The following is a 144,179-nucleotide window of genomic DNA, read 5'->3' on the forward strand; positions in this document are numbered from 1 at the left end:
ATACATATACTTATATCTACCCCATTCTAGATTCTTTTCCCATATAGGTCACTACAGAGTACTGAGTAGAGTTCCCTGTGCTATATAGTTGTTGTTGTTCAGCTGATAAGTCATGTCTGACTCTTTGCGACCCTATGGACTGCAGTACTCCAGGCTTTCCTGCTCTTCACTGTCTCCTGGAGTTTGCTCAGGCTCGTGTTCATGGAGTCAGTGATGCCATTCAACCGTCTCATCCTCTGTCACCCGCTTCTCCTTCTGCCCTCAATCTTTCCCAGCATAAGGGTCTTTTCCAATGAGTCGTCTCTTCACATCAGGTGGCCAGAGTAGTGGGATTTCAACTTCAGTATCAGTCCCTCCAATGAATATTCAGGGTTTATTTTCTTTAGGATTGACTGGTTTGATCTTCTTGCTGTCCAAGGGATTCTAAAGAGTCTTCTCCAGCACCACAATTTGGAAAGTATCAATTCTTCAGTTCTCAGCCTTCTTTATCTATTTATCAGCCTTATTAGTTATCTATTTTATATATAATGGTATGTATATGTCAGTCCCAATCTCCCAGTTTATCCCTACCCACCCTTCCCCTTCCACCCCCCTCCCCTGCCAGTAAACATAAGTTTGTTTTTTACATATGTGAGAAGTATCTCTTCTTTCAGTGGGTGGTGACTTCTTTCTAGGAGGTTCAGTGAGATGAGACCAGCAGTTGTGTCTTAAAGAAACATCCATCAGAACAACGTTTAAGAACTAACTTCTGAGAAATAAAATGGAAATGGATTTAGAGTTACATAGCCTGGAACACACATCTTGGATTCGCCACATAACAGCTATGTGAACTTGAATGAGTGACATAAACTCTTTGATTTTAAGTTTCTGTATTTTTAAAATAAAAGTAGTGACACCAATGACACAATGAGATAAAGAGTACAAAAACCAATATGCAAAGTGTATAGCATTTGGAAGACACTTTAAATTGTAGTGTCTTTCCATTGCTTCCAGAAGACAGTCCAGAATATTTTGACCAGCCTGCCTCTCCATCCCTCCACTTGACTGAGGAGCAGAGGACAATCTATTTCAGATGTTATCATTTTTTAAAAATGTATTTATTTTTAATTGGAGGATGATTGCTTTGCAATGTTGCGTTAGTTTCAGCTGTACAAAAACATGAACCAGCTATATGCATACATATATCCCCTCCCTCTTGAGCTTACCTCCCATCGCTCCCCCACCCCCATCCCACCCATCTGGGTCATCAGAGAGCACCGGGCTGAGTTCCCCCTGCTATCAGATGTTATCATTTAGAAATTCAGATATGTAAAGCTTGATTAAATGATTCCTTAGCCATAGTTCAATGTTAATGCCTTTTAACGATTGTTGCTTTTATCAGCTGGGGTTTGATTTAGTTTTAATTTCAAGTCCAAATGGCAGTTTTTAGGGTTGCTTTCAGCAAAATATACCACTTGATTATCTAAGAATTGGCGCAGCTCTTATCCAAGTGTGATAAGTAGTCAGCTTAAGTCTAGAACAGAGTTATCAAAAGTCACAGAAACTTTTAAATTTATATCAACAATTAATTTTCTCTAGCTACATCGAATCTATCGGTAGATATGCCAGATAAGGGAGAAGAACAGTGAAGCAGTAACACAGCATTCTCCAGCAGTGAGCGATGACAGGAAGCAAAGTGCAGCCTGAAGGTGAGAAGGGCAAAGAGGGAAGAGCATGTGACCAAAGTGGCTAATCCAGTCTTTTCTCAGAATTGTAGGAGAAAACCCTTGCGAGTATAAACTCACTTGGCTTCTTTGCAATGAGTCAATTTAATAGGCTATATACACCTTGAAATTACTTGGTCTGTGTTTAAAATGGGAAATTGAAGTTTGACAAAGTCATTTGGACTAGCCTGGATCTCATGCAAAGCAATTGGTTCATAGCTATTAGCACAGCAGATTTCTCGGTCCATTGAGAGTCTGATATAGTAGGGGAATCTCCTTGTAATTCTTTCCATTTTAAGCTCCAGATAAACTGCCCTTTCTGGGTCTTCGGGTTGTTTCTCAGATTACGTTTTAAATGTCTCTCAGGAAAGTTTTTCCTCAATTTGATGCTCACGGTTCCAAGCCTTTCATTTCTACCCCTCTCTCTTTGCTCCCTGCTTTTTTTTTTTTTTTTTTAATACACCATCTTTGAGAAACCACATCATATGGAGAGCTCCTAAATTTACTGTTCTCCACTCTTCACTTTCTTGGCTGTCTACTCAAATTTCTCCCTCATATTCTTGCAGTAATACTTCACATATTCACTCTTTTCCTCTAAAGGGTTGCCAAAACAGGCAGCTGCTCCCTTTTGAATATTGTGAAGATCCACTCTCTTATCTATCAAAAAAGGGGAGGAAGGACTTTATTTCCAAACCCTAAATTCCAGTTAACCATATAGGAAATGACTAGAGTCCCTAGACATCTGCTCTTTGGTCAACTGGTGTTTATTTTCTCTTGATTTTCCTGCTCCAGCTTCTCTTGGCTGGGTCCACCTAGGCTCAGGCAGCCACTGACATCTTTTCCATGGCCTCCACTCCACAATGCACTCCAGTGCCTTGTTGGGGCAGCCTCAGTGGACACAGCTAAAGGCAGCATACTATACACCCAAAGCCAAATCCTCCTCATTGTCTGGGGTGGCTGGAAGGAGTTTTTTGGAGGGTGTGGACCTATGGCGGAAACCTTCACTTCCTCCTTCCTCTTCCTGGCCAATAAAGCAGACATTTCCTGGCCTGTTTGAGGCAAAGGAAGAAGGTTTTTTTGTTGTTGTTGTTTCTCCCTTTCCTGGCTCCTTCCAAAAAGAGAGGCATGGTGTGTCTCCATGCAGTGTGATGGTGAGGCTTGGGTGCTCCGTGGTCTGCTGTTGGGTGGAGTTAACGTGTGAAGGGTGGCATGCACTGGTGGCCTCATTCACTTTGTGTCTAGTAATAGGATGGCTGTATTCAAAGAAGATGAGGCAGGCCAGGATCCTCTGCACAGCTGGGGGTGAGAGGGTGGTAAGTGTCTGCTCTATAGGCCTGAGCTCTTGGGTGTGTGAGTGGGGGAGGGAAGACTATTAGCACACCTATATTGGCCTCAAGTCCTAGCTATCTTATTCAATATAGTTTTACTAATCAGATTTTTTAAACTCCTATATCAACAAATTTCATGCAAAGATGGGCTCAAAAAGGGACAGAAATGGTATGGACCTAACAGAAGCAGAAGATATTAAGAGGTGGCAAGAATACACAGAAGAACTGTACAAAAAAGATCTTCACGACCCAGACAATCACGATGGTGTGATCACCTAGAGCCAGACATCCTGGAATGTGAAGTCAAGTGGGCCTTAGGAAGCATCACTATGAACAAAGCTAGTGGAGGTGATGGAATTCCAGCTGAGCTATTTCAAATCCTCAAAGATGACGCTGTGAAAATGCTGCACTCAATATGCCAGCAAATCTGGAAAACTCAGCAGTGGCCACAAGACTGGAAAAGGTCAGTTTTCATTCCAATCCCAAAGAAAGGCAATGCCAAAGATAACTCAAACTACTGCACAATTGCATTGATCTCCCACGCTAGTAAAGTAATGCTTAAAATTCTCCAAGCCAGGCTTCAAAAATACATAACCTATGAATTTCCAGATGTTCAAGCTAGTTTTAGAAATGGCAGAGGAACCAGAGAGCAAATTGCCATCATCCGCTGGATCATAGAAAAAGCAAGGGAGTTCCAGAAAAACATCTATTTCTGCTTTATTGACTATGCCAAAGCCTTTGACTGTGTGGATCACAATAAACTGGAAAATTCTGAAAGAGATGGGAATACCAGACCACCTGACCTGCCTCCTGAGAAATCTGTATGCAGGTCAGGAAACAACAGTTAGAACTGGATATGGAACAACAGACTGGTTCCAAATTGAGAAAGGAGTATGTCAAGGCTGTATATTGTCACCCTGCTTATTTAACTTATATGCAGAGTACATCATGTGAAATGCCGGGCTGGAAGAATCACAAGCTGTGATTAAGGTTGCTGGGAGAAATATCAATAACCTCAGATATACAGATGACACCACCCTTATAGTAGAAAGTGAAGAAGAACTAAAGAGCCTCTTGATGAAAGTGAAAGAGGAGACTGAAAAAGTTGGCTTGAAGCTCAACATTCAAAAAACAAAGATCATAGCATCCGATCTCATCACTTCATGGCAAATAGACAGGATACAGTGGAAACAGTGGCAGACTTTTTTGGGGGGCTCCAAAATCACTGCAGATGGTGACTGCAGCCATGAAATTAAAAGATACTTGCTCCTTGGAAGAAAAGCTATGGCCAATCTAAACAGCATATGAAAACTCAGAGATGTTACTTTACCAACAAATGTCCGTCTAGTCAAGGCTATGGTTTTTCCAGTAGTCATGTATGGACATGAGAGTTGGACCTTTATAAAGAAAGCTGAGTGCTGAAGAATTGATGCTTTTGAACTATGTTGTTGGAGAAGATTCTTGAGAGTCCCTTGGACTACAAGGAGATCCAACAAGTTCATCCTAAAGGAAATCAACCCTGAATATTCGTTGGAAGGACTGATGCTGAAGCTGAAACTCCAATACTTTGGCCACCTGATGTGAAGAACTGACTCATTGGAAAAGACCCTGATGCTTGGAAAGATTGAGGGCAGGAGGATAAGGGGACGACAGAGGATGAGATGGTTGGATGGCATCACTGACTCAATGGACATGAGTTTGAATAAACTCCAGGAGTTGGTGATGGACAGGGAGGCCTGGTGTGCTGCAGTCCATGGGGTCACAAAGAGCTGGACCTGACTGATGGACTGAACTGAACTGAACTGATATCAACAAATAGGTTTTGGACTCAGAGAAGCAAGGGGAGAATGATCATCATCTCAAAGTTTAATAAGGCAAGGTTGTCTATTTCTTGTTACCTTCTCTGTGCCTTAGGTGGCATCTCTGGCCGTAGCCATGTATCTTCTCTGGCTCCAGTTAACACCAGGAAGCCTGTCAAGGTTTCAGTTTCCACTGAGTGATCCTCACCTCCCTGGTTTTCCTTGCAGCCTAGTGGATAGAAGCAGTTTCTTGTTGTTATCAAGGTCTGGATTGTCTCAATGTCCTCTGGTTGACTTTCTCAGCCTTTTCTATCAACTGTATAACCAATTCTCTTTATGAAATCTCTTTTTATTAAATAATCAGTGTGTTTTCTGCTTCCTGATTAGATCTAGTGATACATCAGTGAAGCCTGGGAAACCTAATGCTTGAGTCAGCTATTGCCATAACAGTGCTGCATAACAGGCTCCAAAATGCAAGAGCTTAACATAATAGATTTTCTTATGACATTGAGAGTGTGCAGGCTGAATGTTGCTTGGCTGGTTAGCCTGAACTCCAGGCTTCTGGCTGAGTTCAGGTCTGTCCCATGTGTCTCTCTTTTTTGGACCTGTGGTTACCCAAAGCATAGGGTACAATCCATGTATCTCTTTCTGGGGCCAAGGTTGAAAGGGCAGCAGCTACACTGGGGCCCGTTACTCTCATGGTAAGCAGCAAAGCACAAAAGCTCAGTTTTACAAGTTCATTTCTAGCCTGGTCACATTCCCTGAAATCTCACAGACTGAAGCAAGTCGCATGTCAGAGCACAAAGCCAAGAGGTAGAAGAGTCTGCCCACCATAAAGCCAGGCAGAAGTGTGGCTGCATGATTCAGTTATAAAGGAGGAAACACTTGGGACCAGTAATTAAATCTACAACATTTAGCTTAAAGATTCACCATCTCAACAAAAATTGAGCTATATCATGGGTTATTGTGCCTGTACAAGGGATGGCGAACATAAAATCTGTTGTACTTATAGTTGATGTTTTATTTTTTCTATGTTTTTAAACACTGATGTTGATTTGAAATTCAGAGGCACAGTCCACTTTTCACTGAAGACCTCCTTTTTCCCACCAAACAATAGAAGTGTTAACTATTCTCAACTTTCAACTCACTCTTCTACCTACTTCTTTCTGATGCTGAGACTGGACTCTGCAGATCATCTTTTGCTTTGCCTCCTGATTTCTTGCTTGGCTTTGCCAGTAGGAAGTGCTAGAACGAACGGATCGACTGTGAAGCTAGAGCAGGAAGTATGCACTTTCTTTTTCCTGTGGGCTTCCTTTCAGCTCCATGTCTTTCGAGAGTTACCCAGGAAAGCGTTTTTTTACCCCAGCAACAGCAGTTCATTCCAGTAGCTGGCATAGAATCTAGTTTGTAGTGTTTCCAATGCTCACAGCACTAGCTGAGTAGCATTCCCACTTCAGAAGAGCCCCTATTCCAGGCATCTAAGTTTTAATTATTCCAATCTCTTTCATTTTTAAAATAAAAATGTATATTTATGTTCATTTATGTTTATTTTTAAACAAGAAGGAGGGATGTCTGCTTCTTGCAGTTGTTACTTTATCTCACCTTTGTGAGCTTCCTTTCAGGTAACAATTCTTTTATATCTAAAGTACAATTGTCAATATTAAATTTCTTCTTTTAAAATAACTGTTTAGAAAGAGAAAAACCGATATCGTATAATAACGCACATATATGTGAAATCTAGAAAAATGGTACTGATGAACCTGTTTGCAGGGCAGGAATAGAGAGGTAGACACAGAGAACAGGCTTGTGGACACAGTGAGGGGAAGGAGAGGGTGGAATGAATTGAGAGAGCAGCACTGGAACATATGCACTACCATATGTAAAATAGATCGCTGGTGAGAAGTTGCTGTATAATACAGGGAGCTCAACCCAGTGCTCTATAACAACCTGGAGGGTGGGATGGGGTAGGGCGTGGGAGGAAGGTTCAAGACGGAGGAGACATATGTATGTTTAAGGCTGATTCATGTTGTTGTATGGCACAAACCAACACAACATTGTAAAGCAATTATCCTCCACTTGAAAATTTAAAAATAATAAAATAACTGTTGAGATTGTTTTCTCCCAATGTACTGATGTGAGAGCTGGACAATAAAAAAGGCAGAGCGTTGAAGAATTGATGCCTTCAAACTGTGGTGCTGGAGAAGACTCTTGAGAGTCCCTCAGACAGCAGGGTCAAACCAGCCAATCCTAAAGGAGATCAACTCTGAATATTCATTGAAAGGACTGTTGCTGAAGCTGAAGCTCCAATCCTTTGGCCACCTGATGAGCTGACTTATTGGAAATGAGTTGACTCATTGGAAAAGACCCTGATGCTAGGAAAGATTGAAAGCAAGAGGAGAAGGGGATGACAGAGGTGGAGATGGTTGGATGGCATCACCAACTCAATGGACATGAGTTTGAGCAAACTCTGGGAGTTGGTGAAGGACAGGGAAGCCTAGCGTGCTGCAATCCATGGGGTTGCAAAGAGTTGGACTTGACTGTGAGACTGAACAATGACAAAATAGACCTACTGATACAAGCTGATGCTTTTTTTGTAGACTCTACGTTCACCTAATAAGATTCACCTTCATTTTAGGGAAGACACACATTGCCAGAAGGAAGAAGAAATGTAGGAGGAAGAACAGTCCATTGTTGGAGCCAGACTAGCAGAACTCACCTGGATTTTTATTGCAGTTTTCTAGGAATACAGGTTAGTTTCACTAGACATGCCGAAGGCCTTCCAGACGGCTAAGGAAACAGAAAGGTAGTGTGGACTAGAGAGAAAAGAGTTAACGGCCTTCCCATTAATATAATAAAATAGTTTTTAATTTCTTCTTTGAGTCCTCAAAATTATGAATAGATTTTTTGCCAAGTGGTTTCATTATGATTGTCAAGTTCTAAACATCTCTCTGTGCATACAATGGATATATTCTAAATGGGTTGAAGCATGGCCTGTCCTGTACTTTACAGATTTTTATGGAGGCTCTATCATGTAGGCTTGATCCATTACTAATTCAATTTTTAGCCCCTTTTCTCTCCCCAGAACATGGAAGATGGAGCCGAAAGTTCCAAGCTTCTAGTCATGATTGGTCTTTCTGGTGACCAATTGCCATCTTGGAACCTACTAAGAATTGTTCTATAGGACAAAAGATGCTCCTAGAACCCAGGAATTTTTTTAGGGATTTAGGAGTCCTGTGTAAGATGCTCCTATCACTCCCAAAACTTTAGGAATTACTAAGACTTAAGGATCTCTGTGTGAGGAACTAGGGTCGAAGACCAAACATTAGCAGGAACCTGGGGCAGAGACCAATATATTTTTGTTATTTCACACCCATTCTTACTCTAGACCTTCATACGTGTTGTTCCCTCTGCTTCAAGTGATATTTTTACTCGACATTTATCCCCTCCATCTAACTCATTCCTACTTGTCTTCTCTTATAGCCTTCCCTAGAGTAGGCTAGGTACCCTAAATTTGTCCTGTGATACAGGCATATTCTATTTTTTTAAACACTCATCACAAAATAGTGAAATGACTACTTTTCAAATCTATCTTCATCACTAAAGTATAAACTCTGGAGGAGGGACATGTGTGTTTAATTCTACTGTGTGTGCAGTACCTGGCAATAGCAGGTGTAGTAGACATTCCACAAATGTTTAATGGAGAGACTGGCAAAGTGCTGGGTTTATGGGGGTGGTGATGGTAGTTAATCACATATAGATTTTACACCTGTCTGTTATACTTTGCATTCTGGGAATCTGAACCAGTACTCCCAGGTATGTTGATAGCATTTGCTAAGGGACCATACTTTGTGAAGCAAGGCTAGACATTTGGACAATATACCAAAAAAAAAAAAAATGGAGCACCACAACTAAAGCCCTGAGTAGGGTAGAAGTGAAATGAGTATTACATGGACCCCTTCTTCCATCCAGACTTGCTTGCTTTTCTTCCCACCCTTTAGATCCTGGACTCATCATCTTCCCCCAACCAAACCTATTTCTTGGAAAGTATTCACACTCCTGGGCTAATGGTAGACAAGTTTAAATGACCATGTTACTTGTTCAATACTGCTTGCATTTTTTAAACAAGGAAGAAAGCCTCTGTTTATTTTGAATGAAAAGAACAGAACTCTAATGGTGTGATGCCAGGTTTAAGAAACTAGTAGGAAAACAGGAGACCACAGTTGAAGGTGACCATAGACTTGACTCACTTAGTAAGCACAGCACCAAGATCGGTGCCCAGGACAAGGTAGGTACACAGACATGTTTGTTGAATCAATGAAGTCAGAACAGTCTAGCACATCCCTCAGTGAAAAGAAAGAGTATAAATTGTATATGCACAGAAAATCTGTGCTATTGTGAACCTTCTGGAGTTCTTTGGGAGACTCATTTGAGAAACTTAAAAAACACATCCTACTGACAGAGTGCTCGCTCACCCTTCATGAAAAAAAAAAAACCCTCAAAATAAAATGTTGTTAAAATAGATGTCATTCTGGCTGAAAATGTGCACATTTGGTAAATGAGTCATTCTATTAGGGAGACAGAAATCAGTATAGAGAACTTGGGGCAAGCCACTAAGTATTGATCAGATGCTTAGAGTTAAAAGAAGAAAAGAGTGTGAATTTCTGTGCTCAATTCCTTATATTCTCCCACCATTACAAAAGATTCTAGCATTTCAAAATGTAGAGATTGGCAGTCTCCAATTTTGGGGAATTTCTCTTGAAGCTGCTGGTGCTTTCAGAAATAATTGGTTTGCAACACTTGGTAGAGGAAACCTGTATTGTGGAGGATAAGAGTTGTCACAGGCTTTGTAGAGGACAGAGAGGACCACATGCTGTGGTCTTGAGCATCATTACTTCAGTGAGAACACTGTTGTTCTTTATGGTTACCTTGATGAGCCACCGAGCAGCGCTGATGAATTGGTGAGGCTCACACTCTGACTCTAATACTCCATCAAGGTTAGAGATGCTCTATTTTGTTGCCTTTTTGGTGGTTTTATGCTTGCTCCACTCTTTTCCTGCCTTTTGTACATGCTTCCGTGTGACACTTAGCTGATAGCACTGTTGCTAAGTTTGGACATCCTTCCAAAGAGGCTGGGATTTGCTCTAACTTTTCCATCCAATAAATTCATCTGTTAAGTATTGGAAAAAGAATTCTGGAAACTCCATCACTAGTTGGCAACTATCACATTTTTTAAGAGAAGAAAAATCCTCCATCTAGTCGGAACCATATTTCTTATGCTGGAAATGGATTCGAGACAAAAATACATTGCACATTTGGGCATGGACCTTGATTTTTCAACATACATCTTTCATGTGGTAGGAACTGATGATGCACATTTTTCTCCCTTGAGATCTTCTTTTCCTTAAGGCACTAAATTGCCTGCTGAGATGTATAAGGTGTCTACTACCTGGAATGTATTTGCTAATTAACAAGGGCAAAGTTTATGTACATACACCAAGAAAAAAGGAGAAATTAAAATTCTATTTTATTTAAGTATTTTATGTTTACAAAAAGGAAAATATTACGGTAAAGTGACTTCCTTTATCTAATGACAACTTAGAAACGAAAGGCATTCATATATTATGTGGAAGGAGGAAAGCAAAAGCTGGCATTCTGATGTCTTTCTTACAGACATTCCACACTAACAGTTCTCAATCCCTGCCACCCATGAGCCCCTGAGAAAGCTCCCACAGTTAGCCTTTGCACTGTCCATGCCTCTATCCATTGCCTTGACATTTCTCTATCCAACCACAGCCCTGTTCATCTTGCAGGTTACCAGCACTACGGTTCTTTCAACCCGTAACAACAGTAAACCATTGTTTACTGTTCTAAGGGAACAGTTCTCCAGGAGCAGATCATCACCTGGGGACTTGTTAGAAATGCATATTGTTGGTTGCAACTCCAAACTTCATGAATAATAAATTCTGGGGTGGTGCCCAGCAATCTGTGTTTTAACAGTCACTCCAGGTGATCCTGATGCATGCCCTAACTGGAAAAATCTTGCCTCCTAATTTGGAAATGAGGATTGAAAGACTGTTCTTTGGTCCTAGTCCAAAGTAATAAACAAGTAACCACAGAACAAGTATTAAACCCATACTAATCAATTAGTGATAGTCCCATGCTTTTGAAGGTCAGCCAGTCAGCCGGCAATAGCATCACTCCAGGAACTGCTTCTGAAAGTCAGTTAATCCCTACACTCCACAGCTGAAAGTTAGCCAATCTCTAAACACTCCTGCTTCAGAAACTCTGCCAATCCTTGAACTCCATGGTTCCTAAAACCCTTTATAATATCAAGTCTTGCTTTGTACAGAGAGATTGAGACATAAGAATAGCTAAATAAGCAATACATTTAGCTTCTTTGCTTCACATATATGTGTTTGAGAATTTCATCCTTCAACAAAAGGATCACTGTAGATTTTGAGAAAGTCAAAATTTGTACTTAGGATTTGCCAGCATTGTTGAAATTTTAGTGGTGAAGAGTTTTGAGGAATATGACACAACTTGTCCAAGACAAGGACCAACTATGAATCAGATAGAAGGTGTAGCTGGTAATCAAAAATATATAAGAAAAAAAATTGGCCAGCTGGCTAACTTGGTAGAGCAAAATTATCTATCCACAAGAAAAAAATTAAGGAATGAGATATACTCATTCATTATTATATGTACATATATTGTTATAGAGTAAACAATGATTATTCACTTTGCAAATAGTTGTCACATAATAATATTAGGAGAATGGGGAGAGAAGAAATGAAGGCATGAAGGGTGGTAGTGGGCTAAATCATAATTTTCTACAATAGGAAGCCAAGAAAAAAAAGAGATACATGGCACAGTTGGAAGTACATAAAAATAAATGATGTCACAATTGACATCAATTAAATTTAAAGTGGTTCAAGAAATATTTGTTGAGTGTATGTACACTTTGTATTGTTAGATATTGCAGCTATAAGGATCAAATTCTCTCAGAGGGGCAGACTGTAAGTAATTTGAAAACATTCTAAAGAAATTAATTCTGACAGCGGTGACAGTAGTGAGAAAAAGTTGTGAAGAGGGGATCATGTGAGCTAAGGCTTTTAAAGATGAGTAGGTGCTTCCTTGGGCTTCCCTGGTGGCTCATATGGTAAAAAATCTTCCTGCAATGTGAGAGACCTGGGTTTGAACCTGGGTCAGGAAGATTCGATGAAGAAGGAAATGGCAACACACTCCAGTATTCTTGCCTGGAGAATTCCATGGACAGAGGAGCCTGGAGGGCGAAAGTCCACAGGGTGGCAAAAAGTCAGACACAACTAAAGCGACTTAGCACTCACACATCCTGTAAGTCACAGGATATTTAGTATCTCTGGTCCCCAACTATGAACCACTAGCAGTGCTACTTGGTCACTATGACAACAAAATAATATGCCTACACACCTCTAAGTGCCCCTTAGTGGGAATAGCACTGTTCCCGGAAGAAAACCACAAAAGGAAGCTATTAAGAAGACTACTATAATTAAAATAAGATTCATCATATTTCTTGATCTCTTAGCAACTGTCAGGGAGGGCTTTCACTTATCAAGAGTGAGACAGTGTGGTACAACAAAGAAAGAACAACCTTGATATTCTTTCCAAGAGTCTACAGGGTCAGGAAGGGGTTCTTTTGTTTTGAGAAAGCAAAATTGATCCCTTGTCTTGCCACCAAATGACTAATGCATTGTATACCATAGTGAAAAAACAAACAAAATAACAACAACAAACACTTTGCCTCCTGAGATACACCAAATCAAATGAAAGAAAACGAGGCAACATTCTGTTTAGCACTAGTCTTCAAAATAAATGAAGTCTCGAGTCCTTTCTATTAAGGTGTTCACTCTTTAGGAAAAAGTTATTCTTGATTTTTGCAATACTGAACTTGTCAGATATGTGATACCTTGAAGACATAATTGTGTGAGGAAACTTCTGTTTTTCTCACTCTGAAAAGACTAAATATAATCTTGTTAATATTTTTTCGGATTCTTTTCATTATAGGTTATTACAAGATATCAAATATAGTTCCCTGTGCAATATAGTAGGACTTGGTTGTTTATTTCATATACATTAATGTATATATGTTAATTCATACTTTTAATTTATATCTCCCCACATGCCCTTTGGTAACCATAAGCTTAATTTTTATGCCTGTGAGTCTATTTCTATTTAGTAAATAAGTTCATTTGTGTCATTTTTTAAAATTCTACATATAAGTGATATTATATATTTGTCTGTCTCTGTCTGAATTACTTCACTTAATATGATAATTGGCTCAGTGGTAAAGAATCTGTCTGCCAAGCAGGAGACATGGATTTGATCCCTGGGTTGGGAAGATCCCTTGGAGAAGGAAATGGCAATCCGCTCCAGTATTCTTGCCTGGGAAATCCCAGGGACAGAGGAGCATGGTGAGCTACTGCTGCTGCTGCTAAGTTGCTTCAGTTGTGTCCGACTCTGTGCGACCCCATGGACGGCAGCTCACCAGGCTCTGCCGTCCCTAGGATTCTCCAGGCAAGAATACTGGAGTGGGCTGCCATTTCCTTCTCCAGTGCATGAAAGGGAAAAGTGAGAAAGTGAAGTTGCTTAGTCGTGTCCGACTCAGCGACCCAATGGACTGTAGCCTACCAGGCTCCTCCGTCCATGGGATTTTCCAGGCAAGAGTACTGGAGTGGGGTGCCATTGCCTTCTCCGATGGTGAGCTACAGGGGTTGCCAAAGAGTTGGGCACAACTTAGCGACTAAACAACAACAATATGATAATCACTAGGTCCATCCACTTTGCTACAAATGGCATTTTTCATTCATTTTTATGGCTGAGTGGTAGTCCATTTTGAATTTTTAAAAACATACCTACTATGTCTTTTGTTCGGAGAACACTTTTTTTTAAAATCTTTTTAAAACTCTGCAAGTAAAAATACTTTAGAACATTTCAACCACAACTGAAAGCATGATGCAATTTTTATTACCATTGATTAATTTTTCTCTTTGTAGACTTCATATAAATGAAATGAAACACTGTGATTAGTGTGAGTCTGGCTTTTCTCATTCAACACATTTTTTAAAGACTCATTTCTGTCCTGTTGATGCACATGTGGGTTGTTTCCAACTTTTGACTATTACGAATAAGGCTACTAGGAACATTTTTGTGAAAGTGAAGTGTTAGTTGCTCACTCGTGTCCGAATCTTCGTGACCTCATGGATTGTAGCCTGACAGGCTCCTCTGTCCATGGGATTCTCCAGGTAAGAATATTGGAGTGGGTAGCCAGACATTCCCTTCTCTGGGGCATCTTCCCATCTCAGGGATCGAACACAGGTCTCCTGCATTGCAGGCGGGTTCTTTACCATCTGAGCCACCAGGAAGGCCCAGGAACATATTTATACACATTTTGTGTGTGTGTGAATATAAAATTTCATTTCTTACCTAAAGGTGGAATTGTTGAATCATGGAAGCAGATGTACATTTAAGTGTATAGAAAACTGAAAAACAATTTTTCATAGTTTTTATAAAATTTTATAGTGCACCAACAATTGAGTTCTAGGTGTCTTGCATTCTTGCTTTATTTTAGTCTTTTTAAATTTTAGCCATTCTAAGTGGTTGTGAAACAGTATCTTATTCTGATTTTAATTTGTATTTCCATGATAACAATTGTTGCTCAAAATCTTTATATGTCCCTTTCATAAATCTCTTTAGTCTACTCATATTATTGAACTATTTGTCTTTATAGTGTTGATTTATAAAGAGTTATTTATATTTCTGGATATAAGTTATTTTTTCAGGTATTTTAAGTATTCCTACCCCCCCTCCCAAACGGACTTGTCTTTCATTTTCTTGATGGTGTCTTTTGATGAGCAGGCACTTTTAATTTTGATGGAATCCAATTTTATCAATATTTGCCCCTTACATAAAATGCCTCTTATGTCCTAAGAAATCTTTGAGTAGCCCCAAATCATGAAGATATTCTCCCATGAGTTCTTCTGGAAGTTTTACAGTGTTTACTCTTACCCTTAGATCTGTAATCCATCTCAAATTATTTCTGTTAATATGAAATAAAGTAAGGGTTGAGTCTGCTATATACTGAGTTCTCCATGAAACATTTTCACACGCAGGTTTATTAGCGCATTATCTCAGGAAAAGTGCTTGTAAAAGGTGAAAGAAGCAGAATTGAGCAGAAGGAGAAACTGAACTGTGATACAAAAGGGGGCTCAGTCAATCCTAGAAGGAGCTTGGAATTTGGGGTGGTTCTTTAGCATTGTCCCCAGTGATTCAATAGGGATGGCCATTGTACCTCTGTATTACCCAATTACTGGATACCAGCTTTCACTAGGAAGAAGTTGTAACATTGGTTGGCCACAATTCCCAGCGAACAAGGGGTTCAGCTGCGAGCCGTCAGCAGCCAGCACTCCAGCGGTAGAGAAAATGAGTCTAAAGGAGGAATCTGTATGGTATACCACAGCAGCCATTATAAGGTTCTTTTTGCTTTATTTTATATACAGATATTCAATTTTCCTCCTGCTATTTGTTAAAGGAGGTCAAACTAGTTGATCCTCAAGGAAATCAACCCTGAATATTCATTGAAAGGACTGATGCTGAAGCTGAAGCTCCAATGCCTTGGCCACCTGATGGGAAGAGTCAACTCATTGGAAAAGACCCTGATGCTGGGAAAGATTGAGGGCAGGAGGAGAAGGGGACGACAGAGGATGAGATGGTTGGATGGCATCACCGACTTAATGGAATGAGTCTGAACAAACTCCAGAAGGAGCAAACTCCTTCCCTGAAGGACAGGGAAACCTGGTGTGCTGCAGTCCATGGGGTTGCAAAGAGTTAGATAAAACTTAGCAACTGAACAACAACAATTTGTTAAAAAGACGTTTCTTTCTCCCATTGAATTGACTCAGTGTCTTGGTCAGAAATTAATTGTGTAGGTCAATACCTCTGCTCTATATTCTGTTTCATTGATTTATTTGTCTATCCTTGTGATTTTGAACTATTTTGGTAACTATAGTTTGATAATAATTGCTGGTTTGGGGTAATGTAAGTCTTCCAAACTGTCAAATTTGTTCATCGTCAAAGTTGTTTTGTCTCTTCTTGATCACTAGTGTTTTCAGGGAAAAAAATAGGATCAACTTGAATTTCGACAAAAAAACTTTGCTGAATTTGTTTGAGATTGTATTGAATCTGTAGATAAGTTCAGAGAGAACAGATATCTTAACAATATTGAGTCCTTCATTGATAAACACCATATACATCTCCCCCTGTGTTTTCTGTAATTTTTCTCAGCAATCTTTGATAATTTACAGTATGTAGGTCTTGCATATCCTTCACTAGTTTGATTTTCAGATATTTTATTGTTTAGATGCTATTATAAATAGCACTTTAAAATTAAGTTACTTTTCCAATTCTTTATTGCTATTTTATATAGAAATAAAATGGATTTGCAAATTGGTCATGTACCATAACACCTTAGGTTTAATTGTTAGTTCTATTAGCTTTTCATAATTTTCAAAGTATTTTAAGTTACAGTTACACTTAGAAATATGTAATCTGTAAATAGTGAGAGTTTTACTTTTGTGTCTCCAATTTTTATGCTTATTTCTTTTTCTTATTGCACTAGACTAGACTTCAGTACATTGTTTAATAGAAGTGGTAAGAGTATATATTCTTGCCTTATTCTGGATCATAGAAAAAATGTGGTTTTTGTTTTATGCTATGTGATATTGCTTACAGATTTCCATATCTAACCTTTACTCCACTGGAAAATTTCTCCTCTATTCCTCACTGGTTGAGAATTTCTATTACAAATAGACACTAAATTTGACAAACGTTTTTTGCATTTATTAACATTATTTTTATCCTTTAGTCTATTAGTGTCAATCATTGATTTTTCAAATAATAAATTAACTTTATATTTCTGAAAATAAAACACACTTTAGCATGCTTTTTAATGCATTGCTGGATTGCATCTGCTGGTTTTTTTTTTTTCCAGTCTATTCAGATCTATGTTTATGTGGGATATTGATCTGTAACTTTAAAAAATATTTTTGTCAAGTATTGGTGTTGGGGTTATGCTAGCATCATAAAAATGGTAAATGTCCACTCCTATTTTCTGAGTTTCCTTCTTAACATTTTTTAAATATAATAAACTGATAGAACCTGGAATTTCTCTGTGGAAATGTTTTTGACTGCAAATTCAATTTATTTACTAGATAAAGTGTGCTTTAATATGCTATGTTTTTGTGATAGTTTTTGTAAGCTGTATTTTTTAAAGAATTTGCCCAGTTCATCTAATTTGTGTTGGAAGGTAATTATCCATGGATTTGTCAAATTTCTACACGCTTTGTGAGCAGAAGCATGGACCACTTTTGCTCCAGGCTATCTTTTCAAGATAGTTGTATGATAAATAGCCTTGAAAGACAGAGATAATTTCTCTGTCTGGAACAGAGGGCAGGTTTGTTTACCATCCAGTGTAATAAAGATAATGTCTTCATCTGGGCAAAAGGCAGGCAGGTTTGCTCTTTATCAATGATCGGGGTTTCCTAACCTTGGGATTATACAGCTAGGACACAAGCCAACCATGTGTACATCATCTGCCTGAACTGCTTGTGTCACCCAGTTGAATTTAAGGATCAAGGGAGAACCTGCTCAAACTTGAAGCTCACAAGGCTTGTTGTGTTATGAATAATAACAGACTTTGTATCTGACCCAAGAATTTTGTGTCTTCTGCCAGTCACATGAGACAGGCAGGCTAACTCATTAGCTTGCAAATATAGTGAAATCTTTACAGTTCTTGACAATTGGTATAAATTGCTTAAAATGTCCCTTACTATCTTTTGAATGTGGATTAGTGATAAAACTGCCTTTTATTCTTGTTACCATTGTTTCTCTCTCTCTCTCTCCTTCTGTGTATGTGTGTTCTGATCAATCTTGCTAGAAGTTTATCAATTATATTAATTTTTTAAATGACAACTTTGACTTCATTGATTTTCTCTATTATTTGGTCTTTTTTAATTACCAATTTTTAAGTTTAATTTTTAATTAATTTCTACTATCATATATATTATTTCCTTTACAGTATTTATTTGGCTTTAATGTTTTCTTCTTTTCCAGCTTCCAAAGAGGAAACTCAGATGATCAACATCATTTTTATTTTCTAATAAATTACATTCTAAGATTTGATTTAATGTAACACAAATTTTAATATGGATATTTTCATTACCATTCAGTTAAAACTATTTTCTAATTTCCTTAGTGATTTTTTTCTTTTTTACTGTTAAGAAAATTTTCATGATTTTATTGTTTCATGAGGCATTGAAACATCTGAACAAATCAATACCTGGGCGGTGAGGCAGCTGCTTTCTCCTTCACTTCTTTGGTTTACTAGAGCAACTTGTCAGTAGATTAAAAAATATAAAAGACAACCTTTTGCATTACTTAAGTCTTTCCAAGGCATGCATTGGTACAACACAAATTTGTCCTGTCAGATACAACTAGTCTAGCGTCCAAACATCATACACAATATCTCGGTAGCAGCAGCACACTGCACCCATGACCACCGCAGCCCTGCGCGTTTGTGAATGATATTCGGAGCATCTGGAGGCGTGTGAATAGTATTGGGAAGAGGAGGGAGGAGGAAACAGCATGAGTGCCCGGCTGGGAGGAGGTCAGCCAAAGTTGTGCAGGGCAAGCCTGAGCATGTCATTGGTGGAAACCCAAGCATCACTGATATTCTTTAATAGGAACATCTAGCAGAACCCCATGATGGGGGTCTTCATTGGCCTTGAGCTGGCCCACAACCATGCTGATGGTGCAGCTGTCGGGCGTGGGCTGGTGGTCCTCCGCTGTGACTCTGTGCTGGATTTTCCAGAATGGAAGGCCAGAAAATTTCTCCACAATGGCAGCTTTCCCTTGGAATTGTTGTCCCTCCCACATGAGGCATGACGCATCAATCCAAGGGGCTAGAATGTTGATGGCCCTATGATTTCTTCTTTGACCCATGGGTTATTTAGACATGTATAGCTAAATTCTGAAATATTTGAAGATTTCCTAGATGTCTTATTATGATCAATTTCTAATTTAATATTATTGTGGTCAGAGGACATACTCTGTATTTCCACCTTGGTGAATGCTCTGCGTGCATTTGAAGAGAATGTATCTTTTAGATATTGCGATTATTATGTATATGGTTCTAAAATACCAATTAGTTATAGGATTGATAAAAGTTTTCACATTTTTCTATCTCATTGCAGATTTTTGTCTATTATTTTGTCAGTTATTGACATAAAGGTGTTAAAACTTCCTATTTCTGGGTTTTTAAATATAGGTAAAAACCCGGAATCTTGATGATTTGACCCTTTTGTCATTAACATCCCGCTTCAGGAAAGGCATTGGCAACCCACTCCAGTACTCTTGCCTGGAAAATCCCATGGACGGAGGAGGCTGCAGTCCATGTGGTCGCAAAGAGTTGAACACGACTGAAACGACTTAGCAGCAGCAGCAGCAACGTCCCTCTTAAACTCTGGTATCTCTCACTTTCACTTTTCACTTTCATGCATTGGAGAAGGAAATGGCAACCCACTCCAGTGTTCTTGCCTGGAGAATCCCAGGGACAGCGGAGTCTGGAGGGCTGCCGTGTATGGGGTCGCACAGAGTCGGACACGACTGAAGCGACTTAGCAGCAGCAGCAGCAGCAGCAACGTCCCTCTTAAACTCTGGTATCTCCTTGATCTTGAAACCTATTTTGTCTGATATGATTATTAGCCATATAACCATTGTTATGCTTAATGTTTGCACTTTTATCTGATAACACATTTTTACTTTTCACCTATTTTTGTCTTTATATTTAAAGTAGGTTTCTTGCAAAAATCATGGAGTTATATCTTGTACTTTTAATCCAGTCTGGCAATCTTTGTCTTTTAATAGGATAGTTTAATTTAAAATTAATATAGTTATTGATACAGTTGGGTCCGAATCAACCATATTGCTATTTGTTTCTGGTTGTCCCATCTAGTCTTTGTTTTTCTGTCCATTCTTTGATGACTCCCGTTGGCTAAATTGATTATGATTTTTTTGTTTAAATTTATCCTCCTATTGACTTTTTACACGAGCATTTTTGACTGCTTGCTGTCTATATTACAGTACGAATCTTTCACTTAACAGAGCCTATCTTTAAACAATATTTAAATTATATCTTGCAAAGTGTAAAGAACCCTACATTGGTATAAAAAAACTTAACTACCTCCTCTAATTCTTTATGTTCTTATGTTTATAAATTTTACTTTTACAGATGCTTTAAGTCCCAGTATACATTGTTACTACTTTTGCTTTAGACAATCAATAGTAATGTATGTGTGTGCATTATATATAGATAGAATGATCACAACATATTTACCATTTCACCTACTCCTCCTTCTTCCTTGTGGTTCCTCAGAGGTGATTTCTCTCAATTCTCCTGCCCTGTCCCCAGCCTTCTAGGTACTAACCCCTAGAATTTAGTGAAGAACTGAGGGAAAGAGTTGCTAACTTAGTGCAGACTTGTTCTGTGAAAGAGATGGGAATACCAGACCATCTGACCTGTCTCTTGAGAAACCTGTATGTAGATCAGGAAGCAACAGTTAGAACTGGACATGGAACAACAGACTGGTTCCAAATAGGAAAAGGAGTACGTCAAGGCTGTATATTGTCACCCTGCTTATTTAACTTATATGCAGAGTACATCATGAGAAATTCTGGGCTGAAAGAAACACAAGCTGGAATCAAGATTGCTGGGAGAAATATCAATGACCTCAGATATGCGGATGACACCACCCTTATGGCAGAAAGTGAAGAAGAACTAAAGAGCCTCTTGATGAAGGTGAAGGAGGAGAGTGAAAAAGTTGGCTTAAAGCTCAACATTCAGAAAACTAAGATCATGGCATCTGGTCCCATCACTCCATGGGAAATAGATGGGGAAACAGTGGAAACAGTGTCAGACTTTACTTTTTTGGGCTCCAAAATCACTGCTGATGGTGACTGCAGCCATGAAATTAAAAGACGCTTACTCCTTGGAAGGAAGGTTATGGCCAACCTAGATAGCATGTTTAAAAGCAGAGACATTACTTTGCCAACAAAAGTCCGTCTAGTCAAGGCTATGGTTTTTCCAGTGGTCATGTATGGATGTGAGAGTTGGATGGTGAAGAAAGCTGAGCGCCGCAGAATTGATGCTTTTGAACTGTGGTGTTGGAGAAGACTCTTGAGAGTCCCTTGGACTGCAAGGAGATCCAATCAATCCATCCTAAAAGAGATCAATCCTGGGTGTTCATTGGAAGGTCTGATGTTGAAGCTGAAGCTCCAATACTTTGGCCACCTCATGCGAAGGGTTGACTCATTGGAAAAGACCCTAATGCTGGGTAGGATTGGGGGCGGGAGGAGAAGGGGACGACAGAGGATGAGATGGTTGGATGGCATCACCGACTCGATGAACATGGGTTTGGGTAGACTCCGGGAGTTGGTGATGGACAGAGAGGCCTGGCGTGCTGCAATTCATGGGGTCGCAGAGAGTCGGACACGACTGAGCGACTGAACTGAACTGTTCTGTGACTGGGATCCTTGGGTCTTAAATCTACTGTGCCAATCTATAGAAGGCCATTCAAAGCTTATTTAGATTTTGCCTTTGTTTCCTTAACCCTGACTATATCAGACTTTCCCACTTTTATCACTCTGCCAGGGATGAACAAAGTCATGGCTCTCTTTTCTCCTAGGAAGGGTTATCACTTTCTGGAACTTAGAGTTTATTTAGATTTCTATGTAAACACATGCTGCATAAAAATACAGTTTGATTCCCCTTATACAAGATACCTGGAATAGACAAATTCATAGAATCAGAAAGTACATTGTTCGATGCCAGGGGCCAGGGAATGAGGAGTTGGGGAGTTAGTGTTTAATGGGGATAGAATTTCGGTTTAGGAAGATGAAAAACTTGGGAGACAGGTGATGGTGAGAGTTGCACAGCAGTGGGTACTTAGTGCCACTGAACTGTCCAGTTAACTATGGTTAAAATAGTGTGTTATGTGACTTTTACCCAATAAAAAGATTAATTGAAAAAAGAAGGAAACAACTACAGCCATGATTTAGTAACTTCTCTGGACCTGTCTCCTGAGAAATCTGTATGCAGGTCAAGAAGCAACAGTTAGACGTGGAACAACAAACTGATTCCAAATAGGAAAAGGAGTACATCAAGGCTGTAGATTGCCATCCTGCTTATTTAACTTATATGCAGAGTACATCATGAGAAATGCCAGGCTAGACAAAGCACAAACTGGAATCAAGATTGCCAGGAGAAATATCAATAACCTCAGATATGCAGATGATACCGCCCTTATGGCAGAAAGCGAAAGAGAACTAAAAAGCCTCTTGATGAAAGTGAAAGAGGAGAGTGAAAAAGTTGGCTTTAAAACTCAATTCAGAAAAATAAGATCATCCAGTCACATCACTTCAAGGCAAATAGATGAGGAAACAATGGAAGCAGTGAGAGACTTTATTTTCTGGGGCTCCAAAATCACTGCAGATGGTGACTGCAGCCATGACATTAAAAGATGCTTGCTCCTTGGAAGAAAAGCTATCACCAACCTAGATAGCATATTAAAAAGCAGAGACATTACTTTGCCAACAAGGGTCCATCTAGTCAAAGCTATGCTTTTTTCAGTAGTCATGTATGGATATGAGAGTTGGACTATAAAGAAAGCTGAGCGCCGAAGAATTGATGCTTTTGAACTGTGGTGTTGGAGAAGACTCTTGAGAGTCCCTTGGACTGCAAGGAGATCCAACCAGTCTATCCTAAAGGAAATCAGTCCTGAATATTTATTGGAAGGACTGATGTTGAAGCTGAAACACCAATACTTTGGCCACCTGATGCAAAGAAACAACTCATTGGAAAAGACCCTCATGCTAGGCAAGATTGAAGGAGGGAGGAGAAGGGGACGACAGAGGAGGAGATGGCTGGATGACATCACTGACGTGATGGACCTGAGTTTGAGTAGGCTTCGGGAGCTAGTGATGGACAGGGAGGCCTGGCGTGCTGCATTCCATGGGGTCGCAAAGAGTCGGACATGACTGAGTGACCGAACTGAACTGGAGTGCTCTTGTTGCTTGTGACTTTATACAAACTTGTAAGAAATGGAAGTCACCCAACATCTTTTAAAATTTATTTGTGGAGCTCAGTCTCCGTGAAACTTAGTATGAGCCCTGTGGCTTTTCTGATCACTTTCAGTTAATAAAAAGGCCTTATAGTCAGCCATTCCAATGTTCATTCCAATATAATAAGAAATCCTTACAATTTCATTTCTCCCCTTTATCACTTCTGGTTTGCTGCAGGCTGGAGAGTATCACTGGCTTTCTCCAACGTTCCTCTTGTCTTTCTAACCTGCTCTCAGACTCTTGCAAGGTGGGAAGAGTGGGGAGAGAGGAGTTAGGTAGCAGAAATACCTCACTCAACCAACACCACTTTTGACTGTAGTAGACTTTATAACTTCATTCTGCCTTGAGATCTTTCATGAGTTTTTGGAGATATGTATCTGTCTCTCTCATGACCAGGGGATATCTCACCTGATTTACTCTCCATTAAGGAATATCTATTTTTATTCCAACTGGTCTTTCATACTTTCCTCAGCCCTTATGACTTCATTTCTGCTGTGATTTTTTTTTCTTTCGGGTATTCCTCTTGCCCAAAACCTAAGACATTTTACATTGCCCTTGCTTAGGATCTTCATCCAGTCCTGATGAACCACACATCCTTTTCCCAATCTAAGGAGTGTGAGCTCCCCAGCAGTCATTTTTTTGTTCATCTTCTAAGCAGCTAGATTTGTTTTTGCTCAGTGGCTCAGTCATGTCCAATGCTTTATGATCCCATGAACTGTAGCATGCCAGGTTTCCCTGTCCTTCACTATCTTCCAGAGCTTGCTCAAACTCATATCCATTGAGTCAGTGATGCCATCCAACCATCTTGTTCTATGTCACCCCCTTCTCCTCCTGCCTTCACTTTTTCCCAGCATCAGAGTCTTTTCAAGTGAGTTAGTTCTTTGCATTAGGTGGCCAAAGTATTGGAGCTTCAGCAGCAGCTAGATGCACATTTCTTATTCTTTAGGTTTTCTAGGTGGACATCATGGCCACATATGGAATTCTCTAGGTAGTCATCCTGAAGCCTCTTCCTTTGTCATGAAATGAAGCGTAAGGATTCCAGGGGACTCACATAGAATTCCTATCCCCTGAATACAGTCTCCAAATGCTTTCTGATCTCTAAATCCCAAGCCCTTTATGTCCTCTCTATGAATGAGAAGCTTAAGATCACAAAACTGGCTTTTCACCTCCTTTAGAAATGATATGCTCCTTCCACCTCACTTTGGAATGTAATATCTTGATGACTCAGTGGAAGCTTGCATTAAAGAATGTCTGGTTCCACTTGCAATTGTAAAAAATTGAAAATTACCCCAAATAGAGCAATAAGGGATTAGTTAAATAAATTGCTGTACAGTATGCAATGGAATATTCTATAACTCCTTCACAAAAAATGAATGAGGATGCTCTTTATTTGTTTATTTGAAATGATCCCTAAAATATAGTATTAAGGAGGAAAAGCAGCAGTGTATTGGATGTAGTTGCCATTTTTAAAATGGTGAAAATAGATATGTTTTTGCTTGTATTTAAAAAAGTATCTTTAAGAGGGCACATAGGAAACTGATTGCTTCTAGGAAGGAATATTTCGGAGCTAGGGATAGATTTTGATACTTTTTGAGTTTTAAACCAAGTGCACATATAGCTGTATTTTAAAAGAAGACATGATTAAGTTGAAAAAATTCAGTTCAGTTGCTCAGTCATGTCCAACTCTTTGAGACCCCAAGGACTGCAGCATGCCAGGCCTCTCTGTCCATCACCAACTCCCAGAGGTTGCTCAAACTCATGTCCAGAGAGCTGGTGATGCCAACCAACCATCTCATCCTCTGTCGTCCCCTTCTCCTCCTGCCTTCAATCTTTCCCAGCATCAGAGTCTTTTCCAATGAGTCAGTTCTTCACATCAGGTGGCCAAAGTATTGGAGTTTCAGCTTCAACATCAGTCCTTCCAATGAATATTCAGTACTGATTTTCTTTAGGATGGACTGGTTTGATATCCTTGCAGTCCAAGGGACTCTCAAGAGTCTTCTCCAACACCACAGTTCAAAAGCATCAATTCTTTGGCACTCAGCTTTCTTTATGGTCCAACTCTCACATCCACACATGACTACTGGAAAAACCATAGCTTTGACTAGACCAACCTTTGTTGGCAAAATAATGTCTCTGCTTTTTAGTATGCTATCTAGGTTGGTTATAGTTTTTCTTTCAAGGAGCAAGTATATTTTAATTTCATGGCTGTAGTCACCATCTGCAGTGATTTTGGAGCCCCCCAAAATAAAGTCTGTCACTGTTTCCATTGTTTTCCCATCTATTTGCCATGAAGTGATGGGACTGGATGCCATGATCTTAGTTTTCAGAATGTTGAGTTTTAAGCCAACTTTTTTAGTCTCCTCTTTCAATTTCATCAAGAGGCTCTCTAATTCTTCTTCACTTTCTGCCACAAGGGTGGTATCATCTGTGTATCTGAGGTTATTGATATTTTTCCTGGCAAATGCATGTGCAATAAGGAATTAAAAGTTATAGCTTATTCTTTCAAAGAGCTTGGTTGCGAAGAGAAGAAGCGAAAACGGCAGGGGTTAGAACTGGATACAGGATTGAGAAGTGATGCTTTTTTTTTTTGTAGCTGAGTCATGACTAGTCCATGATTTTTGTAAGACAATGGTGGGGTTGAGGACACAGTGCTCCAAAATATGGCACCTTGGCATATTCAATTTTTTAAACTAAGAGAGTTTGAGAGAGCAGAAGAAACAAGAATTTTACTTTGAATTTCTCCCTTTTTTCTCCCCTGAGATAGGTCTTAGAACCCTCAGGGGAGAGGTACCCTCCCTAGACCAAGAGGAAAGGAACATCTTTATCTGTGAAGACAAAGTGGACACTGCGAAGAATCCTAACAAATAGGACTTGCTATGTTTCCCCCAGTTTATTACGCATACCTCATACTCTCTGACCTGTCACCTGTCTGCATGACTGCCCACTCTTCATCAATCCTAGCACAAAAACATTCAGATCTAACTATTTCTTCAGGTCTTTATTTTCTTATGAAGCTTCCTGTGTCACATAAAACTTACATTAAATAAATGTGTATACTTTTCTCTTGTTATTCTATCTTGAACAGTACAATTTTCACACCCAGCTAAGACCCTTAAGAGGGTGGAGCAACGCTTTTCTCCCCTACAGCTACTGTATTGAGCTGTGACACTCTTAACTATCCAGGCATCTATTGACACCCACTGATTTACAGGAAGCTGAGGACCCTCCTGGGAAGATGAGCTGTAACCACAATGGGAATTCAGACACATATAGACATGCCTAGCAGATGGGCTTTGATTGGAGGTGGGCAAGCAGAGGCTTCCCTGGTGGCTCAGATGGTAAAGAATTTGCCTTCTATATAGGAGACCAGGGTTCCCTCCCTGGGTTGGGAAGATCCCCTGGAGGAGGGAATGGCAACCCACTCCAATATTCTTGCCTGGAGAATTCCATGGACAGAGGAGCCTGGTGGGCTACAGCCCATGGGGTCGCAAGCAGAGCCTGGAATATTAGACAGCACTGCCCCCAAGAGAGGACTCTAAAGAGTTTGTTCTGAGCATGTTATTCACATAGAAAAGAATGTGCATGGAGTCCTCTGGTGTTGCACAAGGCATCATGTGTGTAGAGGGCATGCTTGCTTTGGGGCTTCTTAACAGACACTAGGACAGAGGAGTGGAACCAATTACCTTCCCCTCTGTTTGCACATCACAGCTGTCCAGACATCAGGCCGTGTGATGGGGCTAGAGTCCATTTTGAGAACATTGGTGGGCAGAACCCTCAGGGGAACTCTGCACCCCAACAGGAAGCCCTAGCTAAGCTAAGGGGAGGCCAGCAATAAGTCATACTGAAGATTCAGCAGGAGTCTTGAGGGTCTACTGAGCCCAGGGCAGCCATGCTAGGACCTCGCCAGTGGTGACTGATAGAACCCCTTTTTTAAAAAATATAAATTTATTTATTTTAATTGGAGGGAACACACCTTTTTTAGAACACAAGTAAGACCCTCTTCCTCCCATTTGGGAATCTCAGATATACCTAGAGGCAGGAGTGGGTGGAGGTTGGGGTTAGGAAACTTGTTAAGGTGCAGGAAAATGTTTGTAACTAGTGGGTTATTTTTTACCTGGTACAATCTGGGTTTAATCTGGAATCCGATGAAGCCTAAGAGCATTTCGTTTGCTTTATTTTAAAATTTATTTACAATTTAGTGTGTATGTGTGTGTGTGTGTATTTGTGTGTAAGAGAGATGTATATGTTTACTACTGAGTAATTAAGAGGAAGAGCTTGAACTTAAGAAGATAAAAGTGAGGGAGGAAATAAACCAATTTTTTCAGGCTTTGGTCCCCGATTAATTGGGGGATAATGATAGAGAACTAGGATACGAGAAGGGCACTGTTTCTGTTTTTACTGAGTTAAGAGGGGAGGTGTTGAGACGGAAATGGATTTTCAACATGGACTGCACTTGCTCCTTGGAGACAGAGGCTATCTCATTTGTTGAGAGGTGAGAAAGGCAAGAGTAATCTGGGTGTCTTGAGGAGAGCCATGAGGTCTTAACCATTCTTTCAGGGGAATTGTGGTTGAATAGATAACTAAGGGCTTCTCTGATGGGTCAGCAGTAAAGAACTCACCTGCCAATGCAGGAGACTTAAGAGACACAGGTTTAATTCCTGGGTTGGGAAGATCCCCTGGAGGAGGAAATGGCAGCCCGTTCCAGAAGTCTTGTCTGGAGAATTCCATGGCAGAGGAGCCTGATGGTCTACAGTCAAAGAGTCAGACACAACCGTTGTGACCTAACACGCACTCAAACAACTACAGAAGATTGCTGAGTGGTGCCGGGGACCCCACTGGAGTTGAAGACCATGAATTTGAAGTGGCATAGTCTTCCCTTGACCCCCTCCTATCTCGGTTAGGTGCCCTCATGTGGCTTTCTCTGTAATTCCATCCTGAAGATCCTTATCACATGATGGTGTGATTGTTGAGCTTTCCTGCCCCATCAGACATTATTCTCTAAGAGGGAGTAGACCTGGCTTCATTTACTGTTACATTCTTCCGAGCCTACTATAGATTCTTCTGGTGTTTTTAGTGCATACTAGATGCTCAATAAATACTAATTGAATAAGCATCAGCAAGATGGTAGTTGTGAGGCTTCACCCATAGCTCTCAGAAGGCAGAGTAGAAAAGCAAAGGAAGTAGATGAAATAAATGATATAGCATGATCAAGAGGTTTGCAGGGTGGGTGTCACCTGGGGTAAAGATGTTAAGGATGCTGGCAGAAGCCTTGTTGACACAATGCTCTAGAAGGGCTGGGTTGGGTAGGATGTGAGAGGTGGTGCCTGTCAAGATGGGGGTGAGGTCTGGGGTGAGGCCAAGGGAGTGGAGGGCTTATGGGAAGCATTAGGGTTGAGGCAGGGCTGGGATGTGACCTTGGCAGGTCTAAAAGTGCTTCTGGCCTTTCAGTTCTTTCTACTTCTCAGAACATTCCTCACAATCCAGTGGGAACCTCCCATCCATCAAGGATAAGGAGGGGAGAAAAATCTAAACAACAGATAGATTCTACTTGGAAAGTAGATTTGTGAGTAGAAGAAGAGAACAGACATTAGAACTTGGTTTTTAAATGACAACATTGACATTAAATTCCTACAGATACTTTTTTAAGGTAGTTAAAATAAGATTTGCACTGTCATGTGGTTAAAGTTTGAAACTCTCATAGCTTTTGGTCACTGTCATCCTGGTTTGGAAAGCAGAGGCCACACCCAAGTGATCTTTGTAGACCCTGGGCCTGGCAAATAGGATATTGTCCAGAAGGCTGACATTGCCCTGAAAAGTCTCCAGGTCTTGCATTCATTTATTTTACTAGTAATTAGAACCTATTTCCAAGGATATCCTAATCAGTTAAATTTACATGCCTGTTTTAACAGTCTTTTTTGAGCTACTCAAGAGTTCCCTATTCCTTTCACCTCTGCCATTTAGAGACTGGACTTCCCTAGTAGCTCAGTCAGTAAAGAATCTGCCTGCAATACAGGAGACCCAGGTTCAATTCCTGGGTCAGGAAGATCTCCTGGAGAAGGAAAATGGCAACTCATTCCAGTATTCTTGCCTGGATAAACCAATGGACAGAGAAGCCTGGCAAGCTACTATCCATGGGGTTGTAAGAGTCAGACACGACTTAGTAACTAAACCACCACCATACAATTTAGAAAACCCAGAGAAGATCTGGGAACTTTATAAGGAAGGAAAACTCACAGGTTCAGGAAGACTGCATTAAGACTAAGGACTGAGGGACTTCCCTGGTGGTAGAGTGGTTAAGAATCTGCCTTGCAATGCAGGGAACATGGGTTGGATCTCTAGTCTGGGAACTAATTTCCCACAGGCTGTGTGGGAACTAAGCCCGTGCTGCAACTACTGAGCTTGTGTACCTCAACTAGAACTAAGACCCAACACAGCTAAATAAATAGATAAATAACCAAAACTAAGGACTTCTGGGATAATTAAATTTCACATCTCTCTAACAGAGACTGAATTCTCTGTGGAAGACAGTAAACAAGGGAAAACAGATACTATTCCTGCTCTCAAGAAGTTTCCAGTCAGAGGATGATGAAAATGAATCAAAGACCTATAAGAGAAAACAGGATTGTGAAGGAGTCAGAAGAACGATGGAAAGGCAGCGGAAATTTAGCAAAGAGAAAGAAACTACATAAAGAGAAGATACATAACGAGCTTTCACTAATTACACTATTACAAACAACTGTATATTAGTAATATATTTTATATTTCTGAATTGTACATTTGTAATAAAAAATGGTATTAAATTATAAAAAGAGAAGTCAGTTCATAGGACGCCATACCAATTACAAAGAATATAACTAACATGTTAGTGAATTTATGAAATTAATGTTGTGAAATTAATGCTTGGAAATCAAGAAGCAGTATAATAATTGAGAAAGGAGTTATTAAATAATAAAAGAATGTCACAGTTGGATATTAATGTGGAGAAAAATCATTTAAATTCATGCCTCTTCCCTATGTATGTGCTTAGTCACTCAGTCGTGTCCAACTCTGTGGCCCCATGGACCGTAGCCCACCAGGCTCCTCTGTCCATAGGATTCTCCAGGCAAGATTACTGGAGTGGGTTTCCATTTCCTCCTCCAGGAGATCTTCCCAACACAGGGATGGAACCTGTGTCTCTTCCACTAGCGCCACCTGGGAAGAAGCCTCATCCCTAAAATATCATTAATTTCCAAATGAATTAATAAGTTAAGTGGTGGCAAAATTAGAAGAAAATAAAAGTGTATTTCTCCCACCTACAAAGAAGAAATATGTGTCTATTACATTACACATTTTTACCTCATTTAATAGAATAAATCTAGGAAATACGACACATTTCTCTCAGAATGAAAAAATTTTAGGATTAATATATGATAGAAACTTACTGTTAAAAATAGAGAAATTATATATATATATATATATGTATATATATATATATATATTCCATGCATGCTAAGACACTTCAGTCCTGTACAACTCTGTGCGACCCTATGGACTGTAGCCTGCCAGGTTCCTCCGTTCACGGGATTCTCCAGGCAAGAATACTGGAGTGGGTCACCATTTCCTTCTCCAGGGCAACTTCCCAACACAGGGGTCAAACCCACGTCTCTCGTGTCTCCTGCATTGGCAGGTGGGTTCTTTACCACTAGAGACACCTGGAAAGCCCCATACAAAGTCAATATTTGAAACGCAGTGGCTTCAAATGATAACCATTTATTTAACACTTGAGTGCATGGGTTTGGACTGGCTCAGCGATCCTTCTGACTATCTCTGCCAAGTTACTCTGGGGTCTATGGTCCTGCCTCTAAGGGATGGCGAGCTATCAGCTGGAGCCCTGGGGTCCCATGCTCTCATTATCTGAAAGTCTAGTCAGTTCAGTTCAGTTCAGTTCAGTCGCTCAGTCGTGTACGACTCTCTGCGACCCCATGAATTGCAGCACACCAGGCCTCTCTGTCCATCACCAACTCCCGGAGTCTACCCAAACCCATGTTCATCGAGTCGGCGATGCCATCCAACCATCTCATCCTCTGTCGTCCCCTTCTCCTCCCGCCCCCAATCCTACCCAGCATTAGGGTCTTTTCCAATGAGTCAACACTTCGCATGAGGTGGCCAAAGTATTGGAGCTTCAGCTTCAACATCAGACCTTCCAATGAACACCCAGGATTGATCTCCTTTAGGATGGATTGATTGGATCTCCTTGCAGTCCAAGGGACTCTCAAGAGTCTTCTCCAACACCACAGTTCAAAAGCATCAATTCTGCGGTGCTCAGCTTTCTTCACCATCCAACTCTCACATCCATACATGACCACTGGAAAAACCATAGCCTTGACTAGACGGACTCTTGTTGGCAAAGTAATGTCTCTGCTTTTAAACATGCTATCTAGGTTGGCCATAACCTTCCTTCCAAGGAGTAAGCGTCTTTTAATTTCATGGCTGCAGTCACCATCAGCAGTGATTTTGGAGCCCAAAAAAGTAAAGTCTGACACTGTTTCCACTGTTTCCCCATCTATTTCCCATGGAGTGATGGGACCAGATGCCATGATCTTAGTTTTCTGAATGTTGAGCTTTAAGCCAACTTTTTCACTCTCCTCCTTCACCTTCATCAAGAGGCTCTTTAGTTCTTCTTCACTTTCGGCCATAAGGGTGGTGTCATCCGCATATCTGAGGTCATTGATATTTCTCCCAGCAATCTTGATTCCAGCTTGTGTTTCTTCCAGCCCAGAATTTCTCATGATGTACTCTGCATATAAGTTAAATAAGCAGGGTGACAATATACAGCCTTGACGTACTCCTTTTCCTATTTGGAACCAGTCTGTTGTTCCATGTCCAGTTCTAACTGTTGATTCCTGACCTGCATACAGGTTTCTCAAGAGACAGGTCAGATGGTCTGGTATTCCCATCTCTTTCAGAATTTTCCACAGTTTCTTGTGATCCACACAGTCAAAGGCTTTGGCATAGTCAATAAAGCAGAAATAGATGTTTTTCTGGAACTCTCTTGCTTTTTCGATGATCCAGCGGATATTGGCAATTTGATCTCTGGTTCCTCTGCCTTTTCTAAAACCAGCTTGAACATCTGGAAGTTCACAGTTCACGTATTGCTGAAGCCTGGCTTGGAGAATTTTGAGCATTACTTTACTAGCATGTGAGATGAGTGCAATTGTGCGGTAGTTTGAGCATTCTTTGATATTGCCTTTCTTTGGGATTGGAACGAAAACTGACCTTTTCCAGTCCTGTGGCCACTGCTGAGTTTTCCAAATTTGCTGGCATATCGAGTGCAGCACTTTCACAGCATCACCTTTGAGGATTTGAAATAGCTCAACTGGAATTCCATCACCTCCACTAGCTTTGTTCGTAGTGATGCTTTCTAAGGCCCACTTGACTTCACATTCCAGGATGTCTGGCTCTAGGTGAGTGATCACACCATCGTGATTATCTGGGTCGTGAAGATCTTTTTTGTACAGTACTTCTGTGTATTCTTGCCACCTCTTCTTAATATCTTCTGCTTCTGTTAGGTCCATACCATTTCTGTCCTTTATCGAGCGTATCTTTGCATGAAATGTTCCTTTGGTATCTCTAATTTTCTTGAAGAGGTCTCTAGTCTTTCCCAATCTGTTGTTTTCCTCTATTTGTTTGCACTGATCACTGAGGAAGGCTTTCTTATCTCTCCTTGCTATTCTTTGGAACTCTGCATTCAGATGAGAATATCTTTCCTTTTCTCCTTTGCTTTTTGCTTCTCTTCTCTTCCCAGCTATCTGTAAGGCCTCCTCAGACAGCCATTTTGCTTTTTTGCATTTCTTTTCCACGGGGATTTTCTTGATCCCTGTCTCCTGTACAATGTCACGAACCTCTGTCCATTGTTCATCAGGCACTCTGTCTATCAGGTCTAGTCCCTTAAATCTATTTGTCACTTCCACTGTATACTCATAAGGGATTTGATCTAGGTCATACCTGAATGGTCTAGTGGTTTTCCCTACTTTCTTCAATTTAAGTCTGAGTTTGGCAATAAGCAGTTCATGATCTGAGCCACAGTCTGCTCCCAGTCTTGTTTTTGCTGACTGTATAGAGCTTCTCCATCTTTGGCTGCAAAGAATATAATCAATCTGATTTCGGTGTTGACCATCTGGTGATGTCCACGTGTAGAGTCTTCTCTTGTGTTGTTGGAATAGGGTGTTTGCTATTACCAGTGCGTTCTCGTGGCAAAACTCTATTAGCCTTTGAAAGTCTAGTCAAGCTTTGTTCAAATATGGCAGAAAGTTTCCAAGTGCATCCAGAGGGCAAACTCCGAAGCACATGCACTTGGCATGTTTCTTGCTTACGTTACATTGGCTACCATGTGAACCAAAAGAGTCCCACGGTTAGTCTCAGAGTCAGTGACTGGGGGCACTACTGAAATATGGAAGTGGGGAAGGGGCAGATTTGTGACCATTTTTACCATGCATCAATGACTGGTAAAGGAGAATGCTTAGCTCCAGAGAATAGTAGGTCATCACATGGAAACTTTACCTTGTTACTGCTGATCAAAGAAGCATACATTCTTTAAAGAAGAATAAAAGATAAAGACTTTTAGTTTTTATTTTGTAGAGAAGGAAACTGAGGCCCAAAGCCTTGGTAAGATGGTGCCATGGGTGACTTCCCAGTGTGCAGACAAAGCAGGGTCTCTGATGTCAAGCCCAGCAGTAAAAGGGAAACTTGGACTTGCCCTTGTTCTGTCATGTCCACTGGTGTAATTCTGTATAGTATCTCTAAGCCTCAGTTTATTTCCATAAAACTGAAAAACAGCTACCTCACAGATTATGAAGATTAAATGAGATCATGTGAAAATCCTCTGCATTGGCTCAGCTCATACTTCTTCCTTCCCATGTCTCTGATGCAGTCTTGTAAAAAAAGCCCAAGCAAAAAAAGCAAAGCAAAACAAAAAGCCCAAACAAAAGCAATCAGCAAAGAAATAAATAAAACTCTAGGAACCAAGAAGCAATTGCTACACCTGTGTATAAGTGGGGACTTCATACGGTTATTGATTCCACAATTATTGAGTGCCCTTCTGAGCATGACACTGTGTGAAACACTGGAAATTAATGATAAACAGAAAAAGGCAGACCCTTGCCCTCATGGAGCTTATAGTCTGATGGGAGAGTTAGACAACAATCAAATCATCATGTCAATAAATTGCATCCTTAATTAATACAAATTAATTAATGTTACAAAGAATTCTTGGTTAGTGCTCATATGAGAGCATATAATAGGAAGATAGGATCCAGTTGAGAGTAGGAGAGGGCAGGGAAGACCTTGAGAAAGAAATGAGTTGAGGTATTAAGTGGACACTGATCACTGTCTAGACCAGGATAGGGTTATAAGAAAGTAAGTATCAAAAGACACTTTCCCTGCAGGAATTGACAAGGAGATTATCTTAACCCTTAAAGCAGTGGGAAGTCATGGAAAAGTATGGCCAAAGTTGGGATTTCAAAAGGTTTCTCTGGGATTAGGGTAGAGAACAGACTGGCATGGAGAGGGAAAGGCTGCAGGTAAATATAAATTAGAAGACTGTTGTAGCAATCTATAATCTACAAAGTACTTCAATTTTCCATAAAGTAACTGTAGACCTACCAATTCTATCTTGGCAAGTCCTAAGGAAATATACCCCAAATGAGACTACACTGATCAAAAGTGATCAGTGACTAACATTTTACTGATAATAATACATTTCAGAATGAATAAAGTTGATTAAATGAGTTTTAGAAAGCTGAGTCAGTATTAAAATCCATATATACTCTTTAAAAAATTTTTTATTGAACTATAGTTGATATATAGTGTGTTTAATTTCTATGTACAGCAAAGAGACTCAGTTACACATATATATTTTTTATTTGTATTTATATACATATATTCTTTTCATATTCTTTTCCATTATGGTTTATCACGGGATTTTGCATATAGTTCTTTGTGCTCTGTAGTAGGGCCTCATTGTTTATCCATCTTATGTATGGTATTTTGCATCTGCTAATCCCAAACTCCCAGTCCTTCCCACTCCCACCCCACCTTCTCTTTGGCAACCACAAGTCTGTTCTCTGTCTGTAAGTCTGTTTTTGTTTCTTATTTTAGATTTCACTTTTAAGTGATATCCTATTGTATTTGTGGAGGGCAACAGAGATGAGATGGTTGGATGGCATCACTGATTCAATGGACATGAACCTGGGCAAACTCTGGGAAATGGTGAGGGACAGGGAAGCCTGGCATGTTGCAGTCCATGGGGTCGTAAGGAGGGAGACACAACTTGGCAATTGAACAACAACAACATGATATTTCTCTTCCTTTTTCTGACTTAGTTTAAGCATGAAAATCTCTAGGTCCACCTCATATATAGTTCCAACAACCAAGAAGCCATACTTACTTTATTATGATTAATTTTAAAAATCCGCATATTCCAGCCAGGTTGCCCCTGACCTGATGTTATACTGTAGGGAGACTAACTGGGCTGTGCCATTTCAACATGAAGAGATCCTGCACAGCTACTACATACAGCAGGAAAGTGTAGGTGATGTGAAGATGTGAAGTACAAGACAGTTCAGTTCAGTTCAGTCGCTCAGTCATGTCTGACTCTTTGCGACCCCATGAATCGCAGCACGCCAGGCCGCCCTGTCCATCACCAACTCCCAGAGTCTACCCAAACCCATGTCCATTGAGTCGGTGATGCCATCCAACCATCTCATCCTCTGTCATCCCCTTCTCTTCCTGCCCACAATCCTCCCCAGCATCAGGGTCTTTTCCAATGAGTCAACTCTTCGCATGAGGTGGCCAAAGTATTGGAGTTTCAGCTTCAACATCAGACCTTCCAATGAACACTCAGGGCTGATCTCCTTTAGGATGGACTGGTTGGATTTTCTTGCAGTCCAGGGGACTCTCAAGAGTCTTCTCCAACACCACAGTTCAAAAGCATCAATTCTTCAGCACTCAGCTTTCTTCACCGTCCAACTCTCACATCCATACATGACCACTGGAAAAACCATAGCCTTGACTAGACGGACTTTTGTTGGCAGAGTAATGTCTCTGCTTTTCAATAGGCTATCTAGGTTGGTCATAACCTTCCTTCCAAGGAGTAAGCGTCTTTTAATTTCATGGCTGCAGTCACCATCAGCAGTGATTTTGGAGCCCCCCAAAATAAAGTCTGACACTCTTTCCACTGTTTCCCCATCTACTTCCCATGAAGTGATAGGACCAGATGCCATGATCTTAGTTTTCTGAACGTTGAGCTTTAACCCAACTTTTTCACTCTCTTCTTTCACTTTCATCAAGAAGCTCCTTAGTTCTTCTTCACTTTCTGCCATAAGGGTGGTATCATCTGAGGTTATTGATATTTCTCCCAGCAATCTTGATTCCAGCTTGTGTTTCTTCCAGCCCAACATTTCTAATGATGTACTCTGCATATAAGTTAAATAAGCAGGGTGACCATATACAGCCTTGACGTACTCCTTTTCCTATTTGGAACCAGTCTGTTGTTCCATGTCCAGTTCTAACTGTTGATTCCTGACCTGCATACAGGTTTCTCAAGAGATGGGTCAGATGGTCTGATATTCCCATCTCTTTCAGAATTTTCCACAGTTTATTGTGATCCACACAGTCAAAGGCTTTGACATAGTCAATAAAGCAGAAATAGATGTTTTTCTGGAACTCTCTTGCTTTTTCGATGATCCAGCAGATGTTGGCAATTTGATCTCTGGTTCCTCTGCCTTTTCTAAAACCAGCTTGAACATCTGGAAGTTCACGATTCACGTATTGCTGAAGCCTGGCTTGGAGAATTTTGAGCATTACTTTACTAGTGTGTGAGATGAGTACAAGACAATCTGAATCCAAATTATTGGCAGCACACGTATTACTACACAAAACTCATGAACAAAGTTCAGAAGAGAAATGGAATTTGTTCTTCTGCCCTGGGTACTTGAAAGATTTAAGAGTAAGTCTTGAGTTTAGGAGTAGGATTGGGAAAAAAACATGCTCTCCAAACAAGGCTGAGAGACTGCACTTCGTGTACCATATCTTTGTACTTGATCTGCTAGTCATACATTCCCAGAAGTAAGGCTGTAATACATAAATCCTCAATCCAAATGCTCAACTTTAGCATCATCATGGTAATAACTGTATGTTCCAAGTTTCTGGTACTTTATAGCATCTTTGTCCTACAATTGCAAAACGCCTGTGGAAAGTGATTGCACCTCAAATATTTCAGCTTAATAAAAAATGGAAGTCAGAGGTAGATCTGGAAAAAAATCAGTTATTTGGAAAGCAATTTGTAAAATATTAGTGAAATTTGGTGACCGAAAGTGAAATTTCAAGTTGCTGCTAAATCTCCTAGAATAAATTTAGACCACATTGACTAATAATCAAATTTTCCTTTTCAGGGTAAAGCTATAGCTTCAGGGAAAAAAAATAATAAAGTTTTGAAGCTTTCTGGAAGTGACAATAAAAGAACACAGTTAATCTGCAACCTTAAACTATGGGAGAGAGTGTGGATCTTGGCAAAGATGGGTTTGGTTCAAATCCCTGCCCTTAGCTGGGCAAATCCCTTTGCACTTCTGACCTTTCATTTCTTTGTGGGAAAACAGGGATAAAAGTGGTTGCCTTTTAGGGTTGTTAGGACGTTGAAATGAGGTATTACACAAACCAGTGAAAGTCACTCAATCATGTCCAACTCTTTACATCCCCATGGACTATACAGTCCAAGGAATTCTCTAGGCCAGAATTCTCCAGGCCAGAATCCTGGAGTGGGTAGCCTTTCCCTTCTCCAGGGGATCTTCCCAACCCAGGGATCGAACCCAGTCTCCCACACTGCAGGCAGATTCTTTACCAGTTGAGCCACAAGGGAAATCCAAGAATACTGGAGTGGGTAGCCTATCTGTTCTCCAGTGGATCTTCCCAACCCAGGCATTGAATAGGGGTCTTCTGCATTGCAGGCAGATTCTTTACCAACTGAGCTATAAATTTAGACATTCCAGTTCCTTCCCAAATGTTCTCATTTGCAGACTTGAATGAGCCTCTTGGTGCATATTCTCTTTCTTTCCCAGGATGGCCAGCTTGATGATAACTCCTTTCCAACATCAGAAGTTTCATCTCTTTACTAATGAAATTTGAACAGGCCTCACAAAAGTCTGGGCTACTCCAGTTAAACCTTAGATTTGAGCTTCACCTTGACTGTAGTTACCTGTAGCTAAATTAATCTCAATTAAATTCCTAATGAAGTGAGGCTTTTTAGTTGGTTTCCATCTAACCTTTCTATCTGTCCCAACATTCAACAGACCATAAAAACACTCAGTGTTATAAGGAAAAATTGTGAAAAGCTATTAAATGAACCACAAAAGTCATGAGACATCCACAGTGGAAAAATGAGACACTGTCTAGAGCACTGTTGTGGTTGTCTCCGACTTTCATTGTTTTTAATCTGCTTTATAACTCTGTACATCATAGAAAATGAATAATAATCCAAATGATTCTTGTCCATAAAAAAGAAATGAACAGCATTTGGTGGAGGGGAAGTGACTAATTTTGCATCTGTCTGTAAATTCATTTCAAAGTTCCTTATTACCCACATATCTGTGGTTCTTTGAATTCTTCTTTCGACTGGTTGTAACATCTTACTGACTCCCTCATAAATAAGATAAATTTTATTAAATAAAATCTTTGACACATGTTCATACTATATGAAAGTCTTGATTTTTACATTTGAAAATCAATTATCCCTTTTCAGTATCTTATCAATCCTTTTTCAGGTGTCCCTAGCACTGGGCTGGAGGAATAGGAGGTATGCCAATTTAATACATATAAAACAATTGCAAACTACACATGAAAGAATGGGGCAAGTCAATAGATTTTATAATAGAGATTGCCATTTAGAGGAGAAAGAGATCAGGTTTGGAGTAACTAGAATGGTTTCAGATAGAATGTATGTTTTTGAGCTAGGATCTCAGAAAGCCCAGAAGAAATGAAAATAGAACTTGCTTTGAGAAGGGAAGACAAAACTGAGGTAGTATATGATAGAAATCGAGCTTCGCTGGTGGCTCAGGGGTAAAGAATCCACCTGCCAATGCAGGAGACTTGGGTTCAATCTCCGGGTCAGGAAGATGCCCTAGAGGAGGGCATGACAACTCACTGTACTATTCTTGCCTGGGAAATCCCATGGACAGAGGAGCCTGGCAGGGCTACAGTCCATGGGGTCACAGAAGAGTTGGACACAACTTTGTGATTAACAACAACAAGTGATGGAAATCAGCTTGGCCTGTTCAGAGAGATTTTGTCCCTTGACAAGGTCTGGATAGGAAAATTAATAATCAAGGCTAAATTTTATTTGGCATTCACAACATAGAAGGTAATGTGTGCCAGAGGTTCTCAGACCTGAGCACCCCTTAGAATCACTGGTGGATATGTAAAGATGCTGATGCCTGAGCCCCATTATCAGAAATTCTAATGTAATTGGTCTGGAGAAGGAGGTGCCAGGGAAAACTCCCCAGATGATTCTAAAATGAAACCAAGCTGCTGAATCCCTGTGCTACACAATTTACTTGTGCTCTCTGGTTTAATTTAGCCCTCATAGTGATCCCATTAGAGAGGTTTTTTCATCTTTGCTTTATAGATGAGGAAATAAAAGGCTCAGAGAAATGAAGTGATGTGCTCAGAGGGGTTTCTGTGACTTGATGTTAAGAGAATGAGGGAGAGCTTGATGAAGGGCGGGAGTATGTGGATAACTTTTAAGTGTTGCTACCACACTGTGTCATTAGGAAAATAGAGTTCATTCATTCACCATATATTTACCAGATATCTACTATGTGCCAGACTATGTTTCAGGGACTTGAAATTAAGGCCATTGTCAAAGTCCCTGATGAATGGAGGGGTTATCTTACTCTGGCTATCCGACTGTCCCAAAGAAGAGTGCTCTAGGCAAAGAAGAGCCAGAGCAGGAGGAGCATGGCATTCTTCTAGGGTGTTTAAGAAGCTGCTCATAGAAGCCAGTAGGACCCACAATAAACAAATACAGAGATAACAAAATGCACCTCATCTAGGGATCTTGTTAAAATGGAGAATCTGGGTTGAAGGTCTAAGGCTCTGCTTTTCTAATGGTGCTCGGGCCAGACAGTGCTGATTCTGCTGGTCTCCAGCCCACAGTTTGACTTTTGATTTTATGTTTCAGATAAAATGGTCAGTGAAGACCTCTGTGACTTAGTCTCCTTTTCTGTGTGCTTAGTCTCTCAGTCATGTCCGACTCTTTGCGATCTTAAGGACTGTAGGCTACCAGGCTCCTCTGTCCATGGTGATTCTCTAGGCAAGATTACTGGAGTGGGTTACCATGCCCTTCTCCAGGGCATCTTCCCCATCCAGGGATTGAACTCAGGTCTCCCGCATTACAGGCAGATTCTTTACGATCTGAGCCACCAAGGAAGCATGAATACTGGAATGGGTAGCCTATCCCTTCTCCAGGAGATCTTCCTGACCCAGGAATCCAACTGGAGTCCTACATTGCAGGCAGATTGTTTACCAGCTGTGCTACCTTCCTTTTCGGTAATTGAGGTCAGTAATCGATCTCACTACATAAAGTTTGTGCATTAAAGCACAATGTCTGGAACATAGCAATTACTCTATAAACTGTTTTTGTAACTCTTCAATTTTTTAAAAAAGATTTTAAAATATTTCTCATCAGAGTAACATGGTGTCTGTCTAGGGAATTAAGGAAGTGCTAATAGGAGCAAGAGGGACATAGGAAAGTTAGCATAAGGCACTCCACCCTTACTGAAAATATTATTTCTGTGTATGGAAAGAACCAATAGGAGTCTTGTGGAGTTTGGTGGTTTTAGTTTACAAGTGTGAAATTGAACTTGCTGAATGTATTTGGGTTTATTAAACCCCATCATAATTTTACTAACAACTACTTTTCTGTGTATAAAATTAATCTCAGTTTATGAAATAAGGTATGAGTCTCACTTCTATCTTTTTATAGAAACTGTTTTAGAGAAATAAGAAAATACACAAGAATAAGAATATGGGAATGACATTAAGTTGGGAATATTTTTATATAAGGAGTAATTATGCTGAAACAATTTTCTTATTTTATAAACAGGAAGCAAGGATCATACAGATTATATACAGTTGATTTTAGCAGCTAAGATATAGCTCATTTTCAACAGATCATGCATTTCAAAAATCTGGTTTTCTAATATATATAAAGCTGAGAAACCCCTCTAACCCCTGTCCCATGAAAATCCTTTAGTGAACTTTACATTTAGAAATTTCATGGTAAAAGAGAAAATAGTTGCACATTCTTCTTTGGAAGGAATTTAGTTTTTCTCTTCTCAATAGTGTGGTTATCATATTGGAATAATCCTGTATAGAACTATAATCTAGTTACAGATCCTTGTTATTAGTGTCAGTAATAATTATACTATACATTTTTGATGGTTTTTACAATCTTCAGACTGCTTTTACATACATTATTTCTTTTAATATGTTCCACAACTCTGAGTGACAGGCCAGACAAGGATAGTTGTTTATGAAGGAAGGCAGGTGAAGTTTGCCCCAAATTACACGGCTGATAAATACTGGAATCAAAATTAGAATCCAAGGCTTCTGATTCCTAACTCAGTGCTCTGCACTTGGCCCACCTAGTATTGCACTGAGATTCTGACAATGAACATAATAATCCCTAATGATCTATAATGATCATGCTAAATATAGTAATCGGAAACTAAAAGATGCAGGGAAATGACCTTGGGGCAAAATCCAGAGAAGGAGAGGAAGATTGTTCTAATCGGCTGCCTTCCCTTTGTGTGTGTGTATATACACACATATTCAGCTTTATTGAGATATAATTGACACATGTAAGTTTAAGGCAAACAATGTTAGCTATCATCTCCATCACGTCACATAATTAACATTTCTTTTTGGTGGTATAACATTTAAGATCTACTCTCTTAGCAACTATCAAGCATATAACACAATATTATTAACTATAATCACCATGCTGTACGTTAGATCCCCAGAAGTTATTCATCTTCTAACTGAAATTTTGAATGCTTTGACCAAAATCTCCCCTTTTTCCCCAACCTTTATTCCCTGGTGACCACCATTCTACTCTCTGTTTCTATGAGTTTGGCTATTTTAGATTCCAAACATAGTGACAGCATATTTGTCTGTCTTTCTCTTATTTCTCTTAGAGTAGTGCCCTCAAGTTCCATCCAAGTTGTAGCAAGTGGCAGGATTTCTTTCTTTTCTCATGGCTAAATGATACTACATTATATAGTTCTCTATCTGCATAAAATCTACTTTATCGATTCATCTGTTGACAGACACTTAGGTTGTCTCCACATCTTTTGCCTCCCATTTGAATGCCTTCTATTTAAATATCACCGTTGACAAAGCCCCTATGGTGATAAATCAGGAGTGTTATTTTTTTTCTTTTTCATTTGATTTGTTTAAACTCATAAGAAGCAAAAACAGTTTTTGAAAACCAATTGGTGGCTGATGTGGAATGAGGTACTATCCAACTGTGAAAGAGATGGAAAAGTATCCAAAAGGCTAATTTCTAAGCTAATTGTCCTTACCATACCTTGGTTCTATGCCCATCTCACCTCCAGGCAGGTTGCTGGGGTTTCTGGAGGAAATCCAAGCTCCTCACTGGCAGTTCTTCAGTCTCCTTACCCTCCCATCTACACTCTTGGCACTTGAGAGCCTGTATTTCCTTCCTGTTCCTCTTTCTTCCCCTAATGACCTAAAGAGAAGATACTTTAGCACAAAAAAGAAAGAACAGTTTATTATCTCCACGAAAAGATAGAGGACCTGCCATACAGTATTGGGAACAAAGTAGACAGGGCAAGCAAGCAATGAGATAAAAATGTATTTTTTTTTTTTAAACTAGTATGTGGTGCTATTTAGCTAGTGTATAATTTTCTGTAGTTTGCTAGCTGTGTTTTGGAAGCCTGATAAGATCTGGCCGTGTAGGATTGCTCCTGTTCTTCCAAATCTAAGTCTTGTTTCTTCATTTAATTATTCACAAAGTCCAAAAAAACTAAGACCAATTGTATTTACTTACTTTCATTTGTACTGGAATCTGATTGGTGTGTTGGCTGGATCATCTGAGAAGTAGATGCTAAGATGGAGTTGGAAGTGGAAAAGACTTATAGGGGGTAGTCCTTGTGAAAGATAAAAGGTATAGGAAGCAGGAGAAAGCAGGAGAGCCTTCAGAACTTGATGCAGTTCTGACACTCATTAAAAAGAGAGGGAAGAAAGGAGGATTGAACAGACCATGGTGCAGTCCAAGAATATTGCTCATAGAATAACCCTGCATATATACAAGAGAGAGCTCTTACGCCATTTCTGTGTTCTGTCATTGGTTGGGGGATGTTCAGGTAGTGCATAGTTTTAGCTTGAATACTGAGTAAGATTCTGAAGGCACTCACAGCCAGAGACTGGCAGAAGTTTCTTTCTTGAAAGTGAATATCAACGGGGGTGCTCCCACAGCTGCTATAGCTGGTAAAAGGGAAGCAGATAGAAACAGAAAGCTAAGTGCCTAGCTGTATACATGAGATGGTAGACATAGCCAAGTTTTATGTCATTTGGCAAGAACATGGATACAGATTCATGCATCCATCCATGCATCCATGGATCCACCCACTTATCTATCCACCCATCCACTCATTTATCACCTTACATGACAGCAGCAATCTCTGAAGCTTTTGTCAAAACAAGAATCTTATCCATGGTGCTACCTCAGAAACCAAATCTAGATTTTGCTTCTTTGCTACCACAGCCACAATCTGTGAGTGACATCTAGCCTGTATCTCTACCCAATTTGCTTCTATTCCTAATTCAACTTATACTTCTCAGACGAAGTCCTTTAATAAACCCTAATTTCTACCAGTCTGACACACCTCTTTCTTGAGTCTTAATGGTACTTTGCTCCACTGGATAGACCATAATTTATGTTATAGCCCTTTGATCAGTGTTGCAGGCATAAAAGGTGCATGGCAAGTGATGAGGTTCACTATGATGTCCTTGGATTCAGGGTCAATAAGAACAGCTAAGGGACAGCAGAGGTGGTGAGATGGCTTGGCTGTGTGCCTTCCAGTTCTGAAGTCACTGAAACTGTTTACAATCAAGATAACCCTGGCTTTTGGTTATTATTTCATAGCATTCTCTTTCCAACTAATACGGCCACCAGCCATGAGAAATCATGGACTTGATTTTGACAGCGTATTATTTTGGAGGATAAAGATGGTGGGATTGTCTAAGGCTTGGCAGGTAATAAAAAGAGGTTAATTTTTTAAAGAGATGTTCCTGCCAATTAGAAATGTATCTTTCACTATATCAGCAGTCTCTAAGGTCCTTTGCATTTCTTTCACCCTATTACTTATTCTATCAAAGGACATGGATTTCACCATAATAAGAACTAATTCCTCCCTTTTTCTTTCTAGAACAATGTTTACATTTTGGCAGGCCCTCTCTCACATGGTTTAAAGAACCACATGTGTTTGCAGGCATTCTATCAAGTAGTTTAGAGAACATAAAACTTGCAGTAATAATTTTGGGGAGTAAATTTTATTGTTATGGCTTTAAAACACAATCAAATAAAAACAAGAATTCCATTAGTAGTTGAATATTGTAATAATAGAGTTGAGAATAAATTTTACTGTTATAAGAACTATAAAACAGCAATAATAAAAAACACTATTATTGTGAATAAATTGTGTTGAGATGACTAACTAGAAAGCTATAAAACACAATGATAAGGAATAATCTAATCACCAGAAAAGATATGATAATAATTCACGCTTGTTAGTGAGGAGTCCATGGTTCCAGTTCATTGGCCCTGGGTGCTCTAGGTTACTGCCTGCATTCCATAAGGTTGCAGAAGGATAATCTTTGACCATTGGGTTGGCAGGAGACTACATATTACAGTGAAATTGGACATGGGGATTGAGGAAAATCCAATTATCAGTGATTGTTAGGAAAACTCTGTGTAGTACTGCCAAATGTCCTCACAATGTATTCTTAAAAATTATTTTCAGGTTTCCAGTAACAATTTGTATGTATTATTTGACCATGCATTTCATGTACTTCTGATTTTTATTTATGTTCTTTTTCTTCAGAATGACTGCATGGGATTGTGTATCTATTGAGGGGAAAAGCCTATTTAATCTTGCTTTTTATTTAAACTACCCATGCATCCTTGAGTCCATCTGGGTGCCCTTCTAATTAACAGAAGCATGGAAAGAAAACACCCTTATCTTCTATGTTCCTCTCTCCCTCTGTGGAGCTCTCAGCCCCATGAAAACATTAGCTTCAGAGTTAGGACCACCCACGTGGCTGACCTGTCTCTGCGTTTAAGTGAGGGGAAGAATATCACAAGGGTTGCATTTCACTTCTTGTTCTGAACACCATCAAAATTCAAATTCAAGATCTCCAAACTGGCGATTTCCGCAGGGGGATGAAGGAATATTATTAACAATGAAGTTTCTATTAGGCCATAGAGGCATGCTGCAGAATTTTCTGTACTCCCTGCCTCCTCTCTCTTCTTGGTCCTTTTTGAACCAACTCTAGTTGACTTTTGTCTTATCACATGCCATGTACTGACTGAAATTGCTCTTTTCAAGGTCTCTAGGAATCTCTATCCTGCTAGATCTCAGCCCTCATCAGACTTGACCTCTTTACAGGATTTGGCCCAGTGGGTAACTCTCACTTTCTTAAAATGCTCTTCTCACTTGACTTCTGGGACACAACAGTCTCTCAGTTTTCTGTTTACCTCACTGGCTGTTTTTTCTTAATTTCCATTGCTGGATTTCTCCTCTTATATACCGCAATCTCTAAATGTTATACTGACCTACATCTCAGTCCTTGGTCTTCCTTTCTCCGTCTATACTTGGACCCTAGAAGGGCTCCTCTGTGTGGCTTCAAACACCAGCTCTTTCATCCCAGAGAGTCACAAATGCATGCACTTCACTCCAGGTTTCCTTCGAGATCCAGCCTGCTATAGCTACTGCCCATTTCTAAGTCCTTGGGGTGTCTAAGAAACATCTCAAAATTATCAACCCTAAATCGAATCTTGACTTTCTATCCCCTCAGAGTCACTCTTCCTTTGATTTCCCTCATATCATAAAAAGTCACTACTATTCAGTCCATTTTGTGGCCCCTCAATCTAGGAGTTGTTCTTGAGTCCCCTGATTTTCTCATACTTTGTATTTATTCCATAAGCATATGTGTTAGTCTGCTGCTAAAATAAATTCCCAGTGCGACCATGGCTTACCATGTAGTCCATGACATGTAGCCCTGGGCTCCATCATCTCTCCCCTGGAATGTGGTGGTAACCTTCCCCACTGCTCTTTCTGTCTTCATTTTTTATTATGTGCTCAGTCGCTTCAGTCGTGTCCGACTCTGTGCAACCCCATAGACGGCAGCCCACCAGGCTCCGCCGTCCCTGGGATTCTCCAGGCAAGAATATTGGAGTGGGTTGCCATTTCCTTCTCCAGTGCATGAAAGGGAAAAGTGAAAGTGAAGTCTCTCAGTCGTGTCCGACTCTTAGCGACCCCATGGACTGCAGCCTACCAGGCTCCTCCGTCCATGGGATTTTCCAGGCAAGTGTACTGGAGTGGGATTTTTTATTATAAATTTATTTATTTATCATTGAAGGATAATTGCTTTACAATATTGTGTTGGTTTCTGCTATACATCAACATGAGTCAGCCAGAGGCATACATATGTCTCCTCTCTCTTGAACCTCCCTCCCATATCCCACCCCTTCCCACCCCTCTAGATTGTTACAGAGCTCCTGTTCTAGTTCCCTGAGTCAAGCAATAAATTCCCATTGGTTATCTATTTTACATATGGTAGGGTATATGCTACTATGTTAGTCTCTCCATTCGTCCCCAGGTCTCCCTCCTCCCTCCTCCCTCCAACCTATGTCCATAAGTCTGTTCTCTATGTCTGTATCTCCATTGCTACCCTACAAATAGGTTAATCAGTACCATCTTTCTAGATTCTATATATATATATGCATATATATGATATTTGTTTTCCCTTTCTGACTTACTTCACTCTGTAAATAGGTTCTAGGTTCATCAACCTCATTAGAACTGACTCAAATGCATTCCTTTTCATGGCTGAGTAATATTCCACTGTATATATGTACCACAGATTCTTTATCCATTCACTGTTGATGGATATCTAGGTTGCTTCCATGTCCTAGCTATTGTAAATAGTGCTGTAATGAACACTGGGGTACATGTGCCTTTTTCAATTTTGGTTTCTTCTGTGTACATGCCTAGTAGTAGGATCTCTGCATCATATGGTTGTTTTAGTCAATTTTTTGAGGAATCTCCACACTGACTTCCATGGTGGCCATATCATTTTACATTTCCACCAACAGTGCAAGAGGGTTCCTTCTCTGCACAGCCTCTCCAGGATTTAGAATTTTTTGATGATGGCCATTTTGACTGGTGTGAGGTGATATCTCATTGTATTTTTGATTTACATTTCTCTAATAATGAGTGATGTTGAGCATCTTTTCATGTGTTTATTAGCCATCTCTATGTCTTCTTTGAGAAATGTCTATTTAGGTCTTCTGCCTACATTTTGATTTGGTTGCTTTTTTTTTAATATTGAGCTACTTGTATAAAATAGATAACTAATGTGAACATATTGTATAGCACAAGGAACTCTACTCAGTACATTGTAGTGACCTGTTGAGGCTGTTCAGTCACTCAGTCGTGTCTGACTCTTTGAGACTCCATGAATGGCAGCATGCCAGTCTTCCCTGTCCTTCACCATCTCCCAGAGCTTGTCCAAATTCATGTCCATTGAGTTGGTGATGCCATCCATCCATCTCATTATCTGTCATCCCCTTCTCCCACCTTCAATCTTTCCCAGTATCAGGGTCTTTCCCAATGAGTCAGTTCTTTGCATCAGGTGGCTAAAGTATTGGAGTTTCAGCTTCAGCGTCAGTCCTTCCAATGAATATTCAGGACTGATTTCCATTACAATTGATTGATTTGATCTTGCAGTCCAAGGGACTCCCAAGAGTCTTCTCCAACACCACAGTTCAAAAGCATCAATTCTTCAGTGCTCAGCTTTCTTTATGGTCCAACTCTCACATCCATACATGACTACTGGAAAAGCAATAGCTTTGACTAGGTGGAACTTGGTTGGCAAAGTAATGTCTCTGTTTTTTAATATGCTGTCTAGGTTGGTCATAACTTTCCTTCCAAGGAGCAAGCGTCTTTTAATTTCATGGCTGCAGTCACCATCTGCAGTGATTTTGGAGACCAAAAAAAAAATAATGTCTGTCACTGTTTCCACTGTTTCCCCATCTATTTGCCATGAAGTGATGGGACTGGATGCCATGATCTTCATTTTTAAAATGTTGTGTTTTAAGTCAGCTTTTTAACTCTTCTTTTTCAGTTTCATCAAGAGGCTCTTTAGTTCCTCTTTGCTTTCTGCCATAAGGGTGGTGTTATCTGCATATCTGAGGTTATTGATATCTCTCCCAGCAATCTTGATTCCAACTGTGCTTCATCCAGTCCAACATTTCTGATGATGTACTCTGCATATAAGTTAAATAAGCAGGGTGACAATATACAACCTTGAGGTACTCCTTTCCCAATTTGGAACAAGTCTGTTGCTCCATGTCCAGTTCTAACTGTTGCTTCTTGACCTGCATACAGATTTCTCAAGAGGCAGGTCAGGTGGTCTGGTATTCCTACCTCTTTCAGAATTTTCCACAGTTTGTTGTGATCCACACTGTCAAAGGCTTTGGCATAGTCAATAAAGCAGAAGTAGATGTTTTCCTGGAATTCTCTTACTTTTTCTATGATCCAACGAATGTTGGCGATTTGATCTCTGGTTCCTCTGCCTCTTCTAAATCCAGCTTGAACTTTTGGAAGTTCTCAGTTCACATACTTTTGAAGCCTAGCTTGGAGAATTTTGAGCATTACTTTGCTAGCGTGTGAGAACAGTGCAATTGTGTAGTGGTTTGAACATTCTTTGGCATTGCATTTCTTTGGGATTAGAATGAAAACTGACCTTTTCTAGTCCCGTGGCCACTGCTGAGTTTTCCAAATTTGTTGGCATATTGAGTGCAGCATTTTCACAGTGCCATCTTTTAGGATTTGAAATAGCTCAGCTGGAGTTCCATCACCTCCACTAGCTTTGTTCATAGTGATGTTTCCTAAGGCCCACCTGACTTCTCATTCCAGGATGTCTGGCTCTAGGTGAGTGATCACACCATCTTGGTTATCTGGATCATGAAGATCTTTTTTGTATAGTTCTTCTGTGTATTCTTGCCATCTTTTCTTAATATCTTCTACTTCTGTTATTTCCATGCCATTTCTGTCCTTTATTGAGCCCATCTTTGCATGAACTGTTCCCTTGGTGTTTCTAATTTTCTTGAAGAGATCACTAGTGTTTACCATTCTGTTGTTTTACTCTATTTGTTTGCACTGTTTACTTAAAAAGGATTTCTTATCTCTCCTTGCTATTCTCTGGAACTCTGCATTCAGATGGTATAGCTTCCCTTTTCTCCTTTGCCATTTGCTTTTCTTCTTTTCTCAGCTATTTGTAAGGCCTCCTCACACAACCATTTTCCTTTTGCATTTCTTTTTCTTGGGAATGGTTTTGATCACTACCTCCTGTACAGTGTTATGAACCTCCATCCATAGTGGTGACCTGAATGGGAAGGAAATCCAAAAGGGATGGTATATATGTGTAAATATGATTGATTGATTTTGCTATACAGTAGAAACTAACACAGCATACGTGTGTGGTCCCTTCAGTGATGTCTGACTCTGCGACCTTATGAACTCTAGTTGGCCATTTCCCTCTGTCCATGGGGTTCTCCAGGCAAGAATACTGGAGTGGGTTGCCATGCCCACCTCCAGGGGACCTTCCTGACCCAGGGATGGAACCCATGTCTGTTATGTCTCCCACATTGGCAGGCAGGTTTTTACCACTAGTGGCACCTGGGTAGCCCAGCACAACATTGTAAAGCAACTTTACATCAATAAGATTAATTAAAAATAAAAACAAAATATCAAAACACAACTTGTTCAATGATTTCTTAGAATAAAATCCAAAGTCCATACTGTGGTCCATGGTTTCTACAAGATCTGGCTCTTGCCTAGGTCTCAGACCTCATTTTCCATCACTCTCTCTTGCTCCCACTTCACTTAAACACTGATTTTCTTCCAGTTCCTCTATCACACTAAGCTCATTTCTTCCCTACACGTTTGCCCCCCTTTACTTAAAATACCTTTTCTACAGAACTTTGAAGAACCACATCATTCAGAACTGTCTTACATCAGGAATGGCTCTCTATCTCAATATATTCTTGGCCCATATCTTTCCTTACTTTGATTTCCTTTACCCAAAATTGTATTATTTGTTTGTGAACTTGCTTATTCTCTTCTCAATTCTACTGTGAATTCCATTTAAAGAACCTCATTCATCTTGTATGTATTGATCTTTGTAATAGTGCTTGGTACCTGGTGAGTACTCATTACATTTTGAATGGATGAATGATCATACATGGCAAAGGATTTAGATGGATCCCCAAATGCTAGAACCCTAACCCCCACCATGAGGGGAGATGCTTACTGGTTCAGTTGTGTCTGACTCTTTGTGACCCTTTGGACTATAGTCAGCTACTTTCCTCTGTCCATGTGATTTTTCAGGCAAGGTTTTTCAGGAAGTGGGTTGCCACTTCCTCCTGTAGGGGATCTTCCTATTTCAGGGATTGAACCCGTGTCTCCTGTGTCTCCTGAATTGCAGGCGGATTCTTTACTGCTGAGCTTCCCTGGTGACTCAGATGGTAAAGAATCTGCCTGCAATGCAGGAGACCCGGATTCAATTCCTAAGTCAGGAAGATCTCCTGGAGAATTCCATTGGCAGAGGAGTCTGTTGGGACTGCATAGCATCAGACACAACTGAACAATGAACACACACACAACCCAAATGCTAAGAACTCTGTTTAAACCCTTTACGTCTCTGCACTAAAATTTGCCTAGCTCAGTTAGACTTTTATCAGTAATCTTAACTTGAACCTTTGTTTTACTGGTCACTGTTTGAGATTCGAGGCATATCCTGGGTTTGTCTAAAAACATGGAGGTGGGAGGCAGTGTCTGACAAGAGACTTTTATGTAAGAAGAATGTATGGGGAAATCCACTTGGGAAAGGATTTAAAACATTTTCATTGCTCAGATATGGAGAGACCTGGGTTTGTTTAAGAAGCTGATGATGTGGTCCATCAGAACAAAAGAAGACATTTGACCCCAGATAAAGCCTTAGATTGCAGAGCGAAGTGAAGATCCTGAATAATAATCATGCCCACCATGACCAGAGCAGAAGACACACCCCCTATTACACTCAGTGACCTGTGTGGAAGAAAGAGCAGGAGTAGGCTGCTCTTAAGTATAGGTGATGGGGATTCCTAGAACTGAAGACTTTACACAGGGAAGAAACTTCTTTCTGGATCTGGGGGAGCCAAGAGCTTTGATAAAGTTGGTTTTAAAGGAGAAAAAAGTCAAATAATTTTCCACTATTAAAAAAACGTTGTTTGAAGACATGATGGAGTTAATGAAGCAACTGCTCACATATTAACTTCTGCTGAGACATCCAGTAACTGACTTATCTTATCTTGATTGTGGGAGCCTATGTCCTTATGCATTCTCAGAGACACAGGATCCACTGACCTGCAGGAGAAGCACAGGATTTTCTAGCTCTCTTTGCAGAAGAATGAAACCTCTGCTTGGAACCTTTTACCTGTTGGGTATGCTGGTTCCTGGTTGGTTGGGATATGATAGGTGAGTATGAAGTGGAAGGAGGGCTGACTGATATGATTTGGATTGTCTAAACGGAAAGCTTCTTTTCAAGATCAGTGCAGTTGGATTCTCCACTCTTCCTGTCCATTTACACACACCACCATGAGATGAGAAAATAATGACTGAAATTTTATCATTGAACATTACTCTGTGTGTGTGTGTGTGTGTGTGTGTGTGTGTGTGTGTTAGCCACTCAGTCATGTCTGGCTCTTTGCAACCGCATGGACTGTAGCTTGCCAAGCTCCTCTGTCCATGGAATTCTCCAGGCGAGAATACTTTTCCAGGGGCTCTTCCCAACCCAGGAATCAAACTGAGCATTACTCTGCTTCTGCTGCTGATAAGTTACTTCAGTCATGTCCAACCCTTTGCAACCCCATGCATCATATCCCACCAGGCTCCTCTGTCCATGGGATTCTCCAGGCAAGAATACTGGAGCGAGCTAGAGCATTACTCTAATAAACTTTAAATAAATATATAGATCTTCAACAAAGGTTTCCTAGCACACTATATGATAAATACCAATAGATATGTCATATTTTGTAATTAATAAAAGAAAACTGTAATGAAAATTCTATATCCCTCATTTACATAATTTCTCCATTGATAAATCACATTATTCTAATTATTCAGAAAATGTTTCAAGTGTTTAAAACTACCAAACAATTTCACTAAAACATAATTACTGTTAATGTTTTTGAATAGATAGTGAGATAGCTGATTAAGCATATAGTACTACTGCAAACATTTTTCAGTTGTCTTATACAAAATTTCTTACGGCATTCATAACTTATTGAAAGCATAATGCAATCACTAATAATATTCCATCATTGCTACCCTATAAGGCAGAATGATTTCTACTGTCATTTTATACATAATGCTGCGATGCACATCCAGCCATATGATAATTTTTGTTGTTATTGTTGCAAATCTTTGATTATTTCCCTAATATAAGTTATAAGAAGTGGAATCACTGGGTTAAAAGCTGCAAAAAGCTCAAGAATCTTGCTACATATTGCCAAAGTGCCCTCCAGAAAAATTGCATCAGTTTACACTTCCAACTACAGTGTATGAAAGCACTTTTTAAGCATTTTCCAATTTGACAAGTGAAAAATACCCACAGTTACTCATTTTTCATTTTGTTGATTTCTTATAAGGTTAAGTATTTTGTCTTATTTATTACTCATTTTATCAGTTTATAAATTGCTCATTCACGTCATTTGCCCATTTTGTGTTCTTTCTGCACTCATAATGAATAACTTTTTTGAATATATAACATATATTAAACATTGTGTGTATGTGTAGTTTTAACATAAAGTATATTTTCCTTTATTAATATTATACATAGTTTTTATTCTGCACATTTAATATATCTCATCATGCATGTGTGGTTATAAACAGTGTTTCCTTTTTAGTTTCATGTTTAATCAAATCCTGCAGCAAACATGCTCTCACTGAACAGAGAAATCCAATCCAATTTTTGTCCCAGATTACTGTGTGACCTCAGCCTGTCCCTCAGCTTCATAGACAGTCTGATTTCAAATATATAAAGGAAGTCCAGGATCTATGTGATACCTAAAGCTGTTTGGACATCACCATCTCATGTTTTCATTACTTTACTGGGTTTCATATAGATACTGCATTTATCTTGTCTTCTGAGATTCTTCATTCATAATCAGAGACAAAGACTTACATATGTCACAGGACTTTGATTGGAAAAAAAAATTTGCTTAAAATATCACAAACCTTCAAACTTACATATTCTTTCAGCCAGTATTCCTTCTTCTGTAAATTTATACTGAGAAAAAAAACTATGGAAAGAATCATATGCACTGAGATATAGCTTTATTTATAAAATAAACATGATATTAAATATTATAACATTTGGAAACAACCCATGTGCCCCATATTAAATATGTAAATATTGATACATGACATATGACAGTGTGATATTATTTATCCCACTGTGGGATATTATTTATCCATTAGATAAATAATAGTGGGATATTATTTGTCCATTAGAATAATAACTATGAAAAAATCAATAGTATGGGAAAAGACATGTTTTATGCTAAAAAAAAGATGTAGAATACAAAATGTAATAAAAATACTTAAAAAAATAGAAGAAACCAGATATGTACCAAAATGGACACTGCTATCTTTGGCTGGTAATTCTTTTCCTTTTCCCTCAATTATTCTTCATTTTGCAAATATCTACAAAGGAGATACATAAAATTTTTATTTTAAAAATGATTGACAAGCCCAAATCAAATTATGAAAGTGATCTGGCTCAGACATGGGGAATCAGACAAGATGGCTTCCAGTGCACAGCTCCTCATCCCAGCACTTGAGCAAAACATTTCAAATCTGCTAGTCCTGGTCCTTGTTGATGGTCTTCATTTTCGTTATTATTTACTGACATAAAATAATGTCCACTTTCATATGGCTCTTACCAACTCAAAACATAGGTTTGCTGCCATTTTTGATCCTCCTTATGTACTTTGTGTGATGTAATAGTAGTCCAGAAAATCTACAATTAACAAGGATGGCAACAAGCTTTGTAATCTTTCCCTTGATCATTTAGGGAGGTGGTCTAATATATATATTACATACTCCCAATATGTAGAATCATTTGGATCTAGCACTATGAATCAAGGATGGATGCTTCCGCATGCTCAGTCATGTCTCACTCTTTGTGACCCCTTGGACTGTAGCCCACCAGGCTCCTCTGTCCGTGGAATTTTCCGGGTAAGAATACTGGAGTGGGTTGCCATGCCCTCCTCCAAGGTGTCTTCCCAACCTGGGGATTGAACCCCCATCTCTTACATGTCCTGCATTGGCAGGTGGGTTCTTTACCACTAACACCACCTGGGAAGCGCCAGTAATTACTGTCAAATACTATGCAGTCAATAAAAATAATTACAATGAGTTTCTATTACTTTGAGAAAATGTCTCTGGTAGAATATATAATAAAAAGAAGCAAATAAAAATTATATATAGATATAATTTGCACTGTGTTTATGAAAAAATATGCACTGATAAAAGCCTGAAGGGAAATATGTCAAAATATCAGCAGTGGTTAACTCAGGAAGATGGGAGGATTATTCCTTCCTTCTCTTTTCTATTTTTCTTCTCTCTGTACTTCCTAAATTTTCCACTTATAAGCAAATGTTAATTTTGTAAGAAAGAAAAAAAATGAAAATACATTACTGTCATGAAATATTCATGTAACTGTTTCCTAGGTATTTAAATACAAAATTTGCCTCGATATACATTAGGATTTTTTGCCTCTTTCAACATTCCAAAAAAAATTTCATCAGACAATCTTTGATCTGCAGTATTTATTAATAATGTACCCCAAGAGATCATTTTCTCTGTTAAACATTTTATGAATTCCTATTCAAAAAGAATACACAAAGTACAATAATGTTTTCATTTGATCATGAGATGAGACTGGCGATAATTCGGGGGATTAGCCAGCTTTTTCCTTCCCTCTCTACATGTATTATGCATCACCCAAGAAATTGCCTAGAAACAGGAAGCTGCCTTTTCTAAGTATATGGTTTATATGTTGCTTGAACTAAGTAACATTTGGGGTTTTGAGATATAAGTATTGTGTTTAATTTCATGTAAAATGATCAGCACTTCTAATATTAAGGGTTTTCATTCAAATCTCATATGGTTCACTTGTTTTTGCATATTGTATGCACCCAGTCATTCAATGCTGGGCTTAGGAGGCATCATACTCACACATTTTCCAGACACTTAACTGGGGCAAAGTTGAAGGTTGGTGCTTGATAGTGTCCAGTGACCTTTCATTTATTCCCTTCCATATTGTGAAATCGCCTGGGAATACCAGCTCAGATGAAACAGGAATTCAGCAGCTGCCAGGACCGCCTTTTAGTTTAGTGTACTCACTTTCCTGTGTCACCAAGTAGATGACTGTGATCGAAACAGACTTTTGCTGAACTATGTGATGGAAAGAACTGTGTTGCCTTGAACAACCACCATCCCTGGTCCCAACCCCACAGGAAAGCATCTGCAGTGATCTCCTTTCCCAGGTGGACAGCCAGTGTGAGGAGTGAGAAGGAAGGGCTGAAAAGACTCTTCTCATTAGCTTCATTTCCTCTCCTCTCCCCATTCTGCAAAAGCACTGAAACTAGGTCCCGATGCATTTATAGTGCTAATACTTATTTAGCTTTCTTTGTAGTCCAAATTAGAGATTGATAATTTAAAAAATAGGCTAAGAAACATTTTTATGCATATTTTCTAGAGTATAATAAATCTATAATTTGGCTTCCCAGGTGGCGCTAGTGGTAAAGAACCCCCCGCCAATGCAGGTAGATGTGAGATTCGTGGGTTGGATCCCAAAGTCAGAATGATCCCCTGGAGGAGGGCATGGCAACCCACTCTAGTATTCTTGCCTGGAGAATCCCATGGACAGAGGAGCCTGGCAGGCTACAGCCCATGGGGTCGCAAAGAGTCGGACACGACTCAAGCGATTTAGCACGTGGGCAAATGTCTAATTTAGCCTCTGTAACAAAATCTTCAGAGGAGAAAAAAAAAAAATCCAACAACCTAGGATACTAGTATTTACCTTAAGGATTGTTGTTAGAATTACATATAGAGTTAGAACAGTGCTGACATGCATAATTGCTTGTAAAATATTGGTTTTTATTATTACCAGCTACCCTTCAGTTTGGAATTCTCCCTCTCCTGTCCTCAATACACTTAGTGCACTATTTAATTGGTGGTTAGGCTCTAGCTTATTATACCTCACTTTATATTTTTTAACAGCTAAGTTATTTTGCTTTTCATATATTTATATCTCACTTCCTTAAGTAGATTTTAAGCTCTGTAAGGAAGAAATCTATATTCTATTACTATTACTGTGTTATCACTTTTGCATAGTGTCCCAAGGGTGCCTACCTGTTGGGTTGTTGAATGAATTAGATAAGATAATAATGCAAATGTTTAGACTGGTGCCTAGAATATAGTGCCCAATAAGAGTTAACAAACGTTAATATAACATATATATACTAGATGATTATTTGATAATAGCAGATGAAATGAGCTTCTGGAAATTTATGGGTAAGTTGAAATTTTTTTAATTTTAAACACACCAAGAGATGTATGTATTTTCTTTATAAAAATGATAATATGTTTTGTAAATAATCAGCCTCAACATATTACACTTATAGTATTTTTAAACTGAAATTGTTCATTCTGAAGCACTCTGGTTTTCTTAAAAAATCAAATAAATGATAAGCATTAGAAATGCATCCTTGACTGGAAAAGTGTATTGCTCCACAACAATTACAATTTTAATAGCATTTGTCTCTTGTAATCTCCTTTTAAAATTCATCTCATTGTTTTAACTAATTATCTAGACAATCATATCTTGTGAGCTATTCGTGGACAAGCTAAATGAAGTACTACTCATTTAACAATAAAACATTTACAGTTTTGAAGATAAAAAGCTTCTGCTAAGTTCAGATTATTATTATTAATATTAGTAACAATTAAAATCATGGCATTGTGTAGAGAAATTGATTTCTACTACAGTGGGTGATTATTATGGTACATGGTGTTAATTGAACAGATTAAAAAATTACATGTAGTCAGTTCTACATTGGAGTTATATAGATGTAAATGGAACTTGAGTTTTAATTGATTCTATCAAAATATTTTGTAGTTTGATATTGTTTGAAGATAATATCAGTTAGATGGCTAAATTATTCTTCATATAATTGTTATTTTCAATATTATTGTAGCAAAATAGGGATTTTACTTAGCATTGTTTTGAATTGCTATTGTGTTTTAACACACATTAAGCATTAATTAAGTTCCAGAAATTAGCTTATTTTAAAACATGGACTAACTAATTTAATCCTCATAAGAATCCCTTGGAAAGGTATTATTCCCATTTTACAGATTATAAAATGAGACTAAATATAATGCCAGAATGTTCAGAGAAAAAAAATGTGAGAAAATAGATAAAATCATTGAAACATTAGCTAAGTAGATCACTAACACATTTCTTTCTCTCTATCCAAAAGTTCACAACCTAGCTTCACCAAAAATTCACATCCTAGTGCTATTAACATAGAAAGAAATCACTCCAAATATAGTTATTGGGTAAATGAATGATCAATGACTATGCTCTCATAATGAAAATATAACCCTACTTTTAACTTAGGTAAAGACTTTTAGTTAGGGAACCAAAACATTCTTCAAACATTTGTGTGGTTAACATGGATGATGACTTTTCACAGAGTTGTAATGAGGATAAATCATATAGTGCACATTATTGTTCTGGCACAATATCTGGCACAAAGGAGAGGCCTTGAATACTTTTATCAAACTGTTTGTTAAAATATAAGCCATACATGGCAATCTACTACCTAGGCCTATGTCTAGTATGGGCTTCCCAGGTGGCTCAGTGGTAAAGAATCCATCTGCCCATGCAGGAGACCTGTGTTCTATCCCTGAGTTGGGAAGATCCACTGGAGAAGGAAATGGCAACCCAATCCACTCCATTATTCTTGCCTGGGAAATCCCAAGGACAGAGGAATCTGGTGGGCTACAGTCCACGGGGTCACAAAAGAGTCAGGCATGACTTAGCAACTAAGCAACAAACAATATATATTATAGAAATTGAATCAATAATTAATAACCCTACAAAACAGAAAGTACCAAGCCCAGATGGGTTCACTGGTGAATTCTATGAAATATTTAAGGAAAAAATTATATCTCTACAATCTCATCCAAAAAATAGAAGCATAGGGAATGCTTTTTAATTCATTCTTTGAGGCCAACCAAATATCAAAACCAGTTAAAGACATCATGAGGGAAAAAATATTACAGATCAATATCTCTCATGAACATAGATGTAAAAATCCACTACAAAACACTAGCAAATTAAATCCAAAAACGTATAAAATGAATTATACACCATGTCCACTGACTGAATTTATCCCAGATATGCAAGGCTAGTTTAACATTAGATAACCAATTAATGTAATCCATTACATCAATAGGCTAAAAATTTAAAAATCACGTGATCATGTCAGTAGATGCAGAAAAAAATAATTTGAAAAAATCCAATAAATGGTGCTGGAACAATTGGGCATCCACACACACAAAAAAAGTGAATCTAGACACAGACCTACATTCTTTACAAAAATTAACTCAAAATGGATTATAGACCTAAAAAATGTAAAATGTAAAACCATAAAACTCCTAGAAGATAATGTAGGAGAAAGCCTAGATAAATTTGGGAATAGTGATGATTTTTTAAATACATCACCAAAGACATGAACCATGAAGTAAATAATTGATAACCTGTACTTTATTAAAATTAAAAACTTCTTCAAAAGATAATGTCAAGAGAAGGAGAAGACAAGCCACAAAGTGAGAGAAAATATTTACAGAAGACATATCTGATAAAGCACAGTTATCTAAAACACTAAAGAACTCTTTGTTAACAATAACAAAGAGACAACCCGATTTTAAAAATGGACCAAGGACCCGAATGGACACATCTCACCAAAGAAGATGCACAGGTGGCAAATAAACATAGGAAACATTGCTGGAGAGAATGCGAAATGGCACAGTCACTTCAGTCACTCTGGAAGACCATTTGGTAGTTTCTTACAAAATTGAACATACTCTTGCCATATGATCTAGCAAACATGCTCCATGGTATGATGCAAATGAATTGAAAACTTACGTCCACAAAACACTGCACACAGCTGTCTATGGCAGCTTTACTCATAACTTGCAAAACTTGGAAGCCACCAAGTGGCTATAACTGTGGTAATATAGACAGTAGAACATCAGACAGCTCTAAAAACCTGCCTGTCAAGGCAGGAGACATAAGAGACCTGGGTTCAATCCTGGGATGGGACGATCCCTTGGAGGAGGGCACAGCAATCCACTCCAGTATTCTTGCCTGGAGAATCCCCATGGACAGAGGAGCCTGGAGGGCTACAGTCCATAGGGTTGCTCAGAGTTGGACACAACTGAAGCAACTTAGCACACACAAAAAGAAATGAACTATCAAGCCCTAAAAAGACATTAAAGAAAGTTAAATACATATTACTAAGTGAAGGAAACCAATCTGAAAAGGCCACATGCTGTATGATTCCAACTACATGACATTCTATAAAAGGCAAAACTAAAACTGAAAAGATCAGTGGTTGCCAGGGGTTAGGTGGGAGGGAAAGATGCATAGGCAGATCAGAGAAGATTTCTAGGGCAGTGAAGCTCTTCTGTATGATACTATTAATATAATGGTGGGTACATGTCATTATACATTTGTCCAAATCCATAGAATGTGCAACAGCAAGAGTGAACCCTCATGTAACCTATGGACTTTGGGAAATAATGATGTGTCTATGTAGGTTTATTATAACAAATAGACTGCTCTGGTGTGGGATGCTGGTAATGGGGGAGGTTGTGTGTGTTGGAGGGGGCAGGGAACAGTAAGTATATAGGAACTCTCAGTACTTTTCATCCAATTTTGCTGTGAACCTAAAACTCCTCTAAAAAACAAAACTTGTTTTTAAAAAATATAAACCATTGCATTAAGATTCTTACAACTGTATACAGTATTGTAGTTAATGCTTTAGGCTTTTTACTCAGGCTGTCAGAGTTTAAGTCCTAATAATACTTTCCCTGTGACTCAATTTCTTCATCTCTGAAATGGGGGTAATAAAAATACTTTGGGGCTTCCCTGGTGGCTCAGTGGTAAAAAATCTACCTGCAAATGCAAGAGATTTAGTTTGATCCCCGGTCTGGGAAGATTCGGTGTGCTGTGGAGCAACTAAGCCCGTGTGCCACAACTATTGGGCCTATGCTTTAGAACCTGGGAGCTGTAACAAGAGAAGCCACTGCAATGAGAAACGCCAGCACTGCAACTAGAATATAGCCCCTGCTCACAGCAACTAGAGAAAGCCCACTTGTAGCAACACAAAGACCCAGTGCAGCCAAAAATAAATAAATAAAATTATTTCTTTAAAAAGAAAATACCTTATCTTAGGACTTAACCAGCGGTCCAGGGGCTAAGACTTCACCTTCCAGTTCAGGAAACATGGGTTTGATCCCTGGTCCGGGAACAGGGTCCATATGCCTCAGAGTGTGGCAAAAAAAAAGACTACCTCATCTTAGAGTTTTCCAGAAAAGTGAGAGATTTAAATTGGCTAATCTAATGAATGTCTCACAGTAAGTTTTAGTTCAATAAATCTTAGTTATTCTTTCTTTTACAAATTTAAAAAGTGTTCTTATCTACAACATCTTGCTGAATTATCCCAGCCTCTCTGCAGAGTGGGAATGGCTGTCCCCAACCTGCAGATGAAGAAACTGCAGCTCAGAGGGGCTCAGTGGTACCCATGGTCTCACAGTTAGTAAGCTGCAGAGGCGAGACTTGAGAACTGACTTCTGTCCTTAAGGTGCTGTGCATGTTGGTTTCCACTGCTGCTGCTGCTGTCCGACTCTGTGCGACCCCATAGACGGCAGCCCACCAGGCTCCCCCGTCCCTGGGATTCTCCAGGCAAGAACACTGGAGTGGGTTGCCATTTCCTTCTCCAATGCATGAAAGTGAAAAGTGAAAGTGAAGTCACTCAGTCGTGTCCGACTCTTAGTGACCCCATGGACTGCAGCCCACCAGGCTCCTCCATCCATGGGATTTTCCAGGCAAGAATACTGGAGTAGGTTGTCATTGCCTTCTCCTGGTTTCTACTACTTTTATCATCAACCTTCCAACCCTCATGGTATCTTGGTTTCATTGCTGCTTTTTGTCTTTGCAGATCCCTCACACAACAGAGACAAGACGTTGTGGATAAAGTAGTGAGTCCATGGAGGATCCTGGAGACATATTCTTATAACAGATACCACCCCATGGGGGAGGTGAGCATGGACACATGGAGGGGGGTGTTGGTGGTGCTTTACGGTGGGCAAGGGATGGTTCACTGTCAATATCTATAGACCAGAGGGCCTCAAAATGAGAGGTTGAGATTTGCCTGTGCACTGAGGTCAAGGGATTCACAAACATCATCCTGTGACCATCAGCATTAAAGATACAAATCTAGTGATATGAAATAAAAAGGCAAATCAACAACCAAAAGAAAAAAAAAAGGAAAAGAATGCCCCAACCAGTTTTTCTAGTGTAAACATGGATCAAAATTAAATGTTACTCTTGTTCATCAACTTTTTTAGCTGCTTTAAGTAGGGCAGGATCAGTGTTTACACGGATATAAAACACGGGTGGAGAAGCCTTCTGATTGAATCCTGTTTAGCTGAAAGGGTGGTATTTCTGGTAGGATACAAGAAACACAGGCAACAGCTCTCAAAAGAAATATTTGTATTGCTATGAAGATATGTTTAGTGGTTTCTGAAATTGGATACAGTAAAAAGTATATATGCGGTGTGTGTATGTATGTGATATTATGTAACACTTCTTTTGAAGTATAAATTTCTAAAATTATAATTACTGGGTTAAACAATCATTTACATTTTTGATTTAAATGCCCAAGTTGCCCTCCAGCCAGGCTTTGCCACTTATTTCCTCAGTCTTGGGGAATATATTAATATTTTCCAGATTTTTTTTTCAAAGAGTACAAGAAAGAATTTACACTTTCTTCTGTAACATTCACCCCAAAATACTAAAGTCTCTTAGATTTTTATTTTTAACAAGATCCAGTAAGACCCATGGGAAGTGTACGTGCTGGTATCAGAGATGAGATATATTTGGCTTGGCTACTTGCTCTGCGACCTTGTCCAAGGTATTTAATCTTTGTTCCTCCCTTTCCTTATACATGAAAAAGGAATAGTGGTACTTCTCCTGCAGCTTGGTTGTGAGAGTAAATGAAATAGGCTATACTTTTACTGATGAAGCAATAAATAAAATGATAGCTGCGACTGTGATGTGCTATTTATATCTCTCCCAGGACTCAGGGCACCTGCATCTGATCCAGTCTCATCACAGAAAAGCATATAGTACCCATGTGATGAGTTGTTAATCTCTTCCCTCACTTAAGTATTATTACTGTTATAATAATGCATTTTATCCATAGATATTCCATGCTAAGATGAAAGTCAATTGAGACACAGAAATTCTCAAATAGAATTTGTTATGCCAAATTAATTATTATCATTTACCATAATTCTTATCATTTAGATAACTCTACTATACAGAAGGAGAAGGCAATGGCACCCCACTCCAGTACTCTTGCCTGGAAAATCCAGTGAACGGAGGAGCCTGGCGGGCTGCAGTCCATCCATGGGGTCACTGAGTCAGACACGACTGAGCGACTCCACTTTCACTTTTCACTTTCATGCCCTGGAGAAGGAAATGGCAACCCACTCCAGTACTCTTGCCTGGAGAATCCCAGGGACGGGGGAGCCTGGTGGGCTGCCGTCTATGGGATCGCACAGAATCGGACACGACTGACGCGACTTAGCAGCAGCAGCAGCAGCAGCTCTATACAGAAATTGAATGTAGAGGGTATCATATGCTGAGGACTGTCCTAATATGTCTTATCTTGATTAATTTCTTATTTCTTTCTCCCTTAAAGGACCCTTAAAGGACCTTATTTCATTCTCTCCTTAAAGTTATTAACTTGGTTTTGATTTAGAAATTTCACTGTTCTGTGAAGGGGCATACCCAGACTCTTCTCTAATTTTGGATCCATGGACATTAACGAAGGATATTTTGGGGATTCAAAGAAGATCCCACAAAATAAGCTTATCCTGAAATTTCTGGCATGATTGAGTTCCAGAGCAAAGTCCAGAAGTCTGGTGGCTATTTGAAGACTGTGTGATTGGACAATGTTTCAGAAATGCTCTCCTGCGTTGTTGAACTTGATCATTCTCAATCATTTATTTGTGAAGTTCAACAGGGTGTCCTAGCCTGGGTGGTGGAGTAGATCTTTAAAGAATATGGGAGAAGGGACAGTTACAATTCATTGGTTTAGTCTTCCATTTGTGTGCTAATGAAGAGCCAAGAGTTGAGAGTTCAGTATCTTGATGAAAGAAGCAATTATCTTAATTAGAGGCAAGCAAAGGATCTTCTAATTGATAACCTCACTCCCCTCTGGCTGTTTCAGATCTACCAGTGGATGAGTGAGATAAGGGAGAAGTACACGGAAGTCGTGACACAGCATTACCTAGGAATGACCTCTGAGAGCCGGCCCTTGTATTATTTGAAGGTGAGTAAGAAGGCTGAGAGTTGCAGCTTTACCCAAGGATATTTGCTTACTATTCAGGGGCTCCCGGCAGAAGTACAGACAAGGTTAAAGAGACAGGACAGAGAGATGCTGACTTTTCCACCCTAAACTGGGCTTTTAAAATTAACAACTTGTAAATGCTTACATGTTAATCATCTGGGTGGAAAAATGTTCGGAAGTAAAGAGAACTTGGAATGGTTGGGTGACACCATGGGCCTGCCTGCTCAGTCGCTCAGTCATGTCCAACTCTTTGCAGCTCCATGGACTGTAGCCCATTGGGTTCCCCCGTCCATGGGATTTCCCAGGCAAGAATACTGGAGTGGGTTGCCATTTCCTTCTCTAGGGGATGCTCCTGACCTAGAAATCAAACCTGCATTTCTTCAGACTCCTTCATTGGCACTAGGATTCTTTACCACTGCATTACCTAAGACCCAGAAGTAAGAACTTACTCCTTAGTTTTCTTCCTGCTGGGCCTCCCTTGTCCCTGCTAAAACTGAGAAACTTAGACTTGCGGATGGTAGCTGAAAAGGACTTAAGACGTTCTGACTGGGAGGTTTCCAGACTGTGTTCTATGAAGGCCTGGATGCCCCCAGTACTCCCACAGTTGAGGTGGGAGGGTCAGAAAGGATGCTCTGCATAAGGATAAAATCCCCAGTTCACTTTTCATGCTTTTGAGTTTTTACAAAATTGTTTTTTTTTAACACGTTCAGTTCAGTTCAGTTCAGTCGCTCAGTCGTGTCCGACTCTTTGCGGCCCCATGGACTGCAGCACGCCAGACCTCCTCGTCCATCACCAACTCCCAGAATTTACTCGTACTCATGTCCATTGAGTCAGTGATGCCATCAAACCATCTCATCCTCTGTCGTCCCCTTCTCCTCCTGCCTTCAATCTTTCCCAGCATCAGAGTCTTCAAATGAGTCAGTTCTTCGCATCAGGTGGCCAAAGTATGGAGTTTCAGCTTCAACATCAGTCCTTCCAATGAACACCCAGGACTGATCTCCTTTAGGATGGACTGGTTGGATCTCCTTGTAGTCCAAGGGACTCTCAAGAGTCTTCTCAAACACCACAGTTCAAAAGCATCAATTCTTTAGCGCTTAGCTTTCTTTAACACATTATTTTCCAGAAAAATATTTGAGCATTATAGACAACCTTTATTTTTGGTTCTCTCATTTTCTGAGGGAACAAAGACCCAGAGAAGTAAAGTGACTTGTGCAAAGTCACAAAGTCAGATCACAGCATAGCCAGAGGAATAAGCCAGTCCCAAAGTTCTCTGCCCCTTTTGCATATGACATAATGAAAAGTGTTTGAGGCTGATTAACCACTTTTCCATAGACTCTCAGGTTCGGACCAGTGATTTTTCAATCTTGATTGCTTAATACTGATGACTGGGTCCCATTCACAGAGATTCTGAGCTAATTGCTCCATGATGGGTCCCAGGCACCCCTTGAAAGCTCCCTAGATGATCCTAAGTTACAGGCAGAGTTGACAACTGGAGAAGGAAATGGCAACCCACTCCAATATTCTTGCCTGGAGAATTCCAGGGACAGAGGAGCCTGGTAGGCTGCCGTCTATGGTGTCACACAGAGTCAGACATGACTGAAGAGACTTAGCAGCAGCAGCAGCAGCACCTAATCTGTGAGTTTTCAAAGGGTGGCCCTGGACCAGCAGCATCAACATCACCTGGGAACTTGTTAGAAATGCACATGCTTGGGCCTAACTGCAGACCTATTGAATCAGAAACTCTGGGGTTGGGCCCAGCAATGTGTGTTTTAACAAGCCCTCATCCAGGTCATTTTGATGCACGCTCAAGTTTCAGAGGGCTTCTCTGGTGGCTCAGATGGTAAAGAATCCACCTGCAATGTGGGAGACCTGGGTTCGATCCCTGAGTTGGGAAGGTCCCCTGGAGAAGGCATAGCAATCCATTCCAGTATTCTTGCCTGGAGAATCCCCATGGACAGAGGAGCCTGGTAGGCTACAGTCCATGAGGTCACAAAGAGCTGGACATGACTGAGCAACTAAGCACACACACGCACAAGTTTCAGGACCACAATCCATTTCTAACAAGTTCCCAGCTGGTGCTGATATCACTGGCCCAGGACGGCTCTTCAAGAACCACCACCAAAGCAGTTTGGCATTAAAAACTAGCATTATTTGTTTTGCTGTCCCCTTACTACTTATTATAGACATGTTATTTTGCAAAGCACGTCCTCAAATGTTAGTTACCCTCAGTTACAAAAAGTCAATTGACTTCAAAACAGAATTTATCCAGGAGTTGACTGCTATGTTAAATGTGGGCCACCTACCTACGTTACTTTCCAAAGGCTGTCAAGCTGAGCTGAGTCAGCCAAGAAGACATCTAAACATCCTTTGCACAGGACATCTTTTAAAAAAGAGAATTGGCATGTAATAAAGAGGCAATCCCTTATGATTATACAGTAGAAGTGACAAATAGATTTAAGGGACTAGATCTGATAGACAGAGTGCCTGATGAACTATGGACAGAGGTTCGTGACATTGTACAGGAGACAGGGATCGAGACCATCCCCATGGAAAAGAAATGCAAAAAATGCAAAAAAGCAAAACGGCTGTCTGAGGAGGCCTTACAGAGAGCTGAGAAGAGAAGAGAAGTGAAAAGCAAAGGAGAAAGGGAAAAATATTCCCATCTGAATGCAGAGTCCCAAAGAATAGCAAGGAGAGATAAGAAAGCTTTCCTCAGCGATCAGTGCAAAGAAATAGAGGAAAACAACAGATTGGGAAAGACTAGAGATCTCTTCAAGAAAATTAGAGATACCAAAGGAACATTTCATGCAAAGATAGGCTCGATAAAGGACAGAAATGGTATGGACCTAACAGAAGCAAAAGATATTAAGAAGAGGTGGCAAGAATACACAGAAGAACTGTACAAAAAAGATCTTCATGACCCAGATTATTATGATGGTGTGATCACTCACCTAGAGCCAGACATCCTGGAATGTGAAGTCAAGTGGACTTTAGAAAGCATCACTACGAACAAAGCTAGTGGAGGTGATGGAATTTCAGCTGAGCTATTTCAAATCCTGAAAGATGATGCTGTGGAAGTGCTGCACTCGATATGCCAGCAAATTTGGAAAACTCAGCAGTGGCCACAGGACTGGAAAAGGTCAGTTTTCGTTCCAATCCCAAAGAAAGGCAATGCCAAAGAATGCTCAAACTACCGCGCAATTGCACTCATCTCACACACTAGTAAAGTAATGCTCAAAATTCTCCAAGCCAGGCTTCAGCAATATGTGAACCGTGAACTTCCAGATGTTCAAGCTGGTTTTAGAAAAGGCAGAGGAACCAGAGATCAAATTGCCAATATCTGCTGGATCATCGAAAAAGCAAGAGAGTTCCAGAAAAACATCAATTTCTGCTTTATTGACTATGCCAAAGCCTTTGACTGTGTGGATCACAATAAACTATGGAAAATTCTGAAAGAGATGGGAATACCAGACCATCTGATCTGTCTCTTGAGAAACTGTATGCAGGTCAGGAAGCAACAGTTAGAACTGGACGTGGAACAACAGACTGGTTCCAAATAGGAAAAGGAGTACGTCAAGGCTGTATATTGTCACCCTGCTTATTTAACTTATATGCAGAGTACATCATGAGAAACGCTGGGCTGGAAGAAACACAAGCTGGAATCAAGATTGCTGGGAGAAATACCAATAACCTCAGATATGCAGATGACACCACCCTTATGGCAGAAAATGAAGAAGAACTAAAGAGCCTCTTGATGAAAGTGAAAGAGGAGAGTGAAAAAGTTGGCTTAAAGCTCAACGTTCAGAAAACTAAGATCATGGCCTCTGGTCCCATCACTTCATGGGAAATAGATGGGAAAACAGTGGAAACAGTGTCAGACTTTATTTTTGGGGGCCCCAAAATCACTGCTGATGGTGACTGCAGCCATGAAATTAAAAGACGCTTACTCCTTGGAAGGAAGGTTATGGCCAACCTAGATAGCATGTTTAAAAGCAGAGACATTACTTTGCCAAAAAAGGTCCGTCTAGTTAAGGCTATAGTTTTTCCAGTGGTCATGTATGGATGTGAGAGTTGGACAGTGAAGAAAGCTGAGCACCGAAGAATTGATGCTTTTGAACTGTGGTGTTGGAGAAGACTCTTGAGAGTCCCTTGGACTGCAAGGTGATCCAACCAGTCCATCCTAAAGGAGATCAGTCCTGGGTATTCATTGGAAGGACTGATGTTGAAGCTGAAACTCCAATACTTTGACCACCTCATGCTAAGAGTTGACTCACTGGAAAAGACCCTAATGCTGGGAAGGATTGGGGGCAGGAGGAGAAGGGGACGACAGAGGATGAAATGGTTGGATGGCATCACTGACTCAATGGACATGGGTTTGGGTAAACTCCAAACCCATGTCCATAGGCCTGGCGTGCTGCGATTCATGGGGTTGCAAAGAGTCGGACATGACTGAGTGACTGAACTGAACTGAACTGAACTGAAAGAGGCAATAAAGATAAACTTATGGTCATATATATACTCATAAAAGAGGGAATTATAAGACAGAATTTAAAGTAAAAGGTAGATTAGGAGCTTTGAAAATTGGTGAGGCTAAAAGGAAAAATTCCTTGGATATGATGAATTCAAGTTGCATATTTCAAAATTTGTAACTTTCTCATAGATACAGAGGGAGAACCTTCATCAGTCCAACTCCCAAGAGCTTTCAATGAAAAAGAGTCCAGGACATTTACAAAACAGAACCAGATGTGACTGTTACAAACATGGGCATGTTCACAGCTTCTCCACCAAAGAGAATCTGTAATTGCCAGGTTAATCCATAATTGCCCCGAAAGAGGAGGGGATCTCTATTGCTTGAGTGAGGCTGACCTGATAGACAAGAACAACAAGTGGGAAGAGGAGAAAGAAAACTGGGTCAGCTGGGACTGGAGGAGTCTCTAAGGAAAGAAGAAATTAATGAATTTAATAAGTATTGCAGGATGTTGTGTATTTGGATCCTTTCGAAGTTTTCAAGAAGTTTAAATGTAGTGCATGTGTGCATGTTAAGTCACTTCAGTTGTGTCTGACTCTTTGCAACCCTATGGACTATAGCCTGCCAGGCTCCTCTGTCCATGCGATTTTCTAGGCAGAAACACTGGAGCGGGTTGCCATTTCCTTCTCCAGGGTATCATTCCAACTCAGAGATAGATCCAGTGTTTCTTATGTCTCCTGCATTGGCTGGGGGTACTTTACTACTGAGCCATTGGGGAAGCCCTTAAATGTAGACTGGGATTCAATTTTACTTCTTTTGATTCTTAAATGTTACTACTTGTGTACTTTTTCACTCTGAGTGAACTCTATGTGGAAAGGTTTTATAAGGTTTATAGAGATTTAGCGTCACAGTTTGCGGCTTGGAAGTTTTTGCCTTTATTTAAAGTTAGAGAATAATTTAAGGTATAGGGAAGACCAGGCTTTGTGTGGGGGACACGGGGGAGTCAGTAAGTTGTCCTAAGAACAATAACCAAGGTAACCAAAAGAGAGCAAGTGTAACCATAGGAGGGTCATATTGGTGGCTGTCTTTGCCAGCAGCCTTGCCTCATCCTTGAAACCACAGAATGGAGGGAGACAGGTGCCCCTAGAGGAATAAAAAAAATCTAATAACTTTTCACAGTGGCTTGCAATCCTAAGCAATTGTTTGATAATGGAACACAAATGTCCCCTCCAGATCAGCCAGCCATCCAATAACCCCAAGAAGATTATCTGGATGGACTGTGGAATTCATGCTAGGGAATGGATTGCCCCTGCTTTCTGCCAGTGGTTTGTGAAAGAAGTAAGTGTCTTTAACTTTCTCACAATGGCTAGTTGTGCTTAGCCGCTCAGTCACGTCTGACTCTTTGCAACCCATGGACTGTAGCCTGCCAGGCTCCTCTGTCCATGGGGATTCTCCAGGCAAGAATACTGGAGTGAGTTGCCGTGCCCTCCTCTAGGGGGTCTTCCCAACCCAGGGACTGAGCCCGGGTCTCCCACACTGCAGGCAGGTTCTTTACTGTCTGAGCCACCAGGTGGTTAACTACCCTACAAAACACCTGTCACGTCTCGGCTATTTGGAGAGCATGTTTCTTTTCACATGTTGGCAGGGCAGCTCTCCACTGAGCTGCTCCTTCACCTCAAAGTAAATGGAATTCATAAGTAAAACTGAAAATTCACTGAAAACTGAGTTAGATGTTCTGTTGTCTTTCTAGTGTACCCAAAATCATTTTTATTGGAAGGTAAAAAAATCTAAATGGAGAAGAAAATACATCTTGGGAGTCAGAGATGAGTTTGAATCCCAGAGCCATCTCTTTCTAATAGTCTGGTGCACGATTTCTAACACCAGGACCTCTAGATTTTCACCTGCAAAAGGCGTATGAAATGACTACTTCAGTACCTGTTGTGTGGATTAAGAGGTTAACAAATAGAAACTATCAATACCTTGTACCGTGAATTCTTACATATTACCTATACCCCTCCTTAGGGATTAAGACTTTAAAATTAATATAAGATACTTTTTTGTCAAGTCTTTTCAGAAGCCCAAACAGGATGACATCCACAAGGAGTAGTTCTCAAAGTGTGGTTCCTAGAACCATAGCATTAACGTAACTGGGAACTTGTTAAAAATGCAAATTCTGGGTTTCCACCTCACTACCTCATACCTAGTGAACTGGAGCTGAGGATGGAGATGGGGGTGTGTAGCCAGGTGGGCAGGACATTAACAAGCCAGCCTCCAGGTGATTCTGATGCATCCAGAGGTTTCAGAAAGACCACAAAAATGAACAGGACAGTTGAGGCAGGATCGATGGGCAAAGGCCAGTGCACACTCACCTCCTACAATTAAGCTGAAATTGTTAGAAAATTGAGAGAAAAGACCTCTTCCCAGGATCATTCCAAACATGTTTCTATTAAATGTCCAGATTCTACAGAACTATAAAGACAACTCAAGGATAAGAAGGCTCCGTAAAAACCTGGACTTCTATGTGCTTCCGGTTCTTAACATAGACGGTTACATCTACACTTGGACAACTGTGAGTACATTGAGTTTGGTCCTAGGATGGTTCACGAACTAGATCTTGATTCAGGTGCATTTTCTGACTTCAGTCACTGCAACTATAAAAATGTTTTGTGGTCATTTAAAGGAAGAAACCTCATTTGAGATTAAAATCCATATTTTTAAGTCAACATTCTAAGTCAAGTTTAGGATTGAGGAGGCTGAAGGCCTTTTATGAACATTTTTGTTTGTTTGTTTCTGACATACTCCCAGTTTTTCAGCCAGACTTAATGTTTCTTCAACTCCATCTCCTTAAAATTTGTGGATTGCCTGTCACCTGATAAGGATTATGTTGGTATGAAATTCCTACACTACCATGTATCCTTATATCAGTTCTTGAAACATGAGTGGCACAAATAATCTATAAATTCTAACCCAATCTTTATTTTTCCATGGTGGTCATGCGTATGGAGTCGGGGGCAGGGGAACATCTCATAAAATTATCTTTTTTTTTTTTTGGCTGCGTTGGGTCTTTGTTGCTTTGTGCAGGCTTTCTCTAGTTGCAGTAAGCTGGGGTTACTCTTCGCTGCTGTGTGTGGTCTTCTCATTGCGGTGGCTTCTTCTGTTGCCGAGCGCAGACTTGAGGGTGCACAGGCTCAGTAGCTGTGGAGCACAGGCTTAGTTGCTCTGTGGCATGTGGGGGTCTTCCTGACCAGGGATTGAACCCAGCATCAACAAGCAGATTCATATCCGCTACACCACCAGGGAAATCCAAGATTTTTATTTAATAGACAACTTCCTCTTTTAAAGTGTTTCTAAAGCATACTGTTCCATAAGTCAGAGCCCCTGTTTCTAGGGAGTATTCATTCCTCCCCCTTCTTCTGGCTCCCCTAGACTTTCAAGGGACCCCTTTCTCTGTAACAGCCTCTCTGGCCCAGTATGAATCAAGCCCTTCCCTCCCGGCTTCTCTGGTGAAACGTGTCTTTATCCCTATCTCTACTCATCAGTTGTTTGCTTCCAGAAATGTGCACAAACCATCTCTGATGCACCTGGATGAGCCTTTTTCCTATCTGGCAAGCCATTTCTCTTTCATTCTTTCTCATTTGGACCTAAAAAAATGACTCTCTGAAGCTTTTCCTGATTAAGCAGATTACATCCACCAGGCACTATTAATCTGCCCATGAGAGAGAGGCCAAATTACCCCTCCAAAGTGATGGTTTACACACATGTGCACTTAGGGTTGTACAGATGTTCCTGTTATTGGGGGTTACTAACCCATCTGGGGGACTAAAAATTAAATGCACTAGCTTCATAATGTTGAGGCAGGTTCTTCCAGACAATCCTAGGAACTATTTTTCATGTTTGAGGACCACCCATCATCACTAACACTGTGATTTATGAGACCTTAGAATGACAACATCCTTGTTTGTTTCCCTGTTACAGGATCGGCTTTGGAGGAAGTCCCGTTCATCCCATAATAATGGCACGTGTTTTGGAACAGATCTCAATCGAAACTTTGATGCATCCTGGTGTAGTAAGTACATGCTTACTAAGTACATCACTAGTAAGTAGATGAACAACAGAAACCAAAAAAATGGAGCAGAGAAGCCAGGAAAGAGGTGCATTACTAGAGTTAGTACTATTTATATATGTAACTTTTGAAATAAGCCTTGAATTTTGTATAGCTTTCTGGACTTCCTGATCAGTGTTACTCTGTCTAAAGAGATGATATTATCTATGCAATCAGAACAGCAACACTTATATGCAGGACTCTTTTCAAGTGAGATTGCCTAAAAAAGGGCAAAGATGATTTGATCAGTGTGAATATGTTTGAAATCCATCATTTTGTTGTAAAATATATTGTTCAATCACTAAGTCACGTCTGACGCTTTGTGACCCCGTGGACTGCAGCATGCGAGGCTTCCATGACCTTCCCTATCTCCCAGAGTTTGCCCAAACACATGTCCATTGAGTCAATGATGCCATCCAACCATCTCATCCTCTGTCGTCCCCTTCCCCTCCTGCCCTCAGTCTTTCCTAGCATCAGAGTCTTTTTCCAAAGAGTCAGCTCTTCACATCAGGTGGCCGAAGTATTGAGATTCAGCTTCAGCGTCAGTCCTTCCAGTGAATATTCAGGATTTGTTTCCTTTAGGATTGACTGGTTTGATCTCTTTGCTGTTCAAAGAACTCTCAAGAGTCTTCTCCAGCACCACAATTTGAACGCATCACTTCTTTGGTGCTTAGCCTTCTTTATGGTCCAACTCTCACCTCTGTACATGACTATTGGAAAAACCACAGCTCTGACTATATGAACCTTTGTTGACAAAGCGATGTCTCTGCTTTTTAATACACTGTCTAGGTTTGTCATACCTTTTCTTTCCAGGAGCAAGTGTCTTTTAATTTCATGGCTGCAGTCAGTATCCACAGTGATTTTGGAGCCCAAGAAAATAGTCTGTCCCTGTTCCCATTGTTTCCCCATCTACTTTCCATGAAGTGATGGGACTGGATGCCATGATCTTAGTTTTTTGAATGTTGAGTTTTAAGCCAGCTTTTTTACTCTCCTTTTTCACCTTCATCAAGAGTCTCTTTATGAATTGTTGTAAAGAAAAGTCAGAGAATTATCCTTGCAGATTGTTTTACAACGTGAGGGCAGAACAAGACAAACATTTTCCTCTCATTAAGGCGTTTTCATGTTTCTGAATCTCAACACACTCAATAGATTGGAAGCAAATAGAAATAAGGATGGTTAAGAGCAGTCTGGTTAAAAACCAGATGACAAAGGTTCAGATTTGGTGGCTGTGTGATCTTGGAAAAATTGCTCTCTCGGCTTTAGTTTTCTCTTTTTTTTTTTTAAATGTGGCTCAACATAATACCATCTTATCAGAAGGTTGTCGTGGGGATTCAATGAGATGTATCAACTTGAAAAATATTCACAACCTAAAAGTTGAGAATTATGTTTTATTCGGTGAGAATTTTTAGGACTTCAAGCATGGGAGACAGTGTATGAAGTGACCTTGAGAGAACTGCTCTGAGCAGGTGAGGGGAAAAGCCAGATTTATGTAGAATTTCGCAACAAAGAGCAGGTGGTCTGAAGGTCAAAATATTATTGTTAATGAAAGAAAACCAGATATACCAAGATAAGGAATTTAACCCTTTCTATGTGTGAGAAGATGCAAGAGTCTGGACTCACTGAAATCATTCCTTTGACATGCACCTCAGCTATCTGGGGTCAGTATTGTCTGTTTTTCACCTCCCGAACTTCCTTGGGGCTCACTGCAGAGAGTGGCTGCATTTTGATGGCTGCTAGATGGCAAGTATTCTCCTTCCCGAGTTCCCTCAGGGCTCAGCTCACACTGGAGGGCTACAACTGGTGATGACTCTGATATCCTTGTTTACTGATATGGCAGGAAATACCCCATTTCTCAGATGTCTTACACAGGGGCTGAGCACAGTGCCTGGCATGGAAAAGGTGCTCTGTTGATGGTCCTTATTATTACTGGTGACAACTGACTGAAAAATAACTGTTTTTCTATCCTTGCAAAATAGCTCTAGAGAGACTCATGCCAGTAAAGCAGCAAGAGAGAGACTTAGGACGATAAGACTATGACAGAGGCTGACGCTGGAACCCAAGAACTGGTTCCCAAGCATTTGTTTCAGGGTTCACCAAAAATTTAAGTGAAAGATTGCTGAAAATGCTGTTCCTTTATGCATCTTCCTTCCCTGGCCACATAAGCAGGGAATTTGTTTCTAAATCTGAACATCAGCCCTCCTGCCTTTCTATGCTCCTCCTTAAATGACTTATTTAACCAGGACAAACTTAGACAAGCAAAGGCAAGCCTTGATTCCACCCACAGATGCCCTGAGTAAGAGTGATTCCTCGCAACCCACCCTCTCCATCTCACCCCCCACCCAGGTCAGTGCTAAACCGAGATCATGATGCCTTCCTTGGGGTTTCCTGTATGTTTCAGGTATCGGTGCATCTCACAACTGTGAAAGTTTAACATTTTGTGGAACGGGACCCATGTCTGAACCAGAGACGAAAGCTGTTTCCAGCTTTATCGAGAGCAAGAAGGAGAACATTGCCTGCTTCCTGACCATGCACTCTTACGGGCAGCTCATTCTTGTGCCTTATGGCTACACCAAAAATAAATCAAATAACCATGAAGAATTGGTAAGCCCATACACGGTGCCGGAGCCCTGAGAAGCCTCCGTAGGACTCTGCCTTCCTTTCCTCCCTCATTTCCTTTAATAGGATTTTGGCTCCAGCCCTGCTTTTGTTCCCTCTGCTTTTCCTTATTTTCTTTCTCCTGCTTTTCTCACCTTGCCAGATGCCTGCTGGGAAGGCTTCAGGTTAAATGCTGCTTTACCTACATTAATTAACTACCTGTTTCGAAAAGTGTCAAGTTGGGAGACATCTTAGGTATTCGTGTATAATATAAATGAGATGATTATGTTAATAATCTGTAGGAATGTGCTTTCATTTCTGTAAATTCTCTTGAAGCTCAGTTCAGCAATTATAGCTTCTGAACCGTGCTTTAAAGAACTTGCCAGCTGTTAGTGGAATATGGCATATCTAAAATAACATGGCTAAATAATATCTGCTCTCTTCTCTGCTCAACACAATGCTTTATTTCCTCCTGAACTCTGCCTCTAGTTTTTGCCTAGGAATATTTGTAAGGGGAAGTGCCAGTGGAATTCAAGCCCGGGCAGGGAAATTCTGCTTTGTCTTATCTGGGGTCCTTTTCTGAAGCTCTGTTTACCCAAGCCCTGGTGGGCAGAATTGCTGGAAAGTACTGGGCTCTTGCCCTTTTGTGAACTTGAGAACAATAGGCATAAGTCAAAGAAAGAGTCAATTTAGAATTGTTGTAGTATTTGTTATCTTTACCTAAAATTTATTTTTTCAACTTTTAATTGTGGTAGAATAGATATAACATAAAATTTACTATCTTAACCATTTTTAGGTGGACAGGTCAGTAGTTAAGCATATTCACATTATTGTGCAACCAATCTTCAAAACTTTCACCTTGCATCATCAATGTCTCTACCTGTCAAACAACAACTCCAGATCCACCTCGTCTCTGGCAACCACCATTCTACTCTCTGCCCCCTGAGTTTGACTACTCTAGGTAACTCATATAAGTGGAATCTTACAGCATCTGTCTTTTTGGTGACTGGATTATTTCACTTAGCATAATATCTTCAAACTCCATACATGTTGTACCATGTGTCAGAAGTTCCTTTTTTCAAGGCTGAATAATATTCCATTATATGTATGTACCACATTTTCTTTACCCATTCATCAATCAGTGGACAATGGAATTGTTTCCATCTTTTACCTATTGCAAATAATGCAGCTATGAACTCAAGTATACAAATATCTCCTTGAGACCCTGCTTTCAATTCAGAATCTGCCTGCAATGCAGGAGACACAGGAGATGCAGTTTTGATCCCTGGATCAGAATGATCCCCTGGAGGAGAAAAATGACAACCTACTCTAGTATTCTTGCCTGGAAAACTCCATAGACAGAGGAGCCTGGCAGGCTACAATCCATGCAGTCGCAAAGAGTCAGACACAACTGAGCACATGGCACATCCAAAAGTAGAATTGCTGAATCATGTTGTAATTCTATCTTACTTTTTGAGGAGCCATCATTTCCAGAGCAAGTACACCGTTTTCCATTCCCTCCAATGGTGAAAAAGAGTTCCAATTTCTCCACATTCTCACCAACACTTGTTATTTTCTGTATACCCTTTAAAAATATTTTTGAAACAAGTTTCTCATTATCAACAAATGCTGGGCTGGATGGGGGTCTGGCTTACTCTGTTCCTAAGATCACAGAAAGCTGGTGGCCCATTGATTCTGTCATTCCTCCTGTCTGTCTCCCCCTGGAACGTCACTTATAAAACACATGTCTGGGCACTGAAAGAAAAACCACTATAGATCTTTGCTGAGGGGAATACCTCCTCCAGTCACCAAAAATATCCAACAGTACCCCAGTGTCTTTGCACAATTGTTTTTGGGCATTTGCACTACCTGATTATTTTGTACGAGTTAGAAATAACATTTACCTAGAACTTTAAAAATTACAAGGAGATTTTATGACCCTTATCTGATCCTCATGACAATATAGTAAGCTCACTTTGGAGAGGCAGAAATTAAGCTCTTGAGTTAATAGTATTTCTAAAATCCCTGTAGACGGTAAATGGTGGAGTCTGGGTTGGAGCTCATGTCTTCAGATTCCAAGGGTCACATTTATCAGGCCACCAGACACTGCCTCTCCTCTCCACTTAAGAAGGGTTTGCATCTTCTGGAAGCTGTCATTGACTTTGATGCCTGGGCCACCATGTCCTATATTTTCCTCATTTCTATGCCCCAGAAATTCTATTTCTTCAGTAATGTACAGAAACAGGGATGTCAGTCAAGAAGCCCAGGACCCTCCTTATCTCCCAGTTCCTGTGATATCTGCCATTGTTGTTGTTGTTCAGTCACTCAGTTGTTTCTGACTCCTTGCGATCCCATGGACGACGCCAGGCTTCCCTGTCCTTCACTATCTCCCAGAGTTTGCTCAGACTCATGTCCATTGAGTCAATGATACTATCCAACCATCTCGCCATAGGTGTTTGATTACCTCTTAAAGGATTCTATGACAAATACAAATGAACCACCATAGACAGGCCATTATAGATCTTTAATGGGTCAGGTCTTCTACCAGCAAAAAAAAAAAAAAAAAGAGGCTCATATATCCCAGTATTTTTCTAGGTAATTTCATTCCCTTTCTTGGCCCAGGAAAACAGATACTACATTACCATGTTGCAAGGTTTGCATTCAAAGGTCACAGGGTCTTGGGCTACTGATGGCTATCTCCTTAGAACCCTCTGACCCAGAGTGGACATTGACTTTACCACTAATGGAAGGTGGAACTCTAAGATGAGAATTACTGGCAATCCTTAATACTCTATGTAGAGATTGGAAAATTGAGTTGACAAAGATTTCTTCAATTCTGTGTCTCTTACAGTATCAGGTGTTGAAAAGTTAGCATAACATTCATCACTAAGACTTCTCCATAAAAAGACTGAAAATGTTGCCACCATGTGTCAAATTCACTGAAGCTGGTTAGCAGTGTTTTTGGGTTCTCAGTGGTAAGCTTTGACAGAACACACAAAGACAGAATCACACCAACTGTTTCAGGATTTTTCCGTTTCTGGTATATTTACAACCACCAGAGACTAGTAATTAATCTCTATGTATTTACAAAACCAAAAATTTGTAGAAATCATGATAAATATTATACTGTGTGATAGACAACTTGGCAATCACTAAGTAGGGGAAATAGAACTATACATAGCCTCATTCAAAACTTCTCTAGAAATCAGAATAGCTATAAGAAGTCTAATGTTTCAAACGCTGACATTCTTTCCATTTGAACTATTTCCATATCAACCCCTGTATCCCATTCCAAGCTCCATCCTCCCACACAGATGCCAGTGCCTTAATCAATCTTGTTGAGTGCTTGCCTGTGAATATATGCCTATAGGAAACTCTCTGGGCCCAGGAAAGAAGTTATTAAGCATGCATGAGGTCTTTAACAATGTAAATTACACACTACTAGCAAAGATATTTTTTTATTATTTTGACAAGAAAGAACCTTTAGGCTGAGAAGAAGGACACAGAGGAACTGGCTCTCTATGGCCTTGCAGTATAGTGTCGAAAGGAGGCAGAAGAATAATCAGGAAGTTGACCCCTAGAGATAGGGAAATCTAGGGAAATCATTTCATCTTTTCAGAAAGGACAAAACTCATAAGCTAAGTATCACAGCTGTGTGCTTCTCATAGATATTATATTTCCTATTCCTACTTATCCATTGTAATTCCTGGTGTAATCATTTTAAAAATCACAAGTTCTTTTGTCAATAAAGAAAAGGAAACTGGAAAGACTCTTTCCCAACCAATAGACAGGATTTAAGGAGAGGGAACTATATAAAATTAAGTTTGACCATGAGAAGAAAGAATCTTGGTCTGGAGTGAGTTGCAAGGAAGAAAAAATGAGTGTAAGAACCCATCTGAATAGAAAATGTAGCCTGGAGCTGCTTCATGCAAATCAAATAACAGTTAAGACCCCACATGGACAAGTTAGCAGAGTTTCATTCAAAGAAACACAGAAACACATGGGAATTAAGAATAATTGAAAGCAATTCATATCTCTACCAGAGACTCCCAAAGAACTACAAAAAGGAGTGAGCTGCTAAATTTTAGCAACTCTTTCTCCAGGGTGCGTGTTTTAATTTCACTCACACACAGCAGCTACCCTGAATCCTTCCTTTCTCTCTACTCTTCTTTCTGATTTCCTTAATGGAAATTTTCTCTCCAGAAATCCCCTCCCTGACTCTCTTCTCCTTCTTATAATTTCCTCTTCTTTCTGCAGACAGCTCTTGTACCCCTTTCCAGAGGCTTCTCTGGTGGCTCAGTGGTAAAGAAGCAGCCTGCCCGATGAAGGAGACAAGGGTCCAATCCCTGGGTCAGGAAGATCCCCTGGAGAAGGAAATGGCAATCCACTCCAGTATTCTTGCCTGGGAAATCCCGTGGACAGAGGAGCCTGGCAGGTCACAAAGAGTCACACATGATTTAGCGATTGAACAACAAAAACAACAACTTCTTTCCAGTGTAAGTGATTAAAACCAGATTTATTCCTTGCACTTATTTAACCCTTCCTACCCATCATTTCAGTTCTGGAGACAGGAACAGGAACTAGGAACCAGGAACTAGGGCAGATGTAGAATCTTTCAGGAAGAGAAAGAGAATGTAAAACTCAGTAGTGAGTAGAGAGGAGGCAAAAAGCTTGCAAATATGTTCAATTTAAAGTTCTAAGTCCTACCACTGTTGCATGGAACCTGACCACCACTTATTACCCCTCCTGCTTTTCCTTTTGAATATCACTGTGCCTAAATCCACTCCACCCAAACACCACACTGTCACACATTAGGATTCGGTGGGACAGTACAGGAGCAGGGGAAAAAAAAAAAAGACAGAATCTAAAACAAAATCTGTCACTGGTCAAGGGAAGAAGTACGAGAACTGATGCTCCTGAAAGTGTAGTCCAGCTGCCCTAAGGGGTGAAGGAATGGTGGATCCAGGCAGGTGGTAGCCAAGGGGATTTTCATGGTTTCTTGTGTAGAACCCAAGGGGAAGTAGTGGGGTAAGTCATCAGGTGGCTAGAATATAGCACTAGGGAATCTAGGGGGGGAATACTTAGACTGTCAGTAGGGTATGAAAGGAGATTTATTGCATGGTCAATAAACATAGCCAATACACTTAGACTTCAGTTAGTGTTTCTGATCTCAGGAAAGGGTCTTCAGAGAGCAAGGCTGAGACCTTAGACGTCATCTAGTTCTGAAGGGTTTCCAATGCAGTCAGGTGACATGGTGATAGGTACAGAGAAGGGTGTCATTTCCTGTTCTGAAAATCTATGAGATTGTGAAAGATAAATATCAAATACCTTTAAAGAAAAATAAGAGGGAAGCAATAAGAGGAGTATGAACAAAGGGCTATGGGAGAAAAAAAAAGTGGGGAGAGATAATCTAGTCATGGTGCTCAAGAAAGACCTACAGAGAACGTGGCATTTGAGAAGGTTTTGAGGTGGTGTAGAATTTCAACAGAGATAAGAAATGAGACATCCCAGGTAGAGGGCACATCTTGAGAAAAGGCAGAGAGGCCGAGGAACAGGGGGCACATCTGGGGAAATGTGGGAGAACTGGAGTTTGACTATAATCTAGGGTAGGATCAAGAGAATATGATGCTGGAAAGGTAGGTAAGGTCCTTATTGTAGAGAATCTGAAATACTAGACTGAGCAGTGTACCCTAATGCAGTGGGCAACCAAGAGTCAGTGAGGGTTTTCATCAGGATCATAATCACAGTCCTGCTCTACAAAGGTTCACCCTGAAGTCAGGGAGATCAGCTGGGATTAAGGATTGGTGAGAGGAAGAAAAACTTATTAGAAGATGACAACAGTCCATTTCAGAGTTAATAAAACTGAAATAGAGTGATGATGTTAGACATGCAACTTGGTCATTATTTGAGAGAAGAGTCAAAGATGATTGTTGGAATTTACATATTGGGGCACATGATAAGACAGAATGATGAACATCAAAACAGCCTTATTAGCGGGGGAGATGATGAAACTGGATTTGAGTATGTTGAGTCTGAAGTATCAGCAGATGACCCAGGTATAGGTGTTCAGTGGGAAGTTAGAAAGATGGTCTGGAACTCAGAGGATGGATTTGGACAAAATAGCAAACCCTCTGGATTGTTAGATTTATTTTTAACACCAGATATCTGTCTCTGCATTTCCCACCTACAGATCCAAGTTGGACAGAAGGCAGCAAATGCATTGAAAGCAAAGCATGGAACCAATTATAGAGTTGGATCGAGTGCAGATATTTTATGTAAGTATCTTTTTTTTTTTTTTTTTTTTGCTTCTTCAATGGTATCTAGGCACAAAAGAAGTCCGTGGACTTTGGAGTGGGGTGGGGTGGACAGAGTAAAAGCGTTCCATGGATCAACAGGAAGTTGTACAAATCAAAATGATCAAGGATAAACGGCAGTCTGTACAAATCCAGAATTGTGTTCTCTAGGGATAAGGTGCAAGCTAACTACAAGTAAAAATTAATACACTGGCTCAGACCAGTACTCCCTCTGGCTTCAGTTATAAAGAGCTAGCCATGAGAAGGTACAGGAGTTAACAGGAAAGACCGTTTCCAGTGACCCTCGATCAGTTGATTTACTTCCCAAAGGACCATCAGGCTAAGAAAGCAAAAGAGGTGGGGCCTGGAATTTTTTTAAAAAAAGAATTTAGTTGAAAGAACAGTGCATTGTTTCCCAATCCCCAGCTACCACCCCCTCCAACCACTGAAGAACAAGCAAGATGGTATTTTCTTAATATTTTTCCTATAGATCATTTTGTTTCTGTCCTTGATATGTCAGTTGACTCTTACCATCCAGTATCAGATTGTCTTGTGTTTGATTCAGCTGAGAAATTTTAACCAAACCTCTGCTATGTACCAAGCATAATGCCAGGTATTGTGGGGATGGTGAGTGGCGACAGAAGCCGAAAATATCAAAGAGAGGAAGAAGAAGGCAGCTCTCCATAGATCCTAATATGAAAGAGTTGATTTTGCTAGGCTGAACCTTTAGTCCCTTAAATGGCTATAGGAATCTATCTTTTCCCAGCGTAACTTCTAACTCTGCCTCCATGTTTTATTTGTAGATGCTACATCAGGATCCTCAAGAGACTGGGCTCGGGACATTGGGATCCCCTTTTCATACACATTTGAACTGAGGGACAGTGGTACCTATGGATTTGTCCTGCCAGAAACTCAGATTCAGGCCACCTGTGAGGAAACCACGGAGGCTGTGCTTTCAGTCCTGGATGATGTATATGAGAAATACTGGTACACAAACAGTGCCAGAAAGGCAAAATCTACTGCTCTGGTGCTGAGCCTGCTGATGTCCTTCATGTCTCTTCTCTAAGTGCATCCTACCCAGGCCTGCTCAGCCCCAGTGACATGGATATGGCTGCCCAAAAGGTGCTTTTGCAACTACGGAGAAATCAAATAATTTAACTAGAAATACTTTCAATAATACTTTCAATAATAATTGAAATCAATAATAATAATACTTTCAATACTTGCAGCCCTGAAATTAAAAGACGCTTACTCCTTGGAAGGAAAGTTATGACCAACCTAAATAGCATATTAAAAAGCAGAGACATTACTTTCTCAACAAAGGTCCATCTAGTCAAGGCTATGGTTTTTCCAGTGGTCATGTACGGATGTGAGAGTTGGACGGTGAAGAAAGCTGAGCGCCGCAGAATTGATGCTTGTGAACTGTGGTGTTGGAGAAGACTCTTGAGAGTCCCTTGAACTGCAAGGAGATCCAGTCAATCCATCCTAAACGAGATCAATCCTGGGTGTTCATTGGAAGGACTGATGTTGAAGCTGAAACCAATACTTTGGCCACCTCATGCGAAGAGCTGACTCATTGGAAAAGACTCTGATGCTGGGTAGGATTGGGGGCAGGAGGAGAAGGGGCTGACAGAGGATGAGATGGTTGGATGGCATCACCAACTCGATGGGCTTGGGTTTGGGTAGACTCCGGGAGTTGGTGATGGACAGAGAGGCCTGGAGTGCTGAAATTTACAGGGTCGCAAAGAGTCGGACATGACTGAGCGACTGAACTGAACTGAACTGACTTTCAATAAAGATGAATCATCTCTGTGTTTTCATGTTTGTTCTGCTGTAATTAATTTTTATTACTTTAAAAGAATATAATGTTAGTTATTGGTACAGTAATGCTACAAGTGAAAGTCACTCAGTCGTGTCCCACCCTTTGCAACCCCATGGACTGTATGGTCCATGGAATTCTCCAGGCCAGAATACTGGAGTGGGCAGCCTTTCCCTTCTCCAGGGGATCTTCCCAACCCAGGGATCGAACCCAGGTCTCCTGCATTGCAGGCAGATTTTTTACCAGGTACCACTCTACAGTTCAGTGGCTCACACATCTATAGGTCATCTAGGAAGTTCTGATCTTGCCTGTGCTCACAGAAACTGATCTGTGGTCTGTTTCAAGGCAGCTGTCTCAGGGTCTAGAAAGTTTTTTCCTATCTAAATTCTTTGAAAATTTTGCTTGTGCCTTTGACCCAAGTTTACTCTTAATTTTGTGTAACTGTGTCAGTAGCAGCAGTCAGAAGATAAAGTTATATAATTTCTCTATAGCTGTTGCTCATTTTACTTATTTATTTAATGTTTTACTTATTCAAAAAAAATTGTTTTGAGTATCTACGAGGTACATTTTGCTAGGCTCTGGGTTTACAATGGTGAATAAAGTAGACATGGTCCCTGTTCTCGTAGAATTTCTGTTCCAATGGGTGAGATTGACTGGAATGGATAGTGTTGCTTACCAGGCAAAGCTTCTTTCTGGGGAGCTATTATAATCAAGAACACAAATATATAAACTAACCATAGCAGCTTGTAATAGGGGCGGTTGCTGCTGCTGCTGCTAAGTCGCATCAGTCATGTCCAACTCTGTGCGACCCCATAGACGGCAGCCCACCGGGCTCCTCCATCCCTGGGATTCTAGGAAAGAAATAAAGAGTAAGTAGAGAGGTAAGTAAGGGCCAGATTGTATGTTTCCAGGTACACAGCCGTTTAATTGTGCCATCTTGTCCATGACACTTTACGTGCTCTTCAGGTAGCATCTATGACTGTCATTTCCTATGTATCTCTATGTGACACCTTGAAATGATGCTAAGCACTTGTCAGGCTTTGAACAAATGTTGTTGCTGTGACCGACTGACAAGGCATCCTTGGGTGTTCAGTCACCCATTTCTGAATTTCCTTGTTGATCACAGTCACAATACACTTCTTGGTTGTAACTCTTTTATTGCCTTTCTTTGTCCTTCGTATTTTTTTGTGTTTTGCCAGTGTGTGGCTGATAAGGGTCAGAAAGGAAAATGTCAGGGGCAGCGGGACTTAATGAATCAGAGAACAGCTATTTACATAAAAATGCCAGCTCCACAATTGTGGCATTGTCGGGGAGCAAATGGTTGGGTTTCATCAATGGTCAGCCTGCGAAGGAAGAAAACTAGTATGGTCACCAATGCCATATCCTAGGAAAGAGCTGAGGCGCTGAGGCTAGAGACTCAGTTTATTAGCTTTCATTCAGCCCGTGTTTTAGTTTCTAAGGCTGTCTGTTAACAATTTGGACCTCTGAGTACTATAGGAGCTACAAAGCTCAATTCATGTCTGAAGATTGAGTCCATGGCCAAATAAAGCTGGTAGGGAATGGATGGAAATACAAGCTATCAGCTTGCCTGAAACCTCCCATGGGGATCTTTCCAAAAGTTTCAGATACAATTGTAGCTTTCGCAGGGGCTTCACATCTCTCTGAGGGTATGGGAGACCGAGGGCCATGATATGCTTTTTACTTCTGAAAGTGCTTTACTCTGTATGAAAGGATACTAAAAGCAAGACTAGAACAGTGATGAATGACCACACTGATCTTTCTCAAGGATGTTTTCAACTTTCTGGTCTTAAATGGTAGTAGTTTAGGAAAACTTCACAACTGATGCAACTAATGCAATTTTGAAAGTATCTTGTACTAAGGCTTTGTTGGGTCTGAAATTTTATTTTACCCTACTTTAAAGCTAGGGCTTCCCAAGTGCCTCAGTGGGTAAAGAATCCACCTGCAATGCAGGAGATGCAGGAAAGGCACGGGCTCAATCCCTGGGTCAGGAAGATCTCCTGGAGGAAGGCAAGGCAACTCACTCCAGTATTCTTTCCTGGAGAATCCCACAGACAGAAAAGCCTGGTCGACTACAGTCCTTAGGGTTGTTAGGGGAAGCACGCTGACTGAAACCGCTCACCCTGTCCAGGCACCATAGTAACCATTTGCATGAGTTGTTTTACGACAGGAGGTCCTGCTAAGGAACACAGAACTAATAAGCCACCACCAACAGGAAGAGTTCCAGAAAGGTCCAAAGGAGGCACCACATGTCCAACCACCTCCCAGAATCCTCTCTGGCATCCATCTTGGTTGAACAAGGTGTGCACCACCAGGAAGGACTCTGAGTCAGAATGATTGGCTAAAGACAACCCGGAAACTAATCCTATCACCATAAAATCCGAGACTGCAAGCCATGTGGCAGAGCTGTTCTCCTGGGTTCCCTTACCCTACTGCTCTCCACCCTGGTGCCCTTTCCCAATAAAATCTCTTGCTTTGTCAGCACATTTGTCTCCTCGGACAACTCATTTCCGAGTGTTAGACAAGAGCCCAGTTTTGGGCCCTGGAAGGGGTCCCCCTTGCTGCAACAGGGTCACAAGGAGTCGGACATGACTGATGTGACTGAGCACACAAGACACATTTTAAAGCTAGGAAGTTAGCTTGTTGCTGTTTCATGATTGTTAGAAAACACGAACCCCTTGAGTCAGAGACAGGAAGTTATCACATGCAGCATAGGAAACAGCATGAACATCAGCATATTTACATTTGTTTCCTTTGTTTCCAGGGCTTCCTGGGTGGCACAGTGGTAAAGAATCTGCCTGCCAGTGCAGAATATGCAGGAGACATGGGTTTGATCCCTGGCTTGGAAAGATCCCCTGGGAGAAGGAAATGATAATCCACTCCAGTATTATTGCCTAGAAAATTCCATAGACTGGAGAACCTGGCAGATTACAGTCCATGGGATCACAAAGAGTCAGACAGGACTGAGTGTGCACACACACCTTACTCCTAAGTTTAAATATTTTGCTTTTTTGTTTACTATTTCTTTCTTTCCATTACACTTGGTTGATGGTTTTTTTCCCATAACAATTCCTATAAAGGATTGAGATCTTCTTGACCCATAGGTGAATTTAGAGTTTAAAATGATACAAAATGATAAACTCAGATGGTATGCAAGCTTCTAGCTCTTTTTTCTACCTCAGTGTCAAAGTGAGTTATATTTTTGCTTACATTATGTATGGCCAAGCTCTGTTTCCCTTCCTTTTCTTATTCAGTTTAGCAAGCTCCTGATACGTTACTAAAAATATAGTCTTCATATTGCCTGGTAGTATTCTTATCTTCTGCACATAATTTGAATCTGGTATAAAATTATTATGTCACTAAGAGAGGCCCACTGTCCAAGAATATAAAATTACAATATTAAATACGAAGGAGTTTTTAAAAATTAAATTAATAATTATTAATTTGATACTATAGGTAGTGATTAGAATCCTTTGTGTGTATTCCTTTGCATAATACTCACAAGAATCCTGAGTTGGGCACTTTTGTTAATTTGATGAAGAGGCTGAGAAAAAGAGAATGTAAGTAGCATATCTATGGTCACATTGTTCTTTTTTTTTTCTCTATCAAATGTCTGCTGCTTTTAGTTTTTAAAAACTAAACTTTGTTTATTTTTTTTTACACTTATTTATTTATTTGGCTGCTCCAGGTCTTAGTTGCAGCATGCAGAATCTTTGATCTTCATTATAGCGTGCAGGGGTCTTTTTGTTGGGCGTGCGAACTCTTTGGTGCAACATGTGGGACCTAGTTCCCTGACCAGGAATTGAACCCCAGGCCCCTGCGTTGGAAGTGCAAAGTCTTAGCCACTGGACCACCAAGGAAGTCCCCAAATGTCTTTATTTTTACAAGGCCACACAGGTACAAGAAAACACATCTGCATCCTTCATGTGGTCACACTGTTCTTAATCATTCTTGATTGATCAAATAATTTCTTGGGATAGGAACTTCCTGGTTCTACCATGTTAAAAGTACTGTCTAGTGGCCCCAGCCAGTGCTTCCTCCAGATCCTGTCAGGTCCCTTCTCCTGCATCTCTCTCTGTCCTTGATGTGCCTCTGTGACTCTTAATCCAATGTCTGTCCTTGGGCTACTGCACATGATTTGCCTGCAGCTACAGAGAGCTTAAATGCATTTGTGAGTTCTACCCACCACCAGAAACTCCCAGCTTCTACCTGAATAGAAGCACGTGGGTCCAATAATATGAAACCCAGTCCCTTGCAGTGGGTTGGGAAAAACTTCAAAGCATCACCCGTGTCCCAGAATTCCTGTGGGATGTGGTTGACGTGACTCTCCAAAGCCTTTCTCTGAGATTACAGCCATACTTGGCTTCCACCTTTCCTTGTCCTGTGTCACTTTCTCTTGGTGGTACCTCCTAAATAAGCCATTTGTACATGAATCCTCACTTCTGGATCTACCTCTAGGGAACCCAACATAAGACAATCTCCTTGGGAATTATTACCAAAACATAATAATTTATTAATTTCCTAAAATGGCCTTTAATAAAAGCATATATATATCTATAATATATATATGTATTATGCATATTATATGTGTGCATATGTGCTAAGTCACTTCAGTTGTGTCCGACTCTGTGTGACCCTATGGATTGCAGCCACACTTCTCCGTCCATGGGATTCTTCAGGCAAGAATACTGGAGTGGATTACCATGCCCTCTTCCAGGGGATCTTCTCGACCCAGGGATTGAACCTGGGTCTCTTGCATCAGATGGGTTCTTTACCTCTAGCACCACCTGGGAAATGAAGTCGCTCAGTCGTGTCCGACTCTTAGTGACCCCATGGACTGCAGACTACCAGGCTCCTCCGTCCATGGGATTTTCCAGGCAAGAGTACTGGAGTGGGGTCCCATCGCCTTCTCCGACTGTTCGTTGAACACCCTGAATTATTCTAAGCCCTAGGGAGATTGTAAAGATCCTTTCAAGTGCTAGTATGAAGTCAGTGGGAAACAGAACAAAAGCAACTTTAAAGCAACAAGAAATTCTGTATCATATATACATCGTAGGAAGCCCCATGTATATTACATATGTATTATATATATAATATATTAAATATATATAACTGAATCACTGTGTTATATACCTGAAATGAAAACAAATGTTAATCAACTATACTTTAATTTTAAAAACCTAGAGATAAATTTTTTAAAGTATTACTATATTTAATATTCAGAATATGCCTGGGGATTACAACATCATATGGACAGAAATATTTCCTATTTTGAAGATGTAACCCTTCTGGAACATGAGGAATCTTGTTCCAGAAAAGAATTTCACTTCAGGAAAACATATGCATTTCTAGTCTGGTCTCTATTGAAGGCATAGTAAAAAAAAGATTAGCCTTTATGGACTTGTAAATTTTGAAATATCCAGTATTATGATAAGACTTTATGAGAAAATAATAGCCACTTATAACAGTTTTCCACTCTGCCATAATCAAGACTGCATAGTCTTTTCTTAGCTCCCCTGAAAAAAGAATTTTATTTCTTTCCAAGGAGTCATTCATTTAAAATAATACTAATAAAAAATAAAGCTCCAAAGAGCTTAAATGGTGAACATATTAACTCCTTTCCTACCTGCATGTTCCTTTCCTCTGGAGCTCTTATTATGTTTTTTTCTGAGAATTTGTTCTTTAAAAAAAGAAAATTTGTGCAAGTCAGCTCTAAAAATGGTGCCAATTAAAAAAAAAAAAGCCTCCCTCCCTCCTTACAGAAATGGTACAGAAGCAACCACAGAAACACAGAGGAGGCAAAGAGGAATATTCACGGGGTTGAATCCCCAACCCCCCCTACCCCACCCCACCTCCCACCACCAGCAAAATCTGGTTGATTAGGTGGAAGATCCCGAGAAAGTGAGGTGGAAAGTCAAGTTGGAATCAGTTTGTTGAAGGCCCTGAGCCCTGGATAGGAGTTTAGCCATTATCCCTATAGACTGCAGGGAGTCCCCATATTTTTGCACGAAGAGGATAATTAAACACATGTTGTGTAAATGTTGCAGGAAGGGGAACCCCTTTCAGTGCCTGAGAGTGGGCTCTTGTCTAACACTCGGAAATGAATTGTCCAATGAGACACACGAGCTGACAAAGCAAGAGATTTTATTGGGAAGGTGCCCAGGTGGAGAGCAGTAAGATAAGGGAACACGGGAGAATTGCTCTGCCAAGGGGCTCAAGCCTCAGGTTTTATGGTGATGGGATTCGTTTCTGGATTGTCTTTGGCCAATCACTCTAACTCAGGGTCCTTACTGGTGGGGCATACACACTGCTCAGCCAAAACGGTTGCAGAGAGAAGGATTCTGGGAAATGGTAGGATACATGGCATCTCCTTTTGACCTTTCCCAGATTCTTATGCTTGGGGGTGGCTTGTTAGTTTCATGTTCCTTACTAGGACCTCCTTTGTAAAATAACTCATGCAAATGGTTACCATGGTGCCTGGCCAGGGTGGGCGGTTTCAGTCAGTGTGTTTTTCCTAACATGAAGATCAGTCTCAAAGGATGGATTAGAATGAGACAGTTGGAGGAGAGACATATTAGGCAAACAGTTAAGAAAATAGTGTATGGTGCACATACATAATTGAATAAGACTTCAGTTGAGTTGGTGGCCATAAAAATGGAAACAAATAGATAGACATCAGAGATATTGTTCAGAAAGATTCAGTGTGGGGTCTTTTTGATTATGGGGATGTGGAACAAAGAGGGTTGGAATTGTTGGGCATGGCCAAACAGAAAAACAGTGGTATTAGAAGATCATGAGACTTTGTCTTAATTCATCTTTACCCCATTACTACCAAGAAAGGTATAACAGACCAATGCTGAATACAGACTTACAGATCCATGGAGCCCAAAGGGAAGCAGTATGGAAAAATGACGAGCCATTTCGTTTCAGACAGGAAGTAGGAAATGCAAAATTGTCTCACTGAAGTATTAGTTAAAACTTAAGATTTGCTTTGCAACTTTAAACCAAATCTCCAGGAACAAGCAACTTTCATTTCAATCCACCAGCTTCTTCCTGCACATACACTAATTTGCCCTATGACATTTAATTTAGAATTAGGTTTGCAAGTCTATCACTTTAAAGGCTGACTATTTTCTGTAATGCAGTTGCCTAGAAGATTTGTTTTGCAGCAGAATTATTAGTTGAAATCAAAAATTTCATAAAGTGTGATAGTAAAATCAGATAAAAACAGATTTGCTCTGCCTGATCTTGGGAGGAGGATGGTTAGTGAGTAGGTCTGGAGATGTTTCTCTGCTCTCCCTGCCCCCAGTTTCCCTGAGTCTTGAAGAACTTGCTGTTTTCTCTCTAGGCACTTACTACTCGAAGTGTGGTCCATGGGCCAGCAGCATCAGTCTCACCTGGCAGCTTGTTAAAAATTCCAATTCTTAGGCATCAGAACTTGAGTTTTCCTTAAGTAAAGTGATGTTCTTAAAAACATAGGAAGCACTGCTTTAGAGTATGGGGCTTCCCAGCTGGTGCTAGTTGTAAAGAAGCCGCCTGCCAATGCTGAAGACATAAGAGATGTGGGTTCAATCCCAGCGTTGGTCAGACCCCCTGGAGGAGGGTATGGCAAGCCACTCCAACATTCTCACCTGGAGAATCCCATGGACAGAGGAGCCTGGCGGGCTATAGTCCATTGGGTCACAAAGAGTTGGACATGACTGAAGCTACAGATTTCCTGGAAAACACCTTCAAACACAGATTCTCAGGCACAGCAACATGTCTGCGGTAGAGCATCAAATTTTGCTTGTTTAACAATCTCCCAGATGAGGCTGCTACTATTGGTCCTTGGACTATGACACACTGAATAGCAAGAGACTAGAGCAGTGGAATCATCGGGAAGGGTTGTTAATCATGGCTTGCTGAGCTCAGTTCAGTTTCTGATTCAGCAAGTGGGGCCTGAGAACTTGCATTTCTAACAAGTTCCCAGGTGATGCTGCTGTTGCTGCTCCAGGGAACACACTTTGCAGGACCCTAATCAAGAGCACTTGGCTCATCATTGGGATATAGATACCACTGGGTAATCGAGGGTACCTTGATTTATTTTCTTAAGTAAAAGGGGATAAAGCGTGAAAAGAAGAAGTTTCTTCCCTCAAGGATCTTAGAGTCTAGTTCAAAATACAGAAAAGCAAGCACACACCTCACGTGGGCCAGGTGCACAGAGCTAAGAGTAGAAGAGCCACGACCTCAGGCTCCATGACAGTATCTAAGGTGGCCCAGGGAGGTTTCCCCTACTTGCCTTAAAGCTGGAGCAATACTTGGAAAGGGTCTGATTGCTTAAATGGTATGTGTTCTATGCAAGGTGGGATGGGGAGGGGGGAGTATGGTTGGGAGTCAGGGGCTAGGAGGAGAGTGGTGGGGGCGGGGACAAGCCTGCACAAACCCTCTCTCAGAGTCGGGGAGAAGGGTGAAGAAACACCTGGTTGTCTCTGGATGTTTGCCTCTTAAAATAAAAAGCCAAGCATCTGATGTTGGCTGCTCTCCCTGGTCACAGGAGGAAATCCTCAGGATCCGGCCCTTGCAGGAATGGAGTTCTTAAACCCTAGGACTGAGGGGCATGCCTTCTTCCAAGGAACCACAGGTGTCTTAGGAAGATTTTTTTCAGATACAAGAGACTGGAACCCCAAATGGTCTGGCTTTAAACCAATAAAAGGGGATTTACTGGTTTGGATCATAGATATGTATAGAGGGAGTTCAGGAAGAAAAGGATCTGACAATTCCAAGTGTGATCAGAATTAGTAATTTTTCATTTTTTACTTTCGCATCAGCATTTTTTCTGTTGGTTTGACTGAAGCAGGTTCTTTCCACATAGGTGTCAGTGACCACCTATGGCTCCCGGCCTACATTTTACCCTCTCTGCAACACTGGAGGGAAAGTGCTTCTATTTGCCAACAGTTTCAATCAAATTCCCAGATACGGACTGAATGGGCCTCCTTGAAGATGACCAGGAATTTGGATACCTGGCCTTGACATAGATTGCGCTCCCTTGTCAGATTATTTGCAGTTGCCACCAGCAGACTGAATAATGAGAATGAGATGATTTGACGGCATCATCGACTCAATGGCTATGAGTTTGAGCAAACTCTGGAGATTCTGAAGGACAGGGAAGCAAGCTTGGCGTGCTGCCATCCATGGGGTCGAAGAGTCAGACACAACTGAGAGACTCAACCACAACAACAACAACAACCAGAAATCTAGCTCTGAGTTGAGGTACAAATTTAGAGAAACTAGATTGTCTTTCCCTGATAGGCAAGGTTCCATTTGTGCTCAGTCATCTACCCTTTATTCATCACCTTTATTTCATCCCAATCCTACTGGTTCTCAAATGTCATTCTAAGGCATTGTCCCTCCGATTTGTCTTCATCTGATTTCCTGATGTTGGTATTGCTCTCTTGCTGCTCCTTGTGAGCTTGGATCCTCATATTTCTGAGCCAGCACCCTTTCCAAAAGAGTACGGTGTCCCTGACCTGTCCAAATGAGTGCTGCTACCACAATGGGATACATCTCCCAAATTACTGAAAAGTGACTCTGAGTCTCAAAACATTTGACACATGTCAGTATAGATGCTCAGGAGTCTGTTTACTCTGAAATGATGATATAAAATGTAAGCAAGTATTCAGTAACTGGTAAATATTGGTAATTGTGATTTAACACCATAGTTACAACCTCCCTCTCTGTTCTATTTCTTATTCTTCCATTTTTTTTCTCCTTATTAATATATTTCCACTCCTATTCTCATTTGTTTGTCTACATTAATTCTACTAGTCTGTGAGGGACAAGCTGTGTTTTTAAGAAAGCAATAGTGGCCTTTCTGATATAACACAGTAGTTATGAACTTAGATTTTAAAGCCAGTCTGCCTTGGTTCAAATTTCAACCCTGTCCCTTAGCGAGTTTTGTTTCCAGTTCTTCACCTTTTTCTTTCTTTAGCTGGAATATAATTGCTTTACAACGTTGCATTAGTGTCTACTGTACAATAAAGTGAATCAGCTATATGTATACATGAGCCTCATACATGAGGCCCTCATGAGCCTCCTTCCACGCCTCCCATCCCGCCCCTCTCAGTCAGTCAGTCAGTGCAGTCACTCAGTTGTGTCCGACTCTTTGCAACCCCATGGACTGCAGCACGCTAGGCCTCCCTGTCCATCACCAGCTCCTGGAGTTTACCCAAACTCATGTCCGTTGGGTCGGTGATGCTGTCCAACCATCTCATCCTCTGTCGTTCCCTTCGCCTCCTGTCTAGGTCATCATAAAGCACCAGGCTGAACTCCCTGTGGTATAGAGCTTCCCACTAGCTCTCTATTTTGCATATGGGAGTGTCTATATGTCAGCGCTACTCTCCCAGTTCATCCCACCCTCCCCTCCCCATCTCTGTGCCCAGATGTCCATTCTCTATGTCTGTGTCTCTATTCCTGTCCTGCAACTAGTTTCATTAGTACAATTTTCCTAGATTCTACATATGCATATTAATATATGATATTTGTTTTTCTCTTTCTGACTTACTTCACTCTATATGACATACTATAGGTTTATCCACATCACTATAAATGACCCACTTTTATTCCTTTTTGTGGCAGAGTAATATTCCATTGTAATTATGTACCACATCTTCTTTATCCATTGATCTATTGATGGACATTTAGATTGCTTCCATGTCCTGGCCATTGTAAATAGTGCTGCAATGAACATTGGGGTATCTGTTACTTTTTGAATTATGGTTTTCTCAGGGTATCTTCACCCTTTTCTACATCCACTTTGCCATAGTTCCATCTTGGGCAGAGTGTCCTTTTCATTTCTGGACTTTAGGCTCACCCATGTGATGTGTGTTGGCTAATTTTGTGTAGGTAAAGGTGTCCCTGTATTGGTTCTGAGCCTAAGACTTCAGTGGCCTCCTATGTTTCCACTTTGCTGTGTTCATCTCTACCATCCCTATGAGAAGACTATGCCTCAGCCAGCGCATTGGTCTAAAAGGGATGAAAAACACAAGTAATAGAATTGCCCCAGCTGAATCCAGCTTAGTGTAAATCCAACCTCCAGTAAACCCAGATATACAGTCTAACGAGGTGCTTACTGCTGTCTGACGTGGAGAATTTGTAGCTGTTTGTTATACAGCATTATTGCATAACAGTTAACTGAATCTTCTCTCAATGTCTGAATTTTTGAAATAATTTGAAAAGAAGGGCTCATAATTGTGTCTTTTAAAGGGTTGTTGGGGAGAGTAAATGAGAAAAAGCACATGAAGTGCTAAATAAGTGGCCTGATACACAAGAATCAATTGGTATTTATCTGTTATTATCATTACTAAGTGCCAGGAGTTTATGTTCATTATCCTTATCTATGTGTGCTTCACTTTTCCATCTGCTAAGTGGAGAGAAATGAGGTTTAAATAGTGAAATGCAGAAATGAAAGTGAGTTCCCAGTGACCTGCTGAAGTGGCCCAGGCAGGAGAGAAGCTGGAGGGTGAAACTTCTTTGGAAACTCAAACCAGAAACTACCCATGTAACCACACAGCGTCTGCCAACAAACCAGGAAGGGAAAGAGAAGGCTTCCTTGCAGAAACTGATGATAAAGATAAAAACAAGAAGTCAAGGACACAAGCCTTGGGTTAGAAGCCTGGATCCCGGGAATAAATCCTGTGTGTCCATATTTTACTGCAATTTCAATGGAGTTCTGACAATTCACCTCACCTTTGTGCCATGAAATTTGCCCTTTGTTTCATATACAACAGTCCCCTGGAAGGGTTGCAGGACTACAGACATGACCGTGTCAGAAGAGGTGGTGTCGCATCCTCCGGCCAAGTGGAAAGCTGCTTTCCCAAATCACTTTCATTAGGGTTTCTCTCCAGGCGCAGAGACACAGGATGTGTCTAAATAGGTGCCATGGCAGAACCCTTGATTCAGCTTTGTTTTCTTGGAGCCAGGCTAAAAACAAGGCATTATCAGAGCTCTTCAGATGTGTACCTTCACAAGCCCAGGATTTTCAAAAGATGAGCATTTAAACCTACTTTCAATATGAGTCCAGGAAGTGAAAGAGAAGGGAATACCTGGCCATTCCTTGTAGGTGCCAATCCAGGGGTCCACTCATTTGCAAATATATCTAGGGCCTCCATCTCTCCCCCAAATAACCAGGAAACCCACAATTTAAACCTGGGCTTGCAAAGTCAAGCTACAAAGGGCATTTTAAATTGAGTGTCTCTAAGATCACTCTGGCTTTGTCCAGGTGGTGATGAAATTTTTTAAATCGAATGCAAAATGTGTCTGCATTTTTCCGGGGAAAGCACACAGACATTTTCACATTTTTCAAAGGGTCTTCCAAAAGATAAGACCTACGGATTCAGAGGGATGCTAGGTGAATTTAAACAATTCAGTTAATTAACTGAAATCAATTAATTCAGTTAATGAGAATATTTTCTTATTTGTCTTCATGCTGACAACCTTTTTTATTTCAAAGCAAAGCCGTTGGTAGACAAATCCATTACCCCACTCTTGTTCTTTACGATGAGGCTGATATCTTCCCAAGTGTATTTTGTTCTTCTAGGCCAAGCCTGACCACGAGCCAGCTCTAATCAATAAAGCTATGTTTCAGAAGATCCTCTGAACCTCTAAGACACAATCATGTGTGCTGGCTTTCATATGCCTTGAGTTTCAATGGAACTCAGAGAGGTTTTTCTATGTCCTCAGTGCTTTCTGAAAAATATCTCACTAGTTAGCCCATCACGCCTGTAATAAAGCTATGTTTCAGAAGATCCTCTGAACCTCTAAGACACAATCGTGTGTGCTGGCTTTCATATGCCTTGAGTTTCAATGGAAACTCAGAGAGGTTTTTCTATGTCCTCAGTGCTTTCTGAAAAATATCTCACTAGTTAGCCCATCACGCCTGTAAGGTGGAAATAAGAAATGGCCACAGAACTCTCCTTAGCTCTGCCTGAGCAGGTGACTTCGGTCCCAAGTCCTCAGCACCGTCCTTAACGGTGTAAATAAGGTTACAGCTTCTTCTGAAGATCCCGGAGGCAGGACTGTACTGGTGCCAGGCACTCATTTACAGGAAGCAGTGTCTGCTACCAGCCTTGGGAGCAGAAGGCGCGAGTAATGATCACTGTCTCAGCACCAGTGGCCTCCCCAACCTAGTTACTTGTTTTAATTAAGAGGACAATGCCACACCTTTTTGTGTCCTTCGGGAATTGGAGCCTTACAAGTGGAGGGGGCAGGAGAAGATGGTTCTGTGTACCCAGATCTTGGGTTCTAAAGATAGAAGGCCATGACTAAGGCTTTGTTTCCAACTCCTGGTGGCATTGGGGGAGCCGGGACAGCAGGCCCCAAGGATAGAGGGTTTTCCAGGAGATGGCAGTGCTCTCCAAGGTTGGATCCGAGCTGTGCCGGCCTTCCCCATCCGCTGAAGAATATTGTAATTGAGACATAACATGATAATGCATTCTGGACCACACAGCTGTTCGAGTGTCACCTCAAAATGGTTCTTACCAGCCTCAAAGTCACTGTAAACAAGGAAGAGAGATGGAAGGGAGATGGAGGGTGGGGATACATGGGAGGGGGCCCGTGGAGACGCCAGACAGCGCACTCGGCTTTGCTGTCTGTGGAGTTTCAATACCTCCAGGCCAGGAGCTACCCTGATACATATTTACAACTGTTCCTTGGTTCCCCTCTGACGACCAATAAATGGAAATTGAAGGACATGTATTGTCTGCATTTTAATTTCCAGGTTTACAAGAAATGTTTCATTATTCTAATTCAGGGGCAAAATAAAACATCTTCCCTTTGGAAATGAAAGATCTCCTTGTTTAGGGTGAAGAGCATAGCAAAGCACTCTCTCTCCTAAGAGGCAGGGCTATTCCCAAGGCTGGCCCCACATTCCAGACAGCTAGGGGAATGGTGGTGTGGGGGTGACGGAGGGAGGAGATGAGCCAAAGGAGAATACTGGCCAGTGACAGAATTGCCTGTGTGACGCACACGTAAGAAATGAATTCACATAACTGCATTACTGATGAAGCAGATCCTGTACTTCCTAGGACCTGACAATGACGTCTCAGGACAGACCTAGGGACAGAGGAATGAGAGGCAGGGTAAGCAAATACCTTTCCCCTGCAAGAGACTGTTGGCTGAAGTGCTGATTTATATAGGCATGTTTATAGGAATGAATGAGCCTGATAAGATCAGGGTCAGAAGGACAGTAATGACTGTTTAGTAATGTCATGTAATTTACTAGATGTGTTCATGGTTCAGGCGTTGAACCTCTACTTCCGGGGCACTTATTTGTAGTTTTTGTTTATCGCTCCTTGGATTTTGCCAGAGACCTGCATCTGGAGGAGAGAGCAGTGAGGTCAGCTGGGTGGATTGTTTGGGAAATCTGTGCAAAGGAAATTGATCCTTAAAGAAAAAGAGGCCAGTCTTTAATCGGCTTTGAACTCCTCCAGAGTCTGTGTGGCTTCCTTTTAATTTTTTGTCCAAAACTAGTTGCTTTCTGTTTTCCTTAACCCTCTTCCACTGGACTCTGTCCTATATTCTCTGCAAATCCTCTCTTCCATGAAACTCTCTCTTATTCCACCCTCTTACCTAAGTTCAAGAGTCATCCTCACTTAGAACTAGAAAGAGTAGACAGGAAACACACAGTAGTATTTCTACTCTTTGCTGTTAGTACTTGAAATGTGCCTGCATTTGCCACAGCCAAGTGATGCTTTAAAACTTAGAAGACTAAGCAAGCAAACAGAAATTCACGTATAAAATTTTGTTTTGAGGATTGGGGTGATATTTTTCCAAGAGGTCAGTCTTTCCTGATGGAAACAAGGTTGCTTTCTGGGTAAGGAGGAAGAAGAAACCATTTTGCAGAGAGTGAGAAATATTTCTCAGAGAATACCCGGGCTGTTCGCTGTGGGTGGTGGCTGTTCAAGGAGCATTGTTGTTGTTGTTCAGTCACTAAGTCACGTCCAACTCTTTGTCAACCCATGGACTGTAGCTTGTCAGGCTCCTCGGTCCATGGGATTTTCCAGGCAAGAATACTGGAGTGGGTTGCCATTCCCTTCTCCAGGGGATCTTCCCGATCCAGAGATATAACCCATATCTCCTGCATTGCAGGCAGATTCTTTACCACTGTGCCACCTGAGAAGCCCTCAAGGAGTATTACCAATAATCAAGTGAGTGAGGTAGGGAGATGGAGGTTGGGAAGACAGACATGCAGGGTGGAGACTCAGCAGAGGGATGGAATGAAGTGGAGTATCCTCTAGGCAGCGTGAGACAGTTTTCAGACTACGGCCAAAGAATGTTTTACAGGAGGAAGGCGGTGGAGACTGTGGAGGCAATGAAAATGATCAGCAAAACCTATAAACATTTATAGTGGGAGGGAGCAAAGTCCTCTAAACAAAATAAATGAACATTGGGCCGATCACAGAGGAATTGCATGTTAACACCCTGCAACCTATGTAACAATAGATGTTCTAGACAGAACACACAAATAGAGTCCTAAGATGTTGACCAGGCCTGATGAGACACCAGTTACCAACCCAGGTAAGAAGCATGTATGGTCCATGCTAAGCACACTCTTGTTACATTTTGCTGGCTAATTCTGTTTACCTCTCATAATGTTTATAGACTCTCAGACTTAAATTATTTTCCAAAAAAGACTTCATGTTTGAGTCTCCATCAAAGGAATCAAGCATTTGTCTGATGCTCAAATATCTGAAACCATGTAGTTCCTATTGACCATCTGGCAGGAATGTTATATCATTAGCCATATTTAAACTCGTAAATATCAGCCAGGAAGACTGAGGAAGTGGTGCCAGGATTATACAAATCATTCACCAAAAATGGTGTCTCTATTTTACAGAAATGGCCTGTACAAACCTCATTCAAATTCAGCAAGCACACAGAACAATGTTCTTTCTCCTCCATTACAGAGAGAAATTTAGAGTGAAATTCACAAGCAAAACTGAGATTACACAGTTCCAGATGTGCAAGTCTGCAGCGTTTGAACATTTGGATGTTAGAAAGGGTTAAATTTCAGAGGCCAGCACCGGAAGATTGGTGGGAAAGCTATTGAGAAATCTTTTACATGAGCCTATTACTGACCTAGGTTTATTTGTGGTTCCTGTTGGTTGTAACATTTGCATTGAGTCAGCTGCCAGATCTGCAATAAGCATTTTTTTTCTGTTGTTGTTTTTCAAGCTTAAATGCATGGGACTAAGAACAACATCTAAAATTATCCTGTCCAAACTCTTAAATTTTAGCAGTGGAACTGGGTAAAAAAATAAACAAAAAACAATCTTAATGAAACTTTATCCACCTAGGGTTATTTGGTTGTAGGCAACAGAAACTAGTGAGCTAAATAAAGCAAAAGGGGATGTACTGGAAAGGTATCGGTGATTGAAGGGAGGATGGAAGCATGAGGCTGAGAATAAACAAAACAGCAGGAACAGAAGCGGCACTGGATAAACTCAGACCGTTATTTTTGCCTTTGTAGTTACTGGTCTAAGGGTCAAAATCCAGGAGAGAGAGTCTGATTAAGCTTGGGTCACATGCTTGGTGGGCTTCCCAGTTGGCTCAGTGGTAAAGAATCTGCCTGCCAATGCAGGAGTCTCAGGAGATGCAGGTTCAGTCCTGAGTTGGAAAGATCCACTGGAGGAGGAAATGGCAAGCCACTCCAGTATTCTTACCTTGAGAATCCCATGGACAGAAGAGTCTGGTGGACTACAGCCCATTGGGTCGCAAAGAATTGGACACGACAGAGACTGCATATGCGTGCATGCAAGTGCTTGGCTGTACCAAGTGGTGAGGGCTTCTGGTAGAAGAAGCCAGTAGCCTCTCTGGATGATGGGCAGGACATTTTGAGGTTGCACACAGCATGGAGGACATAATTTTCCAAATAGAAATTGGGGTGCTGAGGAGGAATGGGTGCTAAAAAGCAAAATCCCATCAAATACACACATACTTAATAGAACAGATGAAAATAGTTTAAAAAAAAAAAGAAAAATAGAAGTACCAAGAACCCCATCCCTAACCTCTTATGGAGGCTTCAGAAGCAGTCATTCCATCTATGGCATAGGATGAAAACCACCAACCTGGTTCACATTCTGGCAATCTCAGATGATTAGATTTAAGTTATTATTCCCCAAATTTTGAGGGAATGAAGCCTACACTATCTTTTCACAATTTCCCTGAGGAATTTTTCATTATCACAACTACTTCCTGTCAACTTAATATGAAACTTCAATATTTACTGTTATCACAATCCTATTGGTGCCATCCTGAATCTGTCTTTCTACCTCTGGTCATGTGATATGATTATGCTTCCTTATTTTCTTTGAAGTTGGGTGTGACCATGTATTGGCCAAAGAAATGTGAGTGGAAAGTACCCGTATCACTTCTAGGCAGAAGTTCCAATAGCCAGTGCACAATTTGCCATGTTTTCTGCCTGCTGCCGTGTGATCATGGCAGCATGGGGAAGATCAAGCCTCCACGGGCCTCATCCTTAATTGGTCCAGGGATTCTGTGATACAAGTGGGCCAATTTAAGTTTCTTCTCCTGGAGCAAAACAATGGGTTGGTGGAGTCCTGTCCAATCCTAGATGCAAGAGAAAACTATTTAGAGCTCTGGCCTAACTGTGATGATTTCCCCCAACATGGCCTGGGAAGTAGAGGAGGGAACAATGAAGTAGATGCAGAGAGGAGAGAGAGGAGGAGAGGAGCATTTGAGGCCAGTGATGTGAATGGACTTCTACCAAGGCTTGCCTGCAGCCCTGAGCTCATCTGTGCCACCTCCATTCCTATAAGGCACCCTTCCTTTTACATTTGACTCACTTGGGTGGGGGTACGGTGGGAGGGGCTGGTTACTTGGAAATAGCAAAGTCTTACATTATTTCAGGCGCTTTCCAATTTTTGTAACCTATTAGATCATCAAACTCATCTGAAACCACGGCTTCTGACTTCCATTTGTGTGTTCGTCTGTGTTTTGCGTTTTCCTCCTCTACACCAAGTCAGGTTCTATAGAACCAGAGCCTGAGACAGAGATCTGGGTAGTGTGATCTGAGAGGCTGGTCTTCAGGAAGAAGCTGTCAGGGAGTGAGGGGAACAGAGTGGGGTGGGTGTCAGCTAAAACCTAGACTTGGCCTGAGGCACAAGGGGCCCAGAAGACAAAGCACTCACCAGATTTGTCCCCGCCTGAGGAATGGGGGCCTGGCATGCTGCAATTCATGGGGTCACAAAGATTCATGGGGTTGCAAAGAGTTGGACACGACTGAGCAACTGAACTGAACTGACTGAGGAACAGGGGCAAGAATTTTGTATCCCATTAATCACCAATTGGCTGGGTGTCTGGGAGGGAGCCGAGGTCAGTTTCTTGAACAAAGCAGCTCCCATCGGCCAACAGCAGTTCCCCAAAGAGCAGGATGAGAACTAGCTCTTAGCAGCCACCACTCAAAGCAGTTGGAGAAGGGCCCCAGAAGGGCCCCTGAACAGGGATATGAATGGGGCACCAACTGTGTCTATGACAGCTGTCTAATTATTCTAATTATTAAGTCCATCTTTCTTATTTCAGAATGTTCTTTCAAGGATAGTTCCTATCAGATCCCACAGAATACAAGAAAAATTCTTTCATTTTTCTGTAAAATACACCAAAATTGGCATCAAGAGTAGTAAGTATCACGTGAAAGGGGATCATTTAGCACAGAGGGTAGTCAGTGGTACTGGTCATGACTCTGAACATTGTAGGTGGTACCTGGAATTTTGCTCCTATACCCCTTTCCTCCTCTTTCATGATGATAGCATTCTAGATTTCCATTGGGGAAAAGTCCCACTTCCAGTAGAAGTTCTGATTGCTGTTGTTGTTCAGTTACTTAGTCATGTCTGACTCTTTGTGACCCCATGGACTGCAGCACGCCAGGCTTCCCTCTCCTTCACCATCTCCTGGACTTTGCTCAAACCCATGTCCATCGAGCTTGGTGATACCATCCAACCACCTCATCCTCTGTTGTCCCCGTCTCCTCCTGCCTTCAATCTTTCCCAGCATCGGGGTCATTTCCAACAAGTTGGCTCCTTGCATCAGTTCAGTTCAGTTGCTCAGTCATGTCCAACACTTTGCGACTCCATGAACCGCAGCATGCCAGGCCTCCCTGTCCATCACCAACTCCCGGAGTCCACCCAAACCCATGTCCACTGAGTCGGTGATGCCATCCAACCATCTCATCCCCTGTCATCCCCTTCTCCTCCTGCCCACAATCTTTCCTGGCATCAGTTCAGTTCATTTCAGTCACTCAGTCATGTCCAACTCTTTGCGACCCCATGAATCACAGCACACCAGGCCTCACTGTCCATCACCAGCTCCCAGAGTTTACCTAAACCCATGTCCATTCAGTCGGTTGGTCATAACCTTCCTTCCAAGGAGCAAGTGTCTTTTAATTTCATGGCTGCAATCACCATCAGCAGTGATTTTGGAGCCCCCAAAAATAAAGTCTGACACTGTTTCCACTGTTTCCCCATCTATTTCCCATGAAGAGATGGGACCAGATGCCATGATCTTAGTTTTCTGAACGTTGAGCTTTAAGCCAACTTTTTCACTGCCCTCTTTCACTTTCATCAAGAGGCTCTTTAGTTCTTCTTCACTTTCTGCCATAAGGGTGGTGTCATCTGCATATCTGAGGTTATTGATATTTCTCCTGGCAATCTTGATTCCAGCTTGTGCTTCCTCCAGCCCATCAGAGTCTTTTCAAATGAGTCAGCTCTTCACATTAGGTGGGCAAAGTATTGGAGTTTTAGCTTTAAATCAGTCCTTCCAATGAACACCCAGGACTGATCTCCTTTAGGATGGACTGGTTTGATCTCCTTGCAGTCCAAGGGACTCTCAAGAGTCTTCTCCAACACCAAGTTCAAAAGCATCAATTCTTTGGCACTCAGGTTTCTTTATGGTCCAACTCTCATATCCATACATGACTACTGGAAAAACCATAGCCTTGACTAGATGGACCTTTGTTGACAAAGTAATGTCTCTGCTTTTTAATATACTGTCTAGGTTGGTCATAACTTTCCTTCCAAGGAGTAAGCGTCTTTTAATTTCATGACTGCAATCACCATCTGCAGTGATTTTGGAGCCCAAAAAAATAAAGTCTGACACTGTTTCCACGGTTTCCCCATCTAGTTGCCATGAAGTGATGGGACCAGATGCCATGATCTTAGTTTTCTGAATGTTGAGCTTTAAGCCAACTTTTTCACTCTCCTCTTTCACTTTCATCACGAGGCTCTTTAGTTCTTCTTCACTTTCTGCCATAAGGGTGGTGTCATCTGCATATCTGAGGTTATTGATATTTCTCCCAGCAACCTTGATTCCAGCTTGTGCCTCCTCCAGCCCAGCGTTTCTCATGATGTACTCTGTATATCAGTTAAATAAGCAAGGTGACAATATACAGCCTTGATGTACTCCTTTCCCAATTTGGAACCAGTCTGTTGTTCCATGTCCAGTTCTTGACCTGCATACAAGTTTTTCAGGAGGCAGGTCAGGTGGTCTGGTATTCCCATCTCTTTCAGAATTTTCCACAGTGTGTTGTGATCTACACAGTCAAAGGCTTTTCATAGTCAATGAAACAGAAGTAGATGATTTTCTGCAAGTTTCTAGTTTTTTTATGATCCAGCAGATGTTGGCAATTTGATCTCTGGTTCCTCTGCCTTTTCTGAAACCAGCTTATATATCTGGAAGTTCTTGGTTCACATTCTGCTGAAGCCCAGCTTGAAGGATTGTGAGCATTACTTTGCTAGCATGTGAAATGAATACAATTGTGTTGTAGTTTGAACATTCTTTGGCATTGCCCTTCTTTGGGATTGGAATGAAAATTGATCTTTTCCAGTTCTGTGGCCACTGCTGAATTTTCCAAATTTGCTGGCATATTGAGTGCAACACTTAAACAGCATCATCTTTTAGGATTTGAAATAGCTCAGCTGGAACTCCATCACCTCCACTAGCCATGTTCATAGTAATGCTTCCTAAGGCCCACTTGACTTCTCACTCCAGGATGTCTGGCTCTAGGTGAGTGATCACACCATCATGGTTACCTGGGTTCTTTAGATCTTGTTTTGTATAGTTTTCAGTGTATTCTTGCTACCTCTTCTTAATATCTTCTTCTTCTGTTAGGTCCATACCATGTCTGGTATGAGCTCTGATAAGCTTAAGGAGATCTGTAAAATCCATCCACCCCCATCTCAGGCACAAGGATTGCCTTATAGATGAGTGCATGACCCAACTGGACCAATAAGCGCAAAGAGTCTTTTCTTTGAGATTTTGGGGGGAAATGCTTCCCTACTATTATTAAAGGCTAGGAAAGGCACTTTCTCTTCTGACTGGCATGGGAAAAGTATGTTTCAAACTGTGAAACCATTGCTGGAACATGAGCCTGGGGCCAACCTGAAGAAAAGTTCTGACTCTAAAGATGGACAAAAGGTTTTTAAATCAATGGAGCCTTGGAGTGTACGGTCAATCTCTGAGTCAAACTTCACCAGAAGATATATGCCCCTGAATCATCAGTCTCTGAGCCAACAAATGCCATTATTTGCCTATGCCAGTTTTAAATGGGTTTTTTTTTTTTTTGAAACATAAATATCCTGAGTGATAGCTTGTAGGGAGTGGCTGGGGGAATGGACTCTCATCAAGGAATGCTACCACTCACAATTTCTTGGCAAACTTTCATGTGTAAACCTTCCCCTCCAGTCCCATCATTTTCAGATTTAAACGCAGGAATAAATGATTCAGCATCCCTGATAACCCCTCAACTGGCATCCTGACCCAGAAGCCAAGTGCCTAGCCATCTACTACAGGCATCCAATTTAGGATTTATTTCTAGTATGCTAAACCATCGACATAATATTAGCTTCATTTGGAAGACCTCCAGTTGCTAGCAGAGTTTTGCAGAAACATCTTCTTAAATGAGAAGGAAATGACCTCCCCTTTGGGGGTCTCTTCTAAAGTTTATTAATAAAATATGTGATTGAAACTGTGCATTAACGTCCTGCTGAAACTACTTTGGAAATAGTAAAAGTGCTCGAGATAGCTTAGAGCTTGTACGTATCGTTTTACACTGTGGTACACACTGTCCTGGAACTGGTTTCGGGTGTGGGACCATTGCAAGAGTCTACTCAGGGCCACTCAGGGGACACTAGGAGTCTGTTTGGTTCATTTCACCTCTCTCTCTTCCTCTACAGAATCATTCTAGAGCTCTCTAACAAAAGGGCTATTGTTTTTCACCTCATTCCTAGAGGTTATAGTACCCCAGGATAGTTTTAAAAAATAATAATTCCAGTTATTATCATGGTTAGATATTTCTTTGTTTCTTTTCTCCATCTATGATGCCTAATGCTATCTTTGACCAGATGGAGAATGCAATTAAAATAAATATAATGTAATATAAAAATAAAACAGAACATATTGCTTTTGCAGGGCAATCTGGGACCAAGATTTTCTGCAGTGGAAATTACTGGCTAAATAAACCTATCTCCTCATTGACACACAGCTAAGAAGAGAGATCAGTTACAACAAAAAAAGAGAAAGAAATGTGATTATTTTATAAATCGAGGTAAGAGAAGTTTTGCCCAAATGGAAAATTGTTGAAGTAGAAAGTTTATTTTTTTTCTTTTTACATGAACACCATCAGCAAATTCAATAGTATCACAGGCCAGGTGCTACAGAGGATGAAAAGATGAGTAAGTACAATCATCTCCCTAAAGATGCTTCCAGTTTATTTGGAGAGAATGCATGTACATGGAAGGGAAAATAGAACTGCACAGCGAGAGAACTTGAACAAAGTGATTGCTGTAGCTTTCTTCTGGCAGAAGCCCTGCTTTCTTGGAGGGAGCATGAGAAACTCATCCTTCCCTACAGGACACCTTTGGTACAGAGTAGCTGGATAATAATCTTGACCACTTAATCATCATACACAGTACTATGATACACACTACCTCAGTTAGATTTTTGGAACAAGTGACAGACTCAGATATGAGAAAATTAAAACTTGTTGAAAGAATCCCTGTGTATCTCATAGAACTCAACAACCATTAGGCTCCAGGAAAAAAGGAAATAGGGACTGGACAATCCATCAGAACCAAGGGGGCTATTGCCAGGTTTTCTGTGACTGTGAGGTTATTTGCTTCTGTATGTATGCTCAGTCACTCAGTAGCGTCTGACTCCTTGTGGACTGTGGCCCACTAAGCTCCTCTGTCCACGGAATTTTCCAGGCAAGAATGTTGGAGTGGTTTGCCATTTCCTCCTCCAGGAGGTCTTCCTGACTCAGGGATCTAACTTGCATCTCCTACATTGACAAGTGGATTCTTTACCCTGCGGCACCTGGGAAGCTCTATTTCTCTCCAGGTGCCTATTTTATTGTTTTTCTCTTTATATCAGTTCCTTTTGCACATGGTGGAATATCACAGACCCAGCCCTAGAACCACATCACCTCCCACCCATCAAGGTTTCCAATTAATTGAATACCAAAATCCTAAAAGAGAATCTCATTAGTCCAGTTTGGGTCCACTCTATCTCTAATCCAATCCACTTACGACCAGTAAAAGAAGTGTCAGTCAGCATACATAGAGCTACAAAAGCCTATCCAACTGGGTAGGTGGATAGTTCTTAGAAAAACGGTGAAATAGAGACTAGGCAGATGCACCAAAATCTACTACAAAATCTGGCTACAATTTGTTATATTGATTTTGGCAGTTTGCTAAATATTTTTATGTATGACCATTTCTGTGGGTACAAGCCCATAAAAATAGGCAGATTTTTTAAGGGAAAAATAATATTCACTTTATTAAAAATATAATCCAGCAAAGGAAGCAGAAACAACCATGGTCACTTGTCCACCCTGGTCACACAGGGGAAGTGGCAGGGCTGGTATCAGAACCCTTACCTCCTCTGCCACTTCTACAATAATCCTTATTTTTGTCAGAAGTGGGAGATTGGCGTGTCAGTCACTGGAAAGACAGGTCCATCATGGAGGTTGGCTTCTTATTGCCCTTGCTCAAGTAAGCGCTCTGGGGCCCTTTTCCCAACTGTCTTGTTTCCACACTCACAGCCCCTTTTCATGGCCCATCCCCATCCCCACATTTAGGATAACCTTATCCTCAACTAGAGATTACGATTTATCATTGGCATTTAGAACTCAACCTCTCGGAATTCTGTTTCCCATTTCCAAAACCTGAGAGCATGACTGACATAGTATGCACAGACTATAGCCTCAGAAGAACACCTATCTACAGTCTTTATTCTTTTCAACCATTCTTTCTTTAAAACCCATACACATACTAAATCAGCATATCAAAGATAGGAGATACAAAGCTTTTTGTGAAGAATTTAAATAAGGAGGCTTAGAAAAGATTAAAAATCTTTATTCTGCCTTAATGCTTGCCAATAGGAATATCTGAAAGGTCATCAAAAGAGGGAAACAAGTATCTGTGCCATGGAGGAGCCTGATCAGAGGCCATACTGCAGTCAAGGTTTGGTATTTCTGTTTGTATCTTGATTTTCCTTAACCAGGTATAGATCTTTTGTTCTGGTTACTCTTGAATAAGTTGAGTGTTGACCAAGGCTATTGGAGTGAACACTCTCTAACATTTCTTGAACAATATACTACATGACAGCTACTTTCTGTAATGTAAGGACAGCCATGCAATATTTATGTTAATCCCTTAAGGCAGCTATGACAGTTATTAATTTGCAGATGAGAAAATGAAAGCTTAGAGAAGTTGAGTAGCTCGCCATAGTTATACAGCTAGTGAGTTGACATATGTCCATGGGTAGAATATATCCCATCTCTGTCCACTATTCCAAGTTTGCCTCCTCAGACTTATGTCTCCTTTAGAGTTCAATATGTTTTATTTGATAGTTGCTCATCTACAAGAAGAAACAACTGGAAATGCAGAGGTTCTAGGTCCAGACTCTGAACTTAGTAGATATACAAACTTCAGAAAATCTGTTGACTTCTGCCAGCCCATTTTCTCCATTGATGTCAATGGAGAGGTCAAGCAGCAAGAATTATATAAAAGTACTGAAACAAAAGAGGTGCTCCATGTCAGGACCCTCACTATTGTAAGTTCTCTGCTTCCTGGCACTAATCATAGAGAAGGAATCAATAAAATAAAACAATATCCTCAGTTTCCTATTACTTCAGATCTCTTGCAAGACAGCTTAGAAATGTCTATGAAAGTTTGGGTGGTAATAGAAGAGGAAAAGTTAGCTCTACTTTTAATAATGTGGTATTTTGCCTGTTGATTGAATGATCACTGCTCTTCCACTGCTGGCTCCTTCTTTGCAGATGCTTTGCTCTCCCTCTGTTTCTGTGGCCAGAAGATAGAGTGGAGTCATCTTCTGAGGAGACCCTTAAGTCCTGCCCAGCAGATGCACTGTATGTACTGTGCAGAGAACACTATTGGGGAACCACAAGGTCTGGGTATTGGGTTATATTCCTCTATCGCTGACTCAATAGCTAGGGAGTCAGACCCCAGCTGACTGGGGTCTGGACTTCAGTTGCTCCATCTATAAAAAAATGAAGTCTCTGAACTTCTGTTGCTCCATCTATAAAATGAGAAGACTGGAGGAAAGTGTTTCCCTGGGACCTTCCAGCTTTCATGTTTTATGACCTTGAGTGGGAAGAAAGAACACTCCTCAAGGCTTACCTGATCCCCTCAGCCAAGTCTTTGCAGGCTTTTTGGCCTTGAAACTAAAGGGGTTTTCTTTATGCCTCTGTCCTGCCTGCTTTCTGAGTCTAAGAGCTCAATACAGAGGGATGAGCTGCAAAGTCAGTGTAGAGCACAGTAGGTGAAATTCACTTCCTATGGGATTTGCACATTTCACTGGGACACTCTGTGGTTCATTTTGCAGGTTTTGGTGACTTCTACACAAAAGAGGCAAGAAGGAGTTGCTTTTCGTAGTGAATACTTGAGTATAACTCTAGGTATGAAAGACCCTCTGGATTGCATAAACCAGGGGCTTGCTAGAGTGGTGGTGGTGGGGAATCCTCGACACCCTTGATGGCAACCGTTACACTTAGAAAGTCAAAGGGCACAACCTGGTTAGCACTTGGTTCACATATTTCATTTTCAATTCAGAGATTTCAAATTCCAATGTCACCACTTATTTGACCTCAGTCAAAGTGTTTAACCTCTTTGCCTCACTTTTTTTTTTTTTATCTGTAAAAAGAAGAGAACATTCTTTCCTACCTCTCTGGATTGTTGTTGAAGATAAAATTTCGCTTTTTATAGAAAATGCTTAGCAGAATCCCTAGTACATAGTAAGTATCCAAAACATGTTGGTTAATATTATTATCCCTCAAAACACATGCCCCCCCCAACTACACACAGAATTCAAGAAAAAGCAATGTTTTGATTACAAAACACAAAGACTATTTCCCTATTGCATAAGCAAAACAATTATGGTTTTTCATTTCTTTGAGTTTCAAGCAAAACTATGGGCATAAAATTCAGAGCAGGGCCAAATTGAATTTCCAGGAAAGTAATATCTGAGAAGCTTTTAAGCAATAGAGAGGTTTGCTGGCTGAAAGGCATAAACACATCTTAATCTTGGAATCAGAATGGAAGCAGACAGCATGGCTGGCCCCTGACCACTTACTGATGAACTTCTACCTACATGAAGACCAAGGTACACTGGCCAAATTTAACTTCATTCCATATCTTCTCCCTGTATCTTTATTTCTTTTCTCTAGAGAAATATTTACATCCCCAGCAGGAGCTTGGGAAAACTGAGTATATTCATGGAATAAAGCTATCATGGAGAATGTGGTAATGATGGGATAGATCATGTTGGATATTGTGGGCATGCTACTTATGTGTAAGATTATCTGCCCACATGTCGGGCTCACATATATAAATAGCTACAGGAATCAGGCAGACAACACAATGAGTGAAATGGACTAGCTTAAGCCTATGGCAGATTAGAAAACACACATTCTCTCTAAAGAAGGCAACCACTACTCTGCTCAAGGCTACTGTTGCCACTTAATGTCACCAGATCTTTTCATTTTAAAATAGAGTAGAAACTGTGGATTTTTAGGTCAGTCTTCTTAAATTTTTAATTAATAGAAACTCATGAAAATATTTAGAACACCACTGGAGTCAGGACATTAGTCACATTGGAATACCCAGTGGTAATCAGAGCTCAGAATTTCCGATGATTGGTGCATGTGTTTGAGGGTGTGAGGGGAGAGGGCAGTGAGAAAGACTTTAATTTCTACTGCATTGTTTTCACCAAACACATTTCTGGTTAGTTATAAAATGTTTCCTTATGTTACAAACAGCATTCAAACTTCTGCTCCCAACCATAAGGAAGTAAATGGTACCAGATTTGCCCTCCCACCATAAACAAGTATAAAGATGGTCGAAGTGTATGAAGTATCTTTCTTTAAGCATTAACAACAGACAGTGAAGGATTGTGATACCTGAGAGAAGAGAAACATATAAGGCGAACCTCCATGTTTTCTAATGGAGCATTTTCCTAATGTTAGAAAAAACAAAATAAAGCCTAACTGGAGTGGATTGGCACTTTTGCTAAGTTGAAAAGGCAGAGATCAGAATTCCAGACTGTAGAAGTCCTTGGATTTTTTTAAGGTACTAGGAAGAAGGGAGCTCCAAAAGTGGGTGTTCCAAAAGTCTGTGTGGGATTCACCATATGTCCTTGGCTGAAGGCTAGGCTGGGACTTTGCAGGACAAGACTCAAGAAAGTCTTGTAGAGAGGAGCTGCTGAAGGGCTGAAAGCTGACTGCGGGAAGTGGTATAGTGCTAAAAACATTAAAGCTCTGGTGCAGACAGAGTGAGGAGACCTCACCAAGACCTTGGGCATTCACTTGAGAACCCAGAAAGGCCACACTTCTGGAGCAAGAATCATACCTAAAAATAAAGCCATAGCACAAGTTTAAGGCTGAAACCAAAAAAGACCTGTCTTTAAAAAGAAATTCAACAAAGCCTTGCTGCTGTTTAGTCACTAAATATTTAAACAGTTGTGTCCAAGTCTTTTTGCAACCCCAGGGAGTTTAGCCCACCTGGCTCCTTTGTCCATGAGATTTACCAGGCAAGAATACTGGAGTGGGTTGCCATTTCCTTCTCCAGGGGATCTTCTCAACGGAAGAAATGATCCTACATCTCCTGCATTGACAGGTGGGTTCTTTACCACTAAAGAAGCCACTAACAGAAGTCCAAACAAAGCCTAAAATAACCTAAAAGAGTGTCTAGTCCAACCCAGGGATAGAACCCAGGTATCCCGCACTGAAGGCAGATTCTTTACAGTCCAGCCACAAGGTAAGCCCCTTAGTTATTTACCTGCTTCCCAAAACAAAACTCAACACTCTTGAAAAGATGTCCCTACAACAAATCATTGACAAAATTCATCATACAGTACAAAATAAGAAATATGGGAAGAGTTAGAAAAATGCAACCCCCGATAAGGAACAAAAGCAGTAAAAAGAAATAGATCCTTAGCCTAGACAAGACCATGAAAGCAGCTATTAAAAATGTGTTCACAGGGTTAAAGGAAAAGATAAGAATCCTCAACAGAGAAATGGAAACCATAAGAAGATTCAATAAAATTCTAGAACTGAAAAATACAAATCATATAATGAAACATTCACTGGATAGGCTTAACAGTTGGAATATTAGAAACTATAGAAGAAAGAGTTAGTGAATATCAAGATAGAGCAAGAAAATTACCCAATATGAAAAATGGAGGAGAAAAATTAACAAAGATTTATTGATTTATAGAACAATGTCACATGCTAATATATATATATATTGGAGATATAAAGGAAGGAAAGAGAATGGTGGGAAAATACAAAGAAATATAGAAATAATTAAGGCCAAAGTTTCCTCAGTTTGTATAAAAATATCAATTTATAAATCCAAGAATCTTGACAAGCCCAAGAAAAATAATATTTACTAAGATCATACAGGCACATCATAGCAGAGTACGAAAACCAAAGATACAGAGAAAATCTTAAAATCAGCCAGTGGAAACAAGGAGACATCTTACATTTAAGAGAATAATGATATGAAAATATATGATTTCTCCCCAGAAACAATTGAGGTAAAAAGACATTGACATCTTTAATGTGGTGAAAACAGCAATAGCAACATTTCTCTACTGGAAGTCTATATGCAATAAAAATAACCTTTGAAAATGAGACTGAAATAAAGACAACTTCAGATAAATGAAAGTTGAGAGAACTCCAGAGGGTAGGCGCTACAAAATATGAAATAAGAGTTTCTCAATCCAAATAAAATAATACCAGTTAAATATATGGATCAACCAGAAGGAATGAAGAGAATCTAAAATGGTAAATGTAGGATAAATATATATTTTCCCTCTCTTAATTTTGTTGAAAAACAGTTTATTCTTTACATAATAATGAAATCATATTTTGTTTTTATTACTTAGGTGCCTATAAAACACATGACAATAATAGCACAAAAGATAGTGATTAAATAGAACACTGTTGAAGCTTTCATACATTTTATGTGAAGTAATACAATATTAACTTTAAGTAACTTATGACAAATTGAAGTTGCAAGCTTTAATCCCTAGTAAAGTAGTCCTCAAAGTTTGGTTTGCAGAATAACCATCTCAACAACACCTAGGAATTTGTTATAAATGCAAATTATTAGTCTCTATTCAGAATTACTGAATCAGAAACTCTGGAGTAAGGGGCTTATCAATTTTTGCTTTAACAAAAATTTTAGGTGGTTTGGGAATGACTGCCTTAGAGCAACAAAAAGCAAACCAAAAAATTTTAAAGATGTGTTTCTAGGGCAATTGAGATCAATAGAAAAGAATATAGAAGCAAAAAAGCATTTTATGATGCCATTCTATCCCTGCTATGAAAATCTGACAAAGACATTACAAACAAAGTCAATTACAGAACAATATGTCTCATGAGCATGGATACAAAAATCCTTAATAAAATATTAGCCAGTTGATTGCAGTGAGATCTGAAAAGAATGACACATCCTGAGTGAGTGAAGTTTTTCCCAGGAACAAGAGACTAGTTTAATATTTAAAAAAATCATTCGATATAGTTTACCATATCAACAGGTAAAAAAGAGAGCAATGACATGGTCATCTTATTAGAGGCAGGAAAATATCTGACATAATTCAACACTCACTCATTCATGGTTTTCCACTAAGCTAAAAAATAGGGAACTCTCTTACCCTAATCTACATCTGCATCTACAGAAAGTCTAAAGATAACATCATGTTCAATGTTGAATCACTGGATTTCTTCTCTCTAACACTGAGAGAATGCAAATTTTATCACTTGTATGCAAATTTCACTAGAAGTCTTAAGGAAATAGAAAGAAAAAAGAGCATAAAGATTGGAAAGGAAAAGCAAAATTCAGTTTATTCATCTATTTACATGATTGTTTGTGTACATATTCTAAACTATTTCTATGTACCAGTAACAAACAATTGGAAAATGAAATTTTAAAAAATAATATTTAAAATAGCATAAAGCACACCAAATAGTTAAGAACAAATCTGATAAAAGATGTATAAGACCAATACTTATGAGAAAATAAAACCCAAATAAATAGAGAAATACATCATTGCTCCTGGATTGGAAAAATCTGTACTGCTAAGATGTTAATTCTCCCCTAAACAGATCTGAAATTTTCTACATTCTCTCAATCAAAATCTCAATTTATTTTCACTGTGACAATTTATAAGATAATTTCTTGAAATATATTGGAAAAGCCAAAGGACTTAAAATAGTCAAAACGATTTTGAGAAAGCTGGAGTACATGCACTACCATTTTAAAAGTTTACTATAAAAGTATATTAACCAAGAGTGTGAAAGTGGTATCAGGATAGTGGAACATAACAGAATCCAGAAATAGACACAGAGAAAGTCAGCTGGTTTTCAACAAAGGCACCAAGGCGATCCAATGTGGAAAGGAAATCTTTTCAACAAATGGTCCTGGATATCCATGTAGGAGAAAAAAAAACTATGATCCCCTACCTCTCACCATACACAAAATTGATTTTAAATGGCTTTCAGAGCTAAACATAACTGCTGAAAGTTTCAAGTTTCTAGAGAAAAAAAAAAGAATATCATTGAATCCTGAGGTTGGCAAAGATTTCTTAGACAAGACACACAAAGAACTAACTGTCAAAAAGTGATCTTTTTTATCAAAATTCAAGATTTTCTCCTTTTCAAAAATTGCAGTAAGTGAAAAGCTAAGTCTGGGGAAAATAGTCACCATTATTTTATCTGACAAATATCTCATCTGTGTTTATAAAGAGCTCCTACAAAGCCACAATTACAAACAACCAAATTTAAAAACAGGTGAAAAACACAAATAGACATTTCGCAAAAGCAGATATATGGATGGCCAAGAAGCATGAAAAAAATCCTCAGCATCCTTAATCATCAGGGAAAGGCATGAGGGAAATTTACAGTGTGATGGAAATTTTCTGTATTCTGATCAAGGTGTTGTTTACATAGGTTATATTTTGACAAAACAAATTGAACTTTACACATAAGATCTACATCTCACCGTGTATATCTTACCTCAATTTAAAGGTGTATAAACAGCTTGTATTTTTTTCGAGTTGATTTGTTGCTTTTCTAGTATTTGTACTTGAGAGTAGGCTTCTTTGTTTGTTTGTTATTCATTCATTCAGCATTTTCTATGTGCCAGGCTTTGGGTTTTAGAGGCACCAGTCTGTCATCAATTTGAGAATGATCAGGGACACATGTGAGCGTAGAATGCAGCATGGCCAATTCAGTTGGAAGATTATAGTACTAAGACAGAGAAGTGACTGGGACATGAACCTGGGCATTGACATTGGAGATAAAGAAAAGGACAAAGGAAGCTGATTTGAGAGAAATTTGGGGAGTATGCTCAATATGACTGGTTAGATGTGGGGGGTAGAATAGAGAAGCACAGCAGAGGGAGAAATATAGATTCTTGTCCTCAGTGACTAAAGATTAATGCTAATGTCCCATAATCAAGAGAGGAAATATAAGAGGGAATAGGTTAGGGCAGGAAATGGGTATGGATAATGGGCTGACACAAGATCTTGGGCTCAGTTTTGCACAGACCGAGTTGAGGTACCTAAGGAATTGAGTTACCCACTAGGAGAGATCAAGTAGGGAATTGAGTATAACATTAGAACACAAAAAATTGTAATTGCTTCATTTTTTTGCAGTAGAAACTTGGCTGGGTTCCTGCATATCTTTTTTCAGTCTCATCTATAAAATGAACTTAGTTCTACTGACCCTTGTCACCAAAATATTCCAAGTTAATGGCAAAAATTTGACTTGATTTGTACTTTGAAAATGAAACAAAATCATCTCCAAATTTTAGTATTAGCCACTCAGTCATGTCCAACTTGGAGAAGGCAATGGCACCCCACTCCAGTACTCTTGCCTGGAAAATCCCATGGACGGAGGAGCCTGGTAGTCTGCAGTCCACGGGGTCGCTAAGAGTCAGACACGACTGAGCGACTTCACTTTCACTTTTCACTTTTATGCATTGGAGAAGGAAATGGCAACCCACTCCAGTATTCTTGCCTGGAGAATCCCAGGGACGGCGGAGCCTGGTGGGCTGCCATCTATGGGGTCGCACAGAGTCAGACACGACTGATGTGACTTAGCAGCAGCAGCAGCAGCAGCAGGCAAGAATGCTGGCGTGGATAGCCATTTCCTTCTCTAAGGTATCTTCCCTACCCAGGGATTGGACTTGGGTCTCCCGCATTGCAGGCAAATTTTTTACCTGTCTGAGCCACCAGGGAAGCCCAATTAAGCTCTATTATGAGTTCATCATGGTGGGAGTAAAAAGTGTATGTTTGGACTCTAGCTGACCTTGATTCTAATCCTTGTCCTGCCATTAAGAACATTAATTGTAGATATATTAATTTAGCTATACCAACCACAATGTCTTATCCAGCAAAAGGGGACTAGAAATCTTCTTTTGCAGCTGTGTTGTGATAATTAGGAGCGTGTGTGGGAAAATAGCTCTCACAAAACCTGGCACCCAGTAAACACTCAATTCAGATCCACATACCAGTAGCGTTCCTTCCAGATGATGGAGGGATGATGTTTCACTAAACAGCCCTAGGTGAAAGCATGAAGTATGATCAACCTCAGATTCCATTTCCCTCCCCCTCCCTCTCCAAAGCCCAGGCCTCCTCTCCTCTTTTCATCATCAAAATCAGCTCTCTGGAGAGGATGTGACATCAGTCACTTGCTTCTGATTGTTAATGAGCTTACATCATCCCCTCCCTGGCGAGGGAGACTTTACATTCCAAGCCTTTTATGTAACAATAGGAAGAATGGCTTTGTTTCTGGTTAAAGGCTCAGTGTGCTGGGGAAGAAAGAGGCTGTGCAAGCAGGGGCCCCTAGGTGAGGCTCCTGAAATCTTACCCATGAAGGTAAATAATCCTTCCCTGCCATCAAGTTAGTAGCTGAAAGCAAAGGAGACCCCTATTTCACCATATCCAGTGTCCATAGAGTGTTCCCCCTCTCTCTCTGCAGCTGAACATTCCACCCACCACAGGGTCTGATCACCTCCCTGGCCTTGTAGTTTTATTTTGGATTTCAATTATTGTATTATTAGTAGTTGTAATTCTCCATAAGAGACAAATAGGGGAAAAGGGAGTATTTGCCTATTATTTATTACTCTTTAGACTAAATGTCTGCAGGTTAATTAAATTGAAAAGTATTCCCTCTGGGATGTACCAGGTCCCTGGTGGTCCAATAAGGTAATAAAACTACGGTGAAAGGGAAAGCATTATCGCATGGTGCTTTATTCTCATCAGCAAGGGCATCCAAATACAAATTTAGTCAATTATTGTGTGATTCAGAACAGATTTGCTGGGAACTGAATTAGCAAAATGGTCTGTGTGGGCTCTGTTGTCCCTGTGGGGCAAATGAGCTAGAGTTGTCCAAGGGCCAGTGGTCCCATACCCTGATTAAACACATTTACCCAAAAAGTGACGATCAAACAAAGAATTCTGCTCTGGTTTTATCAAAAAAGTGTCTACCACCATGGCAGCAACCTCTGTTATGGATGTGTGTCTCTATACATATTTAAATCACCTCATTTCCTTTGTTTCTCCAACCTCCCTCCATTAATTGATTAATTTGATTAAGACTTTGTATCTTCAATTCCTCTAAACAATAGGACAGATGTTATCAGATCTGAACAACAATGAAATCAATGAAGACTTTGTAGAGAAGCAAGAAGAAAGGTAGAGGGTAATAGCAATTCTTCACAGAAAGCAACCTAACCCATTTTAAATTTAATTTGGAGTGTCATTAATTTCAGGGTTCCAAATGCTAAGGCCATTTTAATCATGCAGATCCCACATCCTTCTGAGTTGTGGCAGAGAATTCCTTTTTTTTTTCTTGTGATCCTGTGCTAGCAAGGACACGCTGGGCAAACAGCCAAGGTGCTATAAGCTCAGTAATAATAATAATCTGTACTTAAAGTTCACATGATGTCTATTAGCCATTGGCCCTTCTGATAAGGGGAGAGTCACCTCTTCAGATTCTATCGCCATTTGACTTAGCACTTTCTTTAGTGAATGAGAAACACCACCAAGTAAGCCATCTTTCTTACAAGGAGGGGAAGAGGGCATACAACACAGACTACAGAGAAAAGCTATGGAATAAGCAAATATATAAAGGAGATGTGGGTTTGGGGTGGGAAAGGATTTGAGGAAAAAATGAAAAGAAACTGACCTTGCAGAGGAGGGCAAAACCCTCTCTTTTCTGGAGAGTTGGCTTCGGGTGTGTGATTTATTCTGAACCCATTCACTTTCCACCAAAAGAAAAGTAACTTGGTGATCTGCTTCACCAAGATCAGCAAGATGAAATAGATATTAAATCCCAAGTCACTTTAGCTTGCACACTAGGCTTGGATTCCCTTTTCTGATAGGTATCATTTATTGAATTTATATTGTTTGCAGAGAATTCACACGTTTTTTGAATACATTTGCCTTCTTTTTCATCACAAAAGCTGCACTATTTATTTTCCTCATTTTATAAATGAGGAAACTGAAGCTTTAAGAGGAAATAGAAAATTTGCCCACAGTTAGCAAGAGGAAGAGCTGGAAATTTTATCTGGAATCCCAAGCCTTCCACTTTTAATTCTGCATCACCAGGCTTTTTTTCAACAACTTGTAAAGATATTTTATTGTTGCTCTCTCTCTTATTTTAAATAAAGAGTTCAAACATGGCCTTCTAAAATATGGGTTCTCTCTTTTTTTTTTAGTTAAATAGGTATCTAGATTCTTAGATAAGTACTGAGATGTCTAATATTCTATCCTTTCCAGGCTTCTCCAAATATTTAAATTGGATTTTAAAAGCATAACTAGGCAAAATGGTCTTAGAAAATCAGCATGTGATCAGTTTGGAAGATTGTGTGCGTGCTAAGTCGCTTCAGTAATGTCCAACTCTTTGCGACCCTATGGACTGTAGCCCACCAGGCTCCTCTGTCCATGGGATTCTCCAGGTGAAAATACTGGAGTGGGTTGCCATGCCCTCCTCCAGGGGATCGTCCCAACCCAGGGATCGAGCCTCATCACTAAAGTCCTAGAAATTAGCTGCCAGGAGAATGTAAAACTTAATATGAATAAACTGATTGAACTGAATATGAATGTAGAATGTAATATGTCCTACGCTGGACTGGTTTGGGCTAGAAGTTTTCATGAATGTTCTGAAACCACTTTGTTTCTCAAAGTCCCACACTGATTTTCCCTGTGCCTCCTTAGAAAGTGGGATTAGTGATTTTAGTTACTATCTCATTTTGCAAAGGGTCTTCCCTGATAGCTCAGTTGGTAAAGAATCCATCTGCAATGTAGGAGATTGAGGTTTGATTCCTGGGTTGGGAAGATCCGCTGCAGAAGGGATAGGCTGCCTACTCCAGTATTCTTGGGCTTCCCCTGTGGCTCACCTGGTAAAGAATCCACCTACAATGTGGCAGACCTGGTTTCAATCCCTGGGTTGGGAAGATCTCCTGGAGAAGGGAGAGTCTACCCAGTCCAGAATTCTGGCCTAGAGAATTCCATAGACTGTGTAGTCCATGGGCTCACAAAGAGTCGGACACAACTGAGCGACTTTCACTTTCACTTTGCAAAACAGTCAAGGATGAATAAAATAACACCAGCAAAATACTAATTGTTAGAAAGGTATAAACAATTTTAAAAATAACTACTTCAAAAACCTTGTTTCCTTCAATTCACCTTCTAGGGAATGAAGACACAAGACAGTCAATAATTCAAACTCCCTAGTAAAATGGAAAAGTATTATTGACCCTGAAGAGCACAGAGGTTAATTTATTTGCAAAAATCACCTCCTGTCACATGCTCTGGGTGGAAAAGAAATTATGTGAAGCCATATGAGAAAACAATCACCTTTCTCCCTCTACATCCCTCCCCCAATTTCTGTTCATTTTGGGGGAGTGTTGGTAAGGGATTGCTTCCCAGGAGGTGATGCAAGGAAGATGCTTGAGTATGCTTGAGTGTATCAAAGCATATATGTTCATTTTTGTCCATGAGAGAAGCCATAGCGATCAGAAGTATTGGCAATATGGATGACAGCCAAGCGCATTTTGCAGGCCAGGCAGAATTTTTGCAGGCCTATTTATTTATTTATTTTTTAATGATTTGCAAGGCTGGGTAAATTGAATTACTCACTGTTGATTATAAAATGGGTTAGTAGGCAAGCCCAGAAGGTCAACTTGTTTACCACTACAACTGCTATCCTTTCTCTCCATCCAAAATTATTCTTTGAGGAAATTATTCCCATCTTTAATCCAATCTATAAAGACGATGGCATGTCTTCAAATCATTCCCAATAATTCCAATAAGAGAACACTAAATTTGTCATGACTTGTTGACATTTGAATTTTAAATTAATTAATCTCTATTAAAAAGCTTTTTGATTTAAAAGATTCTTCTTTTAAATTGCATTTTGGAATGATATATATGGGTTTCCCAGATGGCTCAGGTAAAGAACCTGTCTGTCAATGCAGGAGACATGGGTTCAATGAATCCCTGCATCAGGAATATTCCCTGGAGGAGGAAACAGCAACCCACTCTATTATTCTTGCCTGGAAAATCCCATGGACAAAGGAACCTGGCTGCAGAGGGGCTGGACACAATTGAGCGACTAAGCACACACAATGATATGAAGTGGACAACTGTTCTTTATTTGATTATTCACAATCTATCACCTTGTCTTCTGATAAGGGAATCCCAATTCCTTTAAAGGAAAGTATTTCCCCCTCCCAAAGTATATATCATGGGTGGGACTATAAATGAAGCCTTTCTATCCTCCTCTAGAAGAGTGATAGGGAAAAAAAATGCCATGTCAATTGGAGTCATCCTGGCAGTAGAGCCTGGTGAGATGGTCTAGTAAACATTAAAACAGAATTCTAAAGCAATTTGGTTCCTTTTTTTTTTTAACACTTAGTCCAGCTCCTGAGTTTTGCCTTCCGTTCTGTGATCTGCCCTCAGTGGTACTCCCCTCTGCCTCCTTGTCTATTCCCATCTTGTGTAAGTTAGCCAGAATCCCCTCCTTTTGCTTGTAACCACATATTCTAATATAAGGTCTCAAGATACTAAAGTCAACTGGAAGTAATGATGTCAAGACCAAAGTCTAACTGATCCAGGGATATAGAGGACTTGCTTTAAATAGTTCTGGCTTTGATCTCATTTTCCCCTTATGTTGTTTTAAAAACATCTAGGGGAGGAAAAAAAAAAGTTACAATAGAATCTTTTAATTAGTTACCAGATCTATTGAAGAAGGAATCCAGACTTAAACCTTTTCTAGTATTTGCCTTTTTGCATTTTGTACCTTGGACGGTAGTCTGTGTACAAGTCAATTGTGATATAAAAAGTAAACAAAATACATCACTTAACAAAAAAACAAGACCAGGTGAGATTTTCATCTGACATTTTTCACCAGTGTCTCTTCAAGAGACAACATTGGGAATTTATGAATGAAATTAATTTTGAATTCTGTATCAGACCATGCCAATTCCTTCGCTTTGTGAATTCAAGATCTGTTTCCAAATTAGGTATTTCATTAGCTTTAATGTATCTTCTAACTTGATTGAGACTTTAGGATGTATTTTGTAATTTGGGTTCATTCATAAATCACTCTTTAGGAAATTATTGTATGAATAAAAACTGGAGAGGATCATACTCCCTGCTCTGTTCTGAGAATTGAGGTAATAACAAGAAGTTAGCACATGTTTCCCTAGGCACTGAGATAAGCTACTTGGGTAATATAGTGAATGGCTAAGATTGCAAGGAGGGGAAACTTGGAAAGAAAATAAATATTTATCAAACATATTCTTTGCCAAGTATTATACTAAAAAGTTATTATCTCTATTTTTCAAGTGGAGAAAACTGAGACTAAGAAATATTATATATTTTTATTACTCATTTATTGAAGATTTGCCATGGGCCAAAGATTGTGCTAGGCCCTGGAAATCCAAAAATGACTAAGATGCGGGAATAAGTGGCAGATCCATGAATTAAAACCCAGGTCCATCTATCTCTGAAACCAAACACCATAAATAATATGCCTCCCATGGAACATTGCCTAGGTCAAGATCACTTCTCTTGACATGAAAATGAGACAAAGAACCAGAATAGAACCAGTTTTTTCAATGTTTTACCATCAGAACAGCATTCTTGGGAATTTTCATAATTAGAATCATTTCTCAGTATAGTAGAGAAATTTTATAATTCTCAATTTTATGATTTTATTTTCCCCAAGACTCCTATAAAATTGAGAACAAATATTCACTCTCAATTAACAAATCATATATCATTCTCATTTAAAATATAGAAAGAAAAAAAACTTAATGAGATTACTTATCCCAGAATGAAAAAAAAAAAAAAATGGTGATGTGGGTTTAATGTTCCAGACAACACAGTGAGTTAGCTCAGATTATTGGCTTCCAGCAACCACCCCAGTGCAACTCAACCTTGGAGATGCCACATGAGAATTTAAGAAGCTAAAGAGGCACAAAGCCTGTATTATTTATCACTAACTGCAAGTAGCTCTTGGGAGGATAAAAGCAGTAAGAAAAACAGCCTTGGAAGGTAGGTCAATTGCCAAAGAAAGTTTTCTCTTCTCCACATTGATATGGCCCATCCCTGCTAACTCACCACTCCCTCAAGGCAGGCCAGTGCCAGTCCAAGGTGGTATAATCTCAGGGCAGCAATGCAGCCCAGTAGACTATTGGCAGTGTGAAGCCAAAAATAGACATCACAATATCAAGAACTCAGTGGGTAGCTTGCATAGTGGAGTGAATGAACATAGCTGAAGAAAGAATTGGCGAGTTAATAAATTATTATACATAGGGCTTCCCTCATAGCTCAGTTGGCAAAGAATCTGCCTGCAATGTAGGATACCCAAGTTCAATTCCTGGGTCGGGAAGACCCCCTGGAGAAGGAAATGGCAACCCACTTCAGTATTCTTGCCTGGCGAATCCTATGGACAAAGGAGCCTGGCAGGCTACAGTCCATGGGGTTGCAAAAGTTGGACATGACTTAGGGACTAAAGCACAACCAAATTATATCTAAGTGAGTGAAAGTTGCTTAGTCATGTCCAACTCTTTTGCAAACCAGTGGACTATGCAGTCCATAGAATTCTCCAGGCCAGAATACTGGAATGGGTAGCCTTTTCCTTCTCCAGGGGATCTTCCCAACCCAGGGATCGAACCCAGGTCTCCCACATTGCAAGTGGATTCTTTACCAGTTGAGCCACCAGGGAAGCCCCAGAATACTGGAGTGGGCAGCCTATCCCTTCTCCAGTGGATCTTCCTGACCCAGGAATTGAACCAGGGTCTCCTGCATTGCAGGCAGATTCTTTACCAGCTGAGCTACCAAGGAAGCCCAAAAAATTATACATAAGAACTATCCTAAAAGTCATTAGAAAGGTATAAAGGTTGGAAAAAATGAAGTAGAATAATAAGGAAGTTAGAATTAGAAGTAATAGACTCCATCAATTATGAGTTGCAGAAGAAGATATATCAACCTACATATACAGAAAATAAAATATTTGCAAAATAATGGTGAAGAATTTCCTGAAATTGAAGGAAAAATACATCCTTGGCACCATTTGTCCTCTACTACTGTAGTATGTGATACACTACAAAGAATTGACCAGGAAAGAGAAGGACACGAGATCCAAGAAACAAGTTTCATACCAGGAGAGAGGCAACAGATTCTTAAGTTAATGCAGAGAGGGATTCCAGGATGACTATCTTGTGTCAGAGCCAGGGAGGAACAAGTTACTATTAGAGAAGGAAATCAGAAGAGGGCTCTGGAAGAAATGCCTCCAAGAAAATGATATTTTAGAATATATGGTGTGTTTGAAAGTATTGGAGAAAGACTTAATCATGGCGGAAATTTTAGAGGTGAATCGATGTTTGGTGCCTGTGAGAATTTGCTGTACGATGCAAGGCACCCAAAGCTGGTGCTCTGTGACATCCTGGAGGGGTAGGATGGGGAGGGAAGTGAGAGAGAGGTTTAAGAGGGAGGGGACATTTGTATACCTATGGCTGATTCATGTTGATGCATGGCAGAAACCGTCACAATATTGTCAAGTAATTATCCTCCAATTAAAAATAACATTAAATTAAAAAAAAGAAAAAATAAGTAAAAAGCAAATCAGTTATTAATGCCAAGAAAAAGAAATAAAAACTGTACAAGAAGGAAAATATGAGAACATATTATGATGCTTAGTTTTGAATAATCTCCATTTCACATAAATTGTGTCCAAAGATGGAAAAGAGGAAAGTTGACTGTATTAGTCTGATGCTGCTGCCATAGAAAAGTACCACAAACTGGGTAGCTTTGGCAACAGAAACTTACTGTCTCACGATACCAGGGACTGGGAGTCGAAAAGCAAGGTGTTGGCAGTGTTGGTTCCTTCTGAAGGGAGGAGGATCTGTTCCAGGCATGTGTCCATGGCTTATAGATGGCTGTCTTCCTGGTCACTTGGCATTTTCCACATATACAGTGTCTGACTTTCCCCTTTTTATAAAGAATAAGCGCACTTTACTGACCTTACTTTAACTTAACTACTTCTGTAAAGATCCTACTTCCAAATAAGGTCACATTCAGAGGCACGGAGCGTTAGAACTTCAAAATATGAATCAGTGAGACACAATTTAGGCAATAACACTGATCAACACATTTCATGAGGTTAGTATATCCTTGATATTAAAATCAAATAAGAATTTAGTTGAATAAGCACTGCTTTGTTACAGTATAATAAATATATGTATAGGTCAGTTTCAAGTATGAGCAGAGATGTAATCACCTTAAATAACCGAATCCAATAGCATACCAAAAAAATTTATAATTAACTCAGGTTTATCCTTGAAATAGAAGAATGAGTAAATCAGACATTCTATAAATATAGTTCTCCACTTTAACAGTCAAAAATAGAAAATCCCTGATCATTCCAGATGCAAAACACTGTTTGATAGGGTTCAATACTTATGTTCATAATTTGAGAAAACTTAAAACAATAAGAAAAATAGCTAAATGTGACAAAACAATTAGATTAAAATGTAAGGTAACATCTTCGTGACATAAGGCAGAGAATGACTTCTTTTTTTCTTTTAATTGAAATATAGTGACTTATGCATATGTGCATGCTAAGTGCATGCATGCTAAGTTGCTTCAGTCATGTTCGACTCTTTGCGACCCTGTGGACTGTAGCCCACCAGGGTCCTCTGTCCATCAGATTCTCCAGGCAAGAATACTGGAGAAGGTTGCCATAGTTGATTTATAAAGTTGTGTTAATTACTGCTGTGCAGGAAAATGATTTAGTTATACATATATATATATATATATATATATACACATTTGTTTTTTATATTCTTATCCTTTATGGTTTATCATAGGATATTGAATATAGATAGCTCTCTGTGCTATATAGAATGACCTTGTTGTTTATCTATTCTATACATAAATGCTTACATCTGCTAATTCCAAATTCCCATTCCATTCCTCCCCCAACTCTCTCCCCCTTGGCAACCACCAATCTGTTCTCTCTGTCCATGATTCTATTTCATAAATAGACTTGTTTGTGCCATATTTTAGCTTCCACATATGAATGATATCATATGGTATTTGTCTTTCTCTTTCTGACTTACTTCAGTTAATATAATAATCTCTAGTTGCATCCATGTTGCTGCAAATGGCATAACTTCATTCCTTTTTATGGTTGAGTAGTATTCCATTGTATATATGTATGACATCCTTTTAAAAAATTTTATGTATTTATTTTAATTGGAGGACAATTACTTCACACCACTGTGGTGGCCCCTGCCACACATCAACACAGATCAACCTTAAGCACACATGCCTGCCCCCCATCCTGAACCCCCCTTCCACCTCCCTCCCCAACCCATCCCTCTGGTTGTCCCAGAGCACTGGCTTTGAGTGCACTGCTTCATGCATCGAACTTGCACTGGTCATCTATTTTACATATGGTAATATACATGTTTCAGTGCTATTCTGTCATATCATCCCACCCTTGCCTTCTTGCACATTGTCCAATAGTCTGTTCTTTGTATCTGTGTCTCTTTTGCTGCCCTGCATTTAGGATCATCGTTACCATCTTTCTAAATTCCACACATATGTATTAATATACTGTATTAGTGTTTCTCTTTCTGACCTACTTCACTCTGTATAAAAGGCTCCAGTTTCATCCACCTCATTAGAACTGACTCAAATGTGTTCTTTTTTATAACTGACTAATATTCCATTGTGTATATGTACCACTACTTCCTTATCCATTTGTCTACCAATGGACATCTAAGTTACTTCCATGTCCTAGCTATCGTAAACAGTGCTGCAATGAACATTAAGATATATGTTTCTCTTTCAATTCTGGTTTCCTTGGTGTGTGTGCCCAGCAGTGGGATTATTGGCAGTTCTATTTCCAGGTTTTTAAGGAATCTCCTCACTGTTCTCCACAGTGTCTGTACTCGTTTTCATTTCCACCAACAGTGTAAGAGCGTTCCCTTTTCTCCACACCCTTTCCAGCATTTATTGTTTGTAGACTTTTTGATGGCAGCCCTTCTGACCAGTGTGAGATGATACCTCATTGTGGTTTTGATTTTCATTTCTCTAATAAAGAGTGATTGTGAGCACTTTTTCATGTGTTTATTAGCCATAGGTATGTCTTCTTTGGAGAAGTATCTGTTTAGTTCTTTGGTCCACGTTTTGATTGGGTTGTTTGTTTTTCTGATATTGAGCTTCATGAGCTGCTTGTATATTTTGGAGATTAATTCTTTGTCAGTTGCTTTATTTGCTATTATTTTCTCCCATTCTGAAGGCTGCCTTTTCACCTTGCTTATAGTTTCCTTCATTGTGAAAAAAGCTTTTAAGTTTAATTAGGTCCCATTTGTTTATTTTTGCTTTTATTTCCATTACTCTGGGAGGTGGGTCATAGAAGATAATGCTGTGATTTATGTCAGAGAGTGTTCTGCTTATGTTTTCCTCTAGGAGTTTTATAGTTTCTGTTCTTACATTTATATCTTTAATCCATTTTGAGTTTATTTTTGTATATGGTGTTAGAAAGTGTTCTAGTTTCATTCTTTTACAGGTGGTTGACCAGTTTTCCCAGCACCACTTGTTAAAGAGATTGTCTTTTCTCCATTGTATATTTTTGCCTCCTTTGTCAAAGATAAGGTGTCCATAGGTGAGTAGATTTATCTCTGGGCTCTCTATTTTGTTCCATTGATCTGTATTTCTGTCTTTGTGCCAGCCATACTGTCTTGATGACTGTAGCTTTGTAGTAGAGTCTGAAGTCAGGAAGGTTGATTCCTCTAGTTTCATTCTTCTTTCTCAAGATTATTTTGGCTATTCGAGGCTTTCTGTGTTTCCATACAAAATATGAAATTATTTGTTCTGTGAAAAATATCATTGGTATCATGATAGGGATTGCATTGAATCTATAGATTGCTTTGGGTAGTATACTTATTTTCACTATATTGATTCTTCCAATCCATGAACATGGTATATTTCTCCATTTATTTGTGTCATCTTTGATTTCTTTCATCAGTGTCCTATAGTTTTCTCTATGTAGGTCTTTTGTTTCTTTAGGTAAATTTATTCCTAAGTATTTTATTCTTTTTGTTGCAATGGTGAATGGGATTGTTTCCTTACTTTCTCCTTCTGTCTTCTCATTGTTAATGTACAAGAATGCAAGGGATTTCTATGTATTAATTTTATATCCTGCAACTTTACTATATTCATTGATTAGCTCTAGTAATTTTCTGGTGGTGTCTTTAGAGTTTTCTATGTAGAGGATCATGTCATCTGCAAACAGTGAGAGTTTTGCTTCTTCTTTTCCAATCTGGATTCCTTTTATTTGTTTTTCTTCTCTGCTCTGGCTAGGACTTTCATAACTAGGTTGAATAGTAGTGGTGAGAGTGGACATCCTTGTCTTGTTCCTGATTTTGGAGGAAATGCTTTCAATTCTTCACCATTGAGGATAATGTTTGCTATGGACTTGTCATATATTGCTTTGTACCATATCTTTATCCAATCTGTCAATGTTTATTGTTGTTTCCATTTCTTGGCTATTGTAATAGTGCTGCTATTAACATATGCGTGCATGTACCTTTTTGAATTATACTTTTGTCCAGATATATGCCTACAAGTGGGATTGCTGGATCATATCATAATTCTATTTTTAGAACCTCCATACTATTTTCCACTGTGGTTGCATGAACTCATATCTGCACCAACAGTGTAGGAAAGGAGAATGACTTCTTAAATGAAAGTTTAAATGCATAAATCACAAGGCAGAACAAAACATCTAAACTAAATTTTAATACCAAAATTAAGAATTTGAGTTCAATTGAGAGCACTATGTACAAAGTTCCTATACCTATCAAAATGGGAGAAGATATTTGTAGCATCTAAACCAATAAAGAGTACATTTTTGAATATATAAAGAACTCTTAAAATTCGATAAGGTAAGAACTCTCATAGATAAAATGGGCAAGGTAATTTATAGAAGAGGAAACCCAAGAAGTTAATAAGCATTCATCAAGGTGCTCAAAATCACTGGTAACTGGTGAAAGGCAAATTAAAACAATTAGATTGGCCAAAAAGAGAATGCTGGATAATGCCAAGTATCAGTGAGGAAGTGGGGACAGATGGACTTTCACACACTGCTAGAGCAATGGTAGGCTGGAGGCAGTTCATCATGACTTAGCCTTATTAAGCAGCCATTAGCCTTATGAGTGTGTAATTCTACTTGGGCATCTATCACAAGGAAATGATTCTTTGGGTCTGAAAGGGACATGAAAGAGATTAGGAATTCCCTGGGTATTTATTACTGTGAATAAGAATAGGAAAAAATGTGATAAGTAAACATCATGGAGTATTACTTGACAACTAGAATCAAAGGATTAAATATACACATGCTTGGTGAAAAAAGTTGGAAACACAAAGAGATATACACTACAATATCATTTACAAAAAATAAAAAATTATATACACTCAAAAATACATATATTTCAAGAACATATTAAAGTAAAAAGATACCCATAATAAGCATTAACCTGGCTGGTAGTGGTAGGAGGATGAAATAAGAAACATAAACAGAGGAAGGAAGGAACCAACGGAGGGAGGAGGGAGAAAGAAAGCCATATTAGTTAGCTATTGTTGCAACTATAATGCATAACAAATACTAGAATTTCAGTGGTTTACAACAAACGTTTATTTCTCATGCATGTGCAGGTCATCTGGGAGTTGGCTGACCTAGCTGGAACTTGGTTACAGGTACAGATTGAGTCCAGGTCTGTTCAATATGTTTCTCATCCTCCTTAGACTAGTGGGTACCCAAGGTATGTTTTTCTTGTGATGAGAAACAGGAGCTCAAGTGTGTGAGTTTAACCAGGATAATGCAATGGGACCAATATTTCATTGGCCTGAAGCAAGTCATATGGCCAACCCCAAGTCAAGTATCAGGAAAAATGCTCCACCCACCAGAAGGCTCTGTCAGAAATGTAAATATATCAATCAGAAAGTTAAACTTTGGGAATCAATAATTTCATTTACTGTGATTGGAGGATGGATAGATAGATGTTATGTATGCACATTTGTGGATACATAGACACATTCATACATACATTTGTAATAAAGGAGCTTTGCATGGATAAGTAACGATAATAATACATAAACTGAGGAGTGTGATTAATGAACCTTATATATCTTATGTCCCCAAGACAATACCAAAACAAACAACACTTAGGAACAATAAGTGAGTAGAAAGTTCAGACTGAACATCACAGGTGGCACTGCAAATATCCTAGTTGGTACTAGTCATCTCCATACTCATTATAGGGCTTCCCCCATGGTTCAGTGGTAAAGAATCCACCTGCAATGCAGGAGACCCAGGAGGTGCATGTTCGATCCCTGGGTGGGGAAGATCCCCTGGAGGAGGGCACGACAACCCACTCCGGTATTCTTGCCTGGAAAATCCCATGAACAGAGGAGCCCAGCAGGCTACAGTCCATGGGGTTACAAAGAGTTGAACATGACTGAAGTGACTGAGTGCACACACATACTCATTATGGAAAAATAATGGTACAAAGAGAATGTATTATCATTTTTGTTTAGAACCTGAAAATGTACCATTTACAAAAATAAGTAGAATCTGCACTGCTTAATAGAGCTATGACGTGGTTTTCTTGTAAGCAATGCAGCAACATGGGTGAGAGCTTCTAAAGCTTTGGAGTTCCAGTATAAAGTAAGATGAGACCAAATCTAACTCTACTCTATTTCGAGGTGCTTAAGGTACTAAAGCCAGCTCTTTGCTATTATGTACATATTTAGCATATCAGAATGAAAAAAAAAAGCTATGGTTTTTCCAGTAGTCATGTATGGATGTGAGAGTTGGACGGTGAAGAAAGCTGAGTGCCGAAGAATTGATGCTTTTGAACTGTGGTGTTGGAGAAGACTCTTGAGAGTCCCTTGGACTGCAAGGAGATCCAACCAGTCCATCCTAAAGGAGATCAGTCCTGGGTGTTCATTGGAAGGACTGATGTTGAAGCTGAAACTCCAATACTTTGGCCACCTCATGCGAAGAGTTGACTCATTGGAAAAGACCCTAATGCTGGGAAGGATTGAAGGCAGTAGGAGAAGGGGATGACAGAGGATGAGATGGTTGGATGGCATCACCAACTCGATGGACATGAGATTGAGCAAGCTCCGGGAGTTGGTGATAGACAGGGAAGCCTGGTGTACTGCAGTCCATGGGGTCACAAAGAGACACGAATGAGCGACTGAACTGAACTGAACCGAATTGAATAAAAACCAAAGATTTTACACAAAGGCTGCTAATGAAAATCTGTTAATGGAAAAAAATTTGGTAGATATGACCACATCTAAATTAAAGACTTCAATTTTGACAAATCAGCAAAATATATGAAAAAGATATTTATGAAATAGATGTGGAATTGGTATCTAGAATATATAAGAAGCTTTACAAACAAATAAGAAAAAGAGAGCAAATTTTAAACAAAAAAAAAATGGGCAATGAACACGAACAGGTAATTGATAGATGGGAAATGTAAACAGCTACTAAGTATATCTTTCATATCAGAGACATGCAAAATTTTAAAGATATGTTACCTTATACCTATCAGATTGGTAAAAATTAGAAAGTGCTGGCAAGGATATGGAGAAATTTCACCCTTACTGGTGGTAAAATTTTTCATTGCTGTAAATTCTATAAAGCAATCTGAAAGTACTTAATGAAGTAAAGTATGAGTATACCCTCACAACTTGGAAACTCCACTCTTGGGAATATACTCTAGAAAACATCTTGCTAAGAAATCCATAAGTAAACATGATGATAGAGTATTGTTTTAGCATTATTTGTGGTACTGAAAATTTGAAAGCAATCTAAGTACCCTCTAGAGAATCTAAGTACCCATTAGATATCCACTAGGGAAATGGATAAGTAAAATGGGCTCCATGTAAGAGTCAGAAAGGTATATGCATTGGTATTGACATAATCTGCAGGACTCCAAAGCAATAAACTGGGTTTATACAGAGAAAAATGTGTAGCTGTCAAAACATTCTTTCAGACGAAAAGTAAAAAAAGAGAATGAGATTTTTTTATGGGCATATAATTGCTTTACACTGTTGTGTTAGTTTCTGCTGTACAATGAAGTGAATCAGCTCTAAGGATACATATATCCCTTCCCTCTTGGTCCCCTCTCCCACCCCCTCTCCCAAACCCACCCCTCTAGGTCATCACAGAACACTGAACTGAGCTCCCTGTGCTTTATAGCAGGTTCCCACTAGCTATCTATTTTGCATATGATAGTGTATTTATGTCAAACCTAATCATTCAATTTGTCCCACCCTCCCCTTCCCCCATTGTGTGCAAATGTCCATTCTCTGCATCTGCGTCTCTCTATTACTGCTCTGGAAATAGGTTCATCTGTACCATTTTTCTAGACTCCACGTATACATGTTAATATACAATACTTGTTTTTCTCTAACTGACTTCACTTTATATGACAGACTCTAGGTCCAGCCACATGTCTACAAATGACCTAATTTTTTTCCTTTTTATCGCTGAGTAATATTCCATTGTATATTTATAGCACATTACCATCTATATGGGCTTCCCTGGTGGCTCAGTTGGTAAAAAAAAATCTGCCTGCCAATGTAGGAGATGCAGGTTCAATCCCTGGGTCGGGAAGATCCCCTGGAGAAGGAAATGGCAACTCGCTCCAGTATTCTTGCCTGGAAAATTCCATGGACAGAGGAGCCTGGCAGGCTACAGTCCATAGGGTTGCAAAGAGTCAGACATGACTTATCACACATGCACACACACACACACACCATCTATATAACTTTAAAATGCATACATAAACAACACAATAAAATCTTCCAAATAAACACTAATAAACTAAACAGGTGGAAGGTAAATAAGAAGAATCTACAGAAAAACTCTTTAAAAGGTGTTGATGGGAGTGCTGAGGGATACTAGGGATGGGGATCAAGTTAGAAACAGAATAAAATAAGATGAAATAAAACTAAGATAAAATAGGGGTCTTGGAAGAATGAGAGTGTTTCATGAATTATCTCAACTCTACTTCAGAATAAACAGCAATTTGGGTTCCTCTAACAACTCTCTTTATTTCTTTGAAAAGTGTTATGATCAGAAAGTTTATTTTCAACTTCTTGGAGGAGTCCAGCACCAGGAAGCAAACTAGAATGGAAGGAAACAATGCCATTTATAGGTTCTCTTGCCTAATCATTCATTTATATGCAGTAGTGGATCAGTGCTGGTCTAGGGAAATATTCCACTGGTTTTGAAACAAGTTTACAGCAGATGAGTGAACTTAAACAGTGGCATTTGTATAAGTTAATTTGTTTTCTCTTTGTTCACATGCAGTGACCATCATGTGGGGACTAAACCCTCAATCAAATAACCTTTTGTATCTGACCAAATAATTGATTGCCAGAAAATGTGCAGGCTAAAAATGTTCCAACACAAATCAGGCAGCTCCAAACCTCTCTTCATCTTCTTTTTGAACAAATAGCGACCCTAAGAATGGCCTGAATCCTAAGCAAGTAAAAAGTTCTGACAGAACACAAAGGTGGCATCTCAAATAATTTTAAATAGACATTATCTTCCCACTCATGTGAAGTGAAGTGAAAGTTGCTCAGTCATGTCCGACTCTGTGACTGCATGGACTATACAGTCCATGGAATTCTCCATTCCATGGCCAGAATACTGGAGTCGATAGCCTTTCCCTTCTCCAGGGGATCTTCCCAACTCAGGGCTCAAACCCAGGTCTCCCGCACTGCAGGCAGATTGTTTACCAACTGAGCTATGAGGGAAGCTGTTTCCACTCATAATAAGGAGCAATTAGTGTAACGGGGTTAAATTGCTCTCTTTACCTGGAACCTGTAAACATGCTGTTTATTAATAAAGGTTAATGGGACCCATGCTGCAAAATAGTGCTATGGTGTGGATCTCACCCAAGCAGATCTTCAACATGGGCAAGAAAGAGTTTCTCCAGCCCTGGAGCTCTAATACAAAGTAAGACAAGACCCTTTTACATCTGGCTCCACTCTATTCTGGGCTGCTTAATGTACCAGTGCCAGCTCTTTGCCACTAGACGTATATTTAGCATATTGCAAGGAAAACCAAAAGCAAGGATTTTACATAGGAACTAATCAGATAATTACATGGGTATCCAAAAGCCAGACAGTAAGGGATAGTGGAAACAATATAATTAAATAACTTGAGGGAGGCAGGAAGACTAGGCGAGAGGAGTGTCTGCCTCAGAGCCTGGATGCTGAATACATTTTATCAAAGAAGGAAATCGAAAGAAGACTTTGATGCAGAAACACATTCACTCTCAGAAGATGGATGGCAGTTAATAATCCCAAACCTCCCCCTTGACCCAGTGTTCGGTTTTCAGCTAGAACTCAAATTGTGATTCTAACTGAAAACAGAATGGCAAGGAGGACGGGGGAGGAGTGAACATTTTCACCACATTCCAGGTCAATTCTTCTAATTCCCAAGGCTTGGGGATGACAGCCATGAGAAATTTAGGATCCCTAAGAATGGCATTCTATAAATACTGATTATTTTCAGTTAATGTTCTTGTTGTCAACATACAGCATTTCCACTTGCCACAGTCTTCCAGGCCACTTCTGAAGCTGCCCCAAATGATGCCTCCAAGGGGCTGGCCATCATTACTCCCAGGTCCCAGATGGTGAGGCTGAGAGGTTAAGTGAGTTGCCTCAGGCCACACACTTCACTTCAAGGCCTCGGGTGCCAATATGGGTTTATCTCTGTAAGTTTCTGACTCTTTGTACGACAAATAAATCTTTCCAGGGTAAAACACATCATATAGCATCTGCTGTTTGTACAGTATGAGAAACTCCCCTTAGCAGTCCAGACCTCTTGGGATGTCACATCTACCTGTTGGGGTACCCAGCAGGTGTTCATCTACAACCCCCCTTGATAACACGGGTGGACATCATAATTTATTCAGCAGCAAGAACAGGAGGATCATTCAAAGAACAAGTGTTGAGTGGGCCCCAGATCTTCCAGGTCACTAGCAAGGTTGAGACACATCATAAGCAAGCACATTGGTTCTTAAAATGTGTTACTTAGGGAGAGGATCAAACTACTCTCCTGAGAAGGCAGCAGGATGTGGACAGGAATAGGGAAACCTTAGAATTAGACCTGATTTTATTCTTGAATTTGAGCATCACTTTCCTGGTCTGCAAAATAGAGGAGGGGTTACCAATGGGGTTGTTGTATGTGCCCCGCAAATTCCTCACCTCCAAAATTCCAAATGAGACTTTCCTTGGTAATTGAGTCTTTGCAGATGTAGTCAAGTTAACATGAGATCATTAAGATGGGCTCCAATCCAAAATGACTAATGTCTCTATAAAAGGGGGAAATTTGGACACAGAGAGACATGCACAAAGGAAAGACACATGAAGAGACACAGAGAGAACAAACACCATGTGAAAATGGAAGACTGGTATGATGAACCTGCAAGCCAAGGAATGCCAAGGATTGCTGAGAACCACCAGAAGCTAGGAAGAGGCAAAGAAGAATATTTCCCCTCCAGGTGTCCGAGGGGACACAGCTCTTCCATAATCTTGATTTCAGACTTTCAGCCTCCAGAACTGTGAGACAAAACATTTCTATTGTTCTAAGTCACCCAGTTGGTGGTACTCTGTTACAGCAGCCCTGGGAAATTAATTCATTGTAAGTATTAAAAGTAATTACTTAGGTAAAGTGCATACAAGGACCTCAATAAATTTAAGTTTCCTCCTTCAAAGAAAAAAACTGATACACTGGAATGCGGACAAATCCTGCCCCCTTTCCCTCTGAAATTTCACTCTGGTCTGACCACATGGCAGATGGATTTCTGAGTCTGTTGAGAACTGCCTTAAATTCTCCAGATCAATGCCAGAAATTATCTGGTTTCCTGAGAGGATTTCTGGATTAGAAAGGACTAAGAACTGAGCCAAAATTACTAGGTCTGAGCTGAAACAGAGGAAACTTCTGACTGGAACATAAGCTGTCATTTATTGGGAAGAGCTAGGAAGCCTTTCTCCAATGGACAGTAGGACATAGTGTCAGATCAAGCCTAACTCCTATACCCTGGGTCCCCCTCTCACTCCACAGCTGGGGTCCCTTAATACTCACCTGCAGGGTCAGCCCTGGCCAAGGTTCTCAAACTCTGTAACCCTTAAAGGAGCATCTGCTTTGAGGGGTTTTGGATGCAGTGGTTGAATATGGACACTGGAGTCAGACTGCCCACTGCTACTGCTACGTGTGTGTTCTTATTATTGCTACTTGCAGTGCATCCTCAGGCAAGTTATTCTCCAAGCCTTACTTTCTACCTTGGAGAAGTGGGCATGATAATAATAGTACCCAACCCACAGGCTTGTTGTGGGGATTAGTTAACACAGCCAAAGCATATGAATGGGTATTGGGTATGAAGTATTATGTACGGGTGTGTTCTTATTACTGCTACTGCTGTCATTGACAGCTAGTTCCCGTCTGCTCTCCAATACTGGCAGCTGGTTCCTAACTTAAGCCTGAAGCCCTTGTCTTGATAGCTTGCCTAGTATTTCGTTTTTTTAAAACCAAGATCAATACCAGACTCTCTCAACCACCTCAAACCACTATCATGAAAGAGAATCCAGTGTATATGGCCCCACTATCCTCTGCTCTCCTGATCCTGCCCAGCTGCCAGGATGTTCAAATGCTTTGAACTCTCTACCACTGGGCTCCACCTTCTCATCGTGTCATGTGATGATCCTCTGTGTTAACTCCTCCAATGATGACAAACGGCTGGGCTCTTACCTGCCACCTGACAACCAGAATGGACCTGTATCACATCTCAGTAGCTGGAGTGTCCTTTAAAAATCTGCCCAGATGCCCACAGGCAGGCTGGATGCCTCCTGCTGACTCCCACTTCCTGTGGTAAATGGATTCCTGTCTAAAGGTGAGACTGGATGTTTCCACAACCCGCCAAAATGGAATCTGCTCATTTTGACCACAAAGCTGCTAAACATTAAAAATGTGCGGTGACTACACGGGCACTTGACAATGTCTACATAATGTCAAACCCATGATGCACAAGGCATCACATTTGATTGAATCAAATCGTAAGATTAAACAGAATTAGAAAGTCAACATTTGTAAGACTTTGTAAAATCTTCTTTCATTTTACAGTAGCTATTCTAACTCTTCAATGAGTGGTATTTAGAATAAACATCAACAACAAAATTCCAGTCAAAAGTTAAATCCTTTTCTATTCTTCACTCCCTCAGGATGACTCTGTGCATGCTTATGTGCTAAGTTCCTTCAGTAGTGTCCAGCTCTTTGTGACCCTATGGGCTGTAGCCCACCAGGTTCCTCTGTTTATGAATCTCCAGGAAAGAATACTGGAGTGGGCTGCCATGCCGTCCTACATGGGATCTTCACAACCCTGGAATCGAACCCATGTCTCTTATATCTTCTGCACTGGCAGGCAGGTTCTTTACCACTAGCACTACCTGGGAAGCCCCAGGATGACTCCACCTGTACAGTATTAAATTCTACAAGTTGAAGAGCTAAAAGGGTAACAGATATGAGGAACATGTAGGGAGTAAAGCCTGTTAAACTAGCATTTGTCAAGTATAAATTATGTTTCAGACTCTGCGCTAATTGTTTCACACAAATAATACAGTTGAGTACTTATAAGACACTTGTAAGTTGGGTACAAATGCTATGTCTGCTTTGTTTTCTAACAGATAAGGCACAGATGAGGCACAAAGGAGATGAAATAACTTGAATAAGATTCAAAATCTACTTCAGCTGAAACCTGAACATAGGTCCAAGTTCAGGTACTGGATGATGAAGTTGAAGAAATTAAACTCTTCTACACTTTTTCTTCCTTTTCCAGTTGGTTTTGGTTCCTATAGCATGGTGATGTCCAGCTAAGCATGCCCCTTCCAAATGTATTCAGTGACATTTGCTTGTGAGAGCCTCAGCCACAAACACTACTCTCATTGTCCCAGCATAATGCAAAGTCACTGTGGCCCTGGGCAGCAGAGGCTGTGAATTCCTTTTCAGCTTCATTAACTAACCTTGAGGAGGCTGGGATGGGGAAAACACTAAAACCCATTTCTCCCAGCCAGCAGCCAGCCTGGCCAGCGGACAGAGGTGGAGTGTGACCAAGGTCTGTCTTGGTTGATGGTTCACCTCTGGATGAGGCAGTCCCTGAAAGCTGATCTTTGGGGATTTCAAACCTATTGATGAAAATGGGAATAAAGGAGGGACCTTGATAAAAATTTCATGGTTGCAGTCACCACCTGCAGTGATTTTAGAGCCCAGAAAAATAAAGTCATCCACTGTTTCCACTGTTTCCCCATCTATCTGCCATGAAGTGATGGGACCGGATGCCATGATCTTAGTTTTCTGAATGTTGAGCTTTAAGCCAACTTTTTCACTCTCCTCTTTCACTTTCACCAAGAGGCTCTTTAGTTGTTCTTCACTTTCTGCCATAACGGTGATGTCATCTGCATATCTGAGGTTATTGATATTTCTCCCGGCAATCTTGATTCCAGCTTGTTTTTCTTCCAGCCCAGCATTTCTCATGATGTACTCTGCATATAAGTTAAATAAGCAGGGTGACAATATACAGCCTAGACGTACTCCTTTTCCTATTTGAAACCATGCTGTTGTTTCATGTCCAGTTCTAACTGTTGCTTCCTGACCTGCATACAGGTTTCTCAAGAGGCAGGTTAGGTCGTCTGGTATTCCCATCTCTTTCAGAATTTTCCACAGTTTATTGTGATCCACACAGTCAAAGGCTTTGGCATAGTCAATAAAGCAGAAATAGATGTTTTTCTGGAACTCTCTTGCTTTTTCGATGATCCAGCGGATGTTGGCAATTTGATCTCTGGTTCCTTTGCCTTTTCTAAAACCGGCTTGAACATTTGGAAGTTCACGGTTCACGTATTGCTGAAGCCTGGCTTGGAGAATTTTAAGCATTACTTTACTAGTGTGTGAGATGAGTGCAATTGTGCGGTAGTTTGAGCATTCTTTGGCATTGCCTTTCTTTGAGATTGGAATGAAAACTGATCTTTTCCAGTCCTGTGGCCACTGCTGAGTTTTCCAGATTTGCTGGCATATTGAGTGCAGCACTTTCACAGCATCATCTTTGAGGATTTGAAATAGCTCTACTGGAATTCCATCACCTCCACTAGCTTTGTTCATAGTGATGCTTTCTAAGGCCCACTTGACTTCACATTCCAGGATGTCTGGCTCTTGGTGAGTGATCACACCATCGTGATTGTCTGGGTCATGAAGAAATTTTTTGTACAATTCTTCTGTGTATTCTTGCCACCTCTTCTTAATATCTTGTGCTTCTGTTAGGTCCATACCATTTCTGTCCTTTATTGAGCCCATCTTTGCATGAAATGTTCCCTTGGTATGTCTAATTTTCTTGAAGAGATCTCTAGTCTTTCCCATTCTGTTGTTTTCCTCTATTTCTTTGCAATGATCACTGAGGAAGGTTTTCTTATCTCTCCTTGCTATTCTTTGGAACTCTGCATTCAAATGGTATATCTTTCCTTTTCTCCTTTGCTTTTCGCTTCCCGTCTTTTCACAGCTATTTGTAAGGCCTCCTCAGACAACCATTTTGCTTTTTTGCATTTCTTTTTCTTGGGGATGGTCTTGATTCCTGTCTCCTGTACAGTGTCACAAACCTCCATCCATAGATCATCAGGCATTCTGTCTATCAGATCTAGTTCTTTAAATCTATTTCTCACTTCTACTGCATAGTCATAAGGGATTTGATTTAGGTCATACCTGAGGTGACTGAAGCCATGAAATTAAAAGATGCTTACTCCTTGGAAGGAAAGTTATGACCAACCTAGACAGTATATTAAAAAGCAGAGACATTACTTTGCCAACAAAGGTCCATCTAGTCAAGGCTATGGTTTTTCCAGTGGTCATGTATGGATGTGAGAGTTGGACTATAAAGAAAGCTGAGCGCGGAAGAATTGATACTTTTGAACTGTGGTGTTGGAAAAGACTCTTGAGAGTCCCTCGGACTGCAAGGAGATCCAACTAGTTCATCCTAAAGGAGATCAGTCCTAGGTGTTCATTGGAAGGACAGATGTTGAAGCTGAAACTCCAATACTTTGGCCACCTGATGCAAAGAGCTGACTCATTGGAGAAGACCCTGATGCTGGGAAAGATTGAGGGCAGGAGGAGAAGGGGATGACAGAGGATGAGATGATTGGATGGCGTCACCAACTCGATGGACATGGGTTTGGGTGGACTCAGGGAGTTGGTGATGGACAGGGAGGCCTGGCCTGTGGCAGTTCATGGGGTCGCAAAGGGTCAGACACGACTGAGCGACTGAACTGAACGGACATGACTGAGCGACTGAACTGAACTGAACTTGATAAAAATGTTGAGGAATGTAGGCAGAAAATGATGGCAAAACTCTCCCCACCCCAATCAAAGACAATGGCTTTAGGAAGTTGGGTCTCTACCCCTGTTCCTGTCTCCCCTTCATAAATCTACCCCTAAATCATCTTCAGGGAATTGGACCAGTTGCTTTCTCCCTGGCAATAACAGGGAATTCCAACTACAAGCCAATTAGAATACACCCAGAGCTGCCAGTAAAATATTTAACTGACTTCACTTTATTGGTTTCATAAAACAAGAGAAAGAAATCAGAGATAGTCCAGAGCCTCACCAAGATGCAAATGTCTTTATGAAGTAGACTGAAGCCTGCCCCCATGGGCTCCCCATCCCACATCCTTCCTCCACCCAGATGTTTTTAGCTGCTGCCACTTGCCCATGATCCTGTGGTGTCAGGACACCAGCTCACAGACCTGAGCTGTATAGTCCTTACTTCCCTGGATATTTGATCAGTGTCCCTGAAGGGTTCAATTCCTTTCTCTGAGCCTCAGTTTCCTCCTTTGTCAGTTTCAGCTGCTACCCCATTTATACCTATCTCAGGCACCGGTGTCACTTAAGATCTTAGAGAAGTGACCCCTCAGAAATGCAAGGGATTGTCTTCCTTCTCTTTCCACTCCTCATATCACACTTCTGAGTTGGTTTTCTCTCCGCGTTTCCAGGCTCGGCATAAATTATCCTTGCTCCTATTGACTCCTTACTGCAAGTACTTGCCTCTGTGTGTGTGTGTGTGTGTGTGTGTGTGTGTGTGTGTGTGTGTGTGAATGCACGTGCCTAGCATGTCTGTAGCCTTGTCACTCTCTCTTTGTTCTTTCCCAAGGCTTCTGCGAGAGTAGCGAATGGAATGGAATGTCCTTGACCAGCCCCTCCCCGTCACCGGGAGGAGGGTGGGCCACCTACCGCCACCCCGCGCTAGCCACCCCTCCCCCATCCTCATGAGGGCTGTCGATGAAATGAAAGCTGAGGAAGAGTGATTCGATTATTTGCCTGACCTTTGCCAGTGCCGGAAAGTGTGTGGATCCACGTGCTTTCCTCCAGTGCCCCTTCGGGACCTTTCTGAACGCGTCCCCGGTGGAGCCCTCCTGCGGCTCCGTGGAATCAGGGCTGGATGTGGTTCAAAGCCGAGCTGACCCATCTCCCAGCACTACGCCCCCCGCCTCCCCGCCACCCCACCCCCTTTACCTCGCTTGTGTTCACTACAAATAACATTACTGGCAGTAATTAGCTGCCCAGAATAACAAGGACATTATCTTTGCTCAGCTTTACTCCAAAGGCGCATGAGCAAACTTTACTGCGCCTAAGCACAGTTAAAGTACATTTGAAAATCCCCTTTTAGAATCCTGGAAAACATGACCCTTGCACTTCCTTATAACCCTGAGAGACAATTTTCCTCTTTATTAGGTTGGATTTTCCTTTGGGGTAGAGTACAAAGAGGTGGAGAGAAAACTTGTTTAAGAAAGCTGTCATTTTGTTCATATTTTTTGACAGCCTCATTGCTCCATTAGAATCATTTTACCATACACGCTCTCTCTTATGCATCTCTTGGGTTATAAGACTTCAGGTTGCCTTGAAGTTGGCAATATTGAGGCAAAGCAACAATCAACTGTGCAGCCAGAAAGGGGACAGGGTGAGAAGTTAAAACTCTATTTAAACCACTGAAGAGGTTAGGAAACCAACTTACCAAAATAGTAATATCAAAAAAAAAAAAAATCTGAAAAACAAATTCACCACCAAACAGTTTCTACTGCTCCATTTATTTCAACTAGTGTGGTATTAATAGAATGCCTAACAGCAGGGAGTTGGAAAATAAATGTATTCTCACTCACAAGGGAATGACTAAATGACTCACAAATGCAAAAATAAATAAACGGCTCCCTATGAAAATTTGAAACTATATTACCCTGACTGAAACAACTAAGCATTTTAACTGTAATCTAACATGTTAAATTCAATCAGTTTTATTTGAGGCCATAGATAGATCAAGCGATCAATCTCCATTATTCTGGGCCTTTTTTTTTTCTTTTCATGTTCATAGGGCTATTTTTCTTCCTGTAAGACATTGCAGTTCATTTCCTTGAGCCTTCTTCAGTTTAATGGCTGATTCTCAGACCAAAAAAAAAAAAAAAATTCCCCCTCCTTTAGAGGGAATAGGAACAATAGTGCAATAATTTTTTTTTTTTTTGAGAAGGGCAAGTCTTAATTCCCTGTAGTAAAGAGGAGAAAGGAGGACACAGGGTGAGAAAAAGGTAACAGGTAGATAAATAATGTGTGTTACATCTTGTTTCAAACGCTATGTTAAATGTTAACAGGTGCTGCCTCCTGACACTATAAAAAGATCAACTTTTTGTCTCCTTTGTAATTTGTGAACAGGTAGGCCCTGAGGACTTGAATGAGGTCATGCCAATTAACTCACCGATTCCTGCAATCAGAGTGATAATGACATCCTTAGCAACCATCCTATCACTATGGCACCAGCCCGCTGCTATAAAAACCCTTTTCATCTACACTAGTTTGAGGTTAGGTGGCTAAAGCTGTGATCCTGAAAGCCACAGACTGAGAATTTATGTTAACACCCCACTCTGTCTCACCCAGGGTCATATCTTTCCTGTCTCAAAAGAGGAGCAGCCAGAGAAAAATTTTCTCTGGTTCCAAAAGTTAAGGATTAGGGCTTTTCCCAAACATACTATAAATCATTGGTTGACTCTTTGGAATCATTTCCTACTAAGAACAGCTAATGAACTTTATCTTTCAACTTTAGGCCAGCCTGATTATACTGTACATATGTACTCCTTGCATAAATCTGCTTGTTACTGGACTGTCTTTATCCATTAAAGACTACATCAGTTACTTCACAGGATAAGAACTGATACCCCAAATGCAGATAAATAAAAACCATTAGCAACATCTAAGTGTTTCTTCCCCAGAGTGCTTTAATTTTTTTTTTTTTCTCTAGAGATAAACTGAATACAAATAAATAACAGAAAGAGAGAGATCAGGAATGGATAGTTAAAAAATGTCCTGGGCGAGCAAAGTTATCTCAACAACCTTCTCCAGCTAGAAACATTTTAGTTTGAGGCAACATTTATTATCCTGAGCCTCTCCTATATGCCCCTGGTTATATTAGGCACTTTGGGAAATCCATAAAAATGTAAGACACTTCTTAAGTGTGTCCTTATTTCAAGCAACTTAAAATCTATGTGGGAGGAAAGAGCAGCATCTGAGCAACAATGACAACAAAATTCTGTTTGGAAAGAGAAGGTTTTAAGATGTAAGATCTTTCTGGCCATAAGACTTTCTTAAATGACCTCTGACAGTATAAATAAGAAAAGAAAAGAAGGAAGAAGGTGGGGAAAAGGGAAGAAAGGGAGGAGCAAGCAGTCTGAGAAGCAACCACAGACTAGAGAACAAGGAAACACACCAGGAGGTTAAAGAGAAGGCAGTTGAATGTACCCCAGGTCCTTTGGATTCGTTGGTCCACTAGCTGGAATGCTCCTTACTCAGGTCTTCACATGACTTGTTCATTTTCATTTTCCTATGAAGATACCTTACTTTGCACTTTTCCATTGTTTCTGTCACCCTACCAGAACCGGAGGCAGTCCATCCTAAAGTAGTGCTACCACAAGGTAGGCTGTCAATAAGCTTACTGAATAAATGAATGAACAGATGAATGAATGAATAGAAGGAATTGGTTGCAGGGGATAGAAACTGCACATTGGGGGAGACAGTGTCTGGTAAGAGCAACGAGCAGCATAACTGAAGTAAGCTGTGTTCTCAGACAGGTTCCCCAAAGATCGATGACGACTGTCAGGTAGGTCTGTGACTTCAGAGATGATTTGCAGAGCTGACGTTATCTGTAATGTCAGCAGTTACCATATATTTCTCATTGGAGGATATCAATTCTCCGTTTTTCCTAATTTATTCCAGGAACATAGATACCCTGAGTGCTGTATACAGCTCACTGATTGCTGGGCAACCATTATTGAAGTGTCAATATTTGCTCTTTTTCCTAGAGCATCATTTTCAAAAAGACTGCAATTCATTTGGGGACACTTCTCTTATATTTAATGCATGGGGAGTGCTGATACAAACTAAATCTTCATTTTATTATTCTTTACCCTTGTTTTGGTCACAGGGATGGCTAGACTTACCCTCCACCATGGCTGTCCTTGGGCAGCTCCAGAAGTGCCGCAGTGAT

The 144,179-nt window shown here is 40.3% G+C and overlaps 1 protein-coding gene and 1 long non-coding RNA gene across 2 annotated transcripts; both read left to right on the forward strand.

Annotated features, from left to right (window-relative positions):
- Nucleotides 1-51,828: 51,828 nt before the first annotated feature.
- CPO (carboxypeptidase O) lies at nucleotides 51,829-82,662 on the forward strand. Its single transcript, XM_081583198.1, has 9 exons — nucleotides 51,829-51,896; nucleotides 61,721-61,820; nucleotides 64,019-64,120; nucleotides 69,840-69,944; nucleotides 71,065-71,175; nucleotides 72,582-72,672; nucleotides 75,107-75,309; nucleotides 81,494-81,578; nucleotides 82,400-82,662. The coding sequence occupies exons 1-9, from the start codon at nucleotides 51,829-51,831 to the stop codon at nucleotides 82,660-82,662; spliced, it is 1,128 nt and encodes a 375-aa protein (XP_081439324.1).
- Nucleotides 82,663-97,466: 14,804 nt separating this feature from the next.
- On the forward strand, nucleotides 97,467-112,167 carry LOC145541557 (uncharacterized). The gene is made up of 5 exons (XR_014079111.1): nucleotides 97,467-97,547; nucleotides 105,892-106,027; nucleotides 106,686-106,818; nucleotides 107,861-107,942; nucleotides 108,761-112,167. It is a non-coding gene; the product is annotated as an uncharacterized LOC145541557 (long non-coding RNA).
- The last annotated feature ends 32,012 nt before the right edge of the window (nucleotides 112,168-144,179 follow it).

The sequence above is a fragment of the Giraffa tippelskirchi genome, chromosome 3 (genome assembly GCF_054371585.1).
Source record: "Giraffa tippelskirchi isolate mGirTip1 chromosome 3, T2T-mGirTip1v1.2.pri, whole genome shotgun sequence".
NCBI classification, from domain to species: Eukaryota; Metazoa; Chordata; class Mammalia; order Artiodactyla; family Giraffidae; genus Giraffa; species Giraffa tippelskirchi.

Coding starts and splice junctions, on each gene's coding strand:
- CPO (XM_081583198.1), top strand. CDS start 51,829: ATGAAACCTCTGCTTGGAACCTTTTACCTGTTGGGTATGCTGGTTCCT. Junction 64,121..69,839: donor GGCCCTTGTATTATTTGAAG/GTGAGTAAGAAG, acceptor TGTCCCCTCCAG/ATCAGCCAGCCATCCAATAA. Junction 81,579..82,399: donor ATCGAGTGCAGATATTTTAT/GTAAGTATCTTT, acceptor TTTTATTTGTAG/ATGCTACATCAGGATCCTCA.